General features: G+C 41.8%; 3 protein-coding genes across 3 annotated transcripts in view; 2 read left to right on the top strand and 1 right to left on the bottom strand.

Moving 5' to 3' along the window:
• Positions 1-8676: 8676 nt before the first annotated feature.
• On the bottom strand, positions 8677-10214 carry LOC120562694 (hepcidin-like). The gene is made up of 3 exons (XM_039806544.1): positions 10092-10214; positions 9909-9986; positions 8677-8772 (listed from the first exon to the last, which is right to left on the bottom strand). The coding sequence occupies exons 1-3, from the start codon at positions 10179-10181 to the stop codon at positions 8677-8679; spliced, it is 264 nt and encodes an 87-aa protein (XP_039662478.1). The 5' UTR covers positions 10182-10214.
• A 9296-nt stretch (positions 10215-19510) lies between these two features.
• LOC120562575 (collagen alpha-6(VI) chain-like) lies at positions 19511-85754 on the top strand. Its single transcript, XM_039806351.1, is given in 43 exon segments — positions 19511-19993; positions 22461-22584; positions 24180-24341; positions 28668-28772; positions 29085-29672; positions 35137-35694; positions 36041-36661; positions 38606-39166; positions 40959-41510; positions 41888-42463; positions 44414-45019; positions 45022-45380; positions 46453-46531; positions 48305-48450; positions 48674-48766; positions 49485-49538; positions 52057-52128; positions 52507-52533; positions 53158-53202; positions 54626-54679; positions 55277-55339; positions 56207-56272; positions 56651-56704; positions 57178-57213; positions 58226-58288; positions 61764-61826; positions 62340-62402; positions 65831-65893; positions 66072-66122; positions 67105-67140; positions 67261-67323; positions 67408-67470; positions 68467-68502; positions 69855-69891; positions 70108-70119; positions 73504-73997; positions 75534-75624; positions 76971-77618; positions 78817-78934; positions 81038-81177; positions 82925-82972; positions 83995-84033; positions 84744-85754. Coding segments are annotated over 40 exon segments (7683 nt in total). The 5' UTR covers positions 19511-19993; positions 22461-22584; positions 24180-24341; positions 28668-28696; the 3' UTR covers positions 85013-85754.
• A 14231-nt stretch (positions 85755-99985) lies between these two features.
• Positions 99986-128172, top strand: part of LOC120562574 (collagen alpha-6(VI) chain-like) — a 146306-nt gene continuing 118119 nt past the window's right edge. The window contains 11 exon segments of the mRNA XM_039806349.1: positions 99986-100051; positions 108154-108303; positions 114315-114419; positions 114744-115331; positions 116050-116607; positions 116952-117569; positions 117905-118465; positions 120816-121367; positions 121771-122346; positions 124892-125844; positions 126944-127016. Of these exon segments, the coding sequence (XP_039662283.1) occupies positions 114344-114419; positions 114744-115331; positions 116050-116607; positions 116952-117569; positions 117905-118465; positions 120816-121367; positions 121771-122346; positions 124892-125844; positions 126944-127016 (4555 nt within the window). The 5' untranslated portion in view covers positions 99986-100051; positions 108154-108303; positions 114315-114343.

Here is a 128172-nt window from a genome sequence, read left to right as displayed (position 1 = left end):
ATCTCTGTATTCTTCCTCTTTATACAGACTTTTTTTTCTACCAAAAATTATTTGCGCTGGTTAGGGGGTACATGGCTTAAAAGCACTGTTCAAAGGGGGAACATTATTGAAAAAAACTTGAGAACCACTAGTCTAGATTATAGTAGTGGTTATACTGTACTGTTTACATAGGCTTAGATATCGGGCAGGATGCAGGGGATATATCCCCCAAATAATTAGAAGAGGTAGATTTGTCCCCCCTCATAAAAGAATATGAAAGATAACCTGCTCCCCAAAATGTACAGCTAAGGCTATGTTCACACCGCCGACTACTTTTCTGCAGCTCAGAGCGTCTTTTAGAAGTTGGAAAAAGTTCAATTTTTCTGAAAAAACGCCCAACGTCAAGCGCTTTTTTGACAGGCGACCAATGACAAGCAGAGTAGCCAGACCTGTCGTTTCCTTAGCAACAAGAAAAAATTGCATCGTCATACAGCGAGTTATATGGTATGACCGAGACTCTCTCTCTCTCTTTTTTTATCATTTTCTTTTTTATTTATTTATTAGGGACAGTGCATATTAGTAAACATTTCTGTCAATGTGCCAGGGTTAGCCAGAAGGCTATTTTTCATCTGCAGTCCATAGACAGATGGTAAAATTCACCCTAAAAGAAAGTGAAATTACATATTTACATAACAGTATAAAAGTTACAATACATTTAGTAAAAAGTACTATTAAGCTAAAATGTACAATGGAAACATAGCAGACCAACAATCAGACCAACATCAGACAAAGACATGAACACACACACACACACACACACACACACTCACACAAGGCAAGAAGCCAGCAGGGGGCAGCGAGAGCAGGTCAAGAAGTTAATGCTCATGTTGACAGCTGTGATTATCAATAAGCCATTTCTTTAACTGGATCTTGAATGTACTATATGTGTTTAGATTTCTGATGGTTATGGGGGTGAGGTTCCACTCAGCAGCTGCTCGAACAGAAAAAGCAGTTTGTCCAAATACACTTTTCCTAAATGGAATGATACAATCTCCCCTCGCTGCACCTCTGGTTCTGCTGTGATCCGCTGTTTGGATGTTGAAAACTGGTGGAGAGGAGGGGATGATAAACCGCGAATAATTTTATAGACAAGACATAGATTTGATTATTTGACCATGTTTTCCCAGGTGAGTAATCAGTGTTTTTGTAATATTGGACAATGATGAAAAATGGTTGGTTTCTTGTCCAGAGTTTTCTTTTGTGAAGTGATTGCAGAGGTTTAAGAGATGTAACACCAGCTTGTGACCAAATGGGTAAACAGTAAGTGATATGTGAGAACAGAGCCGTGGGAACATATTTTGAATTTGGGGTGCTGATAAATTTTCCAGAGTGAAGTTTTCTGCCAAAGTCAACCACCACACACCAAACTGCTTCCATCACAATTTATTGAACTGTGTATAGAGATTCAATTCATTCAAAATAGCCTTTCCAAGACAACAATTAGCCTGCCATAGGATACTGATCCAAAACACCGGAAAATAATAGGCCGTTATTGCTATTCAACCAAGTTAAATTTCTTATACTGTCAAGATGAAGACAGAATATCTCTATTTATTAAAACAAAGGCATTTGTATTGTCAAAACAGTACTAAGGCTTCAGTAATAAAACTAGAACACAGGTACACGCTCCACAAGCGAAAAAAACAAAACAAGAATAAAGTCCAAAATCCAAGACAGAACAAACTAGGCACGGGTAACGCAGGATAAAGGCACAAAGCTACGACAATGCTACAGAATATGCCTACTACAAGAGCCACAAAACACAACGGTATAAAACACATCACTGAATTACAGTATATTAAATCAAATCAAAGTGAAGCAAGCCAGTCTGATCCTCCGCAGCTCTCTGCTGGTTACCACGAGGCCGTCCTGACACAAACAAATAGAGAAATGCAGCCTTAAGTTTTTGTTGCACAGCAATAGCAAATTAAAGGCATAAAGAGATTGGGCCTAATGTATCAAAAGTTTTTAACGCGTGTTAAGCTGCGCCTAATAATTTTATAAAAATACAGTAGGATAATTAAAAATAGGTGTGACCTCATTCTGGTTTTCCAATATGTAAGTAGGCTTTACACACGTGTAAAAAAAAACACAATTATCAGCCGAAAAGTGTTTCAAAGAGCTGTTTGCGTTTTGCTGATTCTTTGATAACACCTGCAACACCGTGCACAAAGTTTAACCCCTCAGCTACTAGGCTCACAAGCACAAGGTCCAGGGAGTGGTTGCTGCAATGAACATACAAGGACTGGGGGCACATTTCTTCCTTGAAGGCGATCCAAAGAGATGTTCAATCTTACAAAGATGTCTTTCAAACACTTAAACAGTGTTTCTGCAGTTGTGTCAGGGCTCGAATAAAATCCTAAGAACTTGCAGTGAGACTGAAGATTACTGTCAACCAACTGAAGACTGCATGAGAATTGTTCCGTTGGGTTGATATCCGTGGTGCTGTCAGCTGTCAGTCCATAGAACCGGAAGTCTGATGCGCGACTTACTATGTCCTTTTGAACAGCCTGAGCAAACTGTTTGATTATCTAATTCTGTATTGTGTCAGACATCCAATTATCCCTCTTCTTTATCCACTCTCTTTCTTTGGGTAAATTAAAAGTCCGCTCCAGCATCAGGTGATAGAGCACACCCTCACGAGTCATGTCACCCCTAAAAGGGATTCCTTTTTATCCCAGGAATGCTATGAAACAAAATAATATCTCCAGGACATTCCTTGCTGTTTGCTGGTCTTTGGCGGCAATATTGGAGAGCAGAGCACTTATTGGCGTTTTTTTTAACCCAGGAGGAGTGCGAATGGCATCTTTAGGAATGGCCGATTTCTCGTGCAGACAAAATTTAGCAGCTGCCTTGCGCCAGTTAAAAAATTCTCGACGAAAAGCCTATCTTTACTCACATTCTGACGGGAAGCCACCACTTTTTTCTCAACAGCCTGGATACAAGCAAAACAGAAAGTGCAATCATTCTCAATGTCATAGTGTATCCACCTCCATTTTTCAAACCACTGAGGCTGAAAAGAGCGGGAAAAATCCTCATCTCCAAAACGTCTACCAGGAAAATCGTGACTCCGAGGCTGGCAGCACTGAGTTGACGTTGTTGATGTTCCCTCCGCGGCTGCCCTGGTGCTGCTAGCTTGTCTACAAGCTCCCTCGTCGTCTGTTGCTAGCAGGGTCGCTCTGGGAGTGACAGGTGCAGAGGTGCTGCTGCTACTTCTTTCGGGTACAGTTGTACCAGAGTTTTCTGCCTCCAGTTTTTTAGGCTTTTTAGCCTGTGGTTGATTTATAAAATAATCAAAAATGCGCTTTTGTGCCATGGCGAGCTAACTTCTGTAGCCTACTGTTGACCAGTCGGGATGCGATATTTTTCCCCCCACTATGGCCACGCCAAGACCCGCCCTTCAATAGCATTCACACACTACTATTGGCCAGGCGTCCATGCTTACATGTAGGTCCTATCCCCTGAACAATCCCCTAACCCTAACCTTAACCACTCGAGGTGAAATACCTAACCCCAACCAATCGAGCTGCTTCGTAGGGCGGGTCTTGGCGTGGCCATAGTGGGATTCATAATTTTGCAGCTGGGAAAGTTTTCACGGTACGGTACCTTCACTCATGAATGAGCTTCAGAGGCGGCAGAGGCGCGGCAAAATCGGCAGATTCATTCTAATTAAATTATGTGTTTATCTCTTACTTACCAAATTTTTAAATGTATTACATTTAATTTGTAATGAAAGTGATTAGGTTTACATTAATAATCAATTTAATTTAATTATTTATTTTTTTAATTATGGTTATAGTCGTTTGTCCTTTCCCTAGGGGGTGCTGCAGCACCCTCCGCACCCTTAGTTCCCACGGCCATGCGAGGCTGAGACGTGAAGTTAAATTTTTCGAGAGATGCACGTCAGGCCACGGCGTAGACGCAGAGTGGTCTGCGGGGGTCTGCGGGGGTATGCCGTTGATTCTATGCACGACCATAAAACGTCCTTTAGACAGAACTGAGCCGTCTTTAATGTCAGGAGTTTGACCAAGTCAAAATGTCTGCTGTGAAAAAAGTCCAATGGCTGAAGAAGGGGAAACATGTCATTGTATTGTATTTTTACTTTCACAAAACGTTGCCGTTGTGTTTAACACTCAGAGGTGTAAGCCATTTTTAACCAATCTTTGTTTGGCCTGGTTTCCTTGTAATAATGCTTATATAATCTCAACCGTGTTTTGCACAATCAAGTTATACACCTTTTTTTTAATGACTAGCAAGCACTTTCTTACTTGGTGCCTCAATTTGAGGCATCAAGTGCTAAACGGCTTCCCGTCTCCACCCTTTTCCTCTTGTCCTCTATCTTGCCCTGCGCCATTTGTTTTTAACCTAAGGTGATCAGATTTCTGAGACAAAATCCAGGGACATTTTCAGCTCAGAAGCGTAAATACCTTCCAAAAAAGGTAATGTTTTTATTTAGCTGCACTGGGGCACAAGCCCCCTTAGGGGGATCCATGGGTATGCTCCCCTGTAAGAAAACTTTCTATTTTAACATTTAAATGCATCAATCTGGTGCACTTTGAAAAGAAATTCATAGGGTAGCCTTGATTATTCTTATCTATGGATGGAAATATTTGTGCTGTAGCCTGAACTATTTTGCACTTCAGAATTATAACCATGCACACACAGGTGGAATGGTTTTTTCTTCATATTTTTGCAATAATGTCACTAGGAAGCATACCAGTAGAAATATATATTCATATTTGTAAGTGGGATATATAATTAAGTGGGATTATCTGTAAAAAGCTGGCGAAACAAGCTACAATGTAAGTTAATGGGACGTCAATTGTCCAGCTTGTATTTACGTTCATAAAAGTGCTCGTTTTGCCACTGACAGGTTCAGATTAATATTATTAGATTATATTATTAGATTATATCAAGTGTCTTGACAACATTATGCAAAGGATTTCTAAGGAGGTCGAACTTTCTGTTAAAGAGTAAGATCCTTTTTTAAAACATAAAAAGTCAGTGAAATTGCGTTCACTAAAACCTACCAGACTCCATCTAAATAAACAGTAATTTTAGCCTGTGCATGTAGGGTGCAGGACTATTTCAATCCAATTTCGGGTCTCTAAGTCACAGTGAAAACCAGGGGACATTTCCGGGGACAGCTCCAGCTGGCAACAAGTCACCAAAACCGGGGACTGTCCCCGGAAACCCCGGAAACCGGGGAACGTCCGGTCACCCTATTTTAACTCCTTTCTCAACTAAAGCAGTATCTACATGCTCCAAGTTTGATAAACTTTGCCTCCATTTTTTTTAGCCACGTTACCACGGAGACCACACCGCACTCTCACTTTTCGGCAAAGACCCGCCGGGGTTCTTAGACTTTGCATCTGATTGGCTAGAACTTGCTTCATTGGCAGGTGGAAGTTCGATGATTGGTTTAAATCCAGCGCATCAAAAACAAATCCCATGTGGACTTTTTAATTCATTTACTTTTTCTAAAATAGTAATACGCCAGAAATCGGGCACCAGGCCTGAGTACTTTAAGCCCTGCGTTAGTTAGAGCTGCGTTCCTCTCATATGATTTGTAGGTGAAATCAATTGACTCAAAAATAATAAACCGCATGCAATTTTACTCTATTTTTTTCATCACATACCTGCAAAATCAGAAGGGCTGAAAAAGGTGACACATTTTATACGGTATATACACATAATCAGGTGTTCACAGCATTTTCTACTGGTTAAGAGAAGGAATCACTGCAGTAGATTGATTTAGGATGGTCTATTTTACTGTCATGATGAGTGAATATTGTAGAATAATTTCACACTAGTAGTAATACAGGTTTGCATGGCCCCAGAAAATGATGCTGTTTACAAAGAAGAGCCACTCATGATTCTAATGAAGTGAGGAATCAGAATGGGGGGTGGATTCGACCAAAACAAATAACCTAAGTCCTGCCTTCCACTTCCTGTTAATACTTTTTTTTATTTTGGGATTTTTAATAGAGTACCGAAACCGAAGTTTCCCAGGATCTAAACAAACTTCCGAAGTGGTAGACATGTGCCATCATTTCTAGCTACCTAGTACATTGTGTTTTAATAACGTGTTTTACCTGCTAGGCAGCAGCTTAGCCACATATATAGCCCGTGTTTCTATTGAACTAAGAGGCTGCTGCGGCCCGCCGTACGGGTTGAGCAGAGGCTGCACAGTTTGACCAGCGGGCATCAGCCGCGGGCAGCACACAGGCCGCTGGATGGTGTTGTTATGAACTTGCGATGTATAACTATTATCAGACCGGGAAAAGTCCAGACTCTCCCGATTGCCACTCCGCTACAGCGCATGTCAATTCCAGGTCAGAAAGTAAAAGTCCTGCCATGTGTTTATTCCACCAATGACCTCAGCCAGCTGATTTCACTAATTAGTAGTGAAATCAGCTGGCTGAGTTCATTGGTGGAATAAACACATGGCAGGACTTTTACTTTCTGGACCTGGAATTGACACCTCTGCGTATCACTAAGGTTGCAAAGGGGCGGAAATTTTCTGGTACATTTCCGGAAACTTTCCGTGGAAAGTTTAGCTGGGAAATTTTGGAAACATTCCAATTTGGAAACTTTCATGGGAATTAATGGGAATTAAATGGGAATTAATGGGAATAAACTGGATATTTTTAATATTGCTTTCCATGGAAAGTTTAGCTGGGGAAAAAACTCCCGTATTATAACAACTAAATGTTGGCAAGTATGTAGTAGCCTATGCTGATTACTGCGTGCGTGCATGTCATTGATGAATATAGGGAGGATATTCAACTGAAGTTGCATTAAATCAGGTTGTTTTAACCAAGATTATGCTAGAAGATGGGTTTTTCTTTCAACTAAATTTAAGTTCACTGTTATAGACTAACAGTATCATAACAAGCAATATTAAAAATATCCAGTTTATTCCCATTAATTCCCCTGAATTCCCATCGAAAGTTTCCAACTTGGAAAATTTCTGGAATTTTGCAACCCTAACGCTTTTCCCCCACTACCACCAGTATACACCCACCACTAACATCAAATAATAATGACTAGTTTAACACTTATTCTTGGAATTAATGGATAATAACCTTCAATTATATGAAATTATACCACATTTTTTAGTTTAAAAAGCAGAAATATGCTATAATATTAAATAAAACACCCACAATTCAATAAAAGTAGTGAACTGATCTGTAATTGTGAAGAGTGTTGTAGGGAACCATCCATGTTATTTTAGGGCAATTTGGTTGAAAGAAACCCACATTTCTGATATAGAAACTTTTAAAACAGGTCAAATTTGACCCGTGAGGTATATGGTCATCTTATTGTATCTGCATATTCTATATGATTTGTACTTAAGCTTTGGGTAACAAAGAAACCCAGATTAACTTCAGCCTACTTTCAGAAGACATCTGGAAAAAGCATTATCAATGGACTCTTAGAGAGAGCCAGTTGGCATGAAGCCATTGGTTAGTTTTCGATCCCACCCCAATTCATGGAATATACACATGTGGCACACACACAAAGAACTTTAGAGTGACTTTAGAGAATCTGAGAAGCTGTCCTCTCCGAGCTCTGCAGGGCTTGTAATTTGATGCTGAATTCTTGAATGTGAATAAACCTTTATAATCAAGAAACAGTGTCGGCAGATTCCTTTCTACACAGCAACGCATCATCGATACTAATTAAACAACACCCAAAGACAACATTGAGGGTTAATGGCTCCACATTTGTAAAGACGGAGTTCCCGAGCTGCTACAACAGCAACTTTTATATAATCTTTTAGCTCCATCTACAGGTGGAATCGTATCAAATGCTACAGACTAGCACCCACATCTGTACTACTTTGCTCAATGGTTACCAGCAGGTGGAATAAGTATTCAGATCCTTTATTACTTCAGTAAAAGTACTAACGACACACTGTTAAAATACTCCGTTACAAGTAAAAGTCCTGCAGGGAAAATGTTACTTAAGTAAAAGTCTGTAAGTATCATCAGGACAATGTAAATGTGTAAAATAACTAGTAACTGTGTGTGTGTGTGTGTGTGTGTGTGTGTGTGTGTGTGTGTGTGTGTGTGTGTGTGTGTGTGTGTGTGTGTGTGTGTGTGTGTGTGTGTGTGTGTGTGTGTGTGTGTGTGTGGTTAGAAAGAACAGGGGAGACACTTTGTTTCTCTCACTAGGACTCTAGAGTCGCGACTTGTTCCGAAGACAAATGCTGTCACTCTCTCACTTTCTCCCTCGCTCTATCACCCACTCCCTACACACACACACACACACACACACACACACACACACACACACAAACACAAACACATATGCCGGCTCGAGGCACACACCGACACACAAGTAAACAAAGAGTTTTTTGACCCTCCGGAAACCGGAATAATTATGCTTTTCCTACTGTGACAAAATGTCTTCTGTGAAAAAGCTCTACTTCTATTTGTAACTGAAACACTTCAACACACTTTGATTTAGGGACATTCAGCTTTATTGTGAAAATCCACAGCAGTATCAGATATTTAGCAAAACCAGTGGACGATGCAGTCACATCACTGAGTAGGCTACATGCACATTAACTACAGCATGATGAAGTTTAGAAACATCCGAATTTGACAGTAGTTGTTGGAGCAGGAATCCTCAGAATGAGCAGCACACTCCGCAGAAAGCGGGGTTGCAGCAGCTGCAGCACCAGCGACACGAAATGAACCGCTTGTTTCTGATTTTATACGGCATCTGTGTGAAAGACAAAAGACATGAGCAATGTGTTCATCTCCAGCGTCATCACTAGGGTTGGGTACCGAAACGCGGTGCCAATAGGGCAGCGGTTCCGACGTAAACGGTAGTAACGAGACCGAATAAGAATGAAAATTTTGGTGCCTGACTTTACACTACACTCAACAGCAGGTAACGTTAGCCTACTGTTAGCTAGCAGCTGGATTAAACAGGGTTAAAATGCTGACAGCTAACGTTAAACAGTGTAAAGTGTGACTGTATTTCACTGTAGAGGATTCCAACACCGGGACGTAACAGTCTGACAGCAGCACAACAGCTGTCGTTGTCGGAATTAAACAACACGTGCGCTCACTTGAAACTGGTAGCCTCGTGGTGCATTCAAAGTTATTGCAAAATACCCTTTTCCCATCTGGTGGTTGTTTTTGTCATTCAACAGCAATTTACTGGTGAAATAAGTCATTATTATAAGTTATTGTTATAACATTATTATTAAATCATTTAATTTTAACCATATGGCCTAAGCAATAAACAAGCCGTTCTTTAATGTCGCCGACTGTTGTTTATTACCCTTCTTTTTTTTTTCTTTTTTCTTTTTTTTACTTTATTAAAAAGTGCCGGTTCAGGCACCGTTTAGGCACCGGCACTGTTGTAAAAGTATCGCTTTAGCACCGGTATCGGAAAAAACCCAAACGATACCCAACCCTAGTCATCAACCACTCTGTCTGTTCTCTCTCCTTCTATAGAGAGCATGAGGGCACTTTGTAGGGCATAAAAAGAAATAACTGTTTTTTTCGGTTGGTTGTCAGTTGAGGTCATGGGTCGGTAGGGAATTTATTTTAATTTTCATTTTGATTTCTTTAGGGGATAGGTAGGATTTTTTATTTTTATTTTCCTTTACAGTAGCGATGGATACTCTATTTTTTATAACATAGCCTACCTGTTACTACATGTACAGTTGTCACTTAGTAAATTGAAAACATGATGATTTTGTCATTCAGGTGCATATTAAGTAGCCACATGCATCTGTTTTGGTCTTATAATATATAAACCACAGGTTTACCGCTCCAGCGGAGACGATGGTTCGTTTAGACAGCAGCTAAGTTTACTAGAGTTTGTCCAAAATTCAAGATTTGTACCTTCCATGAGTCCACTGATGTCGCCTCATATTCAGCAACCGGATTCTCGGTGGTCATTGGCTCCTCCAGCTCTTGCACCTGTTGAGGAGTTGTGCACATTTACAGTAGGAACCACATTTTAGCATTTTGACAAAACATTTCAAGCTAATAAGTGAATGAAATGAGTTTAAATCAGGTTCTTACTTCAGTGGCTGGGACAGCAGAGCTCTGCTGAATACAAACAAAGGTGAGCACGACGGCCACTGCAACTGCAACGCCATAGAATGTCTTCATCTTAGGATGGTTCAAGTTGTTCAATCAAGTAGACTTCTTCAGACCTTTGGGTGTCTCTGTCAGCTCTTTGAGTGAGTCCCCTGTGTATTGGCTGAGTGTGTAAAACATGCTGATATTTATAGTCACTCAGGCCACTGTTGCTCCATCACTGGCAGCACTGACATGCCTCCAAGAATGGGCTTGCATCCCTTCCTGGATGATGCTGGGAAGGGTTGGGAATTGTATATTACCTAGTATTGTCTAGACTGAAAAGAAAACGTCTCATTTCCAGCCAAATAAGCCTCCATTTGTTGGTTTTTATTCTTTTCTTTTGGATTTGATCTTTCCTCTTTATTCTGCTCTCCTTTGTGTGCCTTTTCTTGTTGTCTGATACATATGATTATATTTCATATAAAGGGACAGTTGAGATGTGTTGAAGTGTGGTTGAATGAGCTACTTCTCCATAGTCTGTGTGTTAGCCACAGTATTATGGAAAAAAAATCATAATCTCAATTATTTTGGTCATTATTTAACACGATTACTCGCTGACTTTTGGGAAGATGTTGCATTAAATGAAGTTAAAAAAAACAGTGAAACAGTTAAACAAATCAACAGTGAAAACACCTTGAAGTGTGACCTTTCCCTTCATACTTTGAACTTTTGAACTTTTTATCCCATTCAGACCACAAGACAAAATAGGACTTTACTTACAAAACATAATGTACGAAAAAAAAGGTGACACTGTTTTTGTGACCGTTAGGACCCAAAATCAAAACCGTAAATACAATTTGATAAATTGCACAGCCCTATCAGTTAGTCAATTTTTGTTTTTGTTAGAGATGCACCGATGACAATATTCTAGGCGGATTCAGATTTTTCAGTGAGTTTAAACTGCCGATACCGATTTTAGCCGATTCAGATTTCATATTTTCTTTACAGTAGGGCTGGGCAATATATCGATATTATATTGATATCGTGATATGAGACTAGTTATTGTCTTAGATTGTGGATATGGTAATATAGTGATATGACATAAGTGTTGTCTTTTCCTGGTTTTAAAGGCTGCATTACAGTAAAGTGATGTACTTTTCTGAACTTACCAGACTGTTCTAGCTGTTCTATTATTTGCCTTTTCCCCACTTAGTCATTATGTCCACATTACTGATGATTATTTATCTAAAATCTAAGTGTGAAGATATTTTGTTAAAGCACCAGTTGTCAACCCTAGAATATCACCGCGATATCGATATCGAGGTATTTGGTCAAGAACATCATGATAGCTGATTTTCTCCATATCGCCCAGCCCTACTTTACAGCACACACAAATCTTTATTTTCTATCTTTTCTTTAATAGAACATTTTACATACAGCATAGAACAGAGAAGATGTTTTTAACAGATAGTAATCAATCGCTATAAAATAGAATTATATAAATTACTCCTGGTGTGGGGAATTCACACACATCTAAAGTGCAATGTTAGACATCCAATATCCAACAAAAAAACAAAAATATATATACAGTGCCTTGCGAAAGTATTCGGCCCCCTTGAACTTTTCGACCTTTTGCCACATTTCAGGCCTCAAACATAAAGATATAAAACTGTAATTTTTTGTGAAGAATCAACAACAAGTGGGACACAATCATGAAGTGGAACGAAATTTATTGGATATTTCAAACTTTTTTAACAAATAAAAAACTGAAATATTGGGCGTGCAAAATTATTCAGCCCCCTTAAGTTAATACTTTGTAGCGCCACCTTTTGCGCGATTACGCAGCTGTAAGTCGCTTGGGTATGTCTCTATCAGTTTTGCACATCGAGAGACTGACATTTTTGCCCATTCCTCCTTGCAAAACAGCTCGAGCTCAGTGAGGTTGGATGGAGCGCGCTGTGAACAGCAGTTTTCAGTTCTTTCCACAGATTCTCGATTGAATTCAGGTCTGGACTTTGACTTGGCCATTCTAACACCTGGATATGTTTATTTGTGAACCAGTCCATTGTAGATTTTGCTTTATGTTTTGGATCATTGTCTTGTTGGAAGACAAATCTCCGTCCCAGTCTCAGGTCTTTTGCAGACTCCATCAGGTTTTCTTCCAGAATGGTCCTGTATTTGGCTCCATCCATCTTCCCATCAATTTTAACCATCTTCCCTGTCCCTGCTGAAGAAAAGCAGGCCCAAACCATGATGCTGCCACCACCATGTTTGACAGTGGGGATGGTGTGTTCAGGGTGATGAGCTGTGTTGCTTTTACGCCAAACATAACGTTTTGCATTGTTGCCAAAAAGTTCGATTTTGGTTTCATCTGACCACAGCACCTTCTTCCACATGTTTGGTGTGTCTCCCAGGTGGCTTTTGGCAAACTTTAAACGACACTTTTTATGGATATCTTTAAGAAATGGCTTTCTTCTTGCCACTCTTCCATAAAGGCCAGATTTGTGCAGTATACGACTGATTTTTGTCCTATGGACAGAGTCTACCACCTCAGCTGTAGATCTCTGCAGTTCATCCAGAGTGATCATGGGCCTCTTGGCTGCATCTCTGATCAGTCTTCTCATTGTATGAGCTGAAAGTTTAGAGGGACGGCCGGGTCTTCGTAGATTTGTAGTGGTCCGATACTCCTTCCATTTCAATATTATCGCTTGCACAGTGCTCCTTGGGATGTTTAAAGCTTGGGAAATCTTTTTGTATCCAACCCGGCTTTTAAACTTCCCCACAACAGTATCTCGGACCTGCCTGGTGTGTTCCTTGTTCTTCATGATGCTCTCTGCGCTTTACACGGACCTCTGAGACTATCACAGAGCAGGTGCATTTATACGGAGACTTGATTACACACAGCTGGATTCTATTTATCATCATTAGTCATTTAGGTCAACATTGGATCATTCAGAGATCCTTACTGAACTTCTGGAGAGATTTGCTGCACTGAAAGTAAAGGGGCTGAATAATTTTGCACGCCCACTTTTTCAGTTTTTTATTTGTTAAAAAAGTTTGAAATAGCCAATGAATTTCGTTCCACTTCATAATTGGGACCCACTTGTTGTTGATTCTTCACAAAAAATTACAGTTTTATATCTTTATGTTTGAGGCCTGAAATGTGGCAAAAGGTCGAAGCGTTCAAGGGGGCCGAATACTTTCGCAAGGCACTGTATATATAAAATACATACAGCCTTGCAGTATAACAGCTGATTGAGTGGCTGATGTTGCGCGATGTTAATCATGCGGCGCCCGAGTGCATTTGAAAAAAGTATAAAATCGGCAACGTGGAGCACATGCTGGCCAGAGAGCTGGTTCCTGGAGACACAGTCTGTCTCTCAGTCGGAGAGAGAGTCCCAGCAGACCTCCGCCTCGTCGAGGTACACACACACACACACACATGTGTCTCGCATGCACACACGCACACAGTCACACAGTCACACACACGCACACACACACACACACACACACATGCACGCACACACAGTCACACACAGTCACACACACACATGCACACACATGCATGCACACACACAGTCACACATACACATGCACACACACACACACACACACAGTCAGACACGCACACACACACAGTCACACATACACATGCACACACACACACACAGTCAGACACGCACACACACACAGTCACACACACGCGCACACATGCACACACACAGTCAGGCACACACAGTCACACACACACACGCACACAGTCGCACACAGTCACACACACACATGCGTGCACACACACACACATATGCAGAGTATGCCCGTATGCGTGGTGGAGGAGCTGCAGCAGCAAGAGGACAAAATCGAGCTCAAGTTTCAAATGAAATTCGGGCAACAATTATTGACCATGTCATCAATCATGGCTTGTCCTTTAGAGAGGCTGGACAAAGGGTCCAGCCCATTCTGACTCGGAGCACTGTGGCATCTATTGTCAGGCTTTTTCGGAATGAGAACAGGTAATTCACAGTGTTACTGTAATGTATACCACTGTGTATTTCAGCTTTACTGTATTGCCCTGTTAGCAGAACAAACTGTGTCTACAGTAATGCAGATGTTTTATCAATCCCATTTATGTGACTGTCATACAGTAATTTCAATTTGGTACGCTTGCTTCTTTTACTTTATAGGATCCACACATTACCACACACTGGTGGCAGAGGAAAGATATTTATAGTGTACAGGGGTCTGTCCAGTTGTACTGATGTAATGGTAGTGGCAAACAATGCAATCAGACTGCATGAAATCCAGGCAGCAGTAATTGCAGATCAGAGAGCATTTAGAAATATAAACAGTGTGAGTTTGGCAACTATAGATTGAGTCCTTAAACGACACCATGTCAGAATGAAGCAGCTGTACCGAGTTCCATTTCAAAGAAACTCTGACATCGTAAAGGAGGCATGATTCCAGTATGTGCAGGTACAGATTTTGTTATTGTAATACCTTGTTTACCATAGTTACATGCGACTGGAATACTGTAATTTGCTTTATGAATTTGCTCTTTTTCTTAGAGAATAATGGAGCTTGAAGCTGAAGGGGCACATCACAAATTCATTTTTGTGGATGAAGCCGGCTTCAACCTCTGTAAAGTGAGGAGACGTGGGAGGAACATCATTGGGCAGAGGGCCACTGTCACAGTGCCAGGTCAGAGGGGTGCCAATATCACCATGTGTGCTGCCATCTCCAATGATGGGGTCCTTTGCCACATACCAACCATTGGCCCATACAATACAGAACGCCTCATCACATTTCTTGATTCATTTAAAGAAATACTGATTCCACCCCAAGAGAGAGGGCTGTTGAGGCCTGGCATGACTCTGTATGTCATAATTTGGGACAATGTGGCTTTCCATCACTCGCGCCTTGTGAACGAATGGTTTGCAGCACAGCCTCGTATTATGATGCACTTCCTTCCTGCATACTCCCCTTTTCTGAACCCAATCGAGGAGTTCTTCTCTGCTTGGAGGTGGAAGGTGTATGATCACCGGCCATATGAGCAGATACCCCTCCTGGAGGCAATGAATGCTGGTTGCCTGGCAATAGGTGCAGAGGACTGCCAGGGATGGATGGTATTTCCCTGGGTGCATTGCAAGGGAAAACATTCAATGCAATGTTGATGAGAACCTGTGGCATAATCGTCAAGAACGAATGGACTAAATGTTTTTTTTTTTAAAGGTATTTCCACCCATAAGTTTCCTTTGGTAGCTTTTTTCTTTCTTCTTTTTCAGTATCCATTTGAGTTTGTAAAGTGTCATATTTCATATTGATGGCTGTATTTTGTATTTTGTTGTCCATTGTGTAATGATTGATTGAAAGAATAAATTAATTTGACCACAAGTTGTGGTGTTTGATGGAAATATTTGCTTGTGTTGCATGCTTTTAATGTTTTGTGAGTGTTAGAGCATTTTGCTAACAAAATGAGTCATTTTGGCCATTGAGCTTCAGTTTTATCCTGTGTGTTAACTGTTTTGAAAATGTGATGTCAGAGTGGGCAAATGTGTTTAAGCAATTGAGAAAAACTGTAATCATTCCAATCCACTACTCGTGTTAAAAACGTGACATTTCTGCAGGCAAACAGTAAAGTTTACTTGGGTTTAATGGAGCCATGATTCTGTTAATCTCTTAAACCTTATCTCTATTTTGCCTGTAATTTCACCGAATTAAAAAAGTTCTTTCTAAAAGAACTTCCTAGTAAACTCACAGTTGATCCCAAGCATGCTCTGAACTGTATGTATTACAACCATGCCAAGATGAAAATGACAAGTCTTCAGTGAAGTCATTTACCGTATTTTCCGCACTATAAGGCGCACCTGATTATAAGGCGCACTTTCAATGAACGGCCTATTTTAGAACTGTTTTCATATATAGGGTGCACCGGATTATAAGGCTCATAGAATAGAAGATACTGCAGTCAGACGTTTGACTGGGGTTGCGTTATGCATCCACTAGATGGAGCTGTGCTAAAGGGAATGTCAACAAAACAGTCAGATGAAGTCAAACTTTATTAAGTGTTCTGACAACTCCGATCACTCCCATGGTAACGTTGTTCAAACGTTGATGTGCATATTAACAATATCTCCCAGCCTTGCTCACTCTTCTCCCAAACATGGAGGGGAACTTTTCCCTAATTCAGTAAACACGTAGTAAAAGAAACAGTCTGATACCACTAAATCAAATGTTAGTGCATAACTCAACATTGTTCAGTTACGTATAACACGTAAAGCTCACATTTTCAGTTCATTCCCCGTCCACGAATCCCTCGAATTCTTTTAATTCAGTGTCCGAATTGAACAGTTGGGCGACTATGCTAATGCTGCAAGCGGTGCGGCTTTGTAGTTTACCAGTCGTACTGAAACATTTTATTATTATTAAATTGTTTTTATTGGTTTTTCATACTGAAACATTTTGACAGAGCGCCTTGAACGCCATGTACAACCACTATGGATCAACCAATTAACCAATTGATCCATATATAAGGCGCTTTGGATTATAAGGCGCACTGTCGTTTTTTGAGAAAATTAAAGGCTTTTAAGTGCGCCTTATAGTGCGGAAAATACGGTACCTCTCTGTTCCTGGGTCATTTCTCTGTCTGGGACACAATCTCTTCTCTCCTTCATGTCACTAAAACAAGTGAAACGAGAGCATTTTGTCCTTCTTAACTTGAGATGTGCTACCTTTTCTTCACCTTTTGGAACAAAGCGATTGGATTTTGAGTTTAGCACTCCACCAAGAATCTCTGTTGTTAAAGCACAACCTTCATGGCGCTTTGTTTAAAAAAAGTGCAGACCTTACTTTTGGCACCTGTTATTTATTTCCTTATTCATGTCTAGGAGTGGAGGACAGGGGGGGGGACTAGGACAGGGGGCGGCAACAACTCAAGATAACCCAGATTTCTTTTTGTTAAATTTAGCATACTAGTTAAATTTGTCATACAGACAAAGTCAATCTCATGTAATCAATGTCCTGCATTTGAGGCGACCATACAATGTGATCTCACTTAATAGGAGATAGAAGTATGATAGAAGTAAGGGGCATTATCACAGGAAAGGCATTAAGGTAAGACACAGGTGATGAGTGACAGATGTGTGAGAGGGGAAGCAAACTGTTTTTGACTGACTGCAATTGGACTTTGGAGATTCGCACTCAAATGGTCAAATTGGCCGTAACTTTTAATTTGTTGCTACCAACTGAGGTGGCAGCAGGGGTGGCAAGGCTTTCTTTTAGGGTGGCATTTGCCACCCATGCAACCCCTGTAGATCCGCCCCTGTCCTTAAAGAACGCTGTTGCAGTAGCTCAGTCTGGAGGTGATGATACAGTGGAAGTATAGTAGCTCTAAATAGTACTTTAATACATTAGATTTTTCCCTTGACATGTTCTAAACTTAAAGTAAACTCTGTTCCTGTGAATGAACATCAGTTTAACGGGGTGTGTTTGGTTTAAGTTCCTCTACATCCCTGCTGCTGAGTGTCCTGTCTGATGGCGCCGCCTTCTGGTGTGAGGGAGAAACTACCGGGGAAGATCTCCGACTATACCCAGGGAGGTCCCGGGACGTGTATGCATGTATAAAAAAAAAAAGGGACAAAAACATAAAAATTAAACACAAAAGAAGAGACAAAAATGTCTGAAAAAAGCATCAAAAACGTTGGAAAAATTATCTTTTTTTTATAAAGGGCGACAAAAAAGTGTTCAAAAAAACATGAAACAGGCGCCAAATATGTCGAAAAAATTGTCACAAAAAAACTGCAGCTATCAATTATTTTAGTAATCGAGTATTCTACTGATACTATGATATACTATATATACAATACTACAATAGTTTGGTTTAATTTTCGGAAAAAGCTACATTTCTCAACAACTCTCAAAAAAACTAAACATATTAAGTGCATTTGAGTTTGTTTTTAAAGAAAAGATTTTCTGAAATGCAATACCAACCTCAAACCAAATTGTCAAAAAAAAACAGACGACAAAAATGTTTTAAAAAAGCTGCAAAAACACTGAAAAGGAACAAAAACTTAAATTATGTAATGGGATGTTTTAGTTCTGACAGAAAGGTCATGTTGAGTTGACTATAAAGGGATTTTTCTGTCTGGACAGAAAAGGTTATGTTGCAGACATTGATGAAAAATTACTGCATAAGAGAAGTGACTCCCAGACGCGTACGCCCAGATGTGTCCTGATTTATTGTTTTGTTATCCTGCTATAGCAAGATATTTCCTGGTGCAAACAGGATGCTGTTCCTCTGCCAAAAATATATATACTCTTGTCTTTGAGTGCTACTTTGAGATCTCTTCCACTGTACTCAGATATGTGTGCTGTGTAACTCATGCTCCTTGCTTGCAAGCAATAATAAAATTGAACAAACTCTCATGGAACAACTTGTCTTTATTGCCCAGTCTGTTGACAGAAATCTTCCACCACAATTACATCTAAATGTTGCAGCCTTTAGCGAAGTGCTTATTGCGCATAGTGGGGGGGTCTGGGTGCCCTCCCCCTGGGAAGTTATGAGCATCAACAACTTAATTTCCTGTCCTTCGGATACACTTTTATGCACCAATTTATGGTGGAAATCCCTTTATTTAGCCTATGTGAAGAAGAAAAACATAATGGAAAGTATGTTGTTGCTTGTCATTGTGCATTTTAAGTGGGTACATGGAAATCCTGGAGCTTTCTTAGTGGGTATATTGCATAAACATATGTATCACGTAGACTACGACACTGCATTAAAGCTAGGGTTGGTAACTATTTCATATATAGGCTTCACTTTATATATACATTGTTTGAAATGGTCTTTACACCCTGACAGCAATAAATAACTTCTGGGCTCTGAAAAAGGTGCAAAAAAGATCCGTCATCTGTAGCTGCTGTAATCCTGTAATAACGCCCCCAAAATCGGAGATTTGATGTAATGTTTTTTTTATATTTAAAAATATATATTATCTTTATTTTTTGTCGCTCTTGAATAAAAAAAAGAATATAACTCCAAACACGTGCAACCAGGTGACCCACCCATTGACATATGGACCCACCCAGGAGCCCATATTTTTGGAGTTTTTGATGTTTTGAACTTTGCATCACTAAAAAATAAAAAAAATAAAACGCCCACCAATCAGTGCCTCGCTTATGGTCCGCTTGGAAAGAACCAAAGAACCAATGAAATGTCTCCTTCCCCCGCCGCGCGAGCTCTTTTTCCGTTAAACAAGGCTGGAGTGGTGAGTTTTTATCATAGACAGTATATAAGGTTTTTATTTGTTTTAGTAGTAACACTAGCATTGTAGCAATGACAACCAGCTGGTTTTTAGCGATACATAACGTTATTTAAATTTACCTAAACCCAACTTTTAGGCGGTAAAGTGTGTGACTGGCGGCGTAGAAAACTTAACGTTACCAACATAGTTTAGGCCAGATAGAAACTGAACAGCTAACGGTTACCAACTGCCTGGTCATCCCTCTGCCAAGCTAATGCTAACGTTAGCTGTTAACATCACTGTAGCTAGTCATACCGAGACGTAGCTAGGCTAAATTTATTTTAATTTTCACAGGATTTTAAATATAGCATATGTTTAGGTATACCATAGAGGGAGAATATATTGGAGGCACATTTGCGAGTCTGCCCTGTCATTGGCTAGCTACTAACCTAGCTAACTGCTCTGCAATAGTTGTCAATTTCAGTTATCTAGCTAGCTAGCTAGCTAGCTAAAACGGAAAAGGTGAAAACGGTGAACATCCGGGCACTTTTCCGCCGTTATTTTGAGGCTGCCTGTGGAAACTCAGCAGTTACTGGAGAATGGGGGAGAAACCTCAGCAAAAGTTGCCGTTGCCGCCATGGATGCCATGGTTTCTGTCGACAGGTACGTTGTTGCTTGTTTTTTTCTGGAGGGGTAGGGGGGTGGTCTGTTGTTTTCGGGACATGTCTCGTGCACGTCTGTGTGTGGGTTGTAGCTTTTTTCAACATTACCGACCGCAAAAATACTAGAAAACGCTTTATAATAGGTCTCCCTTAAGTTTAATATTACGTGGTATGAGAGGTAGAATGTAATTAAGTACATTTACTCCCGTACTGCACTTCAGTCCAAATGTCGAGGTACTTGTACTTTACTTGAGTATCCATGTTCTGCCATTTTCTACTTCTACTCCGCTACATTTCAGAGAGAAATATTGTACGTTTTACTCCACTACATTCATCTGTTACAGCTTTAGTTACTAGTTACTTTAGTTACTCCACTACATTCATCTGTTACAGCTTTAGTTACTAGTTACTTTAGTTACTCCACTACATTCATCTGTTACAGCTTTAGTTACTAGTTACTTTACACATTTACATTTTCCTGATGATACTTACAGGCTTTTACTTAAGTAATATTTTCCCTGCAGGACTTTTACTTGTAACAGAGTATTTTAACAGTGTGGCATTAGTACTTTTACTGAAGTAATAATCTGTAGCATTTAATGCGATTCCACCTGTAGATGGAGCTAAAAGATTAGAAAAGTTGTTGTTGTAGCAGCAGCTGGGGGAACTCCATCTTTACAGATGTGGAGCCATTAATTAAAAGGCCAGAACTCAAACATAAGAAGGTCTTTGGAATTGTCAGATATCTTAATATTTGAAGGCGTTTTGACAGCATGATGGACCACAGACAACAACTGTCACCATCCAAATAGCTTTTTATTCTCTCTCACTCAGAGAGTCATTCAGTCGTTATCAGTCCGTTGATAGAGATCAGAAAACATATCTAACCCGCTCCATTATTTTTTAAGTAACTGAAAACCAGTACAACACTTTGAGTTTTCTGTACGTCTGTAAAAAGAAAAGGGGGAACGGGAGATTTTTTGTTGTTGCAGAATGCTAATTTAAAAATACTAGTACAGTGCCTGTTGAAAATGGGCCTGTTTGGAATGGGCCGATTGCTTGTCCTGTGGTATTGCTGCTTGTAGAATTTTTCAAAACCAAATTGTACCCCAAAATTACTTACAGAAGGACCCCAAACCACTTCATTATGCAACTCCACTGTATAGCCTACTACTGACTTACAGTGTAGGCTACTTCTACATCAGAGGAAGACATTGTACTACTATATTTACCTGACAGAGAACGCTGCAGATTCAAAATGTAATCACAAAATATCACAATGAAAAGTCCTGATTATTTACATGGAGTCTGGTGGGTTTGTTGATGGTGATTTCAGGGCTGTTTCGTGTTAAACAAAAAGGATCTTACTCTTTAACTAAAAGGTCTATCTCTGTAGGGATCCTTTCCATAATGTTGTCAGACTCTTAGAATAGTTAGTTAGTTAGTTAGTTAGTTATATTTTATTTTTGTGTCATGCCAAATATTTTGCCCCATCCCACATGGGATTACAAGACACCACAAATTTACTTATTTAACAAACATCTTCCTGTTGCATATACAAATCTTTCGGATGAATACAAATATATAGACATACACACATATACACATACACATATGTATATACACGTATACACATACCACACATAAACAACTAGTTCTCATCTACACTCGATAAAGAGCTTTTTTCCTCTTCTCCCAGGCCTTATCTAAATAATTAGCCAATGTATATGTTTCAACAGCCATCTCAATCTTTGAGCATCATCCATTTTACCAAATCAATCTCTGCTTTTATCCTACAAAACAAAAAATCACGCTACTCTCGATAAAAAGGACAATAGAAAACAAAATGGAACTCATTTTCTACATCATTCAAACAACACATAGGACAGATCCGTTTCTCCTCCTCTACATTAACATATCGTCCTGTTTCAATAGTCAATGGCAAAACACCAGATCTCACTTGAGCACATAAGGATCTTTGCCTTTTTGACAAATTATATACAACATAATTCTCAGTGCCATATTCTGGTTTTATCAATAATAATCTGCGTCTGTCAGTGGCAAAAACAGAACTTTTAGTGGACGCTGACTGACGCTAAACATTTGTCCATTAACGTCTCATTGCAGCTTGTTTTGCCGCTGCAATACTTGATAAATTTCAAAGATTGTTGTTCCCATTAATCACTGAGACACAAACATGGGAAAATGGGGTCCATTTTGAAAAAAAAAAACCAAAGTTACCCTTTAAATTGTTGATCTGAACTAAGTAAAGAAATGATCTGCGTTATTTTAACCAATACTGATCCATGAAAACATGCCTCATACAGCAATACTTAAGACATGTAATGTAATTTAGGATGGGTTATCAAGACATCCTGTGCTGTCTTTTTGTTCTTTCAGTCCATAGTCTTTTATCCCCTTGTGCTCTCTCAGGATACCCCTCAAACTGACAATTATTTTGATTTCAGAGAGGGATCAGGGAGGCGTTGCAGAGGGCCATCTGGCAAAGCGCTGCTCCTGGTTGGACCTTTTCCACAGCGCCGCCTAACTCCACCTGGCAGCGCCACGGCCAACTGGCATTTCAGACACATGGTCAGTAAAACACCTTGCAGCTTGTAACATTGTTTAAATGTAAAAAACATTGAAACTTCAAGGCAGCGCTGCAACCGTCGACTTCAAGGCCCCTAACCCAAAACCATTGCCTAATCCTAGTGCCTTACAGGCAGCACTGCCTGGAAGATGACGTTGGGGGCTTAAAACACCAAACACTATATTTTACAGATAATCTAGTTTCCCATTGCCAGACCTTCTGGCTAGTCCACACAGTATTCCTGGATGGGAAAAGAACATGTTGGGCGCTAAGCACCGGACGGGCAACGGTGCCTCTGAAAAATAGTCTCGGGAAGGAACTTGTTTTGGTGGAACGTGTACGTTCAAAAGTAGTTTTAGTTGTGCGAGAGAAAACTCTGATTGGACAGATAGTCTAGCTAGCTGTCTGGATTTACCCTGCAGAGATCTGAGGAGCAGTTAACCATAGTCCTCACAAATCCACCGGAGGTTAGAACGCCAACACAGAGGAAGGGGACGGACATCTGTCTGAAATTAAACTCATCCGGTGGAATTTGCACCTGAACAATCCCGAAAGTGGAACGTGGTGGATATAGACTACACACTGTTGTACCGTACCCTCGTGAGCATTATTTGAACAGTATTGTACTGCAGAAAGTAGTGTGTTGCCATAAAAATGGCGGGAAAAAGGCAATTAACAATGGAACAGAGACGGACCATCATAACACTTAAGAATGTTGGTCTTTCCTACAGAGAAATTGCGAAGAAAGTCAAGGTGTCAGTGAGTACAGTATTCTTCGCCATCAAAAGGCACTTAGAAAACTGGGGGAAGCTCTGACAGGAAGAGGTCTGGCAGACCCAAAGCCACAACAGAATCAGAAGACAAGTTTCTGAGAGTCAACAGCTTGCATGATAGGCGGCTCACAGGACAACAGCTTCAAGCACAGCTTAAAGTGATGGTTCGGAGTAATTTCACCGTAGGGTCCTTTGCACCATGACCTCGAGCTGAACACCCCCCCAGAAGGTTTTTTCACCTGGGTCGAACATTAGGAGAGTTAGCGTAGTAGCGTTATCAGCTGAATAGCTTAGCGCAAGGGCGCGTGATGTATCTCGTAAATGACCCCACTAATAATGCCCGAAATGATACCAAACTTCTACACTAGTACAAATAGGTTATGTACTCCTAAAACAATGGATTGGAAAGTATGTTCTGGCAGGATATCTTTGTGTTCTAAGACCAGGGAAGCTCAGTGGTTAGCGTGTAGGCTCCATGAGAGAGAGTGTGACGTGAATGTGTTCAAAGCAGACAGCTGCCGGCTATCGAAGCAGCGAATACATTGGCAGTTTACGGTAGCAAATGTACAGTGTAGGTTTCAGTTTGTTTCTGAAAGCCCCAACATAAGGGGAATAGATTGGACTCGTTGACCTAACCTGTTGTTATATGGTTGCCTGTGCTGTTAGCCCTTTCTTTCTGCATTTCGTTACATGTTTAATCCAGGAAAAAAAAGAAAACTCTAGGCCAGGCTAGATTCCTGTGAAATTTGTCAAGTATTTTGTTACAAGCCTACTCTGATTCACACACACACAAATTAAAAAATGTTCTCCTTTTTCTCCTGCAGAATGTGGTGGGAGATGTAGGGAGGAGTCTTGGCGGCTTGGTCCTACCCCTCCTCCTCCTACCCCTCCTCCTCTTCTTCATCCTTCAAAAAATGAGCCTGCAGCTACATGACTGTGGGACTCCTGTGTTTGGGTGCAGGAGGAGCACATGCCACAGCAGATCTGTAAGTAACTTTGAATTTTTTTTCACTTACGTGTGCAGTGATGCAAATGTAACAGCAGTGTGGATTTTACAGGTTTGATCTGTAAACTTAAAGGGCTGAAAGAAAATCATAATCAGAATTACTTTGGTCAATATTGAAATCAGGATTATTTAACACAATTCCTTGTTGACTCTTGGGAAGATGTTGCATGAATTGAAGTAAAAAAATCTGTGAAATCAACTGTGAAAACATGTGGAACTGTGAAACGTCCCTTCATACTTATTTTGTTAATTCTTCATCCAGAAGACAAGAAAGAATAAGGCCCCCCTGCACACTTGCTGCGTGGTGTGAGCGTGTCAGCTGCGTGGCTTGTCTGTTCATATTTTGGTTCCCATGTTAACAAGTTAGAGCTTGCACACTGCCTGTGTGACACGCACGTCTCGTAAATGCGTGCATGCTAGAAATAGGACCGATGCCTATTTTTCACGCGACACGCAAGCGTGTTGTTGGAAGCGTTTCCAGGCAAAATAGAATACGAAAAGATGTTTATATGTCATTTTGACATGAATACATATTAATAAATGACATGTTGATGTTTGGAAGTCTCTAGGTTTTGATATAAATGCAGATATATAAATGTAATAAAAAAAAAAAAGAAAAGAATAATTATCGATTTTCAAATATGGCACCTGTCAACACAGAACCAAATATTCTGTAGCCTATTTTGCCGTCAATACTGCCGACGTTGTCTTTGCTGTAATCAAATCAATATATATTTATGTTTATGGGAAACATACATATGTACAACACTTTCACCTGTTCTGATTAAGTTCTAAGAAATAAGCACCAATAATGATCCAAAATCTTGTTTCTATTTTTTTTACCTTTTTTATAATTGAATTTCCTTGTTTTCTCACCAAAAACAAAAATGATCATATGATTGTAAATGTGATCTCACAGGGGTAAATGGCAAATATCAACCATAAATGATGTATATATCATTGGTAATTGAGCTAAAGCTAAGTATTAAGACTGTGTAAAAAAAATATATTTTTTGTTTCGATGTTCTACCTCTGTTAGGAGCACCTCGATCTCACAATCACTGAATCGTGGTTTTTCCCCATTTTTTCGTTTCATGATTGGTCATCAAGGGCTTCTTTACAAGGCTGCTATATTCATTGATTGATTAATATGGACCTTATTAGGACAAATATGGGACGACCTTGCATAAGGTAACGCATGTCCGTAAATCAGAATTTTGTTTTTGCGCACAAAATCTTTCAGAATAGAATCTACGCACAGTTTTATAAATGCGGCCCCAGAACACATGATATCCTTTGCCAGGTTCCATTCAGCCCGAAATAATTTCTTCTGGAAGACGGGTCGATCATAAGCAAATTTCACCCGTTTTCAAAAGGTCTGAAATTTGGGTTTCTTTCAACCAAATTGTCAAAAAAATAAATAACATAGATGGTTCCATACAACACTCTTCACAAGTAAAATGAATGATCAGTTCACTACTTTCATTGAATTTTGGTGTTTAATTCAATTTTGTAGCATTTGAAAAAAATAAATGAAACAATGTTGAAAAAAGTGACAAAAATGTCGTAAAAAACTATAAAAAGCGCAGAAGAAAATCGATAAAAAACATTGAAAAAGGTGACAAAAACATTGGAAAAAAGTGACAAAAAACTTCGGGAAAAGCGACAAAAGTATCGAAAAAGACGACCAAATAGTTTTATTTATAGACCCAGAAAAACTAAACGTTGCATGGTCGATGGGACGACAACACGAGATAGCCAGACAGATTATTTTAGAGGAACACTTATTGGGACTTAATCTTATTCACCGTATCCCCCAGAGTTAGATAAGTCCATACTTCAGGGTTCATACGGGTGCTTGAAATCCTTGAAAATGCTTGAATTTTGATGTTGTGTTTTCAAGGTTTGAAAAGTGCTTGAATTTTGGATAAAATGCTTGAAATTGTAAATGTATTTCTTTCACAACAAATACCTATCTGACTGAATAGTTTGTTTATTAAATGGAGAAATAAAATGTTGGAGAGCCTAAAATTAAACCTGCTCGCTTGTGCATCTGTGACTGCGATCTGCCACCACGCCAAGACCCGCCCTAGGAAGCAGCTCGATTGGTTGGGGTTAGGTATTGACCTTGAGTGGTTAAGGCTAGGATAGCTGATTGATGAACGTTGGCTGGAAGATGAAAAATATAAATTATGGATTAAACGGGGACAAACCCAACGAGTTGCCTCTTGTAAAGTCTGCAAAAAAGATGTGCAGCTTTTCACAATGGGCGAGTCTGCGCTCTCGAGTCACATGAAGTAAGTTTCAGGTAAGCAAACTGAAGTAGCCTACAGTACACGTTACCGTCAGTTAGAGCCTATTTGTTTACGCTAGTAACTTCAGTAAATTCGCAGGCTAAGTGACTGGGAGGACTTGGTGTGATAATGTAAAGTTAGTATTGCATGTCTGTCATGGCACGTTCATTTGTAGCATATGCAGTGAACATAGCCATACTCGTCATACATGTCATACAAGTAGCCTACTGTAATGTTGAGGATGGCCTTCTGCAATATTTACACTGCTCTATTCCAGTAGATAAATATATATGTCTTGGCAATGAAATACATTTTTTTTTCAATTAATATAGGCTATTTATCAGGCAGGTGCCTGTGCACTGTCATTCTTCTGGGTTAAAATGGAATTAAAGGTTGTTGTTGCACTGTCTCAAATGTTGTTCAAACCTTGTCTATATCAAGAATGTGTCCCAAAACCAAGGCCTGCAAAATATTTGTGTTCAAATCCTGTGTCTTCATATTTTTATTAGCCCTTGAAATTATTCAGTTTTACAGCCTGAAAATCACAATATCTGGGAAGCAATATTTGGACATTAATTCATAGGCAGCACAAACTTTGTAGGATGGAAGACAAACATGTCAATATGACTTAACCATTACAAGTTTGTACGGCATTCCCTAGATTTGGAAAAAAGTGTGAAAACACTGACATTAAGGTTAGCATAAACTTTGAGCAAAATCTAAGAGGGTGCAGAAACAGTTTTCCTGGATTTTGACACAGAATGACCCAGCTGCATGTCATTTGGCTCAGATCCTCCCTCCCGCTCCTCTCCATAGCTGTCTTGCTGTGTGTTATGTTATGAACCATGAAGAGAAGATGATAATTTAGGGTTACTGAAGTGAACCTGTCGAGTGATTTTGTTTGGGGTAATTGTTTTTACGTTGACTCAGGCAGGTTAGATAACAAGCATAGTCTACATTTTGAAAAATAAAACTTGTGTTTTGCTTAAATATCTGATCCTTCTGCTATTACGAAACACAATTTTGGCTGTTTATAGCATTATGTCTTTTAATGTGACAAAAACACTAAATAATAATTTTGACTATGTATTGGTATATATTTTACGGTGGTGTAAGGTGCTGGAAAAAGCTTTAAAATGGACCTTGAAAGTGCTTGAAAAGTGCTTGAATTTGACCTTGGAAAAGGTGTACGAACCCTGATACATACCCTTCTCATCTCCGTCATACCTGCCAACATTTAGTTTTCAAAATCCAGGAGATTTGTGCGGGAAACACCGTCTTCACCTGCCATTTTCATTGGCTTGCACGGAGATCAACTGGGTTATAGGTTGCCAGGTAGAGGGTTATAGGTTGCCAGTTTGAGGTGACAAACGGTATGAAAATTGTATATGGTGTGTGGATTGTGTGGATGCGTTTCATACAAGATCTGGCAACTGGTCAACATTAGACAAACATTTTGTTCTGATTATTTATAAAGGAGTTTGGGCCCTGCAAATTAGGGGAGTTTCCCGGGAGAAATACCAAACTGGGAAGGGTCCGGGAGATAGGGCTAATAAACGGGAGAAACCTGGGAGTGTTGGCAGGTATGATCTCCATGTGTGTTGTAACGCGTACGTACATATTTGTCTGCTTTTTTAAATTTATTTTTGGGATATTTCTTTGCCGTTTTTCCCTTGATGCTTATTTTGTGACTTTTTTTGTTTTTCTTTCCTTTTTTCCGACGTCTTTCCTTGTTTTCTTTTATAGAGGCCAGTAAAATATAACTTCAAGCAAGTAGAATCTTTGTTTTTTTACTTGCCCGTTGAACCCTGATGCTTTAATGTTCCTAAAACACTTAATTTTTCTCATACTGTCTGTCTGAATATACCTGTAGTCTCCCTCTGTCTGAAACGCTCCGTTCTAGCGCCGGCCTCTTTAATATCCTCTTCCGAAATATCTCAGTCTGCAGAGTTTGCTGATGAGAACCAATACAATGACGTTCTGCACTAACTCCTGTTCTATCTGTGTTGTAGGAAGGGAGAAACTCACGAGCCATCCCAGCATGATGGGAAGAACCAGTTTGGTCTTCAGCCTCATCTTAGCAGCATTGCTGTCTGGCATCGCTGCTCAGAGAACAGGTGGGGATTTAAACGGACCGTGTAAAGTTGTGTTTGTTTGTAAATGAGCCGTCAAACACAGTAAATGTTTGGGATTCATGTTTGCTTCATGATTTTTTTCAGCAGTAGGGGCAGGTCTGTTCTTAGCTGAATAATACCGTCACATCACACATGTCTTAATCGGAAAAAAGGCCTTATTTTAAATATCCAAACATCCAAAAATCCTAAACATACTCACTGTGACATTGTTAGCTCTAATTTTACACTGAGACTTTACCCAGAACACCCTATTTTGGCTCGTGCTATGCTGACCTTGTTCTCCCCCCTCTTCAGATTGTGAAAAAGCCACCGTGGCCGACATCGTCTTCCTAGTTGATGGCTCCTCCAGCATCAGCCCTGGAAACTTTCAGGAGGTCCGGTCTTTTCTCCGCAACTTCATCAGAGCCCTCGACATTGGCCCCAACAAAGTTCGCATCGGCTTGGCTCAGTACAGTGATAAACGTCGACAGGAGTTCCTGCTGAAGGATCACTCTGACAAGAAGTCTCTGCTGGCTGCCGTGGAAAGAATTCAACTCCTAGGAGGAGGCACTGAAACAGGAAAAGCCATCGACTTCCTCCAGAAGCAGTACTTCACCAAAGAGGCGGGAAGCCGAGTTGGCCAACGGGTGCCTCAGATCGCTATAGTTATCACAGATGGGGACTCCACTGATGAGGTTAAGGAACCCGCCCAGAAGCTTAGGCAGGACGGAGTCATTGTGTTTGGCATCGGGGTGGGAGAAGCCAACCGGAAGCAGCTTGAGTCCATCGCCAACTGGCCTCCAGATCGCTTCCTTCACTCATTAGATAGCTATCAGGCTCTGCAGGAGCAGATGCAAATGCTGCTGGAAACTGTTTGTCTCTCTGTGGTAGCTCAAAAGGAAGGTAAGGCAAAGGATTGGAGGAAACATTATATAGTTGCCTAGTTGTTAATTTCACAATAATAGAAAATAACTATAAAGAAAAAATCTTTTTAAATGCTGAAAGCATCTGTGGTTGCTTATATAGTATGGATCTATGAAGTTGAGAATCTTAACTAGGGATTAATTGATTGATTGATTATCCCACCCTGGCTCTAACCTTTAGGGTCTACTTTACATTTGGTTTACTACTCTTACAATCTGCAGTCCACTTTGGTAGCCATTTTGTCAAAAAGTTCAACTTGATTACTGTCATTTCCAGTAAGGGTTTTGAAGAACGCAGGAAAAAATTTGCATAGTTAAGGTGTCAGTTTCTATGCAGTTTCTACGCAGTCTGGACAGTTTGGACACACCTTCTCATTCAATGCGTTTTCTTTATTTTCATAACTATTTCAGTGCTCCAGACTGCAACCAAATGGTGCCATTTTGCGACCAAAATTTGAGAGTGTGTGACTGAATTTTACATCCAGTCGCACATGTGCGACCAGTAAATTTGCCCCCTTGTTTTACACGTTAAACGTTGAAATTTCGGTACCTGAGCGCATAAGCGCAAGCTTATCCGTCTTTTCTGAAAGTTGACAGAGAGCAGAGCTCTGACACAAACACACACACTCGAACACACACCCAGAGGTGCAGACGATGCAAACTACGTCGGCTCTGCAGTTTTGTTGAAGTCACGGCAATGCCGATAAAGTGGTTGCAAGTATGGTTACAGTTTTTAAAAACTTCATGAAGACAGCGTTTGCTGCGATATGATATCAAAGGGGTGATAGAATGATTATATAGGGTATTTTACACTGTTCCTTAAGGTCTCCTAATGGGGTATGTAACATTGGTTGGGCTGAAAATTGCCCGAATGATATTTTATTAGGCCCTTAACTACCCTGTGAATATGGCTCTATTTGGAACAAGAGCTTTTCTTCCAAATATGGTATGCTCATGAATATTCAGAATGAGCTACACGCTGATTGGTTTGAGCAAACTACATAGAAACATATGGGAGACTCGACAGCAAGTCTCATATTTCAGACACTGCAAAGTTATACATTGTTTGTCGGGCTATTTTGTTATTAAATTCACTTCTGAGACTTTTTAAAGTGAGAAATCAACTATATAAAGCTCAAATATGGGCCGTTTTACGAAAATTGATGGCTAATTGCAAATTTGGTAAGACTGTGTGTCGGAGTTCAGCCACCGGTGCTGCCTCGCCGCCCGCCGGTGCTGCCTCGCCGCCCGCCGGTGCTGCCTTCCTTCACAGACCCCGGCCTGCTATGAGGTACTTGGAGCTCCGTCACGGCTGGCAGCCCACAGCATGGACTACTACGTTGCCCTGACAGAGCTCCAGGGCCTGCAACTCCCATCTTCCTGCTAGCTAAATGGCCCGTTGTTTGAGAGTGAGAGCGCGGTCAGCGAGCTTTTACACCAGCAATCTCTTACCACATGTTACACACATGTCACGCCACTTATACTACCTAAATGTCTTATAAAGATAACAACGGTGTCCGATTTCAAGTTAATTAATATTTGTGAAGACTAGGTGTTTCGTTAGCTGCGACTGTCCCTTCAATCCTAGCTATGTGTAGCTACAAATCACGGATAGTTAGCTTCCTTTTCGGCATTATTCGAGTATATTTACAGTTTGAATTTCGCCATGCCACGTATACAACATCTACCTAAGGGTCTTATAAAGCTAACAATGGTGTCCGATTTCAAGTTAATGAATTTTTGTGAATTTCAGAGGAATTCTAAGAGGAGGCTAGCTAGCTCTCATTGATAGAGCTCCATCCAGCCGCAGGCTCTATCAATGAGACTCGCGGACAAGCGGCGTTTATTTCCCCAATCGTTTGTTTAAATAACTCAACACATAATTACACACATTTTAAGATTAACTGGAATCTGTGGTAAGAGATTGCTGGCGTAACAAGCTCGCTGACCGCACTCTCACTCACACACATCTGGCATTAGGAAGAGGGGAACTGCAGGCCCTGGAGCTCTGTCAGGGCAGCAGCGTTTGGTATCTATTTGGGTCATTCACCCAAAAAACGGTGACTTTGCGCGGGTATGAAGTGCCGTGGGCTGCCAACCTTGATGGAGCTCAATGGAGCTCACAGCAGGCCGGGGTCTGTGAAGGAAGGCAGGCCAGGTGGCGAGGCAGCAATACAGGCAGCACCGGCCGCTGAACTCCGACACACAGTCGGACAAAATTTGCAATAAGCCATACATTTTTGTAAAATGGCCCATATTTGACCTCTACATTGTTGATTTCTCGCATAAAAAAGTCTCAGAAGTGAATTGAATGGTAAAATAGCAGATGAACAATGTATACAATTTATGAGATCTGCATGACCTAGATTCAGAAGACTAACTGATCTCAGGTCAGTTGTGTAGCCTATGTAAATGTTGGGGCGTGACAAAGAAAGAGACTAGAGCCAAATGAGGAGGAACCGCCGAGTTGACGTCAACTAGGCGGCTTGTTGAGATTTGCCTGTTTTCAGAGGCAGTTTCAAATTGTGAGATTTGCAGAGAAAAGAGGTGTCAATGGGATTTAGAGGTTCTATGTATGTCCTTGTTACCCACTAAACTGTCATTATTCAACTATGACAAGGTAAAATCAGTTTTGCATTTTATCACCCCTTTAATGGCGAGGCAAAAGCGGTGCTGTTGCATGGATGTATTAAGTGCTGTTGACGTTACACTTCCTCTGAGACAAGCAGCAGTCACAGTGGTTTCTGTGCCCTGGCGGCTGACTGACAGGCTGAGGTATGAAGGCAAGGCAACTTTATTTCTACAGCACCTTTCAGCAACAAGGCAATTCACAGTGCTTTACATGAAACATTAAAGAGCATTTCAAAACGGTCATGATGAAAATAAAACAGGCTAAAATATAATAATATACAAATACAAGAATAAAAGTTACAGTGAGTATGAAATTAATAATTATTCAATTTAATAGGTTAAGGATTTTTATTTTTGTTTAATTTCTTTAGAGTGTAAAATATTCTAATAAATTAATATAATGTTCTAAGTACATAGGATAAATAGCTTTAGAATTATTTTTACAACTGAAATAATTGTCTTGTAATTACAGAGGGAAAGTACGGTAAATAGTACCGTTGGGTACTGGAACAGAATTTCAGGTATCTGTACCGATATTGGTTCAGATGCGAAAGGTACCCAATCCTAAGGGTAGTAGCCTAAACAATGCATGTTTAATTTTAAGTTGAATTTATTGTAATTATAGACTAGGTATATTTTTAAAATATTTTGTTTACTGTCATGACAGCAATGGTGCCTTCTATGTTGAATCTTCAAAAGTGACACTGAATTTGAAACAGCACATTGTAATTTCTGCATCTATTCTCAAAGTAATTATTAGTAATACAGTGGAACTTAGTAGAATTGTGAATATTTAGTTAGCATGTTGATTTACGTTGTGTGCCCCTAAATTTTCTGGTTGCGCCCCTAAAATTTTCCATTGGGGGCCACTGTGCTCCTAGTGAAAAAAGTTAGTCTGGAGCCCTGTATTTACATTGTAGATTCTCACTGAAGGCATCAAAACTATGAATGAACACATGGAATTATGTACTTAACAAAAAAGTGTGAAATAACTGAAAACATATATATTTATATTTTAGTTTCTTCAAAGTAGCCACCCTTTGCTCTGATTACTGCACACTCTTGGCATTCTCTTGATGAGCTTCAAGAGGTAGTCACCTGAAATAGTTTTCCAACAGTCTTGAAGGAGTTCCCAGAGATGCTTAGCACTTGTTGGCCCTTTTGCCTTCACTCTGCGGTCCAGCTCACCCCAAACCATCTCGATTGGGTTCAGGTCCGGTGACTGTGGAGGCCAGGTCATCTGGCGCAGCACTCCATCACTCTCCTTCTTGGTCAAATAGCCCTTACACAGCCTGGAGGTGTGTTTGGGGTCATTGTCCTGTTGAAAAATAAATGATGGTCCAACTAAACGCAAACCGGATGGGATGGCATGTCGCCGCAGGATGCTGTGGTAGCCATGCTGGTTCAGTATGCCTTCAATTTTGAATAAATCCCCAACAGTGTCACCACAAAGCACCCCCCCACACATCACACCTCCTCCTCCATGCTTGCCGGTGGGAACAAGGCATGTAGAATCCATCCGTTCACCTTTTCTGCGTGCCACAGACAAAGAACGGCGCAGTTGGAACCAAAGATCTTAAATTTGGACTCATCAGACCAAACCAAAGATTTCCACTGGTCTAATGTCTATTCCTTGTGTTTCTTGGCCCAAACAAATCTCTTCTGCTTGTTGCCTCTCCTTAGCAGTGGTTTCCTAGCATCTACTTGACCATGAAGGCCTGATTCGCGCAGTCTCCTCTTAACAGTTGTTCTAGAGATGTGTCTGCTGCTAGAACTCTGTGTGGCATTCATCTGGTCTCTAATCTGAGCTGCTGTTAACTTGCGATTTCTGAGGCTGGTGACTCGGATGAACTTATCCTCAGCAGCAGAGGTGACTCTTGGTCTTCCTTTCCCGGGGTGTTCCTCATGTGAGCCAGTTTCGTTGTAGCGCTTGATGGTTTTTGCAACTGCACTTGGGGCACATTCCAAGTTTTTGCAATTTTCCGGACTGACTGACCTTCATTTGTTAAAATTAATGATGGCCACTCGTTTCTCTTTACTTAGCTGATTGGTTCTTGCCATAATATGAATTCTAACAGTTGTCCAATAGGGCTGTTGGCTGTGTATCAACCTGACTTCTGCACAATACAACTGATGGTCCCAACCCCATTAATAAGGGAAAAAATTCCACTAATTAACCCTGACAAGACACACCTGTGAAGTGAAAACAATTTCAGGTGACTACCTCATGAAGTTCGAATATAAGACATGTTTTCAGTTATTTCACACTTTTTTGTTAAGTACATAATTCCATATGTGTTCATTCATAGTTTTGATGCCTTCAGTGAGAATCTACAAGGTAAATAGTCATGAAAATAAAGAAAACGCATTGAATGAGAAGGTGTGTCCAAACTTTTGGCCTGTACTGTATACTAAGACAAAAGTTTACCTGTTCCAAATGGCCCACTCAAAGCCTACCATCATAGAAAGGGGTGAGACATGGCGAAGTTTACAAATGCAAATGGGTATTCACGGTGTTGGACCTGCTAGACATGAGAAAAGTAGTGGTGTTAAGCCTGAAAAAATAGAGTTTGGCACCATATTGTTTGTACATTCAGCTTTTGCTTGTCAAAACCTGAAAATATTTAAATTTGTATGCATCTTTTGGGGGTTGAAAGGTCAGGCTGAATTATTTGACCACTCCTCAACTATGACGAACTAGCTATAACTTTGAGAGGTGGCTGGGAGGAGTTAATACAGTCAAGTCAATATTGACTTGACTGTATTAAACTGTAACAGAATGTAATAATGTTTGTTTTTTCTTCTTCTTGCAGCTTTGGCTGAAAGGTTTGCAGATATTTTCTTCCTGGTGGACAGCGGCATAGCTCAACAACCGTTCACGTTATTTAAATCTGAACTTCTGAAATTGATCAATCAAATTAATGCCGGAGCATCCACCTACCGTGTCGGTGTGGCGCAGTACGGTCAAGATACCCAGGTTGAATTCCTTCTCAATGTTCATCAAACTAAACAGCAACTCATGACTGCTGTCAGAGGTTTCCGCCTGCGCCCACAACCCAACCAACCACGTAACCTGGGTAGGGCTCTGCAAGATGCCAACACTCGCTTTTTTACCAGTGAGGCGGGGGGTCGTGCACACCTAGGTGCCCGACAGTTCCTGGTCGTTGTGAGTGGAAGAGACTCAGATGATCTTGTGTCTAAGGAAGCTCAAAAGATCAAATCAGCAGGGGTTACTGTTGTTGGGATGAGTGCAGGTGCAAGTATGGATGCCTTACAACGTTTTGTCACTTCTGGGTACGCATTTGATTCTCCCAGAGTACTTATTTTGAAGGATTCCATTGTGACTGAGAAAAAGGACGACATTACTGAAGGTGAGAATCGTCATTCCTTTGGGCACTCAGCCACCTAACCAGTCGTTGTAATTCTTGTCATTAGTGTCTGGAAGTGGACATTGTACAGCTGCTTTACAGGCAGAGAGGAACAAATAAGAATGACTATCTGAGTTCATTTTTGGAGAAAAAAAAAGTAATTGAATGCTGTTATGAGAGTAGATAGAAAGTAGATTTTAAAGAAATCACCTTTAAATTATTTTATGCCATACTTTTAACCTTTTAGGATCGCAAATCACCAAACTATAAATAATTTCATCTTCAAATATATATTTGAATGTTTAAGTAGCTGATGGCTCAAGTTAACTTATTACACTCCTTTTCACAGATTGCAAAGGAGCCAATATTGCAGACATTGTGTTCATCGTTGATGAGTCGGGAAGCATTGGAGAAGAAAACTTTAAGCTGGTGCGCACTTTCCTGCACTCGATTGTGAGCAGCCTGGATGTAAGACCGAATAAAGTCAGAGTGGGCATCGTTACGTACAACGAGGAGTCCACACCACAGGTCTACCTCGACACGTTCAATAACAGGGAGGAAATCCTCCAGTTCATCAACATCCTGCCCTACAGAGGAGGTGGAACGAACACTGGAGCTGCCCTAAACTTCACTTGGGACAATATCTTCATTGAGGAAAAGGGCAGCAGGAAAAGTAAGAATGTCCAGCAGGTGGCGGTGGTGATCACCGACGGTGAATCCCAGGACAGCGTGCATGAAGCAGCAATCCGTCTCCGTCGGGCTGATGTCACCGTATACTCTGTAGGAATCAAAGATGCCAACATGGAAGAACTGAGGGACATGGCGTCTCACCCCACTGATAGGCATGTTTTTAATGTGAACAGTTTCACCGAGCTGAAGTCCCTGAAGCACAGCCTGCAGAAAGTCATTTGCGAAAACATCATTGACCAAGCTGTCAAAGTCAGTGCAAGGGAATCCGAGGCCAAAAAAGGTTTTAAGCATTGTTTTTTCGTAGTCTTCTTTCGTTTTGTGAATATTGACAAGTTCAATAGACACAAAATAATCAACATTTAAATATTGTATTAGTATTTATGTTGTAACCTGCATATTACAGGGCTTGACATTAACTTTTTGAGGCACATGTCCTTTGCACAAGTACATTTGCGTTTCACTTGTCCATGCTCAAAAGTAACTTGTCCAGGTAAAGATTTATCATTTTATAAAAAAAAAATTCTTTTGTTAATGCAGAATTCGAACAAACCGTTGAAAGCTTCCAAACACTATCAACATTAATAAAATTCAGTTAAAACAAACGAGTCCCAAGAATAGATTTCCCATTCAACAAGAAAAAAGGATCTGCAGACTCCATAATACAAAGTAATACGTTGCACGCCGGTGTGCAGAAGTTAATATATTGAGATTCTAAGTCAATGTTTTAAAGTTTGTCATTACTTTCAGATTCCTAGTCAATATTCTAAGTTACAAAGTCAATATATTGAGATACTAAGTCGATACTTTGAGATATTGAGTCAATATATTGAGATTGTAAGTCAATATTTTAAATGTTCTCATTGGTTTGAGATTCTTAGTCAATATTCTGAGTTACTAAGTCAATATATTGAGATACTGAACCAATATTTTGAGATATTAAGTCAATATATTGAGATTCTAAGTCAATATTTTAAATGTTCTCATTACTTTGAGATTCCTAGTTTATATTCTGAGATACTAAGTCAATATGTTGACAAGAGGTAGTGGTGACTTAAAATTGAACTTATACTATATCTAAAATAATTTTGTAGACATAGCAATGGATTTCGCCACTAAATGGTGTTAACTCAAAAATTTGTATACATATTTTCAAAAAGGAGCACAAAAAAACAACATTATAGAACAGCTTGTTTATTGCTAAGGCAAAATTAAATGAGTTATTAAAAATGTAACAACAATAACTTATAACAATAACTTATTTCACCAGTAAGTTTCTGTTAAACGAGAAAAACAACCACTGGATTGGAAAAGGGTATTTTACAACAACTTTGAATGCAGCACGAGGCTGGCGAGGCGAATTTCAAGTGAACGCAACATCTGTGTTGTTTTTCCGAAGACAACAGCAGCTGCACACTCATACGTTCCTCTACAGAGAAATACAGACAAACCTTTACACCGTTTAGCTGTCAGCATTTTAACCGTGGTTACTCCAGCTGCTAGCTAACGGTAGGCTAACGTTACCTGCTGCCAAGGGTAGTTTTTACTACCGTGACATGCGGCGATGTTTAGGTTGCCTCTAACGTCCGTTTTCGGAGCATCAGAGAGAAGCGCAGGCATTTCAGCGGCACCGAAATCCGCGTTGCAATTCGGTCCGATAGATAACGGTCGTTAAGGCACCGGTGCCGTCTTAGCACCGGGTCTCTTGTTTTCTGCTGGTTCGCCGTGCTTTAATGCTGCATTTCTTACAGAGAATGAGCTTAACAGCGGGCTGGGTCTAACGTTAGTGGCCCGCTGACTGGCTACCGCTGGGTCCGCTGCCCCAGATTGTGGGGGAAAAAATGTATCGTTTCAAATCGGTAACATAGACGTAATGAGTGGCACATAATGTGAAGTAACATGGCATTTTACTTTGTTTGAGTTTTAACTTGTCCAGTGGGGCAAGTAAATTTCTCTTCCACTTGCCCTACAAAAAATCCACTTGTCCCGGACAAGCGGACAAGACTTAATGTCGAGCCCTGTATTAAATCAATGTAAGAAGAGAGTTAGAGTATGGATGAGAATGGGATGGGTGGAACAAAAAGTAATTTTGACCCAACCTAAGTTTTTGTTCCCAGAATGACCAGTCAAAGCCAGACCATTTCCTATGTTTGAATATTAATTTCTAGCCCTCCTCTCTGTGACTATGTGAAAAGAACTAACTCATGCAGTTGCTTTTCCTCTCCAGCATGTGTAAAAAAGGATGAAGCAGACATCTTCTTCCTGATGGACGACTCGGGAAGCATTGGGAACCGAGACTTCGAAGACATGCAGAACTTCATCATCAAATTTTTTCAGACCTTCAATATTGGGCCAGATCATGTCCGCGTCGGGCTTGTGAAATATGCTGATGATCCAACTTTGCAATTTGACCTGACAGACTCCTCAAATGTTGATAACATGGAGACATACGTGAAGAATATTGCACATGAAGGAGGTGGGACAGAGACAGGAAAAGCCCTAAAATCCATGGGCCCACACTTTAGGAGAGCGATGCAAACTCGTGGTCACGAGGTTCCAGAGTACCTGATTGTCATCACAGATGGGGAATCCACTGATGATGTCAAGGCTCCAGCAGAAGAACTGAGGGGGCAGGGTGTCATCATCTTTGCCATCGGGGTGAAAGACTCAAACGAAGCTGAGCTACTAGATATTGCAGGCGACCCCAAGAGGACTATCCAGGTCAATAATTTTGATGCCTTGAAATCCATCAACAACGACATCATCACAGACATCTGTACTGAAGACGGTAAGTAAAGGTTAACTACACTGGACTTTAAAATACATATGGCCTTTCTCCATTACATGGTACCTGCTCGCCTTTTTGGGTTTTCCATTACGATAAAAAGTCCCTGGTACCTGCCAACAGGTACTTTATTTAGCACCACCTCTGTCGAGGTTCCGAGTGAGCTGAGGCGATACCAAAAGGTGACGTGAAAACCTGCAGACTACTGATTGGTCGGAGAGAATCGTCACTAATCACTGCGTCATCATTGCTAGTGGCCGACGGGGGTGTCCTGAACAAACCCGCCATTTTTAAATAGTTTAGCCAGCAGTGTTTTTTTTTTTTGCTGCCTCCAGCTTCTTTTGAAACTAAATGTGTTTTCTGGCAAACAGCCACATGCCGAGAATTACATTACATTACATGTCATTTAGCTGACGCTTTTATCCAAAGCGACTTACAATTAAGTGCGTTTAACTGTGAAGGTTCAAACTCTAGACAACAAGTAGTAAGTGAAAGCACATTAGCTTTAAATAAGCAAAGCTACAAAGAGACATATGAAAGTACAGGTTCAAGAATTTTATTTTATTTTATTTTTTTATCCGAGGTGTAGTCGGAAGAGATGTGTTTTTAGCCTTCGGCGGAAGATAGGCTTTCAGCCATCCTGATGTCGATGGGGAGCTCATTCCACCATTTGGGAGCCAGGACAGTGAACAGTCTGGATTTTGTTGAGTGATTAGTTCTAGTTAGTAAGTACTAGTGTCTTGAAGCGGATGCGGGCAGCAATTGGTAGCCAGTGAAGAGAGCGGAGGAGCGGTGTAGTGTGAGAGAACTTGGGGAGGTTAAAGACAAGTCGAGATGCTGCGTTCTGAATGAGCTGCAGGGGTCGGATGGCACATGCAGGCAGGCCAATCAGGAGGGAGTTACAGTAGTCTAGACGTGAGATGACTAGAGCCTGAACCAGAACCTGAGCCGCCTTCTGCGTTACAAGGGGACGTATCCTTCTCATGTTATGCAGCATGTATCTACACGATTGGGTGGTTGCAGCAATGTTAGCAGTGAAGGAGAGTTGGTCGTCAAGTGTCATACCCAGGTTTCTAGCAGTCTGGGTGGGAGAATCAAAAACAACACACCTTCTGTGTGTGTGTGTTGCGTTATGTCACGGCAGTTTCCTGTGGCGTAGTTATGACAATCAGCCACACTCACCTCACGCATGAGGCGGTACTAAATCTGCAATGGAAAAAGGAGAACGGGGCACCGCGGTTGCGCCAAGCCGAGTAGAGCTGGTACTAGCAGTGGGTAAGCGCCAGGAGTTAGCATAAGGAGAGGGAAGGGAGTTTTTCAGCAGAAAAAAATAATTGACAATGACATTTATAATATTACATAATACAAAAAAAAAACCTTGAAACAGCCTTACAACCTTAGTCAACAGTTTTTAAACAACAATTGCTTACGTTGAAACATTTACGACTCACCTCAATTCAAGCTGCTCTGGGCAAATTCATGTCCACTAATGATTTTTCATAAGCTATGCCATCCATTATAATCGTCCTTGACTAGAGAATTTAGGTGAATGTCGCCTTAGCTAGGTCCTTCAATTATTTGTGCACTAATTTGGGCTACCGGGGTCATTTTAGAAGTTTTCTTTTAAGCAAAGCCTTCCAAAGGTACCAATTTTAGTTTCAGTGTTTTCAATGTTGACTAAGAAGAACTAATCAGCTGCCTGCAATCTCAATGATACCCAACAACTGGGCCCTAAGGGAAGAAGAGGGGGAAAACAGGAACACCACGTTAACATTTCTGTGTTCTGTGTCCACAGTTTGCAGAGATATACAGGGCGACATATTTTTCTTAGCTGACGGTTCTGAGAGCATCTCTAAGGATGACTTCAAGAAAATGAAAGAATTCATGAAAGCTGTCATCAGCAAACCCGCCATCGAACAGAATAAGGTGCACGTCGGTCTCATGCAGTTCAGCTCTGACAACCAGCTGGAGTTTCCCCTCAGCCGCTACTACAGCAGAGAGGGAATTCTGAAAGCCATCGATGATATGGAGCAGCTGGACCAAGGCACGCTCACAGGAAAGGCCCTTACTGAGGTGTCGCAGTATTTCGATAAAACCAATGGAGGGCGTCCTGATGTCAGTCAGAGGCTGATCGTGCTAACAGACGGTGAGGCCAAAGACGAGGTCATAGGCCCCGCTGAGGCTCTGAGGAAAAAGGGAGTGGTAATCTACGCCATCGGAGTGGTGGACGCCAACACCACCCAGCTGGCTGATATCAGCGGCTCAACAGACAGGGTGTATTCTGAGAAAAACTTTGATGCGCTGAAGGACTTGGAGAGCAAGGTGGCTTTGGAGCTCTGTCGGAAAAGTAAGAGCAGTTTCCCCAAAAATACTTTAGAGTAACCAGTGTACTTGTTTGTAAAAGCATTGAGCCATTAGCTTAATCTCTCAAGTGTTCTTTAAATAAGCATGAACATAATTTTCAACAACATATGCATGTATGACACCCATTATCTCCATGATTTAAATATATCTTTATTATTAAGCTTGAACAGGTAAAATAGAAATGTGAAAAGGAGTTTTTGTGCTTTTACCAGTTAGCATTGAAGCTAATTGTTGATCAGCAACCCCTGTGTGAAGAAACTCAACTTTGATGATGATAGCAATCAAGTGTATTTCCTGAAATATTTAAACCATCTCTGAAGTTACTGACTTTATGCTCTTTCTTTTTTTTCTTTCAACCAGATTGTACAATAAATAATGCTGACATTATTTTCCTGGTGGACAGCTCTGAAAGCATAAATGAAATCCAGTATAGAAGCATGCGGATCTTTATGGAGTCAATAGTGAATCAATCCACAGTTGGCAAGGACATGACTCGTTTTGGACTCATTTCCTACTCAGATCTACCCCAGTCTCATTTTTCTTTGCATGACTATAACTCCAAACGAAAAGTTCTTTCAGCAATACCAAAGGAGAAGCCAAAAGAAGGAGGCACCAAGACGGGCGAGGCCTTGCAATTCTCGTTGGAGTACTTTAACGCTGCACATGGTGGCCGTAAAGCATTCAACGTACCTCAGATTCTCATGGTGATCACAGACGGGGCTGCCAACAACCCTGAAATCTTAAAGGAGCACTCTGATGCACTGCGAGCCAACGGGATTGTCGTCATCAGTGTCGGAGTGAAAGAAGCTAAACTTGATCAGCTGGAGACTATGGCTGGTGGCGACAAATCCAAAGTTTTCTTTGTGGACAATTTTGAGGCTCTAGAAACTCTGAACGAAAAATTGTCTTCTGCCCTCTGCAATTCCACAAAGCCAGGTAAGAGTAATGGCACACAGACTTGCAGGTTTTGCTCTTTACTTTATCAACACATTCTTACTCCCAGAACGTCAAAAACTGATGCTTGGTCAGGGGCCTTTGGCGTAGAAACTGAAGTGAGTAATCCCATCTGTGGTGATACTTGATGCTCTGGGTACCCCTTTTGCTGAACACACCTGATGGAGAAAATGATTGCATGCCAGATAATCTGTGGACCACAGGAGGCACATATAGTGCGTTCCATTTAAATCGGAAGTCAGAGCTGGGAATGACGTCACACAGGAGTGGAGCAGATTCCATTCATACAAGTCAGATTTCACTGTGGGGTTGCTCTTTCCAGGTTAGCCATTGTTAGCAATACCAGTTGATAACTCGGAAGCCAAAGCTTGGTATGATGTCACATCTGGGTTGAATGTGTTTCATTTACAAGTCGAATTTTCATTGCTCTAGCCAGGTTAGCCATTACGCATTTGGCTGTTTTTTTGTGCATACAAACTCTATACATTAGCAACATGTCCACAGATAAAAGTTGGACAGTACTGTGTGTACGACTGATTTAATGATACACAAAAAGACAGGTGCTATTAAATTGTATATTACTACAGCTTTCACTACTGTGAAAGCAGCCATGTTGGATTTCGAGGTCTGCTTTCTTGGCGTACTGTACTGTGAGGGGCTCTGACTTCCCAACTCGGAAATCTGAATAAACGGGGCATGTTTCCGACTTTGAAGTCAGAAAATCTGACTTCCGAGTACAAATGGAACGCACTTTCACATCACAACTACCAGTCTCTGAGGCTACATCTACACTACTACGTTTTGGTTTTTAAGCTGCGTTTTAGGCCCAAAAAGATGAAGAGTTTTAGCTCCAGTAGCAGAAATATTCTCTGCATGTACTAACTAACCCAAAAGGCATATCTCATGACCATTCACATGTACTGGGCATGCGCATACCGGTGTAAACAGGAAGCAGCATGTATACTCCACCTAAGTGGTGGTAGTTGCTTCTACTATGGAGGAAGAACAGCAATGATGAAAAATAAGACAAGAGTTTTACTTTTAATAAGTTTGGACCGACGATGAGGTAGAACTGTTACTAAAAGTAACACGTGATTACAAGGTGACGAAAGGCAGCATGAACTTCCATGATAACCTTCGACATCACTGTGACCTTTAATGTGACTATTATCGCCACTGTTCATCACACCCCCAACCGGCCCGTCAGACACCGCTTACCAAGAGTCTGGGTCTGCCGAGGTTTCTTCCTAAAAGGGAGTTTTTCCTTGCCACTGTCGCGATAGCCACTGCTAATGCTTGCTCTTGATGGAATTACTGTAATTGTTGGGGTTTTGGAAATTACAGAGTGTGGTCTAGACCTACTCTATCTGTAAAGTGTCTCGAGATAACTTTTGTTATGATTTGATACTATAAATAAAATTGAATTGAATTGAATTGAATTAGAAAACAGAGTGGGAGTCTGTCTGACGTTACTCTGCCGTTGAAAATCATGGATGTGGTAAAAAGTAAGAGCAGGGATTTATTATCTTGGAGCGATGGCGAGGTGGACCTGTTACCGGTTACTGAAACGTATGTAAGCTATCTAACCGATAAGACTGACTGATGTGCGTCCTCATTTCCAAAGGTCTCTGTTTGTGTCTGTCCAGACTACAAAGAAACCCTGGAGGTTTCAAATCAAAACAGTCGCAGCAGTGTTTCCAATTGTCTTTGTCTTAGGGGCTCGGACACGTAAATGTAAAAGATATTTGTTTTTAAACCCAAACGTTGAAGTGTAAATGGAGCCTGATATTTTGCATCTATTCATTATCAGTTTGGAGATACCGCTGTAAAATGGGGAGTTGAGTGTATTGTTTGCTATACAGTTATAATTCCAAGGCACACTTGTGTATTAGTAAAGTAGACAAATGCCTTTCTCTTTTTTTGCTTTGGCAGCTTGCAAGACTGGCGATATTGTCTTCCTATTTGATCGGTCTAGCAGCATCAACCGAAGCGAACACAATATCATGAAAAACTTCACGACAACATTAGTCGACAGCTTTGAAGTCGGTGAAAAGTTGGTGCATATTGGACTTTGCCAGTTCAGTGACCAGCCTAATGATGAGTTTTACCTCAACAAGTACTACAATAAGGAGGATTTGAACACACAAATCCTTAATGTGGATTACACAGGTGGAAACACCTACTTAGGGAGAGCATTGGATCACATTAAGGAGTACTTTGAGGAGTCGCGGGGCAGCCGTGACCAGGTCCCCAAAAATCTGGTGTTGATCACAGATGGTGATTCTCATGATGATGTGGAGGACGCAGCTGACATTCTCAGGGATCGGAACATTACGGCATTTGCCATCGGCGTTGGAGACGTCCACGACCTGCAGCTCCTGCAGATTGCTGGCACCCCAGAGAGGATGTTCACTGTGCGGAACTATGATGTTTTGCACTCTATCAAGCAAAGGGTGGTCGACGTCATGTGCGATGAACCCAAACCTCCCCCACCCCCACCGCCCACAGCATCCCCAAAACCCCCCACACCGCCGCCCCCGAAGACTGCACCATTGATATCGCCATAGGATTCGATATTTCTCGAAGGACTGGAGCTCCTGGTGAGGTGCTGGTCAGCGGCCACACCAAGCTCCAGAACTTCCTGCCACAGATCCTCAATTACGTTTCCTCATTAGAAGGCCTGTGCTGTGTCGGCCCCACACCCGTCAAGCCCAACATCGCCTTCCAAGTGGTAGATAGAGATGGGCGTACCTTGTACGACACAAACTTTGAGGGCTACAGCGCGGACGTGGTGAATAAAGTCCTTACCCTGCGGATGTCAGAACCTTCCTATTTCAACACTGCCATGCTAAACTCCTTCAAGCAGATGTTCAAGATCAAGTCCAAATCTCATGTGAAGGTGAGAGTGGCACAGCTGGCAAACCCAGAATATCAATGAAAGAGCCACGAAATCGCTATCGCCAAACTCACCAGACCCCATGTAAATGAACTGTGATTTTATCATCGTAAAACACACTTCATTTAAAGTCATCTGAAACTAAATAAAACTATCAAAAGCCGTCTTGGTTCATTTCTCCACTGTTCCAACAATCACCACTCTGGTTTGGTTGAAATAAACCCTTAATTCACCCATTTACATGTGGAGATATGCTGGCTCTATACACGCTAAAAGTCCTGATTATTTACATGGAGTCTGGTGGGTTTGATGATGGTGATTTCGGGGCTGTTTCTTGTTAAATAAAAAGGATCTTACTCTTTAACCAAAAAATCTATCTCTGTAGGGATCCTTTTCATAATGTTGTCAGACACTTACAATAATAATCTACAACGCAAACTGACGCGTTACATTTGTCCTATAAGGTGAAATTGCAGCCTTGTTCACAGCTGCCAGTTATAGCTTTTCGCAATACTGGACCAACTTCAAAGTTTTTTGTTCACATTAAAAATAGGGTCCAGATTGAAAAGAAATAAACCCCCAGAAAATTACCCATAGTTACACATATAACAAACACAAGAATGCTCATGCACATTTTAATTATCACATCCCATGAATAATTAAATTTTTCACTCTCTGGGGATACTTTTGGGGGAAGAAACGTACGAAAAATGTTTCTTTGGTTTACATAAATGAGGACAAAAAGCAGCACAGTTTTCTCCCCACTGTGAATCGCTAACATGTTTGGAATAATCTGCACAGCTGTCGGGAACGAGGGGATTCTCTCACATTAATACCAACCATAACAGTAGCCGGGTTGGCTCGGTGGGTGGAGCAGGCGCACATGTGCTGAGAGGCTTGTACCTCGACGCAGGGCTCCAGGGTTCAGGTTCGACCTGTAACGATTTCCTGCATGTCTTCCCCCTCTGTCCCCTATTTCACCTAGCTGTCCTGTCAATTAAAGGCGGGAAACCCCAAAAACAAAACAATAAAACAGCTATAACACAGTCTACTAATCTCTGATCTCGTCCATCAGGTGCTGGTGATCTTCTCAGATGGACTCGATGAAGACGTGATGAAACTGGAGCATGAATCAGAGCTGCTGCGAAAGTCTGGTAAAAACTGGGCGGTTGTTCTGTAAAATATGTAAGGGATATTTATCCCTTACATATTTTATTATGTAGAGCGAGGCGGTTGTTATAGCAAATCACCCTGTCGGAGTTGTTTGGTTTGCAAACGTTTTTCAATATGTACCCCTTTTGAATTGTTTCTTTAAGCCAAGTACCCCCTGACCAGCACTAATCAATTTTGGTAGAAAAAAAAAGTCTATATAAAGAGGAACAGTACAGTGCTGTCAGCGATAGATTTACTAAACAACAGCCTTGCACCTGAAAAAAACATTTAAATGCTGATGGAAAAAGGAGACAACAACTGTACAAAAGACAAAACCTTGGAAAAGATGGTAGAAAGAAGGAAGGAAGGAAGGAAGGCAAGAATAGGTCGAAAATAGCATCAAAAACTTCAAAAACATGATAAAACTTAGAAAAAAGCGAGAAACTTGAAAAAAGTAGAAGTAAGGAAAGAAGAATAGGTCCAAAGAAGGCGACACAAATGCCACATTTTTGGTACGAAAAAAAAAAATCTACATAGAGAAACAATGTTCTGGACAGCCCTGTAACTATTAAACATTTTGTTAAATATTCTCATTTGAGAAACACTGGTCTATATCATAGACCGTTAAAGCAATGGACACAGCGACGCCATAGACTCCCACGGAGACCAGTGAAGTCTTTTAGAAGCACTTTCCCGGTGCTGGCTGAGCATTGCTGAGCAGCCTCCAACTGAGCTTGAAGACGTAGATGTGACGTGAGCAACCTGTCTGAAAGTGTGAAGTCTTCTGGTAGCTGTGCCAAGAGAAATCTCAATCATTCCCAATCTTACAGAGACGGAGAGCATAGGTATATGTAAGGAGATAACATAGGCACAATACGCTAATTATTGCTAACTAAAATGCTAGTTAACATTAGTAATTAAACTTAAACAGCTAATGTGAGTCGAAACTGCCTGTGAGCTTCTCCTGTACTATACGGTAATTCCTCTACTATGCGACGATAGTAAGTCTCGTGGTTATGACCCAATCGTTAGCCTATTGTTATAAAAGCGTCTGCTACGGAGCCATAACGTGAGGTACAAGGTAATGGAGCCTTTTATACATTGTCGTGTTTCTTTAGAAATAAACAACGGACAAATAGAGTCTTTAAACGCTTCAGATGTAAAGTTATTCGCTGTCAAAGTGACGACAAAAATTAATGGCTGTCAATGCTAACGGCAGGTGATGGCTCGTTAGCCTATGAACCTCTCCACTGGAGGTACGCTTTCTGGATGCACGCTTACCCCCTTGGTCTATATTACATTACATCACATGTCATGTAGCTGACACTTTTATCCAAAGTGACTTACAATTTCTATATTTTGCATGCCTTTGGAGCAACTAGGGGTTAAGTATCTTGCTTAGGGACACATTGGTTGATGTATCACAGTGGGAATCGAACCCACGTCTCCCACACCAAAGGCACGTGTAAATTTTCACAGCTAGTTCAACTATCTGTCAATTGTTTTTTTGGACAATTTTTCTTACTTTTTGTTGGCTTTTTTTAAGGTCTTTTTGGAGTTTTGGTCTCTTTTTTTTGGGACAATTTTTATGTTTTTGTGCTTTTCAATACATGCATACATGTCCTGGGACCTCTCTAGATAGATTTTATTTTATGTTGTGGTACATGTCTTAAATTTCATGTCATTAAAAAATCTTCAATTTGACTTGGTGAAACCTGCAGACACCCTGCTCTAGGACAGTGAAAATACAATCAGCTGCTGTTTACTGTGTGCAGGGGTGAGCGCCCTGCTGACGGTGGCTCTGGAGGGGGTGCGTGACCCCGCCCAGCTGCAGATGGTGGAGTTTGGCCGAGGATTCGGCTACAAGCTTCCTCTCAGCATCGGCATGCAGAGCGTCGGCAGCACCATCCTCAAACAGATTGTAAGTCTGTGTTACAGCCAACCACATGTCAATCAGTCAATCAACATTTATTCATATCATTCTTCACAGGAACCAGCAGGTATCCAAAGTGCACAAACAGTAAAATCAGAGAAGAATGAAACAGACATACAGTATATACATTGTCTCTCTCTCTCTCTCTCTCTCTCTCTCTCTCTCTCTCTCTCTCTCTCTCTCGCTCTCTATTCGCTCTCACTTACTGCAGGACGCAGTATCAGATAGGGAGTGCTGCAACGTCATGTGCAAATGTTCGGGACATGAAGGCATCCCTGGCCTTTGGGGCCCCCTGGGGTCAAAGGTGACTGAAATACACACTTTTTAAACTTTAAACATGATGTCAGGAACGTTTGGGAAAACGTGTTAAAAGGCTAAAAAGAAGGCTGGTCTGAGCTGAGAGCTAGCAGACTCACACCAGGCCCGCTTCATTTAGTCTTTAATGTAAAGTTGTTTTATTGGAAGATGTCCACATATCCAGTGCAATTACAATATGTAAGATGCATAAACATTTCTATTTGTTCATAAATCAATGCTGACAGGCTTGATTTATTGCGATTTGAGCCAAATAAAATAAGTCAAATGAGAGTATTTTGTACAAGTGATTTCAGAATTAAAAAGTAGTTTTAAAGGTCCTCAGCCGAGCTTGAAGCTTGAACATATTTTAGTCGTACAGATTTATGGAATCATTGCATAATTGCTAGAGTTATACATATATATATATAGTCTAGCTATATAGGTAGAACTGTAGCTAACCTACAGTATATATACAGTTTATATACAGTATGTCTACTGTAGCCAACCTACAGTATATATACAGTTTATATACAGTATATCTACTGTAGCCAACCTCCCAGATGTTTTATTGCTCTATGAAAATAGTTTGTGTGTAGAAAGTAATCTTTATTTATCCTCGAGGACCCTGATTGTTTACAGACAGATGTAGAAAGTAAATAATTTTTTTTTGCCGTTTGTGTTTGTGTTTCTGCCCCTGATCTTGTTGAGTGTGTTTCTCTGAACAGGGTTCGCCTGGACAGACGGGCCAGCCGGGCTTCCCGGGAGACGAGGGAGCTCCTGTAAGTGCTTCTATATTCAGGCTATCTGCACAGAGTTTACTCGGCATTTCATACCAATTTTGGTCAGGGTGGGATGACACTAGGAAGAAGAGAAGGGGTGAAAAAATGCAGCTGGAATCATCTTTAGATGGTCTGAAATATAATATGTGGAAGTAAATTTGTTCCTATTTAAAAGTCTAGGTTTTATTTGGTTCCAACACATTCTCACTCCCATCGCTTAAAATATGGACGCTTGGTCAGGTGCCTTTGGTGTTGTTATTGACGCTAAAAGTCTCCTTTAGCGTCATATCTAAACCTGCTTCATCTAAACGCGCTGGGGACTATTGACGTCACTTTTGACGCACTTAGGTTAAGGTTGTGGGTGGGCTTAGAAAAGGTACGTTTACATGACACGCTGGACAACAATCGGACGGTTGGGTTTAGGAAAATAAGAACGGGACAGTTGGGTTTAGGAAAAGAAGAACGGGACAGTTGGGTTTAGGAAAAGAAGAACGGGACAGTTGGGTTTAGGAAAAGAAGAACGGGACAGTTGGGTTTAGGAAAAGAAGAACGGGACAGTTGGGTTTAGGAAAAGAAGAACGGGACAGTTGGGTTTAGATAAAGAAGAACAGGACAGTTGGGTTTAGGAAAAGAAGAACGGGACAGTTGGGTTTAGGAAAAGAAGAAAGCGACGGTTGGGTTTAGGAAAAGGAGAACGGGACAGTTGGGTTTTCCCAACACACTTTTTCCCGACGTTTTCAAGAAGGAATGAAAGAGGGAGGCTGTGTTCACAAGTCCTCCACCGCTGGAACACTTTGGGAAAATCCTATTTTGCATGGCTACATGTAAACAGGAATATTAGTGGAATATTCTCTTCATTAGCCATTGTAAACAGCTTAGGGGGATTTTCAGTATAAGAGCAAAATCTTGAATATTATGTGCATGGAAACATGTTAGCTGCACCTGTTGGTAGCTTCTGGACTGTAGTGTAAACTGCTGTGTCCCTGCTCGCTGTCTGTGTTTCTGCTGTCACTGCTCGTTGTGTTTTTTGTTTCCGCTGTGTCACTCCTCGCTGTATTTGTGTTTCTGCTGTCACTCCTCGCTGTATTTGTGTTTCCGTTGTCACTCCTCGCTGTATTTGTGTTTCTGCTGTCACTCCTCGCTGTATTTGTGTTTCTGCTGTCACTCCTCGCTGTATTTGTGTTTCTGCTGTCACTCCTCGCTGTATTTGTGTTTCTGTTGTCACTCCTCGCTGTATTTGTGTTTCTGCTGTCACTCCTCGCTGTATTTGTGTTTCTGCTGTCACTCCTCGCTGTATTTGTGTTTCTGCTGTACCCGCGCGTATTTGTGTTTCTGCTGTCACCCCCGCTGTATTTGTGTTTCTGTTGTCACTCCTCGCTGTATTTGTGTTTCTGCTGTCACTCCTCGCTGTATTTGTGTTTCTGCTGTCACTCCTCGCTGTATTTGTGTTTCCGCTGTCACTCCTCGCTGTATTTGTGTTTCCGTTGTCACTCCTCGCTGTATTTGTGTTTCCGCTGTCACTCCTCGCTGTATTTGTGTTTCTGCTGTCACTCCTCGCTGTATTTGTGTTTCCGCTGTCACTCCTCGCTGTATTTGTGTTTCTGCTGTCACTCCTCGCTGTATTTGTGTTTCCGCTGTCACTCCTCGCTGTATTTGTGTTTCCGCTGTCACTCCTCGCTGTATTTGTGTTTCTGCTGTCACTCCTCGCTGTATTTGTGTTTCCGCTGTCACTCCTCGCTATTTGTATTTGTGTTTCCGTTGTCACTCCTCGCTGTATTTGTATTTGTGTTTCCGCTGTGTCACTCCTCGCTGTATTTGTGTTTCCGCTGTGTCACTCCTCGCTGTATTTGTGTTTCCGCTGTCACTCCTCGCTGTATTTGTGTTTCTGCTGTCACTCCTCGCTGTATTTGTGTTTCTGTCACTCCTCGCTGTATTTGTGTTTCTGCTGTCACTCCTCGCTGTATTTGTGTTTCTGCTGTCACTCCTCGCTGTATTTGTGTTTCCGTTGTCACTCCTCGCTGTATTTGTGTTTCCGTTGTCACTCCTTGCTGTATTTGTGTTTCTGCTGTCACTCCTCGCTGTATTTGTGTTTCCGCTGTCACTCCTCGCTGTATTTGTGTTTCCGCTGTGTCACTCCTCGCTGTATTTGTGTTTCCGTTGTCACTCCTCGCTGTATTTGTGTTCTGTTCACTCTCCGCTGTATTTGTGTTTCCCCTGTCACTCCTCCCTGTGTTTGTGTTTCCGCTGTCACTCCTCGCTGTATTTGTGTTTCCGTTGTCACTCCTCGCTGTATTTGTGTTTCTGCTGTCACTCCTCGCTGTATTTGTGTTTCCGTTGTCACTCCTCGCTGTGTTTGTGTTTCCGTTGTCACTCCTCGCTGTATTTGTGTTTCCGCTGTCACTCCTTGCTGTGTTTGTGTTTCCGCTGTCACTCCTTGCTGTGTTTGTGTTTCCGCTGTCACTCCTTGCTGTGTTTGTGTTTCCGCTGTGTCACTGCTCGCTGTGTTTGTGTGTCGCAGGGTGAGCGAGGGGCGCCTGGACCCGTCGGACCACAGGGCATCGAGGGCTGTCCCGGAACCAGAGGACAAAAGGTTTTTATATCATTTTAATCAAGGGGGAGTCAAAGTTAGCACCATAAACCAGCCAAATGCTGCTAAAAATATGTAAGTGGCAGGTAGAATCGTTTCACTCACCTGCCCAAAAAATCTATTGAGTGGCTGGTGACCAGACACGGGGCTGGAGACCAGACACGTGGCTTATTAAAATTATTAACATTATAAAAATATGTGTTTTGGCTACAAAACATCCTCCAAAAGAATCGAATCGGGACTAAATCTTATCGTTCCAGACCAAAAAGGAAGTTTCCTGTGACACATGGCTTAACAATGTTGATAATTATTCTGAGGATGTGTTTTTGTGTCCTGTCAGATGTTGTCCATGTGTTTAAATCCTGTTGTTTGTGTCTGCAGGGCTACAGAGGAGTCTCGGGCAACAGGGTGAGTGACTCTGCAGGAATGTAAAGTCTTTCAGGCCAAGAAGTGAACCTTTTTGGACAAAGATAAATATTTTAGTTTGGAGATAAATAGTTTAGTTTGGTTAATTTGGTCTTATTAACGGAGGGAAGCAGAGATATGTTTTTGAAGAGGCAGCAGTCGTGATAAGTAGTATTTTATGGGCATTTATTGTGTGATTTTTATTGTGTGGGTTTTGCATTTTAAGGTGTGGATCTATTGGTGAGATTTTGTTCTCTACTGTCTTTTATTTAAAGTGCTCATCTTATGCTCATTCTCAGGTATATCACAATAGGTTGACATGGTTTAATTTTCAAAAAACACATTATTTTTTTTGCAAGTTTTCACGTTTTTCATGCCTTTTCTGACATTTGTCGCCTTTTGACGTTGAGTTTTTTTTTCGAAATGTTTTTGTCTTTTTTTCGAGTATTTTTTCCGAGGTTTTTGACGCTTTTTTGCCCAACGTTTTTGTCTTTTTTTTCGAGTTTTTCCCCCCCAAAACTTTTTGGGATGTTGAACCCCGGATGTTGAACCCAAAGTTACGCCCTTGCTTGTCCCTATAAAAATGTACATGAAAAACAAAGATGTGACGGTTGATTCTTGCTGCAGGGGGAGAACGGAGAAAACGGACTGGACGGAATCGACGGAGAGCAGGTACGGATGAATGCCGATGCTGTTCATTTCTCCCGAATTTCAGATCACATTGCTGCTATCAGGGCTTAACCTAACTTTGTGGAAGATTTAGGTTTGCGTATTTGGCGGGGGATTCAGGCCTCCTTCCTCAATAAACTGTTACATTTTTCAATATAAAAAGCAATTCACAGGTAAAGTGATGCTACACTCTGTTACAGGCAGTCTGCAGTAGAAGGCCTGCATGGAGTCTATGGGTGCAGAATTATCCAGATTCTCGCATATATTGCACAAATTAGTGTTAACACATCTCCACTCAAAATATTCTGCAGATTTTCATTCTGGATCACCGCTGAATCCGTGTGGGTCGGGTTATAAGATACAGTATAGTTCATAGAATTGCTGTCAAACGATTAAAATATTTAATCGGGATTAATCACATTAATGTCATAGTTAACTTGCAATTAATCGCATATTTTTTATCTATTCTAAATGTCCCTTGATTTCTTTTTGTCCCATTATTTTTTTTCTCATTTTAATGCTCTTATCAACATAGAGAAGTGGATCGGCTCGCTTTGTGTTTTTGTCGCCTGGCTTTGACGAGGGGGCTGAGAATTGGCATCAGCTGTGTGCTCGGCCATCAGCTGTGTGCTCGGCCATCAGCTGTGTGCTCGGCCATCAGCTGTGTGCTCGGCCATCAGGTGGTATTTCAGATCGGATGTGCTGCGATGATAGCTCAGTTCACGACGACAAAACACACACATCACTTTGGTCTTGTCAATGTAACCATTTGGCAACTTTTTTAAAGTAAACTTTCCATTCAGAATCTTATTGGCATCCATTTTGGCGTCTCACGCTCGCCATCCACTCAAAACGTACCGTTAGCCTGCTACTCTTTGGCCGGCTCGCGAGCCCAAACCAGTGTGTGCTTCGTGCTTTTTGTTGTGTTTCCGGTCTAGCTAGATCCGGTGTGGTGTTGTAGTTTTTCTAACGTTACTAGTTGTTGCAACAGCATGTGAAAAAAAAAACTACAAAGTTTGCTAGGCCAAAAAGAACGTTAATTAAAAAATTGACGGCGTTAAAATGGGTTTGCATTAACGCCGTTAATAACGCGTTTAACTGACAGCACTAGTTCATATATGATATGATATTTAATTTACGTGTCATCCCATCCCACACATGACATGGCTTCCGGTCCAATGTCCACACACACACACACAACATACTCTACACACAAACAATACAGAATAGTCCAACTAGAACTAAACATTTAATACATAAAACAAAACTACTGACACACAAAATAATAAATAATAGGGAATGTCACTTCCAGAGAAGCATCGATACAAAGCAGTCCTCCTTTTAGTCCACACAAGTTGCATTGTAATAATAACAGAGTATAGTATATTGCAGTATATGAAATGTATTGTTGGTTGTGTGTCTTCAGGGACTGACGGGAACAGATGGAGCTAAAGGACCGAGAGGAGACCCAGGAAACCCAGTAAAAACTAATATATTTATGTAGATTTCCCTGCATGGAGGTACTTTGTGTTTGAGCTGCGGAGGGATTATTGTTTTTATATTTATCAAAGATTTGATCTGGATTGAGTGTGATGAAGAGAAGAGAATGCGTTGATTAGAGCTGCAACGATAAGTCCAGCCAATAACTATTCTGATCATCGTTAAAAGACATTTTTAATGCAAGAAATGGCACAGCCTCTTAAATATGGAGATTGTCCTGCTCTTTTCATTTTTATATCATATTAAGGTGAATATATTTAAGTTTTGTACAAAACTAGGCATTTACAGACAACTAGACATCAGTTTGGACATTTCAACGATTAATCAAGAAAATAATCTGCAGATTAATCGTTGAGTTGCAGCCCTAATAATCATAGACAATAATTCAAATAAAATATATACTATACTGGCAGAACATTGTATTATTAATTATTACACTTGTTTCTGTGTTATTGCAAATATTGTAGTTGTTTTGTCGACATAAGAATTGTTAATGTCTCGTCCTCACTGATTGGCTGGGAGGCGTTGACCTCTGACCCCCGGCTGGATGATTGACAGGTTCATGTGTCGTCCTCAGGGTATCCCGGGTATCAGAGGGGAGGGGGGGCTGAAAGGAGAGCGAGGACTCAGAGGAGATCCGGTGAGTCCCAAATTTCCTCTCTCTCTCTCTCTCTCTCTCTCTCTCTCTCTCTCTCTCTCTCTCTGTCTCTCTCTTTCTCTCTTTGTCTGTGTCTGTCTCTGTCTCTCTCCCTCTGTCTGTCTCTGTCTCTCTCTCTCTCTCTCTCTGTCTCTCGCTGTCTCTATCTATCTGTCTGTCTCTCTCCCTCTGTCTGTCTGTCTGTCTCTCTCTCTCTCTCTTTCTCTCTCTCTCTCTCTCTCTCTCTCTCTCTCTCTCTCTCTCTCTCTCTCTCTCTGTCAGGGGGAAACCCAAAACGTAGCAATGTAAATGTAGCCCTAGTCTGCACGTATGGATGTTGCTGTGAAAAGAACATTCACTCTCAATGTTTACAGTAGAAAAACAGAAGGGTTTAATGGGCTCATAACACCCCCACACACATCCGACATATCATATTAACAAACACTTACAACTAAAAGCAAAGTCCAGCGGGGCTCAGCCACGTTTTTGCCACTTTTGTTTTAAAAGGTTTCTGTTGCTTATTTTGGACTCAGCTGTAACTTCTTGAGAAAATTCTCCAACAGATACACAACCAGCTTCCAGTTTTTGGCAGAGCTCTGCATCTCCTTCTCACACAGACACTTTTGTTTCTCAGCTCGTCCTCTGAGTCTCTTTAGACTTTCCATCCATTGTCTTTGCAGTCACATCCTGTTTACAGAAGGCCCTTCTGAAATGGCTTAATGTCATTAGAATGAAATCTAGGATCAACTCTGTGTTCTGCTAGAAAGCCCCACAGCCAATCACAGCTGGGAGCTCCATTTTAGGAAGCGGTGCAGAATTTATCTTCACAAACCGAGTTCAGACTGTGTGTCTTTGTGTGTGGTCGGACAGGGGGAACCGGGGGCTGATAACACCGCCAGAGGACCCAAAGGAGAGCGCGGCTACCCAGGTTTACCGGTGAGAATCAAACACACTGCCTCTGTGCTGATGGCATCAAGTCAACTACAAGTCCCACAAAGCATTTCTGCAACAACCATCCAATCAGAGACATGAGTTGTGATCCTGTAATGATCGGACACACATATATATATATATATATATATATATATATATATATATATATATATAGGTAAAGTATTTTTAATTTAAAGTCATTAGTAATATATCAGTAAGATGCTGAAAATGTTTGTACAAATGTATAATAATCATATTGAATCAAATGTTACACTGCAGAAAGTCTGCATCTTAACTTTTAACCTGTCATGAGTCAATATGAATCATATTTAGTTAAAGGAAATGTTTTCATTTTAAATCACAATGTGTTCAAATCCACAGGGTTCCCCTGGACGGGACGGGGATTCAGGTGATAAAGGAGACCCTGGAAACACGGTGAGATTAGCGAATGTTTGGTGATGGTGATTTCGGGGCTGTTTCATGTTGAACAAAAGGTCCACTAAAAGTTCTGTTTTGCCGCTGCTACGGACTCAGATTATTATTCTAAGTGTCTGACAACATTATGAAAGGATCTCTACAGAGATAGAGCTTTTAGTTAAAGAGTAAGATCCTTTTAGTTTAACATGAAACAGCCCCGAAATCACCATCACCAAACTCCACCAGACTCCATGTAAATAATCAGGACTTTTTTTTTGTGTGTGTGTGTTTTTTAAATCTTCTTATTTTTTATTATCTATATTTATTTAGTTATTTACTGCTGCTGCACGTAATTTTTGTTGTGTTCATATAATGACAATAAAGTATCTTTAATATTGAATTTCAAAGATTGTTGTTCAAATTAAGTCACTGAAGTTACCCTTTAATGTTGTCACGGTGAATAATATCTTTAAATGTTTTCTGCTCCGCAGGGTCCAGATGGAAGAAGAGGCTCCGGGGGAGGGAAGGTAGGAGAGGAAGTCAAAAACCACTCGGTTCTGTGGGCAATGTTCAACCATAGACAGTTAAAGAAATGGACCAGTAGACCCCGTGTCTCTGGACGAGACCGGTGAAGGATATCAGAAGTCTCTTTCCCGGTGCTGGCTGAGCGTTACTGAGCAGCCTCCAGCTGAGCTTGAAGACGTAGATGTGACGTAGGGCTGTGCAATTAATTGAATTTAGATTTCAATTTCGATTTTGGCTCCCAACGATCACCAAAATAGTATAATCGAGAAAAAACGATTATTTTGCCATGTTCTGGCAAAGGTACAACACAAGGTAATGGAGCCTTTTATACATTGTCGTGTTTCTTTAGAAATAAACAATAGAAAAGATGTAAAGTTATTCGCTGTCAAAGTGACATCAAAATGAATGGGAGTCAATGGAATGCTAGCAGAAGGTGAGTGCTTGTTAGCATCATGGCGCCACAGGAGCAACGCGTTGTGGAGAGAGGCTTACCCCCTTTGGTTCAACACTAAGGTTTTTTTTTTCTCTTGTCCGGTCGGGCAAGTAAAAACAAAATTCTACTTGCCCAAAGTAAACTTTTACTGGCCCCCTATACACTTTTTTTTTTTTCTCGAGGAAAAAAATAGAAAAAACTTGTCAAATAAGAAAAAACATCAACAAAGCGGAAAAAAACCCATTAAAAAAAAGTCAAAAGCGTCAATAATGGTCTGTGTAGTTTACCTGGTGGATTCCGACCTGCGGCCCTTTGCTGCAAGTCATTCTCCCCTTTCTCTCCCCCTTTCCTGTCTTCAGTTGTCCCGTCTAATAAAGGCCTAAAATGCCCAAAACATGAAGCCCAGACGGGGCAGGTAAATATAACAATCATGTATTATATGTTATATTTACTTGCCCGCTGTAGCGTTTTACTTTCCCGGGGCCAAAGGGAAACCTTTGTTGTTGAACCCTGTGTAGACAACGGTTTGTGTGTCCGCTCCACGCTGAAATACTCTTTTTAAACCGTGTTTGTGTTTGCAGGGTGAACCGGGAACAAAGGGAGAGCCAGGACTTCCAGGCAGCCCAGGAGCCGCTGGTCCACAGGTGAGTGACGAGCATGAAGCCAGATCAACAAGAGGGCGCGTTCAGTGCCGACAAAACGTTGCAACGCGTTCTTCTTATAACTGAAACGGGGGTGCGTTGAACCCCCTGCTGTGTGCTTAAAGTGATGGTTCGGAGTAATTCACCCTAGGGTCCTTTGCACCATGACCTCGAGCCAAACACCCCCCCAGAAGCTTTTTTCACCTGGGTCTAACATTGGGAGAGTTAGCGTAGAGTAGCGTTAGCCGCTGAATAGCTTAGCGCAGGGGCTAATGGACCCACGTTTGTATCTCTTAAATGACCCACTAATAATGCCGGAAATGATACCCAAAGGTCTACCTTGGTACATATAGGTTGTACGTACTCATAAAACCATGGATTGGAAAGTTTGTAAAGTACACCAGAAGTTTATGAACACTGCCTTTCTCTCTTCTGCTCTCTGCTGCTGCTGCTGCGCTACCTGCAGTTAGACTCACAGCAGCAACAACAGCAGCAACAGCAGAGAGCGAAGCCAGCAGGCAAGTGTTATTTACAAAACTTCTGGTGTGCGCTAAACTTTCAATCCATCGTTTGATACATAACCTAATAAGTACGAGTGTACCTGTATCATTCAGGCGTATTAGTCATTTAAAGATGGCCGATGGTCCTGTCAGCTAAACTATTAATATGCAATGACTTGCGAACATATTACTCAAAGGAGTCATAGAGGTAAATTACTCGAACCATCACTAAACTCTGCCTTTTATTACCACGAGTTTACTACAAACACGTCTCTGCTGATTGGGCATCACCTGTGACCAAAGAAAAAAAAACTGGGCTTTTTTAGAAGTTTTTGTTGCGATTTCAGTGTTCTTGTCACTTTTTCCAACATTTTTGCCACTTTTTTTTAAAGGTTTCTGTTGCTTATTTTGGATTTTATTTTGAGAAAATTGGCCAACAGATACACAACCAGCTTCCAGTTTTTGGCAGAGCTCTGCATCTCCTTCTCACACAGACACTTTTGTTTCTCAGCTCGTCCTCTGAGTCTCTTTAGACTTTCCATCCATTGTCTTTGCAGTCACATCCTGTTTACAGAAGGCCCTTCTGAAATGATTTAATGTCATTAAAATGAAATCTAGGATCAACTCTGTGTTCTTCTAGAAAGCCCCACAGCCAATCACAGCTGGGACCTCCATTTTAGGAAGCGGTGCAGAGTTTATCTTCACAAACAGAGTTCAGACTGTGTGTCTTTGTGTGTAAGGCGTAATTTATGGTGCGGGGGTAATAATCAAAACTAGGCTTTTTCAGAAGTTTCACTGAGTTGTGGTTGTTATGGAAAATGAACCTGAATTTAAAAAAAAAAGTACAAGAGTAAATGTTGCACTACAAGTTTGCAGCTGTCATTGTGTTCATGCAAATATCAATCTACACATTTGTGTATATTTTTTCTGTGACTTCACATTCAGAATACAGGTGTGTGAATATTTTCTACGAGTGCATATTTCAATTTACAAGTTCAGATTTTTTTTTACAAGCTCTATGTGTTTTTTTTTCTTTGTGTGACTTCAAATTCAGATCACGTTTGAATATTTTTTACAAGTGCAAATTTTAACATACAAGTTCAATGGTGGAACTCACCATTGACAGGGCTCAATCCGAGGGGCGGGGTCAAATTCCCTCTGCACGCGATAGGATAGCGCTACAACCAACCAGAGCAACGCTAATTGATAGATTAAACTTTAAACCCCATAAATATTTAAGAATGATTTCAGTGCCGTTCTTTTGTCAAAGAAAAGCTTAACTCGAAATCTTCCAGAAGAGCGCTGTTCCCAGCAGCAGCAGCCATTAGCCCGCCCACCGACTCTATACACGATGTGATTGGCCTGACTAAAGTTTGTTTTTTCCAGCTCGCAAGTCAACGGAGAGTTGCTAGACTGACCCTGGCTGCAAATTACATTTGCTGCCACTAGGGGGCGTCTAGATTTCTATGTTAGCTATTAGCCATATATCCTAGACACTGGAGCCCTGTATTTCAGCCCAACTTACCGTATTGATCCGAATATAAGACGACCCTGATTATAAGACGCGACACGTTTTATTTCTCTGATTCACGGCTTCGTTCTAACGCCGCTGGGCGCTCTCTTCAGTCTCTCTCTCACTCTCTTCACTCTCTCGCTGCCATTTCATCCAGCTGTTTGTAACATTAAAATAAAATGGATTATGGATTATGGATCATTTTATTTCTAGAGTTTATAGCTGACTTCTCTATTGGCTGCTGAAACAGCTGACGTCCCTTATGTTCTGCGACTTGAACAGCTGAAAGTCTAGACCCCGATTATAAGACGACTTTGTCCGTACCCTGGAAATCCAGAGTTCTCACGAGAGCACAATTTGAATTTGCTCAGCGAGTCACACTGGCATTCAGTAATGATGCTCATTAACTATTCCCTTCTAGCCGAGCTGCACCAATCACATCGGTGTATCTGATATAGGCGGGCCAGAGGCAAGCTAAAGAGATGACGACAGCGCTGCGACGTCCAAGTCATCAGTAAACATTGCAAGATGGCTACAGATGAACTCCAGTTGTCTGAAACGGCTTTGGCTGCTACAATGAAGGAGTTAGACTTGGCTTTTTATCTAAACAGAAGACGGCGCTCCTTTGAAAAATGGACGTTTCTGCTGTTTTGCCGACAGGATACGGAAGAGTTTAATCTACGAGTTAGCTCCGCTGGTAGCTAAAAGTTTAATCTACGAGTTAGCTCCTCTGGTAGCTAAGAGTTTAATCTACCAGTTAGCTCCGCTGGTAGCTAAAAGTTTAATCTACGAGTTAGCTCCTCTGGTAGCTAAAAGTTTAATCTACGAGTTAGCTCCTCTGGTAGCTAAGAGTTTAATCTACGAGTTAGCTCCTCTGGTAGCTAAGAGTTTAATCTACCAGTTAGCTCCTCTGGTAGCTAAAAGTTTAATCTACCAGTTAGCTCCTCTGGTAGCTAAAAGTTTAATCTACGAGTTAGCTCCTCTGGTAGCTAAAAGTTTAATCTACGAGTTAGCTCCTCTGGTAGCTAAAAGTTTAATCTACCAGTTAGCTCCTCTGGTAGCTAAAAGTTTAATGTACGAGTTAGCTCCTCTGGTAGCTAAGAGTTTAATCTACCAGTTAGCTCCTCTGGTAACTAAGCGTATGGGGCTCTGGATACGTCACCCCATGTATTGTTGTGATTGGTCGTAGTGTTATCCAGTTGCGTGCAGTGAGATTTTCAAATGCATGCTTGGTACCGCCCCTCGAGTTGGGCCATTTTCATTACTCATTGCCAGACCCTTAATCTTTCGGATTTGGGTCTGGATTTTCAGGCTACTTTTTCAGACTATTTTCTGGGAAGGTCTTATATTCGGACCAATACGATATATACTCAACATCATGTATTTTCCATTTCTCCTAACCAGGCCCGGTATAAATAACACGCAACACGTGTCCTTAACCTAAACCAGTCTGTTGTCTCTGCAGGGACGCAGGGGAGGAAACGGAGACCGCGGACCGAAAGGAATCTCTGGCTTCCCTGGACCTCAGGTCGGTACATCACCCCACCATCGTCCACTTCATTATTCATACTTATTTATATTAATAACTGATATACGTTTTGGTTGAACTTCACAATGTGACAGTAATTAACGCAGCAAACGCTGAATAGTGTCTCCTCTCTTCTCTTGTTTCATCTCCTCTCTTGTCTCCTCTCCATCTCCTTCTCTCCTATCCTTGTCTCCTCTCCTTCTCTCCTCTCTTGTCTCATCTCCTCTCTTCTCTTGTCTCCTCTCCTTGTCTCCTCTTCTTCTCTGCTCTTGTGTCTCCTCTCCCTCTCCTCTTCTCTTTTGTGTCATGTCCTTCTCTCCTCTCGTCTCCTCTCCCTCTCCTCTTTCGTCTCATCTTCCTCTCCATCTCTCCTCTCGTCTCCTCTCCTTCTCTCCTCTCGTCTCCTCTCCTTCTCTCCTCTCTTGTCTCCTCTCCTTCTCTCCTTCTCTCCTCTCTTGTGTCCTCTCCTTCTCTCCTCTCTTGTCTTCTCTGACTCTGTTGGTTTTTCTGCAGGGTGGCCCGGGACCAGCTGGAGACCCAGGACAACCTGGACGTCGCGGCGCTAACGGACAGAAGGTGTGTGACCTCATCTTGTGTTGGATTGTAACTTTTAACAGGGTCTAAAGTCTAAAATTTCAGGCCGTGAAGTATTGTGTTCTAGGTCTTGACAGGCTTATCGAAACGTTTTTCTTTTATTCCGTGGTGATGTAGTTCTTTCCTTCGCTCGTCCAAATATAATTTGCTGTATATGTACAAATCATTATCACTCTGTGTCGCTTTTTTTCAATTTGAATACATTCATTCACTTTGCAAGTACTCAGCATTTCGTTGTACTTTTATGTCGTGATGTAGATGTTAAATTCCATTCATAAAGGTCTTAAAAAGTCTCAAATTAAGTTGAAAATACAGGTCGCTGGTTCAAGTACAGAGGTGCACTAGTAGCTGGAGAGATGCCAGTTCACCTCCTGGGCACTGCCAAGGTGCTCTTGAGCAACGCGCCCCCCTCACTCTGACATCTCTCCATTAGTGCATGTAAAGGACCTGGGATCTCATTTATAAAACTGTGCGTAGGATCCTTACTATAAGTGTACGAACGCGCAAAAGACCAAAATGGTGTACGCCGAAAAAACAGTCAGATTTATAAAACCGTGTACGCACACCTGTAAGCAATGTTCCCTTTATAAATCAGAGATTACCTACAAGCGTGCGTACGTGGATCAGCCTCATATCCCGCCCTGTGCACGCCCATTTGTAACCATAAATAGTCAATGCAAAGCACCTCGTGAATGCTGATCAGTATATGAATGACACCGTTGTTACAGTTGTTACAGTTGTTACACCGAATCATGATGACTGGCAGAGAAAAAGCAAAATCTTGATCTATAGACTACATATATTAATAATACGTCCAAAACGGCAGGCATTACGGGACTCGGGGACAGCTTCGATATATCAGATGTATGTGATAAGATTTAACAAAACTATATATTATATCCAAACAAGCCTTAGTGATAAAGTTGAAGATTATATATAATATTTATTTAAAAAAAAACACTTATCTGTCTGACATTTCCCTCTGGATACAGCCGGTTTCCCGCAGAAGTGGCGAGGACCTGTATTTGGACCGGGATATGGCACGGTTCCGGCGCGTTGCCCTCTCTACTGGACCAAATTCAGTACATAGATCCAAGAGCTCAGCTTTAGAATATCTAAATCGGCATATTAGCCAGTCGTCGTCATTGTCCTTGAACCCTCTTTTTCTCCTGATTCTTCAATTAGCGTAGTCCTCCTGCAGGGCCAGCAGTGCCATCATGCAGCATTACGCACGGGGGTCACCGCAGTATTTATATGTTTACAACAATTTGTGATTGTTAACAACTTGCTAAAATCACAGCATCAACTAGTGGTATCCCCCACCCCGAGATACAATTTGAAGACGAAATGAAGTGTTTTAGGCAAACACACTTTTCTTCATGCAGGTTTTGTTATGAACAGTATTAAAGTTCGGACTGATAACGAGGACATTAAGTGTAATGATTGCGCGAGAACTTAACAGCTGTATTTTCAGACTTTGACATTTGATGATATATGCACAGTTTTAAAGACAGATATTTAGTTATTAACACTGTGTTTTGCAGTTAATGGTAGGGTATTTGATGATATCCTGTATTCCATGCAGTCGGGCCATCTCCTCCTCCTGCGCTCCGTAGCGGACAATGTGACGGCGAGACAGCGCCGATTAAATATTAAGAACAAATTTTTATTTAAGATTTGAGTTGGAGGTGTTTATATTTGTTTTTTATAAATCACAACCTTTGCGTGGGAAGTGGCGTACGCACTTCGAACGCATGTTTATAAATGAGACCCCTGAGCATGTATGTGTGTATTTCAGGCCTGTGTGTAAATTGTAATTTCCTAAAGGGATCAATAAAGAGTATAAGGGTCCTATCTTGCCCCCAGCACAGGGCAAAGCCCGATGCAAGTGTCTTTGCTAGGTTAAGACCAGACCGTCCAGCGCCCGCGTCGTTTAAATAGCAAATGCACCTGCGCCCATCTGTGGCCCATGGGCGTGCTGCTCTTACAGGGAGGTGTGTTCAGGTGCATTCTGGGCGTGCTGCTCTTACAGTGAGGTGTGTTCAGGTGCATTCTGGGCGTGCTGGTCTTACAGGGAGGTGTGTTCAGGTGCATTCTGGGCGTGCTGGTCTTACAAGGAGGTGTGTTCAGGTGCATTCTGGGCGTTTTGCTATCTCGAGGCAGCGGGAAGTGATCGCGCCATTGACAAACAAAAACCTGTTCTAAAGTCAATAACGCAGCATTTCATTGTTATTTTAACAGAGCATTAGTAAAATGCTCCTAGGCTCGTGCACAGCGTGCACACACTATGCTTGTTACACACACAGGGACACACACAGCAGCACACACATGCAGAAGATTACAGATAAAAATATTACGGTGCAAATCCTCCATCATAACAGCAATGCTCCAAGGTCCAAACGCGCCTGGCTTTTAAAGGGAATGGGAGATGATCTCTGATTGGTTGATTGCATGTTACACCCAAAACACATCTCTGATTAATGAAGACACTAAGTCCAACCCTTTAGGACCAGGCGCCCGGCGCTTCACACTATGCACTTAGATCGTTAAAATAGGGCCCACAGTCTCTCTAGTTTACTGGCAAAGCTGCTGCCAGTATATTACTGTAAATTTACAATGAAAAAGGCACTAAAATTAAAAAAAAGCCTTTAAAACATCCAAAAAGTGTTGAGCCGGGAGGACAACGAGTCATGGTCAGCGGTGAGACAACACAGCGGTTAATTATAGTTTGATGAATGAGTAATGTTGTGAATATGTTACATTCCCATTCCCATCTGTGAAATCTCTGACCACTCATCTGTTTTCCCACAAAGATTTTAGATTTATCTACATGAACCTAGCTTGAACCAATCCTCCTTTTCCTAGGGACTCGTTCTTATCTTTCTACCATTACGTCAATTACAGAAAGTGAAAAGAGTGTTTGTTCGAAAGAAAATTATGTATATATCCAACTCACAGGAGATGATAGCATATGAACCACAATACCGTAGTTGGCCCTAATCTATTTGGTGCCCTAGGCTAGCTATCAGCTGGGGTTTTTTCCAGACGTTTTTTGGGGCTTTTGTCCTACATTCATCACTTTTTTTAACGTTTTGTTACACTTATTTCTGCTGTTTTTTTTTTTACTTTCTATTTTTTTGTCGTTTTGGCACTTTGTTTTGACGTTTTTGTCGCTTTTTGTGTTTTTGACACTTTCTTTCATTGTTTTTGTCGCTTTTTCCGCCATTTTGGTGTGTTTTTTGTTATCGTTTTCAACTTTTCTTTACTCATTTGGACTGCCAGCGCCCCTAGCATTTGCCTGTACTTACTGCCTATGCACCGGGCCGGCCCCTGCATCAAACAATCATGTTCGGATAGTTTCACAATAAAATGTGTGTTTTCTAAAACTGCTGTTGTCGCTGTTGTTGAAGGGCCAACCAGGAGACCCGGGTGTTAAGGGGAGTACGGGACCAGTGGGACCGATAGGACCGCCGGTGAGGAGCTGAACAATAGCTGGTTACTGTGTAATTAAACTGTGTTTATCATTCACTCAGTGACTCTGACCATGTGTGTGTGTGCGTGTGTGTGTGTCTCTGTCTCTGTGTGTCTCTGTGTGTGTGTGTGTCTGTCTGTCTGTCTGTCTGTCTGTCTGTCTGTCTGTGTGTGTTTCAGGGTCAGGATGGCCAAGACGGTTATGGAACTAAAGGATCCAAAGGTGTTAAGGTAGAGCTGACCATTACCAACTCATCAAGATCAGGAAATGTTTCAAAGAGAACGTGAGCGCGGCCTTGTTTGCATGTTGTGTAAATGTTAGTTTAATGTGTATAGACAGCTGATGCTCCAGCTGCTGCCTTTAAGCTCTGCATGAGAAGAGGAGGGGATTAAAATCAGGCCGCTGGGATAGAACATGGCCAAAACAGAGGGAAAACAGCTTCCCTGTCGATGCCCTTTGTCCCAAAAAACACTTTTCCCCACAGACTTACATGGAGAAAGAGATGTCTGTAAATCAGACATTTTTATGAGCAGCACAACCCCCTCAAACTGACTCGTTTCACTGTCAGAAGTGGATCCATTTTGCCCGATAACATTTAGAAAGTCTAGAATCTGTTCCTAAACCTAACCCAGTAGCTTTGTTAGTAGTTCTAGACCGCACTCTATAATTTCCAAAGCCCCAACAATTACAGTAATTCCCTCAAGTGCAAGCATTAGCAGTGGCTATTGCGACAGTGGCGATTTGGGGGTGTGATGAACAGTGGCAGTCATAAAACGGATAATGGAACAGTGACTACAAGGTAGTCGTTGTAGTTCATGTCATAGCAGGGCACAGGAGGGTGTTGCGGGATGTAACGTGGCGCCGCAGAGCATGGATGGATGCAGTGGACGCAGCAGGACGCGGCAGGACATTGCAGGGAATCGCAGAGCTATAGCTCTGCGAAGAAGAAACATAAGGACTCTGGGTCACTCGTGTTGCTGGATGTTCTTGGGATAACGCACAAAAAACATGTGCATAACCTTCCGTAAGATCTCATTCAAACTGTTGAATGAGGATACGGTGCTACGTTATCTACCTGACACTCGTTTCTCTTTTGTTCTAATAAAATAAAAAGTAAGAATTGGTGCTTGGAAAGCGTTTAATATCTGACATTTTATAAAAATCCTCCTGATGTCAGAGTGAGATTATGATTCCTTTTCCTTCTCTTTACAGGGAGATCCTGGTTTCCCTGGTTACCCTGGACTAGTCGTGAGTCCATCTATTTTCTGAGAATTGATATCTAAATAATACTGAACGCTACAGCCCAAAAAACGGGAAAAAGAGGTAGCCCGTTGGAGTCCAAACTGTTGAGCCGTGTTGTGTTTTCAGGGTGAGGACGGTGTGAAAGGAACCAAAGGATACCCCGGACGTAAAGGGAACTATGGCCGAGGGGTGAGACACAACATCCCTGCTCTTTATTTTTAATAGTTTTTGCTTCATCTGTGACTTAATTCATTTCTGGTCTGATCGTTCCAGGGGAACTCTGGGCGGCCGGGAAAGCCAGGCGAGGCTGGAGAACCGGGATATGACGGACACAGGGTGAGAAGACATTCACGGCCCTATTTAACAATCTTATCTTATGGACATAGGGCCCTATCTGGCACCCGACGCGGCACAGTGTCTTTGCTAGTTTAAGACCAACACAGTTGTCAAATTCCCATCCAGCGCCTGTGCCCATCTGTGGCCCATGGGTGTGCTGGTCTTACAGGGAGGTGTGTTCAGGTGCATTCTGGGTGTGCTGGTCTTACAGGGAGGTGTGTTCAGGTGCATTCTGGGCGTATTGCTATCTAGAGGCAGCGGGAAGTGATCGCACCATTGACCAACCAAAACCTGGTCTAAAGTCAATAACGCAGCATTTCATTGTTATTTTAACAGAGCATTAGTAAAATGCTCCTAGGCTCGTGCACACACTTGCGCCGAGCGCTTCACGTCGTGCGTTTAGAACGTTAAAATAGGGCCCTTGGAGTTGAGTTTTTGTGATGATGAAAGTTTGAATCCAAAGGCACAAAACATGTCTCATTTGTAGGGCGATATGGGAAGCTGCGCAAGCAGATTTCCGCAGATGATTTCCGCACATAATGTTAACACATCTCCACCCCAAGCAGAATAACAGTTTGCTAAATTCCACAGATTCCGTTTGGGTTATTGTTCGATAGTTATTGTCGGTTTAGAAACAAAAAAATACAAATGTTCCAACTCAAACTTTATGACAAAGTAGAAGTGAGGGTAACAAAAAAATGTAAGCTGTCAAACTAATTACAGATAGAAACCGCTGCCTCTCGGGTCAGTTAATTATTGCAATCAGATTTTATTTATTTTATTTAATTTAGCCTCTACTTTCAGTATGAACGTAAATTATGATATGGTACTGTCCCTTATGTGTTCATACATTGTAAATAAAGATCAAATATAACAGTTTACTTGAGTCTTTTGCCCAACCGAGCAAGCAGAATGAAAACTCAGTGGTTATCATAATCTCAGTATGAAATAATAATGATATATGTTTACTAATATTTCTCCTTTCCTTCCATCCAGGGTGCCAAAGGTCCTCCTGGAATCCTAGCCATGAGTGTAAGTCAGTGGAATGTAACTAAGTACATTTATTCAAGTATTGTACTGACGTACAAATCTGAGGTACTTGTACTTGAGTATTTCCATGTTCTGCTCCTTTCTACTTCTACTCCTCTACATCTCAGAGGTACATATTGTACTTTTTACTCCACTACATTTGTCTGACAGCTTTAGTTTCTTTCCAGATTCTCCCCTTCCTGTCCAGTGAAAACCACGGATCTCAAGATGTGTTGACGTTGAATGTTTTGTGATAAACTGAAGGACAATGGAGACACTCCTCCTCCTTCTTAAAGCTAAATAAAGTCTTTAAAAAGCCTCTTGGATCAGCTGGAAAATGCAAGCTTTAAAAAAGTCAAAAATGATTTCAAGAAAAAAAGTTGTAATATAAAAAACACTGACAGGGAACATTTAACTGCAACATACATACTTTTACTGCACTAAGGGTTTAAATGCAGGTCTTTTACTTGTAGTGGAGTATTTTCACTGTATGTTTTAGTACTTTTCCTGTAGCAATGGGTCTGAATACTACCTTAAACAACATTAAAGGTGCACTATGAGTTCCTGCATGACGTCACTTCTGTTGACATTCCAAGTAAATTTCAAACAAAACAGAGCAAGCTCGCCCCTCCCCCAACCATCTTGTTGGTGATTGGCTGGAGTGGTTTGTTGTATTTTTGTGCACAGCCTGTGCCCCTAGTGTTTGTTTGACGTTTACGACCCGTGTTGTCTCCCGAGACCGGGCTTTTTCATGGTGTGTTCAGGAGAGATTTGAGACCAGCTATGCGCTCATGGAACCTATTTATGTGCCAAATAGCTACTTGGTGCACATCCGAATAACACTAGCTAAGTATTAATAGCAGTAGCTGTATTGACATACATAGTTCACACATTCACTGAGAGACAGAGAGAGAGAGATTACAATTAATTAACAATAGAAATAGGGAATGGATGGATGGGCTTACAAGACACCACAAATGCATACAGGTCAAGACCAGAGAACAGCATAGTACCACTTACCGTTTCTTTTGACTTTTTATTTCTCATACTTTGAGTCTGGTGGGTTTAGGATGCCTAAAGTACTGTTTATTTACATGGAGTCTGGTGGGTTTAGGATGCCTAAAGTACTGTTTATTTACATGGAGTCTGGTGGGTTTAGGATGCCTAAAGTACTGTTTATTTATATGGAGTCTGGTGGGTTATAGCGACGCAAGCCTTAGCAATACAATATATATAAATTATAATACCCCAGTAAAAAAAAATGAAATTGTGCTGAAACCATGCACGAACTCATAGTGAACCTTTAAGGGAAATATTAAATGTATTAACACACAACATATGTTCTGTTATCTCAGGAGTGCCAGATGATCACCTACATCAGAGACAACTGTGGTGAGTGTTTATTTTTAATTGTCATATTTGGGCTACAATATGAATATAACTTTGTAAAGGTTTCATATTGCTAAATTAAAGAAAAAATACTAAATACACCTTTATAATGTCCTTGTTTTATTTTTACAAAACAAATGTGTAATAACTTTCAACGAAATAAAGTACAGAATGTACTGCTGCTATAACTCAGACAATATTTGTTTCTCCTCCACGCAGCATGTTGCCAAGGTACGTATATCTCCGTTCAGTCACTCGTTACGGTAAGTACAATACAAAACTCCAGCTGTGAGATTTACTCTCCTAATCATCAAAAAAATATAAATTCACCTTTTAAACCTTTGTAGTTTCACTTTGGTTTCATTTTAGTCATGACTGGTGATTTTGGACGGTTGGCAGTTACATAATACTCTCCTATCATTTTCAAAAGATGTTAAGGCTCTGACACACCAACCCGACGGCCGACCGTTGGCAGAAAAGGCAGACTGAGTCTGAGAGTCGGACTGATCAGTCGGCTCCCGTCTCCCTGAGTCGGTCCAAAAAGTGCCTCGGAACACACTGAAGAGACGCCGACTTGAGCGTACGTTCTGCACGTGAGACGTAATACGTCAGCAGGCGGTGCTAATCTGTATTGTCGCCCAAAAAAATTAAACCGGAAATGAGGGAACATCTCTCTAGACCTCGTAAACACAGAGCATGCTGTCGTCAGTCATTGTTTTCCTCAGAGAGTGGGGATAGTAGTCAAGAAGGATCGTTGTCATTACTCGCTGAACAGAAGAAAATACGATGGATAGTAATAATAAGATACTGGCGTTGTCAGCTCTGGTTTTCTCGTGCACTGATTCGCTAGTCAAGGGCTAGCACTCCACCAATCAGATTGGTTATTGAGTCTGACTGCCCTCCGGCCAATTCAACATGTCAAATCGGCCAAAATGGACGCACAAATGAAGGCCGACAGCTCCTGCGACTGACGACTGCACGGAACACACCGAACAGACTCGAGTCACCGACCTCGCCAGACTGTCCGACGGGTTGGTGTGTCAGCGCCTTTAGAGGATGTCCGTGTTGAGAAATGAATTGTATGTACTAGAGGTGACCCCGAATATTTGATGCTTCGATTGACAGAGCTGCGACTGCCAGTCTCACAGTCGAATCTTTGCTGTGCTGTGAAGCCCAGTTCAGACCAAAGATTGACGACAAGACCACAAGATGAACATTTTAAATTTAATTTATTATGTAGGTGCGCGCCTGTGTTAACGTGCGCTTGTTGCCCCTTGTGCGCTGATGACCTCATCTGTTGACATTTCCGAATGCCTTCCTAGAGTTGCTTGATAAAAGCTTTCCACACAGTATGAGAAAAAAAAATTTGATTTTAACCGTGTCGGGCTCGGATATAAATATCTTAATGCCGCTCGGGTCGGGTTCGGTTACTGCTCTGTCGGACGCGGGCTGGGTAAGACAGAAAAATGTGGCCCGATTTCGCAGATTTGTTTCTGTTACTGAGTCACTACTCTTTAGTTTGGGGGGGTGGTCCTTGATGGGTTGGCTCAGGCTTCTTCCCTTATTTTTGCTTTAACCAATCCTCAGGTTTGGTGTTCTTTGATATGTTGAAAAAAATGTCACATTTAAGTTGTGTTTGTTTGCTGTGGCCGTAATCGTTTGTAGACTCTGTGAATGTGAATAACGTTACTGATAGTGAGATACTTGCTACATATGCATTTCAAGTAGAGATGAAAAGGCGAAAACAACGTTTTATTTCTCCGATTCACTGCTTTGTTATTCTAACGGCGCTCGCTCTCTTCAGTCCCTCTCCATGCCGCTTGACCATATAACGTTACAGTGCTTGCTGCCGCTCGCCGAGCCTCCGGGCCGGTTCACACCGCTGCAACTTGTCTTGTCGTGAACAAAGCTTTTATTTAACCTTTTAAAAAGTGAGTAAATAAATCCAACCGCACCATGACAGATTTAGGTTTCTCCTACACCCCCCACAAACACACACAAACACACACACACACACACACACACACACACACACACACACACACACACACACACACACACACACACACACACACACACACACACACACACACACTTCTCAAAGGCCTTGGCTCCATCTTTGAGAAGTGCTATCCCAGCGGCCTGATTTGAATCCCCTCCTTCTCCTGCAGAGGTTAAAGGCAGCAGCTGGAGCATCAGCTGTCTACACACATTAAACTAACATTTACACAACATGCAAACAAGACCGCGCTCACGTTCTCTTTTCATCATTTCCTGATCTTGATGAGTCGGCAAAGGTCAGCTCTACCTTAACACCTTTGGATCCTTTAGTTCCATAACCGTCTTGGCCATCCTGACACACGCACGCACACGCGCGCGCGCTTCGACGATCAGTCGACAATAGGCAAGACTTGACGAATCTGATTCGACTAGGAAAATTCTTATGGTGTGTGTCCATTGTCAGAGTAATTTCCCCGCTTCCCATTCATTTCTATGGGAGCAGCTGTGCAATGCATTCTGGGAGCGTTGTGGGGACTTTGGAGTTGCCTGCTCTTCATTTACATAAAGTTGAATTCAGCCAACTTTAAAATCTCTCAAAATCTGACGAAAATCTTTTAAACTGAGCATTGTCGATCTGAAATGAAGACAGATTCAGCAACTGCACGGCCTATTTCTCTCTTAAAATGTTTTCAGAAACACGTTTTAGTACAATATGAGATCATATTCCGAATGAGCCGCCATTATGGTCGGTTTTGAAATTCGGGAGCAGCCAGCCCCACGTGACGGGTTCGTCCAATCAGCTGCAGCCATCGCGGTTGTAGGAGGGCGGAGCCTGTTTTCTTTGCTTGTCAGTGGACAGAAACTGGTGGTGAGCTCACTAGCGTGCAGTGCTGGGAAGCAGGGTGATCCCTGACGTGAAAACAAAGCGTATATGGACACGACCATTAGTCGGGGACACCCCTAGTAAGTACTGTACAGGATATTCTGCAGAGGTCTGTGATGATTCATAATTATTTGATTTAAGCCGTTGTGTTTGCCTTTGAGAAGTTTAATGATGATAATTTTTTACAAACAAGAAACCGAAGTCTTTGACCAATGTCTTTAAAATATGTAAGAAGACATGATTAATTAAAGACATCGTACAAAAGCTTATAGAAATGTGGTTGAACTATATGTTTTCTAGGAATGCACCGAATCCAGATTTTTGGGGTTTCGGCCGAATACTGAATCCACCGGTTAAGATTCTGCCGAATCCGAAACAGAATACCGAATCCTCCTCCCATCCTCAGTCCATGAACACACTAAACACATTAATGAAGTAAACAGTGACTGTCCTATCTTTGCCGTACCTGAAGGTGCTGCATTTTGGCTGCTGTCTGGAGATTCCTTCATCACAACTCGCATTCTTTCAGATGTTTTCAAATTGGTGCATACAGCAATAAATACGTACAATACATACCAAGTACAGTGCTTTACATTTCATAGCTTTATGTACAAATGGTTCATGAGAACAGCCTGCTAAGGTAAATGTTTTGGTCAAAGATGATAGCATAGTGGTTTATGGGTTTTTAATGGGACCTGATTCATACTTTTTCTCAACATAAACTCCTCCAGGTGAATCAAGGTGCCCGGCCTACCCCACCGAGCTGGTGTTCGGTCTGGACATGTCGCAGGACGTGACCCCTGCAGCCTTTGAGAGGCAGCGCTCCGCCCTCCTCTCTCTGCTGGACGACATCACCATCTCTGAGAGCAACTGTCCGTCTGGTGCTCGCGTCGCCGTGGTGGCTTACAGCGCCTACACCAAGTACATGATCCGCTTCCAGGACTACCAGCGCAAGACTCAGCTGATCGAAGCTGTGAAGAACATCGCCCTGGAGAGGACGTCCATCAGGCGCAATCTGGGGGCCGCCATGCGCTTTGTGGGTCAGAACGTCTTCAAACGTGCTCGTAAAGGACTGATGATGAGGAAGGTGGCAGTCTTCTTCTCCAGTGGGCCGTCAGAGGATAATTCAGACATTGTCACCGCCATGATGGAGTACCGAGCCCTCAAAATCGTCCCAGCGGTCATCTCTCTGCGAGGCGATGCGGAAGTTGAACGAGCGATAAAAGTAGGTTTGATTCAACCGTTTTAAAAGTAGGGACCCATTCTTGTTCGATCAGTGGCCTCGGGGGAATCGCATCCGAGCTAGACATCGTTGAAGAGTTGATCACTTCAAACTGACCTATGACCTCTTTTTTTGGTCTAAAATGGGACCGATGACCGGTCTGCGCCTGAGAAGGCCAGACTTAATCTGACTCCAATTCTATCGTCCCTACACTCTGAATAGTGTTCGTTTACTGGTAGAGCAGAGAAATAGACTCAGGATTTAAAAGAAGACTCAATATTCATCCAGTTGAAGTTAATAACAAGCTTTAGTGAATGATATTGCAAAATACAATAAACTTGTGCACAAGGATCAGATTACTTCAAGACAAAACAGCCTATCGCTGAAACCTAGCAAACAGACAGAGTTTCCCCCAGCATCTGATGCTGGCTAACCCAGAACCCTCACTTTTTATCCACTTTCTCTGCTTCATCCGTGGTGCTGTTATCAGTTGGATATAGTCCCGATCTTCTGGCTCCATCCGCTAACGATATGTAACACACTGTATGAAAACATGACCTCGACTTCATTCTCAGCTCAAAAATACAAGCCTCTGTTGTTGGATTTGAACACCTGTGTTTTTAATCTTCTGCAAACTTAAGGAGTTTCCTGAGAACCAGGTCATTCCCATACTTTGTGTCACAAATCACGTGCTTGCAAAACACTGACCATTGTTGTCTCACCTTGTTCATCTGGGAAAGGAATCCTCCTTTTGGTTCAAGTTTTAATTGTCTTTTTTGAGCAACTGCTACATCTTCAATTTTAATAATGTCTTTTCCTTTCCCAAGACCAGATGGCTTCCTCATGGCCCAGAAGAACAGGGAGAGAGAATGTCAGGTCATGAAATCTGAGGCCTTACATTATATTCTTAACAAAATAATCCTACACCTTTAAGCCCAGTTCAGACCAATGATTCAAGACAAGTTTAAACTAGCAACTACTTGCAAAGTGTCGGTCTGCAGCGTTCTGAAACCTGCCAATTCACACCAATGAGACAAGACGGTGTAACATCTGCATAGAAAAATTACTCTCCGTCCTTCAGTTCTAACTTCCGACTTTCAAAATATGAATGTGGATAACATTGGTGATAGTGAGATGCTTGCTACAGTTGCATTTCTAGTGCTGAATCAGCAAAAATGTTTTATTTCATTGATTCACTGCTTTGTTTAAATGCCGGGCCTTAACAAGAAGTACTTTAAAGATTATTTTTGGGGCATTTTTAGGCCCTTATTGACAGGACAGCTGAAGAAATGAAAGGGGAGAGAGAGGGGGGGAGGGCCGCAGGTCGGAGTCAAACCCGGGCCCGTTGCGTCGAGGAGCAAACCTCCACACATGGGCGCTCGCTCCACCAACTGAGCTAACCGGGTGCCCACAAGAAGTATACTTTAAGTCAGAAGATGAAATGTAAATTTTTTTCTAGGATTATCTGTATGTCATTAAACTTCTTTTTGTCAGAACAAAGGTAGCGATAAATAATAACAGCTGCTGTTTCATCTCCAGGTCGACGACACAGGAAACTCTTTGTTCACCGTGCTGGGGAGGGACGCGGCTGCTGACCTGCTGAAGGTCAAGAACTGTGCGATCTGTTACGGTAAGCCCCGAGCCTCAGGCTTGGATTATTATAAATCATTAGTGATATTATAAAAAACATGCTTAAACCATAGCCCTAGTCCATATCGACGACGTTCCACTTCCGGGATTGCTCAGGTGCTGCGGAAATTCCGCCGGATGTTCCTCTTTTTGGCCGGATATCCGTCACCTTCCTCTTTCTTTGTGTTGGCGTTCTAAACTGTGGGTGGCTTTGTGCCCATGTGTGTGTGTCTCCTGCATGCGCAAGTACAGCAGCGGAGAGTTGCTTACTTCCCTAGATGAAATGGAGAGCCCAAGCATGTCTTCGCAGTGGGCTACTGGTGTCATGCCAGAAGTGATCATCCGCCAAAAGTGATCGCTGTCTACCTTACATGCAAATGATCAAAAGTAAGTGTAGATCAAGGCCAAAGGTCACTGGCTCTGCAGCACTTTGCTTTGTTGCCGGTGGGTGCGCACATTTCTCCGGCCGTTCTGCACGCTGTTTAATAGCGGCTGAGCCGGGCTGCCTCCTTTCCCCGCCCGAGGAACATCGCTACCTGGATCTGTGACAACTAGACGGAAAACAAGGGGGAAAGGCAGAATCTCTAGATGAGCTGCAGCCGGGCCGCACCTGATTGAACCGCGCTTATAGTTTGATAAGTTTGTTTTAAAAAAATACTCTGAACCCCTAACCTTAATCGGCCCGTTCCGAACAGGCAGTGTTGAGTATGTTTAATCCAAAGACATCATAACATCAGTAAAGAGTTCAGAGTTCTTTATTGTCCCTCAAGGGGGGAAATTTGGTTTGCAAAACAAGACATAATACATCTTAGTAGCACACAACCAACAGATAGAGACAATTTTTATCGCTTAAAGGTGCTCTAAGCAATGTTGGGGGAATTCACTTCTCATTGACGTTCAAAAGCTCCTCATCCCATCCCCTCCCTTCTGCGCACTAACCCCCCCAACCCCCACTCCCAAATCCTTCTTGTTGGTTATTGGCTGGAAGACTGTAATGTTTGGTGGTGCAGGGTGGCGCAGTTTGTTTTTGTTGGCGTTTGTGGAGCCTGGGCTGTCTACAGAGACCGCGTTTTTTTACAGTGTGTTCAGGGGACAGGTAGCTAGCAGATAGTGAGGAGATGTTTGCTCTATGTGACAAAAAAATAGCGTAAAAAACGTGTGACGTTGCTTAGAGCACCTTTTAGAAGTTGACAGTGTCAAATAAAATCCCTTGAGATTGTCTAGCTAAGTGATTTCCAAAAGTGTCACTAAGAAGTCCCAAGTGAGAATTTTAACAGCTTGAACTGCACAAAGCCATTTTCTAACCAAGCTAGTTGACTTCTCGATGATTTGATGTTTTTTGTTCAGACCCCTGTAGGCGTTCAGAGTTGTGCCCCTCGATCCAGGATGTCCTGACACCTCAAGAAGTCAACGTGGACCTGGTTCTGGTGCTGGACGGCTCCAGGGAGATGCAGGCCGATGAGTACGCCGGCGGCCAGCAGCTGCTGGGCTCTGTGGTGGAACATCTGGCCGTGAGCCCACAGCCCCCAGGCGCCAGCGGCCAGGCCCGGGTGGCTGTAATCCAGAGCGGTACCAAAGATCCCAAGCTGGAGTTTGACCTGGGGACGTACCAGAGCAGCACGCTGATGCGGAGGCACCTGATGAGGAACATGACGCAGCGGGGCGGCTCCTCGGCGCTGGGAAAGACGCTGGACTTCACCCTGAAGGAGGTGCTGAAGGCCGGCCAGCCCCGGAGGAGGAGGGCGGTGCTGGCCGTGGTGGGCACCAAGACGGCCTCCTGGGACCAAGATAGGCTGGACTGGATCTCCTCTAGAGCCTACTGTGACGGGGTGGCGCTGTTTGTGGTGACGGTGGGCGAGCGCTACGATCGGGAGCAGGTGGAGAAGCTGGCCGGTTGGCCCGTAGCGCAGCACCTGATCCACCTGGACAGACTGAAGGCCGACGAGCAGAGCTACGCCCAGCGCTTCTTCAGAGTCTTCCTCTCCGCCCTCAGCAGTGAGAACACACGCACACACTCTCACACACACACACACACACACACACACACATACTAGGGCTTTTACTTTTGCCCAAAAATCATATTCGAAGTTAGTTTGTTTATTAATATTCGAATATATTTGAATATTTATTAATAATAGTTTGACCATTAAATGCCTTCAGTAAGACCTATATTGGTATCAAACTTAAGTTAAAAAAGACCCTGGATTAAAGACAAACAGTATGCTTCAGGAAGTTCGGAGCTTTCACCGTAGCCTACCTAAGTGGTCTGGTGTTTATACGTGTGTGCGTCGAGCCAGCATGTGTGTGTGTGGGCGGTGTTGCCAACTTAGCGACTTTCAGACCCCCTTAAGTGACTTTTTTTTTTTCACAAAAGCCACTAGCGACAAATCTGTAGAAAAGACAGTGACTTTCTGTAAAAAAAAGTCACCAGTATTGTCCAGCGATCATGCGAGGTATTTCTCTCCTGTGGCCCCAAAACAGTCACCTCTCTCTTCTGATGTGTGAGTGAGGAGCAGCCCCCCCCTCTGTGCTCTCTCCTCATGTGCAGCAGCACTGTGAGCAGGTAAGAAAGGGGAGAAGGGACAGGGTGCAGGGCCGGTGTAGGTAGGAGAGACAGCGGCACGCAACGGGAGAAAGACGCCGCTGAGCTGGCCTGGCCCTGGGCCAGCCTGCCTTCTTTGAGAATTGGTGGGGAATGCACCGCTATCGAGCCACGGCCGAGAGACGTGCGTCGCCGCGACGTGTAGTTACGTTTTGAAATGTGTGAAAAAGCCTCGGAATCTGAACTGAAAAGTTTTACGAGCAAACACATTTACAAAAAAAATAAGGTTCGAATATTAAGGGCTACCTAATATTCGTTCGAATATCATTCTTTTTTTAAATATTCGAATAACAAAGTTCGGAGTCAAAGCACACACACACACACACACACACACACACACACACACACACACACACACACACACACACACACACACACACACACACACACACAAAAAAAAACACACAACACACACACACACACACACACACACACACACACACACACACACACACACTAAAGACTCCTGGTCCATGTACAATATGGGACAGGTGTCATGTCAGTCTTACAGACCTTCAAATAAAGTGTCACCTACATTTCTGCTTCTTGTTTCTAAACAACAAACACGAGTGTATTTTGTGCATATTTCAGAGGGAATAAATGCGTATCCTCGTCCATCATTTAAAGAAGACTGCAACAGGCTGAAGGAACCAGACGATGCACCGGCTTTGGAACATGACGATTCACTGGACTTCGATAGGGACAACGGGTAACTCACACTTTATTTATACACAACCTTAGAAGGAACAAATTGAGGTCCCATGGCATGAAAACTTCACTTTATGAGTTTTTTTAACTAATTAATTAATGAGTTCCCCCAGCCTGCCTATGGTCCCCCAGTGGCTAGAAATGGTGATAGGTGTAAACCGAGCCCTGGGTATCCTGCTCTGCCTTTGAGAAAATGAAAGCTCAGATGGGCCAATCTGGAATCTTCTCCTTATGAGGTCATAAGGAGAAAGGTTACCTCCCCTTTCTCTGCTTTGCCCGCCCAGAGAATTTGGCCCGCCGAAGAGAAAGAGAGAGAGACATCATGGCTTGCAAACGCATAGCAGTTGATCAAGGCCACATCCCCACCCTCCACCTTGCCCAATTCCATACGATGTCCATTTAAATCAACAGTACTTTAATCATCGTACAACACACATATATTGAAATTGAAATAAACCCTTAATTCACCCATTTACATGTGGAAATATGCTGGCTCTATACACGCTAAAAGTCCTGATTATTTACATGGAGTCTGGTGGAGATATGCTGGCTCTATACCCGCTAAAAGTCCTGATTATTTACATGGAGTCTGGTGGAGATATGCTGGCTCTATACACACTAAAAGTCCTGATTATTTACATGGAGTCTGGTGGAGATATGCTGGCTCTATACACACTAAAAGTCCTGATTATTTACATGGAGTCTGGTGGAGATATGCTGGCTCTATACACGCTAAAAGTCCTGATTATTTACATGGAGTCTGGTGGAGATATGCTGGCTCTATACACGCTAAAAGTCCTGATTATTTACATGGAGTCTGGTGGAGTTTGGTGATTGTGATTTCGGGGCTGTTTCATGTTAAACTAAAAGGATCTTACTCTTTAACTAAAAGGTCTATCTCGGTAGGGATCCTTTCCATAATGGTCAGACACTGAGGGCTAGATTTATCAAGCCGTTTGCGCCTGTTTCCAGGCACTAATTGGTCGCAAAGACGGACGTAACCGATGCGGGCTATTTACAAACAGGGACACTTGGGTAGAATGGCAGATTGTCTGCCACATGAGCGAGAAGAGACAAGTTGCGCTTTCAATATGCGTTCGTGGGAGGGTCGTGGGGAAAGTGGGAGTTCCACCTGAAAAGGTGGGAGAATAAGCGCAAAGTGCGCCTAATTATATATCCCGTGGTATTTACAAAGACTGTCAGTAAGAGCGCGCCTCTATTCTGCGGGGGAAATTCTCCGCCTCTTTAAACCAGCCGCAATCGAGTTTCCTCGTAGACCTTTATGCCGCTGGTGAAATGGCAACAGCAATTTGAGCAAGACGAAGACATAGGCGAGGCTGAAAATATTTTTAATAGAAGAATCACACTTTGTCAGTGAACACAACATCATTTAGCGTTACGGATCAAGCAGCCGTGCAATATTAGAGTTACTGGAAGAAATCAAAGATGAAATTGAATCTCCCACTCAGCGTTCACATCCCATTCCAGCAGTTGTTAAACTCCTCGCTACATTACAAATATCGGCATCAGGATCATTTCAAACAGTCATAGCATCAGCAGTGGGAATATCGCAGTCTGCACTCAGCCATATCATAGCACCAGTACCGCTTTGCTACAGCGCAATTTACGGTATAGTGGGCGGAGAAAGACGCTGATTGGCTGATGGGTGTCAGGGTTGATAAATACTACGCAAACTGTGGAAGCATAGCGTGCGCTATTACCGAACTCGCATAAACGGACACAGCGCAAACTGCGCTAGTGTTAGTAAATCTAGCCCTTAGAATAATAATCTGAGTCAGCGGCAACAAACAGAACTTTTAGTGGACGCTAACTGACGGTGAACATCTGTCCTGTAGGGTTACATTACAGCCTGGTTCACGGCTGCCAGTTACAGCGATCACGCTCAATACTGGAACAATTTTTTTAAGATTTGTGTTCACATTAGTCACTTAGACACCAATGCATGGAAAAATAGGGTTACAAAATACCTGAAATGACCTTTTAAGTACAGTTCTTGAGTACATGTACTGTACTACAGCTGTGTTATGTCTGAGGCCGAATGTTTATCTTTATCTTCTGTGTTATTCGGCTGGGGTGTGTCCAGTCAGGGGTCGGCAATGCTGGCTGACGAGTTTGTGGAGGAGGTCGAGGAGAAGTTTCGGGTGCAGACAACACAGCTGGATGTTATCGCCAGTGTGACCCCACGGGACGGCCAGAGTTTCCTCTCAGGAGAGAACCTCAGCGGTAATACATACACACACACACACACACACACACACACACACACACACACACACACACACACACACACACACACACACACACACACACACAAACAAACACACACACACACACACACACACACACACACACACACACACACACACACACACACACACACACACACAACACACACACACAAACACACAACAAAACAAAACAACAACACACACGAATGATACATTAAACTGTCCTGATAAAGCAAATATAACACGGTGCCTAATCATGTCCCGTGTAGGATTTAAACAATTCAGACTCTGGCGACTTCTAGTGGTTCAAGTATAACTCTGGTGATATTGTGTGGTTTTATTATTGTAAGTAAATCCTATTTTCAGACTCAAACCAGCTAGAGCTGCAAATGTTAATAGTTTAGTTGTCAACCATTGAATTAATCGCCAACTATTTTGATAATTGATTAATCAGGTTTGTGTATCGCTCACTTTGTTCTGACATGCAGATAATCTGGAAAAAGAATTGACATCCATCTCCATATTAAAAAGTACTTGTTGTAAACGCTCAAACGGGCAAAAAAGTCCCAGAATTGTAAAACGCAGCCCTTTTTCTGCAGGGTTTTCAGCCATTGAATCAGGCTTTCACCATCTGAAGGGACGTACATGCACATCTGCATTTGTAGAACGGCCAATAGAAATGTTCTCTCTCTGAAATGACCTGTGATTGGCCAAAGTCTCCCATCCTGGGATTTTCTAAAAGCCTAAAAAAAAGAAAGAAAGAAAAAGGAGGAGGTGCAGAAATCTAGTTCTCTCAGAACCATACCTGCCAACATTTGGTTTTCAAAATCCGAGAGATTTGTGCGGGGGCATGGCGGCATGGGGGTACTTATTGTTTAAGTATATATGTCTGTGCTACCAACATTGCCATCTTGAGTTCAGCTTGCTTTACATTTTCTGCCTCTGTTTGTTCCTTCGTGATGAAGGATGAAATCACCCGTGTGCCCTTATGTGCTTCTTCTGCACGATGGTGCCGCTGTGTTTTATTGTGCTGGGTGATGTCATTTTCCCCGCCGTGCGCTACATTAAAATCAATGCGACACACCTTACAAAAAGCGCGGAGGTTGTCGGTAAGATGCATGTAAATTGTTGCGCCCAACATGTTGAAATTTACAGCTATATTTCAATTTCTTTGCGAGAACACCACCTTCACCTGCCATTTTTATCTGCTCGCTTTCGGGTCAGAACTTTCCGCGAAGTTTGCGCAGAGATCAACTGCGCAACTGGGTTATAGGTTGCCAGGTTGAAGTAACAAATGGGTTGAAAATTGTATATGGTGTGTGGATTGTGTGAATAGGATGCGCTTCATTCAAGATCTGGCAACTGGTCGACATTAGACAAACATATTGGTCTGATTATTTATAAAGGAGTTTGGGCCGTGCAAATTAGGAGAGTTTTCCGGAAGAAATAGCAAACCAGGAGGGGTCTGGGAGATAGGGCTAAAAAAAAAAACGGGAGAAACCCGGGAAAAACAACTGGAGTGTTATGCTATGCTCAGAACACTTAAAATTTGAGCTGCAAAGATTAATCGATTGGTTATCATCGTGTTTGTGTCTGTGTGTGCGTATGTATACGTGTGTGTGTCTGTGCATCTGTATGTGCGCGTGTCTGTGCGTGCATACAAAGAAGCTGCGATTACTTTAAAAAAAAAACATGGACAATTAGATGAATATGTAATAATAGTTCTGAGTCGTCTCTCCCAGGTGCAGACACCCTGACGAAGCCGGAGCCGACCAGCTACGTCTCTAAAGGTAAGAACTAAACTGCCGCTCTCTGATCCTTTCAGCTTTTCAAATATGCACAAATACAATATAGAATACAAAGCTGACTGATTTTTTTTAAAGTCATCAGATCATTTTTGTCACAGTTAGATGAGGCTTGGACCCAAATGCAGAGTAAAATGTTTATTAATCAAGAACCAAAAACGAAGAGGATTGCAGAGCAAAACTTACAAACAGGTAGTCCAAATAGAACGCAGGCCAGGAAGCAAGGAAGCCAGGAACGAGCAAGTAACAAGAAAGCCAGGAACGAGTAGGTACACACAGTACACCACTTGACAAAACACGAAAAACAGAATTATATCTGAAAACACAGAACAGCAACTCATGCCGCACACGAAACAAAACGAAACATAACATAATAATCTGACAAGGGAAACACAGAGACTATATACACAGGGTAACGAACACTAACAAGGGACAGGTGGAAGACATCAGGGCGGGGCAGAACAATCAGAAAAGGCGGGAAACAAACAAAGACAGGAAGACAAGGGACCAAGGATGTAACCTAACAGTGGAATTCAAAATTCTACCCGCCAGGGTCCTCACCCACACCAAGACCTGGCGGCAGAGTTTTGTGTGTGTGTGTGTGTGTGTGTGTGTGTGTGTGTGTTAATTTTGTCAGACGAGACTAAATATGTTCGTCAACGATCTTTTTTTCATGACTAAGACGAGACGATGACGAGACTGCGCTGATGTCCAAAAACGCTAAGACTAAATTAACATGCATTATTGTTGACGAAAAAAGACGAGACTAAAATGTTTTGCATAAAATAAAAACATGAAAGTATGAATGAGGGTTTCTGTCACGGAGTCAGAGAGTGATGGCCGGAGGCTGGAAATGTATGGCTATGTATTTGTGTTCCTATATTATCTGGGTCACATAACAGTGATATATCAAGAAGCTGCAGTTACGTAAAAAAAAAAGGACAATTAGATGAATAAGTAATAATAGTTCCGGCTCTACATGTGGTTGACTCTGTCGTCTCTCCCAGATGCAGACACCCCTGAGGAAGCCGGAGCCGACCAACCAGGTAAGAACTAAACCACCGCTCTCTGATCCTTTCAGCTTTCATGGTCAACTGACGCTGACCAATCACACAATTATTTATATATTACACCACTGCCATATCACTACTAAATACAACTTACAACTATCTAGATGCCTCCTGCCTCATTTTCTAAATATTACATGGGCTTGCACCTCCACCACTGGGTGAATTTATACAACGTTCGGCAAAACACATCTTCCTTTTTTAAGAATGACTTCAGTGCCGTTCTTTGTTCTTTTCTCAAAGAAAAGCTGAACTCCAAGTCTTCCAGAGTCGCGGCCAAAGACCGCTGTTCTCCAGCAGCAGCAGCCATCTTCTTTGTTTTCAAGTAGCAGAGAATTCACGCGCAACCCTCGCAACCCTGCCGTCATTATGTTAAGCCCCGCCCACAGACTCTATACATGATGTGATTGGCCTGACTACAGTTTGGTTTTTCCAGCTCACAAGCCAACGGAGAGTTGCTAGACTGACCCTGGGTGCAAATGACATTTGTTGCCGCTAGGGGGTGCGTCTAGATTTCTAGGCTATTACTTTTCTGCAATTTTCACACTTTGCAAAGTAATCCAGTGGGCCTGATTGGACCCTTTGGGGGGCCGTATGTTTGACACCGCTGCCTTAAAATGTGAATTTAAGAAGATATGTAAAAAATGGAGAAAATTCCCTCAAATCTCTCTCTCCCGTCTTCATCCCAGACACCTGTCTCCTGCGACCGGACGCCGGCGGCTGCCACAACTACACCATAAGCTGGTTCTTTGACAGCGATCAGGGGCGATGCTCTCGCTTCTGGTACGGCGGCTGCGGCGGCAATGGAAACCGTTTCAACACCCTGACTGAGTGCCAGAGCCTCTGTGTGACGAAGAGTCAGTTAGTAGGAAGAAAAGGAGGAAGAGGAGGAAGAGGAGGCGCCGGTGTGAGACGACATCGCCTGGACCGGTTGAAGAAAACGGTTGCGTTGCACTGAACACGAAGCGGGATAAAATACATGCAAGCTGAGTCTGCTCTGGGATGTTTAAACTGAAACACATCAGGGAAAGTTTAAACTGTTCCAAAGCGTTTCCAAAGCCTGTCTACGGAGAGCCTGTTCACTCCCTATTTAGCCCCATTGTACCGAATTTGGTTGCAGTTCCACCAGAGTTCCACTGGGGGTGATCACGGTCTAATGCAAAATGAACTAGACAGCTACATTTGTCTCTTTTAGTTTTTGCAAGTTCAACATGGGTTATAGGTCGAAAATTGAATTAATGAGTACTTATGTCCTTTTGATTTCTTACAGGTTGAGTCGTTGTTGCCCGTAACACGCTAGCATTCTGCTAATGAATGCTGATTGGTCAGTGAAGCACGGATTACGACCGGAGGTCCCGCTTGACTGCCGTAAAGCAGTATCTCAGGCCGTATATACATATGTATGACGTCATTGACATTTTAAAAGGCTTTTTAGAACAAAAAAGCCACTTTAAAAAAATCTTTCGAATGCAACATTAAAATTACTAGACAAAAAATGATATCCTGAGAAAAGTGGATTTTGAGGGGTATAGCTCCATAGACCTCCATTCATTCTGCACTGGCCCGTGAGCGCCCTCATATGGAAGCAGAGTGGAACTGCAACCAGTTCAGAAGCTGGAAGTATCTAGAGAGTGAAACTTCTTCCCTTATTAGACATTTTTTGGCGTTTCTTTCTCGGGACCAGTTGTCATGTTGTTTTTTGGGGGTTCCCGAAGAAAAGCACCTTTTTTTATTTTCTCTTGGAGCTTTATCTACCCGACTGATGCTCAACAAAGACTTGAGCTGCCTCTTTCAGGATATACTGTATGTTGTTATTTTTGATGCAACCAGGTGCTATTTTCTGAAGGAAGAGAAATTGCAGCAGGTCAAAAACCACAACAAATAAAATAAAAGGAAAATTGACATTCAGGTCACATTCATCTGGATTTAGTAAAAAAAAACTCTCATTTTATTGTTTTGTACTATATTCTGAATAAATGTGTGTTTCAGGTAACACCAAATCTCAAGCATGGTCTATTAATATACATATTGTCAGTAGGGCTGGACGATAATGGCCTAAAAATAAAATCCCAGATAAAAAAAAAAAAAATCCGATTTAAGATTGAAATCAATGTTTTTTCTCCCCCTATTTAAAATCAATCTGCAGACAAAGAAATTGTTCAAAACAAGTTTTAACTTTATTTTTTTTGACTCATACACACATGCACACACAGGGCTATATATTCCACAACAACAAAACGGATGCGTGAGATAAAGCGGTTTTCACACATACATGTAATTTACTTCTCATTCCTCGCTAAAAGTTGAAATCATTTTAACGTTATTGCGCAACCTTGCCCCTATTTTCACCTGTTCCTGAGTAACGTACATTAACATCCCATGGTCTCTTGAATGTAGCATACCTGTAGCAAGCTCCATCGTAGTAACTAGCGGTAAAAACAAACGTGGAAGAGGAGCTCCTTGCTACAGAGCGTTGATTGCTAGTTGTTTAAGCCGCTACAGACCTCCATCGATTTATCGCCCAGCCCTAATTGTCAGTCACACACTCAACTATCGGTCCCTAAAACACTGTGCACAAAGCAACCTTCGAGTGACTCTCAAACAAACAAATGCATGACCGTTTTGGCTCTTTCATTTCATTTCATCAGAGGTTAATGTTCATCTCCTGCACCGTAGTTGATTGTTAAAGGGTCATTTCAGGGTTTTTTAACTCTAGTTTCCAATGTTTTTGTGTGTAAGTGACTGATAGGACAACGATCTTTGAAGTTGGTCCAGTAGTGAGCGGGAACGCTGTAACCTGCAGCCACAGACCGGGCTGCAATGTAACCACAGGGGCAAATGTGCATCGTCAATTTGCATCCACTAAAAAATTGCTGTTTTTGCCACTGACAGGCTCAGATTATTATTCTAAGTGTCTGACAACATTATGGAAAGGATCCCTACAGAGATAGACCTTTAAAACCATTATTATATAGGGTATTTCACACTGTTCCTTAAGGTCTCCTAATAGAATATGTAACATGGGTTGGGCTGAAAATTGCCCGAATGCTATTTTCTTAACTACCCTGTGAATATGGCCCTATTTGTAACGAGCTTTTCTTCCAAATATGGTATGCTCATGAATATTTAGATGAGCTGCGCGCTGATTGGTTTGAGCGAACCACATAGAAACACATTGGGGACGAGACAGCAGGTCTCATATTTCAGACATTGCAAAGTTATACATTGTTTGTCTGCTATTTCGTTATTAAATTCACTTCTGAGACTTTTTATGCGAGAAATCAACTATATAAAGCTCAAATGTGGGCCGTTTTACGAAAATGTATGGCTAATTGCAAATTTGGTAAGACGTGTCGGACTTTAGGAGCTCCACACAGTCTGACGAGAAAGCAGCAGCGTCCATACCCAGTGAAAGTCACCGTTTCTCGGTTACTTACTACCGGGGCTCGGGATTTCCCATGATTCCCAAAAAGGGAACTGATATGTGACTGGAACATGTTTGTCGCGTTCCTGGAAAGGACTGTGTAATTTACAGTAGTAGCACGTAAAGGGACAACACACTTCCAGTTTAATCATTCCAATCAACTACTCGTGTTAAAAAACGTGACATTTCTGCAGGCAAACAGTAAAGTTTACTTTTATTTAAATGGAGCCATTCTTTTAAGGAAATTATTCTGTTAATCTCTTAAACGTTATCTCTATTTTCTTTCTAAAAGAACTTCCTAGAAACTCACAGTTGATCACAAGCGTGCTCTGAACTGTATGTATTACAACCACGCCCGCTAAAACTTAACAGCAAGATGAATTTCTTTGAGCCGACAAGTTCAGTGAAGTCATTTACCTCTCTGCTCCTCCTGGGTCATTTCTCTGTCTGGGACACAATCTCTTCTCTCCTTCATGTCGCTAAAAGAAGTGAAACGAGAGCATTTTGTCCTTCTTAACTTGAGATGTGCTACCTTTTCTTCACTTTTTGGAACAAAGCGATTGGATTTTGAGTTTAGCACTCCACCAAGAATCTCTGTTGTTAAAGCACAACCTCGAGATGTAATCTCTTCCTGCTTTATGGCGCTTTGTTTAAAAAAAGTACAGACTTTTTTCACACCTGTTATGTCCCTATTCATGTCTACGAGTGGAGGACAGAACAATTAAATAACCGTGTGGAGGGGGGTACGTACACATGTTTCACCAAAACAAGTTCCTTCCTGAGACTATTTAGCAGAGGCACCGTGGCTCCGTCTGGTGCTTAGCACCACCCAAGACAATTGTGATTGGTTTAAAGAAATGCCAATTAACCAGAGCACGGTTTTCTCCCATCCAGGAATGCTGTGTGGACTACAGACCCTCCTCCACAGCGCTGTGGAAGACGGTCTGGCTATAAGAGACTAGCTGTTAAAGTAAACTCCTGCAGTTTTTTCTGTCCCCTCTGTGTGTGTGTGTGTGTGTGTGTGTGTGTGTTGTGTGTGTCTGCAGGCTGCTGAGGGCGAGCGGTGCATCCTGGGACGTCCCGCTGCTGCTGGCCGTCCTGCTGTCCTCCTCCTCGGTCCTGATCGCCGGTCTGGACGGAGCCTGGCTGTCCGACCGCACGTTTGAAGTCCTCTGCTCAGTGAGTCCACACGGCTGTACAGACAAATGTATAGTGGAGTAAAAAGTACAATATTTACCTCTGAGATGTACTGGAGTACAAGTAGAAAGACAGACCTGAGGAGGCGTATGGAGGGGCAAGGTTATTAGGTGCTTTGTATGTGAGGAGAAGTATTTTGAAGTTGATTCTGTGTTTGACCGGGAGCCAGCGCCGGTTTTGGAGAACAGGGCTGATGTGGTCTCGGCGGTGGGTGGAGGTGAGAAGGCGGGCAGCTGAGTTCTGGACGTATTGGAGATTGTTGGTGATTTTGTTTGGTAGTTCGTAAAGAATGCTGTTGCAGTAGTCCAGTCTGGAGGTGATGATACAGTGGAAGTAAAGTAGCTCTAAATAGTACTTTAATACATTCGATTTTTCGCTTGACATGTTCTAAACTTAAAGTAAACTCTGTTCCTGTGAATGAACATCAGTTTAACGGGGTGTGTTTGGTTTAAGTTCCTCTACATCCCTGCTGCTGAGTGTGCTGTCTGATGGCGCCGCCTGCTGGTTTGAGGGAGAAACTACCGGGGAAGATCTCCGACTATACCCAAGGGAGGTCCCGGGACGTGTTTGCATGTACAGTATTTAAAAGAAAAAAAAAAAAAAAAAAAAAAAAAAAAAAAGTGAAAAAAAAAAAAAAAATAGGAAAAATGTCTTTTTTATATAAAAGGCGACAAAAAAGTGTTTAAAAAAACTTGAAACAGATGCCAAATATGTAGAAAAATTGTCAAAAAAAAACATTGAAGAAATTGTCACAAAAAAACTTGATAAAGACGTCAAACATGTAGGGCTGCAACTATCGATTATTTTAGTAATCGAGTATTCTACTGATTATTCCACCGATTAAATCGAGTAATCAGATAAGAAATACTTTAGTTTTATTGAAGAGCAATAATATACAATAGTTTGGTTTAATTTTCGTAAAAAGCTAAATTTTTATTGCCTACATTGCTTCCGTCATCTCTCACGTAATGTATTAAAGTGATGGTTCGGAGTAATTCACCCTAGGGTCCTTTGCACCATGACCTCGAGCCAAACACCCCCCCAGAAGCTTTTTTCACCTGGGTCGAACATTGGGAGAGTTAGCTAGAGTAGCGTTATCAGCTGAATAGCTTAGCGCAGGGGCTAACGGACCCACGTTTGTATCTTGTAAGTTACCCCACTAATAATGCCCGAAATGATACCAAACGTCTACAAGTAGTACAAATAGGTTATGTACTCATAAAACGATGGATTGTAAAGTTTGTAAGTACACCAGAAGTTTATGTAAATAACACTTGCCTGCTGGCTTCTGCTCTCTGCTGTTGTTGCTGCTGTAAGACGAGTGCTTAGGGCCGTCTACAAATTACAGCACCAAAAAAACAAAAATATTTTTTAATTTAACTATTTTTTTTAAGTAAGTGCTGTAGTATAACTAGCAGGAGACGAGTTATAATTGAGGTAAGTTTGGAGACATTACCTTATTTAATCATTGAATTAATAAATATTTTTGTTGTATCTCTTTTCGGTGTAGTAATTTGTAGACGGTCCTAAGCACTCGTCTAACTGCAGGTAGCAGCAGCAGCAGCAGAGAGCTGAAGAGAGCAGGCAAGTGTTCATAAACTTCTGGTGTACTTACAAACTTTCCAATCCATCGTTTTATGAGTACATAACCTATTTGTACTACTTGTAGACGTTTGGTATCATTTCGGGCATTATTAGTGGGGTAACTTACAAGATACTGTGGTGGAAGTTTTCCTTGAAGCAGCAGCGTTTACAAATATCAATGATCAAATGAAAACGAATAATGACCGTTTGAGAATTAAACCAAAGTTTGGTCTTTGAGTATTTATTTACATTTGCAAATGGAGAAAACACAGTTTCAAAGGTACACGCAGCACAACTGAAAATGTCTTTCTAACCTAAAGTATAAACATCCAAACATCATATAGTGAAGAAACTCCGTTAAGCCACCCCTCTAAATGTATCTTTTAGTATGGCCATAGTTGAAGAGAGACATCATTAACAGTCACACCATTGTCTCACCTTCCCCTCTGCTCCTGTTCTTTTCATTAGCCTAAACAACAGTTTATCTCAGGAGGCAGAAGGAGACACGGTTTGTGGCCTCCTCGACTTCGTCTGCTAAAAAGTCAACAATGTGAGAAGGTTCAAACTAGTAAAACTAAATAATTCTACTGGGCTATAGTTCACGGTTGCCAACTATTTCACTTGGAGCCTTTTGAATCTACACATGAAGAAGCTAAATCTTGTGGCGTTATAAAACAATCATTAAACCAATGGTTAATATCATTAAACAAATGGTTAAAATAAAATTTGCCACCACAATACAAACGTGGGTCCATTAGCCCCTGCGCTAAGCTATTCAGCTGATAACGCTACTCTAGGTAACTCTCCCAATATTCAACCCAGGTGAAAAAAGCTTCTGGGGGGGTGTTTGGCTCGAGGTCATGGTGCAAAGGACCCTAGGGTGAATTACTCCGAAACCATCACTTTAAGTGCATTTGAGTACCATATTACATTGTTTTTAAAGAAATGCAATACCAACCTCAAACTTGAATGAAGATGACAAAAATGTTTTAAAAAGCTGCAAAAACATTGAAAAGGAACAAAAACTTAAATTACACCTAAATGTCGCAGCCTTTAGCGAAGTGTTTATTGCGCCGGTTGATATCACGAAGCGATAAAATAACCATGCATTGTGCAGAACCTAGTTTGGATCCTCGAGATATTCCAGATGCTTTTTGCACCTTTTCCTCACAATTCAGTGTCATATATTTGGTGTCTTTTGAATTTAAAACCATTAAAGCAGTGGTGTAGTCTAATGTATTAGTGGATATACTGTATAAAATAAGGGTATACTGCGTAAATCTGCGTATCACGTAGACTACGACACTGCATTAAAGCTAGGGTTGGTAACTATTTCATATATAGGCTTCACTTTATATATACATTGTTTGAAATGGTCTTTACACCCTGACAGCAATAAATAACTTCTGGGCTCTGAAAAAGGTGCAAAAAAGATCCGTCATCTGTAGCTGCTGTAATCCTGTAATAACGCCCCCAAAATCGGAGATTTGATGTAATGTTTTTTTATATATATTATCTTTATTTTTTGGCGCTCTTGAATAAAAAAAGGAATATAACTCCAAACACGCGCAACCAGGTGACCTACCCAGGAGCCCATATTTTTGGAGTTTTTGATGTTTTGAACTTTGCATCACTAAAAAATAAAAAATAAACACCCACCAATAATATGTGCCTCGCTTATGGTCCGCTTGGAAAGAACCAAAGAACCAATGAAATGTCTCCTTCCCCCGCCGCGCGAGCTCTTTTTCCGTTAAACAAGGCTGGAGTGGTGAGTTTTTATCATAGACAGTATATAAGGTTTTTATTTGTTTTAGTTGTAACACTAGCATTGTAGCAATGACAACCAGCTGGTTTTTAGCGATACATAACGTTATTTAAATGTACCTAAACCCAACTTTTAGGCAGTAAAGTGTGTGACTGGCGGCGTAGAAAACTTAACGTTACCAACATAGTTTAGGCCAGATAGAAACTGAACAGCTAACGGTTACCAACTGCCTGGTCATCCCTCTGCCAAGCTAATGCTAACGTTAGCTGTTAACATCACTGTAGCTAGTCATACCGAGACGTAGCTAGGCTAAATGTATTTTAATTTTCACAGGATTTTAAATATAGCATATGTGTAGGTATACCATAGAGGGAGACTATATTGGAGGCACGTTCGCGAGTCGGCCCTGTCATTGGCTACTAACCTAGCTAACTGCTCTGCAATAGTTGTCAATTTCAGTTAGCTAGCTAGCTAGCTAGCTAAAACGGAAAAGGTGAAAACGGTGAACATCCGGGCACTTTTCCGTCGTTATTTTGAGGCTGCCTGTGGAAGCAAAAGTTGCCGTTGCCGCCATGGATGCCATGGTTTCTGTTCGACAGGTACGTTGTTGCTTGTTTTTTCTGGAAGGGGGGGTCTGTTGTTTTCGGGACATGTCTCGTGCACGTCTGTGTGTGGGTTGGAGCTTTTTCAACATTACCGACCGCAAAAATACTAGAAAACGCTTTATAATAGGTCTCCCTTAAGTTTAATATTCCGTGGTAACCATGAGGTAGAATGTAACTAAGTACATGTACTCCAGTACTGCACTTCAGTCCAAATGTTGAGGTACCTGTACTTTACTTGAATCTTTTCTTTTCATGCCATTTTCTACTTCTACTTCGCTACATTTCAGAGAGAAATATATATTGTACTTTTTACTCCACTACATTCATCTGTTACAGCTTTAGTTACTAGTTACTTTACACATTTACATTGTCCTGATCTGTGTGGCTTTAGTACTTTTACTGAAGTTATAAAGGATCTGAATACTTCTTCCACCTGCTGGTAACCATTGAGCAACATTGTACAGATGTTGAATTGAATTGGATGCTAGTCTGTAGAATTTGATACGATTCCACCTGTAGATGGAGCTAAAAGATTAGAAAAGTTGTTGTTGTAGCAGCAGCTGGGGGAACTCCGTCTTTACAGATGTGGAGCCATTAATTAAAAGGCCAGAACTCAAACATAAGAAGGTCTTTCTCTGCAGAGAAATTGTCAGATATCTTAATATTTGAACTGTCACCATCCAAATGATGATAGATTTTTATTCTCTCTCTCTCTCTCTCTCTCTCTCTCTCTCTCTCTCTCTCTCTCTTTCTGTCTCTCTCTCTCTGTCTGTCTCTCAATTCAATTCAATTTGCTTTATTGGCATGAACAAAGAAAACATGTTGCCAAAGCAGTTTACAGAAAATGCATATATAGGACATATTAAATACATACAGTAGGTGTCACATAGATTCTATACTGCACTGATAGTTATACAACACACTATATTACAAAACAATTACATAACATAATATAATACTTAACAGTTTTGTATAATGTAGTTACTGTACAATCCTAAACCAATGTGTAATGTTGGGATCTTATAGTGGTGAGTCCCTCAGGTTGTGGCAGGCAGATCCATATTTAGCTGCCAGTGGAGCTGCTGTCCCTTCTCCTAGGAGAACTACCAGCTTCTCTTCTGATGTTAACATTGGGAATTTTTCCAAAGTGTAGATCTCTTAGTGAAGAGAATTTTTCACAGTGGAGGAGGAAGTGTAGAGAAGCTCTCTTTCTCTCTGTCTTTCTCTTTCTGTCTCTCTCTGGGCCTAATTTACTAGTTAGTAAGTAAGTAAGTAAAATTTATTTATAGAGCGCATTTCACAGATACAAATCACAAAGCGCTTTACAAGGTACATACAGACATACATGGGGTAAAGAAAATACAGCATGACATGAGGAGAGACGAGGAGAAAAAGGCAACTCCCACACTATGCCCCAGTAGGAGTACAGTGTGGGAACAGGAAAAAAACACCTCAGCAACATAATATAAGCACATAACCAGTACAAGGGCACACAAGACACGCAATGGAGGGGGGGTGGGGGGAGTTGGGTGCATGGGGATGAGGGTGTTGGGGTTGAGGTAGTCCAGCACAGGCAAGCAGACATCTGGTCCTGCAGCCAAACAAAGGCGCTGGTCCCAGACCCGCCCGCCTGACTGGGGGTAGAAGCTGTGAAGGCACTGGATAGGGTGTGGGGGGTGGTTGCATATCTGTATATATATCTGTATATATACTAACACTAGCACAGTTTGCGCTGCGTCTGTTTATGCGAGTTCGGTAATAGCGCACGCTATGCTTCCACATTTTGCGTAGTATTTATCAACCCTGACGCCCATCAGCCAATCAGAGTCTTTCTCCGCCCACTATACCGTAAATTGCGCTGTAGCAAAGCGGTACTGGTGCTATGATATGGCTGAGTGCAGACTGCGATATTCCCACTGCTGATGCTATGACTGTTTGAAATGATCCTGATGCCGATATTTGTAATGTAGCGAGGAGTTTAACAACTGCTGGAATGGGATGTGAACGCTGAGTGGGAGATTCAATTTCATCTTTGATTTCTTCCAGTAACTCTAATATTGCATGGCTGCTTGATCTGTAACGCTAAATGATGTTGTGTTCTTGTGTTAAAAATATTTTCAGCCTCGCCTATGTCTTCGTCTTGCTCAAATTACTGTTGCTATTTCACCAGCGGCATAAAGGTCTACGAGGAAACTGGACTGCGGCTGGTTTAGACCTGCTTTAAAGAGGCGGAGAATTTCCCCCGCAGAATAGAGGCGCGCTCTTACTGACAGTCTTTGTAAATACCACGGGATATATAATTAGGTGCACTTTGCGCTTATCCTCCCACCTTTTCAGGTGGAACTCCCACTTTCCTCACGACCCTCCCACGAACGCATATTGAAAGCGCAACTTGTCTCTTCTCGCTCATGTGGCAGACAATCTGCGATTCTACCCAAGTGTCCCTGTTTGTAAATAGCCCGCATCGGTTACGTCCGTCTTTGCGACCAATTAGCGCCTGGAAACAGGCGCAAACGGCTTGATAAATCTAGCCCAGTGTGTCTCTCTCTCTCTATCTCTCTGTCTCTCTCTCTGTCTCGCTCTTTCTCTCTATCTCTGTCTCTCTCTTTGTCTTTCGCTCTCTCTCTCTGTCTTTCTCTCTCTCTCTGTCTATGTCTTGCTCATTCTCTCTCTGTCTTTCTCTGTCTCTCTCACTCTCTGTCTTTCTCTCTCTCTGTCTTTCTCTCTCAGTCTCTCTCTGTCTTGCTCTTTCTCTCTCTCTCTGTCTCTCTTTCTCTCTCTCTGTCTTTCTCGCTCTGTCTTTTTCTCTGTCTCTCTGTCTTTCTCTCTCTCTCTGTCTTTCTCTCTCTCTCTCTTGAGTTCAAGCTTTCTGATTCTCAGAGGAACATTAAGAGGAAAAGATAATTTTTTGCAATCTGTTCAGGGATTACATTGTTATTTCTTGAGCTTTAGTTCAATACTGGGCAGGCAGCCATTGGTAATAAATCACATTTATGAGCTTCCAGAGAGTCATTCAGCCGTTATCAGTCCGTTGATAGAGAATAGAAACCTATCTAACCCGCTCCATTATTTTTTAAGTAAGTCTGACTCTGACTGCACATCAGACACACGGTTAGTAAAATGCCTTGCAGCTTGTAACATTGTTTCAATGTAAAAACATTGGAACAAAGGTGAGAATTACTGCTGTGAAACTCTGCCTTTAATGACTGCATCTTTTATGACATCCACAAGAAACTCAGCCGCTTTCGGTGGGAAAGTCGAAAGAAAGTAATCAATGAGTCATGTTGATTTACTTGAGAGAAGTGTTTGTTTAACCCTTGTGTTGTATTCCCATCGACCATGCAATGTTTTTGTCACTTTTAAAGGGGTGATGGAATGATTATATAGGGTATTTTACACTGTTCCTTAAGGTCTCCTAATGGGGTATGTAACATTGGTTGGGCTGAAAATTGCCCGAATGATATTTTATTAGGCCCTTAACTACCCTGTGAATATGGCTCTATTTGGAACAAGAGCTTTTCTTCCAAATATGGTATGCTGATGAATATTCAGAATGAGCTACGCGCTGATTGGTTTGAGCAAACTACATAGAAACACATGGGAGACTCTCATATTTCAGACACTGCAAAGTTATACATTGTTTATCGGGCTATTTCGTTATTATATTCACTTCTGATACTTTTTTAAGCAAGAAATCAACTATATAAAGCTCAAATATGGGCCGTTTTACGAAAATTGATGGCTAATTGCAAATTTGGTAAGACTGTGTGTCGGAGTTCAGCCGCCGGTGCTGCCTCTTCGCCCGGCCTGCCTTCCTTCACAGACCCCGGCCTGCTATGAGTGCTTGGAGCTCGGTCACGGCAGCCCACAGCATGGACTACCAAGACCGCTGCCCTGACAGAGCTCCAGGGCCTTCAACTCCCCTCTTCCTGCTAGCTAAATGGCCCGTTGTTTGAGAGTGCCGTCAGCGAGCTTGTTACACCAGCAATCTGTTACCACATGTTACACACATGTCACGCCACTTATACAACATCTACCTAAAGGTCTTATAAAGCTAACAACGGTGTCTGATTTCAATTTAATGAATATTTGTGAAGACAAAGTGTTTCGTTAGCTGCGACTGTCCCTTCAATCCTAGCTAGCTATGTGTAGCTACAAACCACGGATAGTTAGCTTCCTTTTCGCCTTAATTCGATTATATTTACAGTTTGAATTTCATCACGACACTTACACAAAATCTAACTATATGTTTTATAAAGCTAACAACGGTGTCCGATTTCAAGTTAATGAATATTTGTGAAGACTAGGTGTTTCGTTAGCTGTGACTGTCCCTTCAATCCTAGCTACAAATCACGGATAGTTAGCTTCCTTTTCGCCTTAATTCGATTATATTTACAGTTTGAATTTCGTCACGCCACTTACACAACATCTCCCTAAAGGTTTTATAAAGCTAACAACGGTGTCCGATTTCAAGATAATGAATATTTGTGAATTCCAGAGGAATTCTAAGAGGAGGCTAGCTAGCTCTCATTGATAGAGCTCCATCCAGCCGCAGGCTCTATCAATGAGACTCGCGGACAAGCGGCGTTTATTTCCCCAATCGTTTGTTTAAATAACTCAACACATTATAATTACACACATTAAAAGATTAACTGGAACCTGTGGTAACATTGCTGGTGTAAAGTGTGCTGGGGGGGGGTTGGGGGGGCGGGCGCTCTCTCACACACACCGGCATTTAGCTAGCAGGAAGAGGGAGCTGCAGGCCCTGGAGCTCTGTCAGAGCACCAGCGTTTAGTAGTCCATTATCCAAAAACCGGTGACTTTGGCGGGTATGGAGTGCTGTGGGCTGGCAGTCGTGTGGAGCTCCAAGTACCTCAGAGCAGGCCGGGGTGTGTGAAGGAAGGCGGGTACGGGAAGCGGGCAGGACCCGGCAGCTGAATTCCGACACACAGTTGGACAAAATTTGCAATTAGCCATCCATTTTCGTAAAGTGGCCCATATTTGAGCCTTACATAGTTGATTTCTCGCAAAAAAAAAGTTTCAGAAGTGAATTTTGTAATGGAATAGCAGAGATATGCGCGACCTAGATTCTGAAGACTACCTGATCTCAGGTAAGTTGTGTAGCCTATGTAAATGTTGGGGCGTGACCGTTCTCTTAATACACCCATGGGCTGACAAAGGTTCCGGTTTTTGGGAGGTTGACGTCAACTTCCAGCTTTGTTGGGATTCGCCCGTTTTCAGCGGCAGTTTCAAAATATGAGATTTTCATAGTAAAGGGGTGTCAGTGGGACTTTGAGCTTCTATGTATGTCCTATTTACCCACCGAACTGTCGTTATTCAACTATGACAGGGTAAAATCGGTTTTGCATTCTATCACCCCTTTAAAAAAAGAGAAGCACTTTTTTTCGATGTTTTTGTCACTTTTTTTCGACTTTTTGGTTACTTTAAAAAAAATATTTTGTCACAAATTTCTGATGTTATTGTCGATGTTTCTGACGATTTTTCTGCACTTTTTTTTACGTTTTTGTGTTTTTTTTCTAATTTTGTCACTTTTTTCCAACGTTCTTTGATCTTTTTTTTTCTCAAATGCTATAAAATTGAATAAAACACCCAAATTCAATGAAAATAGTGAACTGATCATTTATTTTACTTGTAACGAGTAACTGTCTTTTACACTGCATGTCTAAGGTTTGGTTAAAAAACTGAAGTTGAAGTTAGGTTTTGTCTTTAGAATCAAGTCTTGTTTATCGTTTAAAGCAAAAAAACAACTTGTAAATGCCACATTCTTGTCTGTTTTGGACTATGGTGACATTTTATATATGTATTCGACCTCCCAGTGTCTTCACGCTTTGGACACGTTGTTTCATGGAGCCTTAAGATTCATCACAAACTTAAAATCTCATACTCATCACTGTTTGCTTTACTCTCGGGTCGAGTGGTTCTCCCTCTTAATTAGGCGTTGGATGCACTGGCATCTTTTTATTTATAAAGCAGTACTAGGATTACTTCCTCCTTATCTGAATGTTTACATCCTCCCGAGGTCTGCAGGGACATATCACTTGCGTTCACAGGATCTGTTTTTATTGTCAGTCCCTAAAGCCCGCACTGACTTTGGTAAAAAGGCTTTTAATTTTGCCGCACCATCTGCATGGAATCAACTTCAGAATGAGCTACAGTTGAAGGAGTTGGTCTCACTTTATTCTTTTAAAGGCTTTCTGAAAGATCTTGCAGAAAGGCAGTCTGTCTGTCATTGTTTTTAAATTGATTTAGGACCCAGATTTTTTTTATGATGACATTGGTGTTTGAATATGATGAGTGAAAGTGTGTCTATGTTTTTATTTCGTTGTTGTCTTTGTATTTATTGAAACCAAGCTGCTGCCACTTGCCAGGACCCTCTTGTAAAAGAGATTTGTAATCTCAAGGAGTTTTTTCCTGGTTAAATAAAGGTTTGAATGAATGAATGAAACGGTTGTATGGAACCATCCAAGTTATGGTTTTGGACAATTTGGTTGAAAAAAACCCAAATTCTCGGGTCAAATTTGACCCGAGGACAACAGGAGGGTTAAAGGGACAGTTCACTAGTGATGGCGAGATGAAGCCTCATGAAGCATTGAAGCTTCCCAGCCAACTGGTTCACTTCTCGAGGCTGAATTTTCTCACAACACCACCTGTTGGTCAAAGAGTGTAAAACGGGCAGATATATTTCAGATAATCTAGTTTCCCATTGCCAGACTTTCCTCCACAGCGTTGCGGAGGAAGGTCTGGCTAGTCCACACAGCATTCCTGGATGGGAGAAAAACATGCTCTGGTTTATTGGCATTTCTTTAAACCAATCACAATCGTCTTGGGTGGTGCTAAGCTCCGGACGGAGCCACGGTGCCTCTGCTAAATAGTCTCGGGAAGGAACTTGTTTTGGTGGAACGTGTGTACGTTCAAAAGTAGTTTTAGTCGTGCGAGAGAAAACTCTGATTGGACAGATAGTCTAGCTAGCTGTCTGGATTTACCCTGCAGAGATCTGAGGAGCAGTTAACCATAGTCCTCACAAATCCACCGCAGGCTAGAAAGCCAACACAGAGACAGAGGAAGGGGACGGACATCCGGCTGAAATTAAACTCATCCGGCAGAATTTGCACTTGAACAATCCCGGAAGTGACTACAGATGATCTATGTGCTCAGATACACTGTATCGTTTTTTTTTTATTGTATTTTATGCCAGTAATATTGTCTATACTATTGAGTGAAATCTCCCCCTTTTTCCATAGATGAATTTAATTACATTATAGGACAAACTTTACAACCATAAAGTTCAGAGTTTTGATTATTAATTGTATGAAAAATCTGTTTGTGTTTTTACAGAAAATGGACAGGTTTTTGTCGAAAGAAGAGAGCAAGAAAGACGCCGAACTCAATCGCCAGGAACATGTAGGACTTCCTGTTTCCTAACCCTTTTCTCCTTTTCTTTTCTTTTAATCTTTCTGCTTTTTCTTGCCTCCCTATCCCTCCTCCTTCCTTTTCTTCATCACCGTCCTTTCTTCTTCCTCTTTGTTATGCTTCTTTGCCTCAGAGACACACACATACATACACACACACACACACACACACACACACACACACACACACACACACACACACACACACATGTCTTGAGAGGAATACTGTTAAGTGTACTGTAAGTCTGTGCTACCAACATTGCCATCTTGAGTTCAGCTTGCTTCGCTTTCTGCGATGGCGCCGCTGTGTTTTATTGTGCTGGGTGATGTCATTTTCCCCGCCGTGCGCTACATTAAAATAAATGCGACACACCTTACAAAAAGTGCGGAGGTTGTCGGTAAGATGCATGTAAATTGTTGCGCCCAACATGTTGAAATTTATAGCTATATTTCAATTTCTTTGCGGGAACACCACCTTCACCTGCCATCTTTATCGGTTCACTTTCGGGTCAGAACTTTCCGCAAAGCTTGCGCAGAGATCAACTGCGCAACTGGGTTATAGGTTGCCAGGTTGAGGGTTATAGGTTGCCAGGTTGAGGGTTATAGGTTGCCAGGTTGAGGGTTATAGGTTGCCAGGTTGAGGGTTATAGGTTGCCAGGTTGAGGGTTATAGGTTGCCAGGTTGAGGGTTATAGGTTGCCAGGTTGAGGGTTATAGGTTGCCAGGTTGAGGGTTATAGGTTGCCAGGTTGAGGGTTATAGGTTGCCAGGTTGAGGTGACAAACGTGATGAAAATTGTATATGGTGGATTGTGTGAATAGGATGCGCTTCATACAAGATCTGGCAACTGGTCAACATTAGACAAACATATTGGTCTGATTATTTATAAAGGAGTTTGGGCCCTGCAAATTACGGGAGTTTCCCGGGAGAAATAACAAACCGGGAGGGGTCTGGGAGATAGGGCTAAAAAACGGGAGAAACCCGGGAAAAATGGGAGTGTTGGCAGCTATGGTGTAGATTCAAACCACTTCATAAACCTGTCACGTAGAGATTCACCGATTGACCGGCTGGTGACCGGAATTGCCCGATTTTCACATGATCTGCCATGTCTGCCGACCGGCCGGTCAGTCTGACATATGCCGCTCAATCAGCTGTTTATGAAATGTCATAAAGTCGTAATTATACACGGCTGTGCAGAGCAGTCTGCTCTACTGATCTCAGGCAAACGGTCAGCCTCTCTCTCTCTCCCCCCTCTGAGGCTGGACCTGAACAACTGGAACATGAAAACTACACTCACGCGGGTCCCGTGAAATATGACAGCTGCAGTTTATTGGAAAATAGCGTTGGGCACACTGGCTTTGATGAATTTACTGTTTATCAGACCCCAGACCCCTAACGTTAGCAGATAAGCCCATTGACAGGAACTGTAGTGTTCATATTTATGCACAATGACAAATAAAGCAAAGTTACTGTTGATGTTCAAACAGGCCTGTGTGTGTGTTTTGAGAAATATCTTTATACTGCAAGGTTATATATATATATATATATATATATATATATATATATATATATATATATACATATATATATATTTAGTTGGATATTTGATGTGAAAAGAAGGAAATGGTTCTTCCATAACATTGCACTTTAGATGTGTGTGAATTTCCCACACCAGGAGTTAGAGCTGGGCAATATATTGATATTATATCGATATTGTGATATGAGACTAGATATCGTCTTAGATTTTGGATATCGTAAAATCGTAATATGGCATAAATGTTGTCTTTTCCTGGTTTTAAAGGCTGCATTACAGTAAAATGATGTCATTTTCTGGACTTACCAGATTGTTATAACTGCTCTTTTATTTGCCTTTACCCACTTAGTCATTATATCCACATTACTGATGATTATTCATTTAAAATCTCATTGTGTAAATCTTTTTTTAAAGCACCAATAGTCAACACTACAATATTGTTGCGGTGTCGATATTTGGTCAAATATGCAGTGTAGGTATTTGGTCAAAAATATTGTGATATTTGATTTTACCCATATCGCCCAGCCCTACCAGGAGTAATTAATATAGTATATATATTTATAGAATATTGTAAACGGTGCATCTCTACCGTCACGTGGTACGGACAGGCAGCGAGGCTTCGGATGTCATCAATGACGTCATTTGTCCAAAACGATGCAAGCTTCGATACGCGCTTCACAGAAAACTTCCGGGATTTCTCAACACACGCTCCGAAGCCTCGGCACAGAACGTAACAACACTACAGTTCACCACCAAAATCACAAATACATATTGTTGCTCTCACCCTACAGTCACATTAGCTACAGAAGACAGCGACACGCACTCGCTTGTGGGCGTTCCGGGGCGTGCCTTAACCTACTCCTGGTTGCTTGGCAAAAGTAAACAGAAATTCTCTGGTGCTACCTTCAAGCACGTCCCCTCTGTTTACTTTGTGGATAGAGCCATAGATATACGTATGAATGATGAAATATGAAATATTATGACTAAACGTCCTGTCAACTAATCAGATGTCTTCCCACTATAATGGTTGAAAAAGTTGAAATCGTGAATATTCCATCTATAAAAAGACCGCTGTTCTCCCTACCTTTTCATCGATTGCAAAATGAATTGAAGAAAGTTACTGAAGATTGCAGCTGTGTACGTGCTGTGGAGAAGAAGACAGCGCCGTACTGTCTAGTCACGAGAACGATGTTTTTGGATTTAAAAGTATTTATTTCTCGATAGAAGTAACAAAATATATGAGATAAAATACCAAACATATCAGATATATTCAGAAATACGATGTCCTGAAGCGTTTCCGTCATCTTGAATGATTTACTTTGACTAGAGCAACCAACGTACATACGTCACGCTGCCCTCACGCTGCCTTCGCTCCGATTGGCAGTTGGTTTGTCGCATCGCTCAGCATTTGCATAAAATAGACTTCTTGTCTATTCTGGCCCCGCCTTGCTCATGGCGGCGGCAAGCTCGTCGCTGGCAAACGGCCACTCCCACTGAAAATGAATGGCAGCCTGTCGCTTTGTCTCTGTCTCTTGTAGCTAATGTGACTGAGGAGTTACCTGTCGTTTTATTTATCAGTCTAGATAGTTTTGATGCGAGTTGCCCAGTGTTGCTGCTTTCTCGCCAATATAATGGAACCAGATGGCGCTTGGCTTGTGCAGCTCAAAGAGCCAAAAAAATACAGTACATTTGAAAAGCTCTACAGCAATGCCTCTTTTCTCTACACTCTGCATGCTGGCTGCAGAGAAACTTGGCTGAAGCATCAGAAATGTTTTCTCAGTGATGTAAGATGGTCTCTACTTGTGGGAAATGTGTCCTGAAATTCACTGGAAATCTGGAACACGTTTCCTTCACTCGATATCAGACCCAGCCTGTGGTTTTAACCCTTCATTTCTCACTCTGTGCTGTTAGCCACAACAGCCAAATAAATACTTTAAGATTAATCTCACACGAAGCAGAACCAGATTTAGAGTCTACATATTCACTGACACAGCACTTCTTTGAAGACTCTCTGAAGTTGAGGAAACTAATTAGATTTTCTCTAGTTTTAAATGAAAGCTGTGTGTGTGTGTGTGTGTGTGTGTGTGTGTGTGTGCCCCTTGTCTGTATGGGACGTAGAATGAGCAGCGACAATGTTAGCGAGTAGTAATAAAGACTGAAAATCTGCGTAAGGAGTCAGGTTGGGGGACTTTCACCCAGGAGACCGGAGTTCGTGTATATTTTGTAACCACACCCAAGGTCTTTTCCTAACCAAGTGGTTTAACCCTGCACGTTGAAAAATTATGGCAAAGGGAGTCCAGACCAGGCGTCGGTATTTAATGAGTTGGGAATGAGAATGTGTAGGGTTTGTGTACTTTTCCAGATGTTTGTTAGGTGTCTGTGTACAGATTTTGTCGCCCCAGTAGGGTCGCATCATGCAAGATGCAGTCACGAAACATTACAGGTGTGTAGTTGAGATCAAAATGAAGTACTCAAAACTGCCTCTGTGGTAGTTCGCTACAGTAGGAGTCTCTAGTACCACATTTTGCCATGATGGCACGCACGCATGCACCTGCACACACACATACGCACGCACACACACACACACACACACACACGCGCGCGCACGCACACGCGCCCGCTCGCACACGCGCGCGCACGCACACTGGCTGAAAGACATGTCCCTTATTTGATATCTCCTCGCTTTAACCGGAAGTTGTTTTCGCCCTCCTTCTTGAAGGCCGTCTCAAAGCTCTTATTCCTGCCCGAGGATGGAAGATGGAGGAGGGATCTCTGAGGAGCTATGAGCGAGGATGGAGGAGGGATCTCTGAGGAGCTATGAGCGAGGATGGAGGAGGGATCTCTGAGGAGTTATGAGCGAGGATGGAGGAGGGATCTCTGAGGAGCTATGAGCGAGGATGGAGGAGGGATCTCTGAAGAGCTATGAGCGAGGATGGAGGAGGGATCTCTGAGGAGCTATGAGCGAGGATGGAGGAGGGATCTCTGAGGAGTTATGAGCGAGGATGGAGGAGGGATCTCTGAGGAGCTATGAGCGAGGATACAGAGAGCAGCCTTCCTGAAAGCCGTGCAGCTGAAAGCTGTTGCTAACTTCGCCCAAACAGCTGATGAATTCACGTGACGCTTCAGAGGAAAGGACGTCTCATCCCTCTAAAACATATTTCCTTGTTTCCTTTCTCCTCGCAGGATTTTCTCGCAACTCTCCAATAAATTCCTTGGTGGGATGGACTAAGAAACGAGGAAAGATGTCAATTGAAGGAAAGCAAGTGAAGGAAACGTGGAAGCAATTTAACCACATGAAATGTACCTACAGAAAACAAAGTCCCGACCTGTCGTGTGGCAACGTGATGTCAAAATAACGTAGATCTCACTGGCGCGCCAGGATTGAAAGTGCGTGACCAGAGGTCAGCGGTGCACAACAAAGTGGAAACAGGAAGCATGGACGAGTTCGAGGGCAAGCGAATGTAAACTTGTAAACTTGCTGGGTTAAGATGAGCTCTTTTATGGTGAATGAAAGGCTCGATCTAACGAAGTAGGTCATCCAATCGTATTCAAAGTGCTTCTCTTCGTCTATCATCCTCATTTATTTCACCAGGATATTGAACTCACCATATTTAAGTCTAGCGTTATTCAAAGGACGAACATTCCACCTTCTTTTTCTTCGTTTCTTTGCAAGCAGGCTCAAAAGCGGCTGTTTTTCCTCATCCATTGACTCCAATATCATCTTAGTCGCTTTTGACATTGACGTCAATGCTGCTGCTGCCAATTCTGCCGTTGTTTGTCTTTTTATTCTTCTTCTAGTCCGTAGAAATAGCAGTCGGTAGTCTTTCCTCAGTTGCAACTAGGTTTGCAAAATTCTGGGAATTTTCAAAGTTGGAAACTTTCCATGGGAATTAATAAATTAATTAATAAACTGGATATTTTTAATATTGTTTGTTATGCTACTGTTAGTCTATTACAGGGAACCTAAAAAAAACATCTTGCAGCATAATCTTTGTTAAAACAACCTGATTTAATGCAACTTCAGTTGAATGTCCTCACTATATTCGTCAATGACATGCACGCATGCAGTAATCAGCATAGGCTACATTTTGGTTTTTGTTTGGGGGGGGGTAATACATAACCCATTGCTATTATTAACCTATGTGTGTTAATTGTATAGCCCACTAACCATAGTAAATCAAAATTGGAATGTTTCCAAAATTGCCCAGCTAAACTTTCCACGAAAAGCAATATTAAAAATATCCTGTTAATTCCCGTTAATTCTCATGAAAATTTCCAAATTGGAACATTTCCAAAATTGCCCAGCTAAACTTTCCATGGAAAGTTTCTGGAAGAAATTTTCGCACGCAGAGTATAAAAAGTTACAGCGCTCCCATGATGCCACACTGTTGCGCGACAGGTCGGGAATGGCGAGTATACTGAACGCTTTATATTGGTTATGTTTTAATTTCTGCGGTTTTAACAAAATTGTGAATCTTTATTTAATATCCAAGATAACTTATTGGAGGACTTCACATTTTGTAATAAGGGGTCCTTCATTGTAAGGAAGATTAAGCCTCAGAAACGATGCCGATCAGGGATCAATCTCAGCAATGACTTACAACTAATTCATGAAATGATAAATAATTGTAACGATGAAAAATAAGACCCAAGCTGTAGAAAAAGGTTAAATGTTCAAGTTTCCATGTTCATACTTGTCTCTGTTGGCAGAATACATTTATTTTCTTTCTTCAGAATTTCCTCAAAACTTGTAGCTGTCCCCCTTCAACTGCCGTTCAGCACACAGCTGAAACCTTTTCTGCAGAAATCCCCCAGAACTTCTCCTCTGTGGCCAACCCACACATATCTTTGCAGCTCTAGAGACCATGCAAACTCCACACTAGGACTGTGAGTTTTCCCAATGATTTCCCAATTTGATTCAAGTCAGATTCACGAGGTCCCCATTCGATTATATTTCCGATTCCATATCAATTAGGTTAGGGCAATTTCTGTTACAATATCAGCTCCGTCTCCCCGCTTTAAAGCCTGGTGTGTGTCACGAGATGCAGATTCAGACTTTCGTACCAAATACAGTACGTTCTGGCAGGATATCTTTGTGTTCTAAGACCGGGGAAGCTCAGTGGTTAGCGTGTAGGCTCCATGAGAGAGAGTGTGACGTGAACGCGTTCAAAGCAGACAGCTGCCGGCTATCGAAGCAGCGAACACATTGGCAGTTTATGGTAGTAAATGTACAGTGTAGGTTTCAGTTTCTCTCTGAAAGCCCCAACATAAGGGGAATAGATTGGAGTTAGAGCTGTAATTGGGACTTTAAAGTTAGGCCCGACAAGGACCGAGCCCGACAGACTTCGGGCCGAGCCCGACAAGTCCATTTTGATTGACAGCTTTTTAAAAGCCCAAACCCGTTTACAGCCCGACTGTACAAAAGGCCGTCTATCAGCAGTGATTGTTAGAATACATGCCGGAGAATAGCGCGGACACGCGCTTCACACCGTGAGCGGGCATGCGCGCCACTCAAACGTAAAAGGGAGACACGAAAAAAAGAGACTGCTTGTCAGGATCCTGAAGGACTGCCTTTGTGCCACTCTTGTGGCCATTTTGTATATTGTGTTGTGTTTTGTGCTTGTTGCTGTTTTCCGTGTGGCTGTGTCTTTGTCTCCGCTCATCCCCTTATATGGTCTGCACTTCCTGTCTCGTTAGTTTCCCTCCGGTTCTGCTCTCACCTGTTCCCCGTTACTGTCTTGTCCAATCCTCTGTCTTTCTGTTGATTGGTCTGTGTATTTCTACACCCCTCTGTTCCTTTGTCTGTTGTCGGTTCGTCTCTCTGTTTGTTCCTGTGAGAGTCCTGTTCGTTTGTAGGTTTGTAGTTGTGAGTTTGTAAGTTGTACAGTCAATAAAAATGTTTGTTCTGCACGTCTGCCTGAAAGAGTCTTGCATTTGCAACACCGACATTCAAATGTGCGCACGCTCTTTTGCCTTTTGTCAAGAATGAGTCATTTATCATTTTTTTGACATCATTTATTCATGACTAACGTAGGCTATAGGCCACTTGGAAGTTGGAACAAAGAAATAAAATAAGTCCTCCAGAGGCCAGCCTCCGTTTCACCTCCTCAGCATCCATTTTCGCGCTAATCGAAACGCATCACCTGACCGCTCATTTACCGCGCAAGCCCGAGCCCGGCCCGAGCCCGAGCCTATGTAAAGTGATAGAAATTAAGACAAACCTGATCTTCAGCTCCAATTGGAGTCGTAAACATTCAGACAGAGGAACTATTTCACAGACTGGAAAGCAACAACTCCTAAGTTTGTCTCCTTGTCTTTAATTGTGCAAATGATACCAACGTGACTCATTGACCTAACCTGTTGTACAATGTTCTATGTTTTTCTCTGCTATAAGCCATTTCTTTCTGTATTTCATTACATGTTTAATTCAGGAAAAAAAAAAAAAAATCATGCTGGTCTCCAGGCCAGAAATATGCCTAGATTCCTGTGAAATTTGTTTCTGTCAAGTCTAATTTTAATTACAAACAGAAAAATTAAAAGAGTTCTCCTTTTTGTCATGCAGAATGTGGTGGGAGATGGAGGGAGGAGTCTCGGCGGCTCGGTCCTACCCCTCCTCCTCCTCTTCTTCATCCTCCAGAAAACGAGGCTGCAGCTACATGACTGTGGGACTCCTGTGTTTGGGTGCAGGGGAAGCGCATACCACAGCAGATCTGTAAGTAACTTTTTTCTTTTCACTTACGTGTGCAGTGATGGAAATGTAACAGCAGTGTGGATTTTATAAGTTTGATCTGTAAATTTAAAGGGGTGACGTTTAAGGGCTGAAAGAAAATCATAATTTCTTTGGTCAATCTTGAAATCAGGATTATTTAACACAATTCCTTGTTGACTCTTGGGAAGATGTTGCATGGATTAAAGTAAACAATCAGTGAAACATCAAACAAATCAACAGTGAAAACACGTGGAACTGTGAAATGTCCCTTCATACTTTCCTGTTCGAACTTCTTTTCTTAATTCTTCATCCAGAAGACAAGACAGAATAAGGCCCCCCTGCACACTGCCTGCGAGGCGTGAGCGTGTCAGCTGCGAGGCGTGTCTGTTTATATTTCGGCTCCCATGTTAACAGGTTAGAGCTTGCACACTACCTGCGTGACATGCACGTCTCAGAAAACGTGTGCATGCTAGAAATAGGACCGATGCCTATTTTTTAAGCGACACGCAAGCGTGTTGGAAGCGTGTCCAGGCAACATAGTCATGTCATTTTGAAACAAATACATTTAATAAATGACATGTTGATGTTTGAAAGTCTCTAGGTTTTGATATAAATGCAGATATACATTTAATTTAAAAAAATATTAATAAATAATTATCGATTTCCAAATATGGCACCTGTCAATACAGAACCAAATATTCTGTAGCCTATTTTGTTAGTTTTTCTTGATTACTTGCTTTTTAGGAGTCAAAATCACAAACAAAATTGGATTAATTGCACATCGCTAGTGAAATGGGACAGAGCTGACTCGGCTTTAATGATACTGATGAATTTATTTTGGAAAAGAGACTTATTTTGGGATGTTGTTTCTTTAAAGATAGACATCTTCAGTAGGAACCAATGGGCTTGGAGCTGAGAGGCAGAAAGACACATTTTGTTGTGTGGTTTCGGGGGGGGGGGGGAGGGGTTTGACAATAAGAAAAATCTATAACAACACCAGGGGTCTCATTTATAAAACCTGTTTCCCAAGAAAAAGTTGCGTGAAGCAGGATGAAATTTGACGTTGCAACATTCCTCGCAAAAGTCAGGATTTATAAAGAATTTCCATGCGGAAAAAATGTTCCCAGTTTTCCGAAACCTTTTGACCTTGTGTGTGATCGTGCGTAATGCTCCCAAGGTTTTGTAGACTGCGTTTTAGTGACCTCCGATGGTATGCCCGTTTTCCAAACCCAACCCAGTTTTTGTTTTCCTGAACCCAACAATCCCGTTCTTTCCAATCCGACCCAGAGCCGGTCGCGGCGCCCGGCGAGGGGCTGTCAGCAACTGGGAGAGGCAGGTGATCCTCCCACACCGTGCAGCGGACGCTAAAAGAGCGGCAAACGTCCGTATTTTACGAGATGTGAGGGAGAATCCGTTGATGGGAGCACACTCTAATTTTAATGCACCTGCTATTCCCACACAAAGTTACAAAATTGTTACATTTAGAGCACTTTCACCTGTTCTGATTAAGTTCTAAGAAATAAGCACCAATAGTGATCAAAAAGTTTCTATTTTTTACCTTTTTTATAATTGAATTTCTTTCAACGAAGAAATTTTTTTTTCTCACCAAAAACAAAAATGATCATATGATCGTAAATGTGATCTCACAGGGGTAAATGGCAAATATGAACCATAAATGTTGGTGTGTATGTGTATATATATATATATATACATATAAATATATATATATATATATATATATATATATATATATATATATATATATATATATATAATATATATATATATATATATATATATATATGTGTGTATGTATATATATATATATATGTATGTATATATATATGTATGTATGTATATATGTATGTATGTATATATGTATGTATGTGTATATATATATATATATATATATATATATATATGGTAATTGAACTAAATCTGTTAAGTATTAAGACTGTGTAACAAAAATATGAACACCACACAAGGGTTCAGGCCTCCAAACAGGATTTAGTTTGGATGTTCTACCTCTGTTAGGAGCACCTCGATATCACAATCACTGAATCGTGTTTTTTCCCCATTTTTTCATTTCATGATTGGTCATCAAGGGCTTCTTTACAAGGCTGCTATATTCATTGATTGATTAACATGGACCTTATTAGGACAAATATGGGACGACCTTGCATAAGGTAACGCGCGTCCGTAAATCAGAATTTTGTTTCTGCGTACGAAAATTCTGACTTTTTCGTGCCTGAAATCTTTCAGAATAGAATCTACGCACAGTTTTATAAATGAGGCCCCAGAACACATGATACCCTTTGTCGGACTGCAGGGACCCAGGTTCCATTCAGCCCAAATTTGTTCTGGAAGACGGGTCGATCATAAGCAAATTTGACCCGTTTTCAAAAAGTCCGAAATTTGGGTTTCTTTCAACCAAATTGTCAAAAAAATAAATAATGTAGATGGTTCCATACAACACTCTTCACAAGTAAAATGAATGATCAGTTCACTACTTTAATTGAATTTGGGTGTGTAATTCAATTTTGTAGCATTTGAAAAAATAAATGAAACAACGTTGAAAAAAGTGAAAAAAGAAATTGGAAAAAAGTGACAAATACGTAGAAAAAAGAACTTCGGGAAAAGCAACAAAAGTATCGAAAAAGACGACCAAATAGTTTTATGTATAGACCCAGAAAAACTAAACGTTGCATGGTCGATGGGACGACAACACGAGATAGCCAGACAGATTATTTTAGAGGAACACTTATTGGGACTTAATCTTATTCACCGTATCCCCCAGAGTTAGATAAGTTCATACTTCAGGGTTCACACGGGTGCTTGAATTCCTTGAAAATGCTTGAATTTTGATGTTGTGTTTTTAAGGTTTGAAAAGTGCTTGAATTTTGGATAAAATGCTTGAAATTGTAAATGTATTTCTTTCGCAACAAATACCTATCTGACTGAATAGTTTGTTTATTACCGTATTTTCCGGACTATAAGTGCACTTTTTTTCCTACTTTGGCTGGTCCTGCGACTTACAGTCAGGTGCGACTTATATATCAAAATATATATAATTTAAAAAATTTTTAAATGTTAATTCATACTGAAAACATTACCCTCTACAGCCGCGAGAGGGCGCTCTAGGCTTGTAACAACTAGAACGCTGCTCCTACAGACAACTGAGAAAGAAAAGAGACAAACTGCAGGTAGTAAAATATGCAGCCCGAATACGGTAATCGAGCAGCAGAAAGAAAGTTTGAAATGAGGGAGAAACTTGTGAGGGAGACTGGAGAAAAGGTGACTCTTACTGCAATGAAGAAATCAGAGAAAGCTAATCGGCTAATCGCGGGCTGAAGGCGAGACGGCCAGAGCTGGAGGAAGGAGTCGGGAGGGGCTCGTCAACGATGCAGTTACATCTCCACGCCTTTTAATCCATCCATGCTCCACGCCCTGGTAGCTGGTTGTTCTGTGTGCTATTATATAGTTAAATAACTGTTAATGTGTTACGTTAACATACCGGACACCTACTGTATTCAGCCTGTTGTTCTGTGTGCTGTTGTGTAGTTGACAGATGAAAAAAAATAAAATTCTAAATAAAAGCGACTTATAGTCCGGTGTGACTTAGCTATATATGTTTTTTTTCCTCTTCATGACGCATTTTTTGACTGATGCGACTTATACTCCGGAGCGACTTATAGTCCAGAAAATACGGTAAATGGAGAAATAAAATGTTGGAGAGCCTAAAATTAAACCTGCTCGCTTGTGCATGTGTGACTGCAATCTGCCACCACGCAAAGACCCGCCCTAGGAAGCAGCTCGATTGGTTGGGTTAGGCATTGACCTTGAGTGGTTAAGGTTAGGATAGCCGATTGGTCAGGGGATAAGACCTGAACAAATGGGGTTACGTTATCCTGGGTAAGCATCATGGACACCTGGCCAATAAATGCTATTGAGGGGCGGGTCTTGGCATGGCCATAGTGGGATTTGTGATATCGGCAGTTTGTCGTTTCGATGAACGTTGGCTGGAAGATGAAAAATATAAATTATGTATTAAACGGGGACAAACCCAAAGAGTTGCCTCTTGTAAAGTCTGCAAAAAAGACGTGCAGATTTTCACAATGGGCGAGTCTGTACTCTCGAATCACATGAAGTGAGTTTCAGGTAAGCAAACTGAAGTAGCCTACAGTACACGTTGGCGTCAGTTAGCGCCTATTTGTTTACGCTAGTAACTTCTAGCTAGGAAATCGCAGGCTAAGTGAATGAGAGTACTTGGTGTGATAATGTAATGTTAGTATTGCATGTCTGTCATGGCATGTTAATTTGTGGAATATCCAGTGAACATAGCCAAAGTTACATCACAGTAACTGTAATGTTAACTAGCCACAAATTAAAACCTGCAAACGTTAGCCGAGGGCATAACAACAATCGTTGTACGCTGAACACATACATACAAGTAGCCTACTGTAAGGTTGAGGATGGCCTTGTGCAATATTTACACTGCTCTATTCCAGTAGATAATAATATGTCTGCTATGAATATATGCAATGAAATAAAAAAAATTATCAGGCAGGTACATGTGCACTGTCAGTCTTCTGGGTTTAAATGGATTTTCAGGTTGTTGTTGCACTGTCTCAGATGTTGTTCAAAACCAAGGCCTGTAAAACATTTCTGTTCAAATCCATGTCTTCATATTTTTAGCCCTTGAAATTACTTCAGTTTTACAGCCAGAAAATCACAATATCTGGGAAACAATATTTGGACATTAATATAATAAAGTATTACTGATAGGCAGCCCAAACGTTGTAGGGTGGAAGACAAACATGTCAATATGACTTAACCATTACAAGTTTTATGGCATGCCCTAGATTTGGAAAAAAGTGTGAAAAGACTGACATTAAGGGTGGCATAAACTTTGAGCAAAATCTAAGAGGGGCAATAACTGTTTTTCGGGATTTTGACACAGAATGACCCAGCTGCATGTCATTTGGCTCAGATCCTTCCTCCCGCTCCTCTCCATAGCTATAGACTATGTATTGATATATAATTTACGGTGGTGTAAGGTGCTGGAAAAAGCTTTAAAATGGACCTTGAAAGTGCTTGAAAAGTGCTTGAATTTGACCTTGGAAAAGGTGTACGAACCCTGATACATACCCTTCTCATCTCCGTCATACCTGCCAACATTTAGTTTTCAAAATCCAGGAGATTTGTGCGGGAAACACAGCCTTCACCTGCCATTTTTATCGGCTCGCTTTCGGGTCTGAACTTTCCGCGAAGCTTGCACAGAGATCAACTGTGTTATAGGTTGCCAGGTTGAGGGTTATAGGTTGCCAGTTTGAGGGTTATAGGTTGCCAGGTTGAGGTGACAAACAGGATGAAAATTGTATATGGTGTGTGGATTGTGTGGATGCGTTTCATACAAGATCTGGCAACTGGTCAACATTAGACAAACATTTTGTTCCGATTATTTATAAAGGAGTTTGGGCCCTGCAAATTAAGGGAGTTTCCCGGGAGAAATAACAAACCGGGAGGGGTCCGGGAGGTAGGGCTAATAAACGGGAGAAACCCGGTAAAAATGGGAGTGTTGGCATGTATGATCTCCACGCTTGTCGTAACTCGTACGTACATATTTTTCTGCTTTTTTTTTTTATTTTTCGGGATATTTTTGCCGTTTTTCCCCTGACGCTTTGCCCGTTTTTTAGTTTTTCTTTACTTTTTTTCCGACGTCTTTCCTTGTTTTTTTTCCATTGGAGTTTATTTTTTTATATAGGGGCCAGTAAAAATTCAACAACAATCAACTACAATCTTTTTTTTTTACTTGTCCGTTGAACCCTAAAACACTTAATTTTTCTCCTACAGTCTGTCTGAATATACCTGTAGTCTCCCTCTGTCTGAAACGCTCCGTTCTAGCGCCTGGCCTCTTTAATATTCTCTTCCGAAATATCTCAGTCTGCAGAGTTTGCTGATGAGAACCAATACAATGACGTTCTGCACTAACGCCTGTTCTATCTGTGTCGTAGGAAGGGAGAAACTCACGAGCCATCCCAGCATGATGGGAAGAACCAGTTTGGTCTTCAGCCTCATCGTAGCAGCATTGCTCTCTGGCATCGCTGCTCAGGGAACAGGTGGGGATTTAAACGGACCGTGTAAAGTTGTGTTTGTTTGTAAATGAGCCGTCAAACACAGTAAATGTTTGGGATTCATGTTTGCTTCATGATTTTTTTCAGCAGTAGGGGCAGGTCTGTTCTTAGCTGAATAATACCGTCATATCACAAACGTCTTCTTTTAAATATCCAAACAGAATATGCTGTTTACATGACCTTTATCAAATTCAGAATATGCTTCTAAACATACTCACTGTGTGTTAGCTCTAATTTTACACTGAGACTTTTCCCAGAACACCCTATTTTGGCTCGTGCTATGCTGACCTTGTTCTCCCCCCTCTTCAGATTGTGAAAACGCCAATGTGGCCGACATCGTCTTCCTAGTTGATGGCTCCTCCAGCATCAGCCCTGGAAACTTTCAGGAGGTCCGGTCTTTTCTCCGCAACTTCATCAGAGCCCTCGACATTGGCCCCAACAAAGTTCGCATCGGCTTGGCTCAGTACAGTGATAAACGTCGACAGGAGTTCCTGCTGAAGGATCACTCTGACAAGAAGTCTCTGCTGGCTGCCGTGGAAAGAATTCAACTCGTAGGAGGAGGCACTGAAACAGGAAAAGCCATCGACTTCCTCCAGAAGCAGTACTTCACCAAAGAGGCGGGAAGCCGAGTTGGCCAACGGGTGCCTCAGATCGCTATAGTTATCACAGATGGGGACTCCACTGATGAGGTGAAGGAACCCGCCCAGAAGCTTAGGCAGGACGGAGTCATTGTGTTTGGCATCGGGGTGGGAGAAGCCAACCGGAAGCAGCTTGAGTCCATCGCCAACTGGCCTCCAGATCGCTTCCTTCACTCATTAGATAGCTATCAGGCTCTGCAGGAGCAGATGGAAATGCTGCTGGAAACTGTTTGTCTCTCTGTGGTAGCTCAAAAGGAAGGTAAGGCAAAGGATTGGAGGAAACTTTATATAGTTGCCTAGTTGTTAATTTCACAATAATAGAAAATAACTATAAAAGAAAAAATCTTTTTAAATGCTGAAAGCATCTGTGGCTGCTTATATAGTATGGATCTATGAAGGTGAGGATCTTAACCAGGGATTAATTGATTGATTGATTATCCCACCCTGGCTCTAACCCTTAGGGTCTACTTTACATTTAGTTTACTACTCTTACAATCTACAGTCCACTTCGGTAGCCATTTTGTCAAAAAGTTCAACTTGATTACTGTCATTTCCAGTAAGGGTTTTGAAAAATGCTGGAAAAAAATGTGCATGGGTAGGTGTAGTTAAGGTGTCCGTTTCTACGCAGTCTTGTTCAAACATATACTAAGACAAAAGTGTACCTGTTCCAAATGGCCCACTCAAAGCCTGCCATCATAGAAAGGGGCGAGACATGGTGAAGTTTACAAATGGCAAATGGGTATTCACCGTGTTGGACCTGCTACACATGAGAAAAGTAGTGGTGTTAAGCCTGAAAAAATAAAGTTTGTATGCATCTTTTTTGGGTTGAAAGGTCAGTTAGGCTGAATTATTTCTCCTAAACTATGACGAACTAGCTATATCGTTGAGAGGTGGCTGGGAGGAGCCAGACAATATTGACTTGACTGTATTAAACTGTAACAGAATGTAATAATGTTTGTTTTTTCTTCTTCTTGCAGCTTTGGCTGAAAGGTTTGCAGATATTTTCTTCCTGGTGGACAGCGGCATAGCTCAACAACCGTTCACGTTATTTAAATCTGAACTTCTGAAATTGATCAATCAAATTAATGCCGGAGCATCCACCTACCGTGTCGGTGTGGCGCAGTACGGTCAAGATACCCAGGTTGAATTCCTTCTCAATGTTCATCAAACTAAACAGCAACTCCTGTCTGCTGTCAGAGGTTTCCGCCTGCGCCCACAACCCAACCAACCACATTACCTGGGTAGGGCTCTGCTGGACGCCAACACTCGCTTTTTTACCAGTGAGGCGGGGGGTCGTGCACACCTAGGCGCCCGACAGTTCCTGGTCGTTGTGAGTGGAAGAGACTCAGATGATCTTGTGTCTAAGGAAGCTCAAAAGATCAAATCAGCAGGGGTTACTGTTGTTGGGATGAGTGCAGGTGCAAGTGTGGATGCCTTACAACGTTTTGTCACTTCTGGGTACGCATTTGATTCTCCCAGAGTACTTATTTTGAAGGATTCCATCGTGACTGAGAAAAAGGACGACATTACTGAAGGTGAGAATCGTCATTCCTTTGGGCACTCAGCCACCTAACCAGTCGTTGTAATTCTTGTTGTTAGTGTCTGGAAGTGGACATTGTACAGCTGCTTTACAGGCAGAGAGGAACAAATAAGAATGACTATCTGAGTTCATTTTTGGAGAAAAAAATCATTGAATGCTGTTATGAGTTTTAAATGTAAAGTAGATTTTAAACAAATCACCTTTAAATTATTTTATGCCATACTTTTAACCTTTTACGATCGCAAATCACCAAACTATAAATAATTTAATCTTCAAATATATATTTGAATGTTTAAGTAGCCGATGGCTCAAGTTAACTTATTACACTCCTTTTCACAGATTGCAAAGGAGCCAATATTGCAGACATTGTGTTCATCGTTGATGAGTCGGGAAGCATTGGAGAAGAAAACTTTAAGCTGGTGCGCACTTTCCTGCACTCGATTGTGAGCAGCCTGGATGTAAGACCGAATAAAGTCAGAGTGGGCATCGTTACGTACAACGAGGAGTCCACACCACAGGTCTACCTCGACACGTTCAATAACAGGAAGGAAATCCTCCAGTTCATCAACATCCTGCCCTACAGAGGAGGTGGAACGAACACTGGAGCTGCCCTAAACTTCACTTGGGACAATATCTTCATTAAGAAAAAGGGCAGCAGGAAAAGTAAGAATGTCCAGCAGGTGGCGGTGGTGATCACCGACGGTGAATCCCAGGACAGCGTGCATGAAGCAGCAATCCGTCTCCGTCGGGAAGATGTCACCGTATACTCTGTAGGAATCAAAGATGCCAACATGGAAGAGCTGAGGGACATGGCGTCTCACCCCATTGATAGGCATGTTTTTAATGTGAACAGTTTCACCGAGCTGAAGTCCCTGAAGCACAGCCTGCAGAAAGTCATTTGCGAAAACATCATTGACCAAGCCAAAGTCAGTGCAAGGGAATCCGAGACCAAAAAAGGTTTGAAGCATTGTTTTTTCGTAGTCTTCCTTCATTTTGTGAATATTGACAAGTTCCATAGACACAAAATAATCAACATTTAAATATTGTATTAGTTGTATTTATTGTTTATGTTGTAACCTGCATATTAAATCAATGTAAGAAGAGAGTTAGAGTATGGATGAGAATGGGATGGGTGGAACAAAAAGCAATTTTGACCCAATCTTTCAAAGTTTTTGTTCCCAGAATGGCCAGTCAAAGCCAGACCATTTCCTATGTTTGAATATTCATTTCTAGCCCGCCTCTCTTTGACTATGTGAAAAGAACTAACTCATGCAGTTGCTTTTCCTCTCTAGCATGTGAATTAAAGGAGGAAGCTGACATCTTCTTCCTGATGGATGACTCAGGAAGCATTGAGAACCAAGACTTCGAAGACATGCAGAACTTCATCATCAAATTTTTTCAGACCTTCAAGATTGGGCCAGATCGTGTCCGCGTCGGGCTTGTGAAATATGCTGTTAATCCAACTTTGCAATTTGACCTGACAGCCTCCTCAAATGTTGATAACCTGAAGAAATCTGTGAAGAATATTGCACATGAAGGAGGTGGGACAGAGACAGGAAAAGCCCTAAAATCCATGGGCCCACACTTTAGGAGAGCGATGCAAACTCGTGGTCACAAGGTCCCAGAGTACCTGATTGTCATCACAGATGGTAAATCCACTGATGACGTCAAGGCTCCAGCAGAAGAACTGAGGCGGCAGGGTGTCATCATCTTTGCCATCGGGGTGAAAGACTCAAACGAAGTTGAGCTAAAAGATATTGCAGGCGACCCCAAGAGGACTATCCAGGTCAATAATTTTGATGCCTTGAAATCCATCAACAACGACATCATCAGAGAAATCTGTAATGAAGATGGTAAGTAAAGGTTAACTACACTGGACTTTAAAATACATATGCTGGGCTTGACATTAAGGCTTGTCCGCTTGTCCGGGACAAGTGGATTTTTTTGTAGGGCAAGTGGAAGAGAAATTTACTTGCCCCACTGGACAAGTTAAAACTCAAACAAAATAAAATGCCATGTTACTTCACGTTATGTGCCACTCATTACGTCCATGTTACTGATTTGAAACGATACATTTTTTCCCCCACGGCAGCGGACCCAGCTGCAGCAGGTCAGCGGGCCGCTAACGTTAGACCCAGCCCGCTGTTCAGCTCATTCTCTGTAAGCGATGCAGCATTAACGCACGGCGAGCCAGCCGGTGTTAGTTAGTTAGCTAACTCCGCCTTACCGTTACCCTCGCGCCACATCGTTCACAGAAAACGAGCCAAATGCAGATGTCACTCGTGGGGATAGCAGTGTGCTTTGTGTGGTTGAAGCATGAAGTTAATCTGACTCATTTAGCGGCTGGCTCTCTGCCTCGTAGCGTTAGTACTCCGCTGCTCGTTTGTCAGTTATTGTAAAACCTCAGCTCCACGACTTGCCAGATTAAATATTAGCTAATAATCAACTGTAAAGTAGCTACAGCTTTTAAAGGATCCCTTGGTAAATCAGCCTCTGCAGGGTAGAAAGGGAAATTGTATAAACAAAAAAAACAAAAAAAAGTTAACACCAACATTTAGTGGCAGAATCCATTGTTATGTTTACAAAATTATTTTAGATATAAGTTCAAGTTACCACTACCTATGGTCAAAATATTGACTTAGTATCTCAATATATTGATTTAGTAACTTAGAATATTGACTAAGAGTCTCAAACCAATGAGAACATTTAAAATATTGACTTACAATCTCAATATATTGACTCAATATCTCAAAGTATCGACTTAGTATCTCAATATATTGACTTAGTAACTTAGAATATTGACTAGGAATCTGAAAGTAATGACAAACTATAAAACATTGACTTAGAATCTCAATATAGTAACTTCTGCACACCGGCGTGCAACGTATTACTTTGTATTATGGAGTCTGCAGATCCTTTTTTCTTCTATTCTTGGGACTCGTTTGTTTCTACTGTTTTTAACTGAATTTTATTAATGTTGATAGTGTTTGGAAGCTTTCAACGGTTTGTTCGAATTCTGCATTAGCAAAACACTTTTTTTTTATAAAATGATAAATCTTTACCCGGACAAGTGACTTTTGTGCATGGACAAGTGAAACGCAAATGTACTTGTGCAAAGGACATGTGCCTCAAAAAGTTAATGTCAAGCCCTGTAATATGGCGTTTCTCCATTACATGGTACCTGCTGGACTCGCCTCAACTCTACTCGCCTTTTTTGGTTTTCCATTATGATAAAATGTCCCTGGTACCTGCCATCAGGTACTTTATTTAGTATCACCTCAATCGAGGTTCCAAGCGAGCTGAGGCGATACCAAAAGGTGACGTGAAAACCTGCAGACTACTGATTGGTCAGAGAGAATCATCACTAATCACTGCGTCATCATTGCTAGTGGCCGACGGGGGTGTCCTGAACAAACTCGCCATTTTTAAATAGTTTAGCCAGCGCTGTTTTTTTTTTTTGCTGCCTCCAGCTTCTTTTGAAACTCAATGTGTTTTCTGGCCACATGCCAAGAATCAAAAACAATACACCTTCCACGTTCTGTGTGTGTGTGTGTCGCGTGTTATGTCACGGCAGTTTCCTGTGGCGTAGTTATGACAACCAGCCACACTCGCTTCACGCATGAGGCGGTACTAAATCTGTAATGGAAAAAGGAGAACGGGGCACCGTGGTCGCGCCAAGCCGAGTAGAGCTGGTACTAGCAGTGGGTAAGCGCCAGGAGTTAGCATAAGGAGAGGGAAGGGAGTTTTTCGCCAGAAAAAAATAAATGACAATGACATTTATAATATTACAAAATAAAAATATAAAAACTTGAAACAGCCTTACAACCTTAGTCAACAGGTTTTAAACAACAATTGCTTACGTTGAAACATTTACGACTCACCTCAATTCTAGATGCTAATAATTCTTCATAAGCTATGCCATCCATTATAATCGTCCTTGACTAGAGAATTTGGGTAAATCTCACCTTAGCTAGGTCCTTCAGTTATTTGTGCACTAATTTGGGAACGGGGATTATTTTAGAAGTTTTCTTTTAAGCAAAGCCTTCCAAAGGTACCAATTTTAGTTTCATTGTTTTCAATGTTGACTAAGAAGAAGTAATCCGCTGTCTGCAATCTCAATGATACCCAACGACTGGGTCCTAAGGGAAGAAGAGGGGGAAAACAGGAACACCACGTTAACATTTCTGTGTTCTGTGTCCACAGTTTGCAGAGATATACAGGGCGACATATTTTTCTTAGCTGACGGTTCTGAGAGCATCTCTAAGGATGACTTCAAGAAAATGAAAGAATTCATGAAAGCTGTCATCAGCAAGCCTGCCATCGAGCAGAATAAGGTGCACATCGGTCTCATGCAGTTCAGCTCTGACAACCAGCTGGAGTTTCCCCTCAGCCGCTACTACAGCAGAGAGGGAATTCTGAAAGCCATCGATGATATGACTCAGCTGGACCAAGGCACACTCACAGGAAAGGCCCTTACTGAGGTGTCGCAGTATTTCGATAAAACCAATGGAGGGCGTCCTGATGTCAGTCAGAGGCTGATCGTGCTAACAGACGGTGAGGCCAAAGACGAGGTCATAGGCCCCGCTGAGGCTCTGAGGAAAAAGGGAGTGGTAATCTACGCCATCGGAGTGGTGGACGCCAACACCACCCAGCTGGCTGATATCAGCGGCTCAACAGACAGGGTGTATTCTGAGAAAAACTTTGATGCGCTGAAGGACTTGGAGAGCAAGGTGGCTTTGGATCTCTGTCGGAAAAGTAAGAGCAGTTTCCCCAAAAATACTTTAGAGTAACCAGTGTACTTGTTTGTAAAAGCATTGAGCCATTAGCTTAATCTCTCAAGTGTTCCAGTCTGCTTTAAAGGAGTCTGCACTTTAAATAAGCATGAACATAATTTTCAACAACATATGCATGTATGACACCCATTATCTCCATGATTTAAATATATCTTTATTATTAAGCTTGAACAGGTAAAATAGAAATGTGAAAAGGAGTTTTTGTGCTTTTACCAGTTAGCATTGAAGATAATCATTGATCAGCAACCCCTGTGCGAGGAAACTCTGACTTTTGTTTTGACAGCAATCAAATGTATTTCCTGAAATATTTAAACGATCTCTTAAGTTACTGACTTTATGCTCTTTCTTTTTTTTCTTTCAACCAGATTGTACAATAAATAATGCTGACATTATTTTCCTGGTGGACAGCTCTGAAAGCATAAATGAAATCCAGTATAGAAGCATGCGAATCTTTATGGAGTCAATGGTGAATCACACCACAGTTGGCAAGGACATGACTCGTTTTGGACTCATTTCCTACTCTGATCTACCCCAGTCTCATTTTTCTTTGCATGACTATGACTCCAAACGAAAAGTTCTTTCAGCAATACCAATGAAGAAGCCAAAAGAAGGAGGCACCAAGACGGGCGAGGCCTTGCAATTCTCGTTGGAGTACTTTAACGCTGTACATGGTGGCCGTAGAGCATTGAAAGTTCCTCAGATTCTCATGGTGATCACAGACGGGGCTGCCAACAACCCTGACATCTTAAAGGAGCACTCTGATGCACTACGAGACAACGGGATCATCGTCATCAGTGTCGGAGTGAAAGAAGCAAACATTGAGGAGCTAGAGACTATGGCTGGTGGCGACAAATCCAAAGTTTTCTTTGTGGACAATTTTAAGGCTCTAGAAACTCTTTACAAAAAAATGTCTTCTGCCTTCTGCAATTCCACAAAGCCAGGTAAGAGTAATGGCACACAGACTTGCAGGTTTTGCTCTTTACTTTATCAACACATTCTTACTCCCAGCACGTCAAAAACTGATGCTTGGTCAGGGGCCTTTGGCGTAGAAACTGAAGTGAGTAATCCCATCTGTGGTGATACTTGATGCTCTTAACAAGCTAATCAGGTGTGGGTGGAGCAGGGAAAGATGGAGAAAATGATTGCATGCCAGATAATCTGTGGACCACAGGAGGCACATATAGTGCGTTCCATTTAAATCGGAAGTCAGAGCTGGGAATGACGTCACAAAGGAGTGGAGCAGATTCCATTCATACAAGTCAGATTTCACTGTAGGGTTGCTCTTTCCAGGTTAGCCATTGTTAGCAATACCAGTTGATAACGCATTTGGCTGTCTTTTGTGCATACAAACACTATACATTAGCAACATGTCCACAGATAAAAGTTGGACAGTACTGTGTGTACGACTGATTTAATGATACACAAAAAGACAGGTGCTATTAAATTGTATATTACTACAGCTTTCACTACTGTGAAAGCAGCCATGTTGGATTTCGAGGTCTGCTTTCTTGGCGTACTGTACTGTGAGGGGCTCTGACTTCCCAACTCGGAAATCTGAATTCCGAGTATAAATGGAACGCACTATCACATCACAACTACCAGTCTCTGAGGCTACATCTACACTACTACGTTTTGGTTTTTAAGCTGCGTTTTAGGCCCAAAAAGATGAAGAGTTTTAGCTCCAGTAGCAGAAATATTCTCCGCATGTACTAACATGCCCAAAAGGCATATCTCATGACCATTCACATGTACTGGGCATGCGCATACTGGTGTTAACAGGAAGCAGCATGTATTCTTAGGGCTGGGCAATATATCAATATTATATTGATATTGTGATATGAGACTAGATATCGTCTTAGATTTTGGATAATACTAATAATTAGTAATATAATACCGTAAATGGTTTAAGTGTTGTCTTTTTCTAGTTTTAAAGGCTGCATTACAGTAAAGTGATGTCATTTTCTGTTACCTGGCTGTTCTAGCTCTTATATTATTTTTACCTTTACCCACTTAGTCATTATATCTACATTACTAAAGATTATTTATTTAAAATCACATTGTGAAGATATTTTGTTAAAGGACCAATTGTCAACCCTATAATATTGACATTGAGGTATTAGGACAAGAATATCGCGATATCTGATTTTCTCCATATCATCCACCCCTGTGTATACTGGTATACAGTGGTGGTAGTTGCTTCTACTATGGAGGAAGAACAGCAATAATGAAAAATAAGATGAGAGTTTTCCTTTTAATACGTTTGGACCGACGATGTTACTAAAAGTAACACGTGATTACAAGGTGACGAAAGGCAGCAGAAACACAGACTCTGTCTGACGTTAATCTACCGTTGAAAATCATGGATGTGGAAAAAAGTAAGAGCAGGGATTTATTATCTTGGAGCGAGGTGGAACTGAAACGTATGTAAGCTACCTAATCGATAAGACTGACTGACGTGCGTCCTTGTTTCCAAAGGTCTCCGTTTGTCTCCGTCCAGACTACAAAGAAACCGTGGAGGTTTCAAACCAAAACAGTGGCAGCGGTGTTTCTATTGACCTTTTTCACAGCAGACATTTGGACTTGTCATAGTAGGAGAAATACAGCTGAAACTGATAACCTTAACGATGGCTCAGTTCCATCAAGTGTCCCAGTAAGATATTTCAGTGAGTCAGCATGCACAATACCAGGACCTCTCCTAAGTGGAATGCAGCCATCATTAATGGTTTAATACCAGGACCTCTCCTAAGTGGAATGCAGCCATCATTAATGGTTTAATACCAGGGTCTCTCCTAAGTGGAATGCAGCCATCAGTAATGGTTTAATACCAGGCCCTCTCCTAAGTGGAATGCAGCCATCATTAATGGTTTAATACCAGGGTCTCTCCTAAGTGGAATGCAGCCATCAGTAATGGTTTAATACCAGGGTCTCTCCTAAGTGGAATGCAGCCATCAGTAATGGTTTTTTTAAGTGGAAGCAGCATAGTAATGGTTTAATACCAGGACCTCTCCTAAGTGGAATGCAGCCATCATTAATGGTTTAATACCAGGGTCTCTCCTAAGTGGAATGCAGCCATCAGTAATGGTTTAATACCAGGACCTCTCCTAAGTGGAATGCAGCCATCAGTAATGGTTTAATACCAGGACCTCTCCTAAGTGGAATGCAACTATCATTAATGGTTTTGAATACACATGTGCTTTCCCTACTATGAGATTTCAACATGTCTGCCGTGAAAAAAGGTCAATTGTCTTTGTCATAGGGGCTCGGATATGCCGCAGCAGTGTGACACGTAAATGTAAAAGATATTTGTTTTGAAACCCAAACGTTGAAGTGTAAATGGAGCCTGATATTTTGCATCTATTCATTATCAGTTTGGAGATACCACTGTATAATGGGGAGTTGAGTGTATCGTTATAATTCCAAGGCACACTTTTACTGTGTATTAGTAATGTAGATAAATGCCTCTCTCTTCTTTTTTTGCTTTGGCAGCTTGCAAGACTGGCGATATTGTCTTCCTACTTGATCGGTCTAGCAGCATCGACCGAGACAAACACAATATCATGAAAAACTTCACGACAACATTAGTCAACAGCTTTGAAGTCGGTGAAAAGTTGGTGCATATTGGACTTTGCCAGTTCAGTGACAATCCTAAGGATGAGTTTTACCTCAACAAGTACTACAATAAGGAGGATTTGAACACACAAATCCTTAATGCGATTTACACAGGTGGAAACACCTACTTAGGGAGAGCATTGGATCACGTTAAGGATTACTTCGAGGGGTCGCGGGGCAGCCGTGACCAGGTCCCCAAAAATCTGGTGTTGATCACAGATGGTGATTCTCATGATGATGTGGAGGATGCAGCTGACGTTCTCAGGGATCGGAACATTAATGTGTTTGCTATCGGCGTTGGAGACGTCCACGACATGCAGCTCCTGCAGATTGCTGGCACCCCAGAGAGGATGTTCACTGTGCGGAACTATGATGTTTTGCACTCTATCAAGCAAAGGGTGGTCGACGGCATGTGTGGTGATGACCCAGACCCTATACCCCCCACACCGCCACCCCCACCGCCACCCCCGAAAGACTGCACCATTGATATCGCCATAGGATTCGATATTTCTCGAAGGACTGGAGCTGTTGGTGATTTGCTGGTCAGAAGCAACACCAAGCTCCAGAACTTCCTGCCACAGATCCTCAATTACATTTCCTCATTTGAAGACCTGTGCTGTGTCGGCCCCACACCCGTCAAGCCCAACATCGCCTTCCAAGTGGTAGATAGAGATGGGCGTACCTTGTACGACACAAACTTTGAGGGCTACAGCGCGACCATGGTGAATAAAGTCATGATCCTGCCGATTTCAGAACCTTCCTATTTCAACACTGCCATGCTAAACTCCTTCAAGCAGATGTTCAAGATCAAGTCCAAAGCTCATGTGAAGGTGAGAGTGGCACAGCTGGCAAACCCAGAAAATCAATGAAAGAGCCACGAAATCGCTATCGCCAAACTCACCAGACCCCATGTAAATAAACTGTGATTTTATCATCGTGAAACACACTTCGTTTAAAGTCATCAGTAACTAAATAAAACTATCAAAAGCCGTCTTGGTTCATCTTTCCACTGTTCCAACAATCACTACTCTGGTTTGGTTGAAATAAACCCTTAATTCACCCATTTACATGTGGAGATATGCTGGCTCTATACACGCTAAAAGTCCTGATTATTTACATGGAGTCTGGTGGGGTTTGATGATGGTGATTTCGGGGCTGTTTCTTGTTAAATAAAAAGGATCTTACTCTTTAACTAAAATATCTATCTTTGTAGGGATCCTTTTCATAATGTTGTCAGACACTTACAATAATAATCTACAACGCAAACTGACGCGTTACATTTGTCCTATAAGGTGAAATTGCAGCCTTGTTCACAGCTGCCAGTTATAGCTTTTCGTAATACTGGACCAACTTCAAAGATTTTTGTTCACATTAGTCACTTAGACACCAATTCATGGGAAAATAGGGTTCAGGTTAAAAAGAAATAAACCCCCAGAAAATTACCCATAGTTACACATATAACAAACACAAGAATGCTCATGCATATTTTAATTATCACATCCCATGAATAATTAAATTTTTCACTCTCTGGGGATACTTTTGGGGGGAAGAAAACGTACGAAAAATGTTTCTTTGGTTTACATAAATGAGGACAAAAAGCAGAACAGTTTTCTCCCCACTGTGAATCGCTAACATGTTTGGAATAATCTGCACAGCTGTCGGGAACGAGGGGATTCTCTCACATTAATACCAACCATAACAGTAGCCGGGTTGGCTCGGTGGGTGGAGCAGGCGCACATGTGCTGAGAGGCTTGTACCTCGACGCAGGGGTCAGGGTTCGGGTCCGACCTGTAACGATTTCCTGCATGTCTTCCCCCTCTGTCCCCTATTTCACCTAGCTGTCCTGTCAATTAAAGGTGGAAAACCCCCAAAAACAAAACAAAAACACAGCCATAACACAGTCTACTAATCTCTGATCTCGTCCATCAGGTGCTGGTGATCTTCTCAGATGGACTCGATGAAAGGGAACTGAAGCCTGAATTAGAGCTGCTGCGAAACTCTGGTAAAAACTGGGCGTTTGTTCTTCTGCAAAATATGTAAGGGATATTTATCCCTTACATATTTTATTATGTAGAGCGAGGCGGTTGTTATAGCAAATCAGGAGTTGTGTTTGTTTTGCAAAAGTTTTTCAATATGTACCCCTTTTGAATTGTTTCTTTAAGCCAAGTACCCCCTGACCAGCAAAAAAAAAATGAGACAAAAACTGTACAAAACTTTTGCCGGTGCTGGCTGAGCGTTACTGAGCAGCCTCCAACTGAGCTTGACATGAGCAACCTGTCTGAAAGTGTGAAGTCTTCTGGTAGCTGTGCCAAGAGAAATCTCAATCATTCCCAATCTTACAGAGACGGAGAGCGTACGTGCGTACGTGCTGCGCGCGTTTTCCATTTCCTTCCGCTTTCTTTGTGTTGGAATTTTAAATTTGGTGGATTAATGAGGACTATTGTTGACTGCTTCTCAGATCTCTGCAGGGTCAATTTACACAGCTAGATCGACTATCTGTCAATTGTTTTTTTTTGGACAATTTTTCTTACTTTTGTTGGCTTTTTTAATTTTTTTTGCGCTTTTCAGTACATGCATACATGTCCTGGGACCTCCCTAGATAGATTTTATTTTATGTTGTGGTATACGTCTTAAATTTCATGTCTTTAAAAAAATCTTCAATTTGACTTGGTGAAACCTGCAGACACCCTGCTCTAGGACAGTGAAAATACAATCAGCTGCTGTTTACTGTGTGCAGGGGTGAAGCGCCTGCTGACGGTGTGGCTCTGGAGGGGGGCGTGACCCCGCCAGCTGCAGATGGTGGAGTTTGGGGGGGGGGTGGGGAGCTTCGCTCCCAGCTCGGCATGACGAGCGTCGCTAGCGTCATCTATAAACAGATCGTAAGTCCGGCACGTTACAGCCAACCACATGTCAATCAGTCAATCAACATTTATTCATATCATTCTTCACAGGAACCAGCAGGTATCCAAAGTGCACAAACAGTAAAATCAGAGAAGAATGAAACAGACATACAGTATATACATTGTCTCTCTCTCTCTCTCTCTCTCTATTCTCTCTCTCTTACTGCAGGACGCAATATTAGATAGGGAGTGCTGCAACGTCATGTGCAAATGTTCGGGACATGAAGGCATCCCTGGCCTTCCGGGCCCCCGGGGGTT

Source organism: Perca fluviatilis, chromosome 7 (genome assembly GCF_010015445.1).
Source record: "Perca fluviatilis chromosome 7, GENO_Pfluv_1.0, whole genome shotgun sequence".
In the NCBI taxonomy this organism is placed as follows: domain Eukaryota; kingdom Metazoa; phylum Chordata; class Actinopteri; order Perciformes; family Percidae; genus Perca; species Perca fluviatilis.
This window is presented reverse-complemented; position numbering and strand designations above follow the sequence as displayed.

Coding starts and splice junctions, on each gene's coding strand:
- LOC120562694 (XM_039806544.1), bottom strand. CDS start 10,181: ATGAAGACATTCTATGGCGTTGCAGTTGCAGTGGCCGTCGTGCTCACC. Junction 9,987..10,091: donor CTGCTGTCCCAGCCACTGAA/GTAAGAACCTGA, acceptor ACTCCTCAACAG/GTGCAAGAGCTGGAGGAGCC. Junction 8,773..9,908: donor CATCAGTGGACTCATGGAAG/GTACAAATCTTG, acceptor TCTTTCACACAG/ATGCCGTATAAAATCAGAAA.